We start from the raw sequence: 144,179 nt of genomic DNA, 5'->3' as shown, positions 1-144,179 counted from the left end.
GTTAATGTGTCTACTCCAATAATTATTCGTGTTAGACTTTTATATTCTTTTCATCACACTTGCTCTTAAACAGTGTCGTAACCGTAACATTGTATGTCGCACGGGCGGTACTAGAATTACGAACATCGACTCTGTTCGACCCTTCGACTTCGGGCTTCTAATATACTCTCGTTCGTAATTCCTTATTTACCGCCCTTAAGACACAATGTACTATTAAAAACAATTGATGTTTATTAATGGTTTTTAAAGAAAATAAAAGTCTATAACGTATAAATTATTGGAGTAGACACCTTAAATAATATATAAAGAAGAGTTCTATCAGACCACATTTTTAATTTTAATTCAATTTTTATGGAATAATCGAGAAAAACTAACAAAAATGCAACGTTGCCAGCTCAGCAGGTATAAACGCTAATTAATACAAAGTTATGCTATGTCGCTATGATGTTCCAATGTTCAGTATTGTATAGGTGTCTGCACTAGATGCACGTCTCTATCACGCATGTGTATGACACGTGTCACGCTTTTGGAGTCATGTGAGTTTTTGCAGTCACACATGTACCAGGCGAGCAGAACGAGAGAGGAGCTGACACGCACATGTGCTTGTGTGCGTGTGGTATTGGGGTAGGTCGTTGGGAAGGGTTGGCGGAAGTACACATGTAGCGTAGCGCAGCAGATGTAAGATACAATGACACAAAACGAAAGTGAATGCAAGTTTTATCATATCATCACTATCATAATCATAAATGTATATTCAATGTGCATACGGATTTTTAACAAGCTGCCATCGCAATTCAAAGAAATGAATGCCTTCTAAATTTAAGAAAAGGATCACGGACTGGTTATTACAAAATTGTTTTTATACGCTGAACGAATATTTTATGTATAATGAAGAAGGTTAATTATTGTTGCACTTATAACTTGACTTCTCATTTTTTTTTTTTTTTCTCTTTGTTTTAATATTTTCATTATTGCACGAATTTTATTGTTGTTAAATTAATTGCTATTACTGATTGACATTTAATTATATTTTCGGGTTTTAAGTTTAATATATAATTTGACATGTAATTTTGTTAGGATAATCCATATGCTTATAATAATAATAATAATAATAATAATAATAATAGTACAGTTTCATCAATTAGATATAAGCAAGCATGCTGTCTAAATGTTTACATGCTTAGGCTAAAGCAGAATGTATTGGACATAATTTTTTTAATTTACCACCTTTCATTGTAAAAGACTACATTCTGGTAAACAAATAAATGATTTATGATTTATGATTTAAAATATGTAAAGTAAGCATATTGTTTGATGACGCAATAGATGGTGAGAATCAATAATATAGTCTGCCAATGATGACGTGACAAATAATTTTTACAAATACCTTTTTGTAATGGTTTCACCGGAAGACCAGCGCTGACTCCATCTACTCGTAAGGAGTCTGCATTTATGATGCTGAGGTGGGACCATTTCGGGCACATAGTTTTACTTTTTGCTTTTGTATAATGATATTTTGTGTCTCGAATATATTTTTTTATTTCTAAATGTTATAATTCAGTGCCCTTAGTGTAAGTTTTCGGTTACAAAATACGTCTCGATCGCGTTCGCGTTAAAATCTCAATTTGTATGGAAACACGAACAGCGCCTCTAGTGGAACGTTTGAGATGTTCGTGTTTCCATACAACTTGAGATTTTACGCGAACGCGATCGAGACGTATTTTTTAACCGAAAACTTACACTAGGGGTACAGACGTGCATGGTCTAACTTTACTATACAATTGTAATATGCCTTTGTATAAGTACCAAATAAAAGAGGGTCTCCAAATTTTAAATTTTAACAATGGTAATGAGCAGACAGACACGTTCAAATATCGCAATATGTATAATGCTATTAAGGCCTATAAGTATCTGCTGTAACTAGGGCTTGCACTATCCGGTAACTTTTTATTATCCGGATATTTCGGATATTTGAAATCTCAGTATCCGGATATCCGGTTATTTTGAATAATTTGAATAATTTTCCAAATATTTAAAAAAACGCTAAAAACAATTTTAAATTTGTTTCATCAGACGAATCGTGTTAATTAACTTAATTACTGATTGTCTTATACGCACGTAAAAATCATTATTTTGTCACTTTAATGAGTGAAATAACTTAAAAACACTTTATAACTTCTCTGTTTCCTGCTTGTTGTTATTTTGCCTTACGGACCAAGAGCCCACGACAGCCAGACCTTCGTTATATTTTAAAGGCTGAAAGTTTTTTTTTTGCAAGGTCAGGGGGGTGTCACTAGGCCATTCCGCCGCCGAGCTACAAGTACATACCGGGCCTCCCCAACGTTGAGGCGATTCAGTGCGACTCAACGCGTGCGAGTGAACACGAGTTATGCGATAGACAGAGAAGCATAAAGTAGGCACGATTCTTATGCCTAATCGTCACTTTTGTACGGCAGTGAAGCTTCTGTACTTGTACTATTACTTATTCTGTAGCAAGGTGTTAATTTTTAATATAACTGAAAACCGGAAAGCACTGCTCAGAAATACTCAGAATCGAGAGTAGATTCGATTCATCATGTCAGCCGAAAGACGTCCACTGCTGGACTTAGGCCTCGCCCAAGGCTCTCCGCTCAGACCAGTGTTGTGCTTTCCGCATCCAACGCAATTCAGCGATCTTAACCAGGTCGTCGCTCCATCTTATTGGAGGCCTACCGACGGCTCGTCTCCCGCTCCACGGACGACATTCGAGAACCTTCTAACCCCATTGGCCATCAGTCCTGCGAGCACGCTCACTGCCACTTCAGTTTCGCAATTCTTCGGGCTATTTCGGTAACCTTAGTTCTACTGCGGATATCATCATTTCTGACTCTATCCCGTAGAGAAACCCCGAGCATACACCTCTCCATAGCCCTTTGAGTGACTTTGAGCTTCCTAATGAGGCCCATCGTTGGCGCCCACGTCTCAGATCCGTATGTCATCACTGGCAACACACACTGGTCAAAGACTTTTGACTTCAAACACTGCGGTAATTTGGCCGAAAGAACACTGCAAAGCTTCCCGAATGCTGCCCAGCCGAGTCGGATTCGACGAGTGATCTCTTTCTCGATCCAGTTAGGGATCGTTTGTCCCAGGTGTACATAGTCGTCAACAATTTTGAACATGAACAACTTCGAGCGCAGAGCCTCCGACTATTACGGGAGCTGGTACAACATTAGACATGACTTTCGTCTTGTCCATGTTTATTTTTAAGCTAACTCGGTCGGAAACAACTCTGCTGAAGTCAGCGAGCATAGCACTGAGGTCCTCCATAGTCTCAGCCATGACTACAATATCGTCGGCGAGTCGAAGGTGAGTGAAGTACTCCCCATTATTGTTAATGCCTCGTCCTTTCCAGTCCAGAACCTTAAAATCATCTTCCAATCCAGCGGTGAACAGTTTCGGAGAGATCGCATCTCCTTGTCTTACTCCCCGCTGCAAAGGAATAGGCTTCGTGCTCTGGTCCTGTAGTCGGACTATAACGAAGGATTATAACGATACTATAACGAAGGTCTGGCTCTTGCGGGCTCTTGCTCTATTATAAGAATAAATAACACAATACAATACAAAGCGTATTGTATTGAACACCAAAAAACATTCATTATAAAATGAAATCAGAACATAAAAGGTAGGGTACGAAACGAGAGAACAGGGGTCTAATCGCTAAAAAGCGATCTCTTCTTCTACCTTCTTATTCGACCTGACGATGTTATTAACATAGAATCAAGAAAAAAGGTGATCAAAGCAGGTGTGTGTAATGTAAGGTAATAAATATATAGAAGATTGAAAAAATACATAAAATATAATAATATTAATAAAATAAACACATAGATTACTTACATACACATTTACCAAAAATTCATCATCGCCACTACCAAACAAGATGTTAAGAATGAACCTAACTAATAAGTATTGCATGTAAACCTTCCTAATACAAAAAGAAATGTATCTGTGTGTATGCATACACTACACTAACCTCTCACAATGCGCGAGCGCGCGCTTAATATCAGATATTCGAATTATCCAAATTATCCGGATAATGAAGAGCTTCCTATCCGGATTTGAAAATGGGCGGATATCCGGTTATCCGGATTGCAAGCCCTAGCTGTAACAAAGGCTGTAACCACCAAAAATAAAAATAAAAAGATAAAATTAAACTCAATTCGTGTACCTACGCGCTTTATAAGCTGACACGAAACAATTTATGGAAATGCCACACTTAATAAATAAAATAAATGAATAGCTAGTACCTGTCGACATTTTTTGGAGACAGGCTTCCCTGTGACCCCATTCTCCTCTTGCCTACCAATTTTAAACTCAATAAGGAAAATCTTGCTGAATTCATCACTGAATTTCATCACCTTCTATAATACATTTAGGGGCTGTTTCACCATCCATTGATTAGTGTTAACTGGCGGTTAGGTGTGATACGGTCTCCGTCTATTCGAAGAAAACAAATAGAGACGGCAAACATTTAACCGTCAGTTAACACTAATCAATGGATGGTGAAACAGCCCCTTATACTTAATTTTGTAACCTATCCATCACTCAGTCCCCTAAATACCTTAAATTTTATGTACAAAAATATAAACATACTTTAATAGTTCGCCTGTTTTACAATAGATGGCGCTATAAGGCCGCAAACATGCTATCGTTTGTCCGACTCAGTTTGTATGTAAGCTTCCAACAATACTTTTCACTTTAAAAGTTCTCACTTACAGAATTTTTGACGCCCTGCGAGAGCAGGATTAATAATACGTGTATAATATACTATTAAGTTTGTTACGTATATTGTGACCTAACCTATATAGAATAGACTTACTTCGTGTCTGCGGGGCTACTACGAAAATCGACGTACGTGTTGTTCCGTCCCTCTGACACTTACACTATTTAATACGAGAGTGAGAGGGACGGTACGATACGAGCTTCGAATTTCAGAGTAGGCCCTCTGAGTCTCACTACGCTAAATGATTTCCGTAGTTTCATGCTAGGCGGCAAATATTCAATAATCAGTTTAGTTTAGAGCGACACTACGTAATACATAACACATACATGTTATATGTGATAGTTCTCCTTTTTTTATAATTGCTGAATTCGTTTTCTCAATAAAATAATACAGCAATGAAAAGATGGCACCTTTGGGAAAGTGTATGTGCGTTTGCAGATTTCAATGTGAAACATATTATGTGCAGCGCACTTATTCCATAAAGGAATATCTTCCAGGTAACATTCGAACGATTGACAGGACAGCAGAAACGCGTAATCATCATCATCATCCATCATGAAAGGTCAAAAGAAACCTACAAAAAGTACAACTTTTGAGGAAATGTTCATTAGAAGACGGCGATCTAATGAGTTAATCTATATACATACTTATATATTGAGCGATTCTAATCTAAGGAAGTGTCGGTAAGTGTCGATGAAGCAGTTATACTGACTGAGCAAGCAATAACCCTCCTTCGGGCAGTCGGGTAAAAGCAGACCTTAAAAAAAGTTAATCTTCGTAGATGTATTGCTGTTACGTTTAAATTTTCTTATCTACTTTTGATGCACCACCTGTTGTAAACTAGTCCTTACTTCTTTCTGTAAAAAAGGTTGCCTGGAAGAGATCGCTCTTAAGCGATAAGGCCGCCTATTGCTCACCTTGTAATATTTTATTCTGTGTAAGTATCTGTTTTCTGTATCGCTTACTATGTCTGGTGTACAATAAAGAGTCTTTGTATTGTATTGTATTGTATCTTATGATGAGAGATTAACTTTTTTCGTATGGTGAACTACCATTTAACATCATACCTTTTTGTTCTCCATCCAGATAATATTCAACAACGACAAATAGTTCGTAAAACGTGATATTTTTAGCTCCGACCGCGTCACGAAAAATTTAGAAGGGCAGCTTTCAAAAATAGTGACATCTCTTTCGCACGTGTATGTCTATTTTCAGTAACATTCAGCTGAAACCGCTGAAATACTACTACTGTCGATCTCTGCGCTCCTGGTAGTGGCGACGCCAAAACTACTGTTAGCGCCGCTCTGAAAATATTAATTTCGTTGCATTACTGCTGAAACCACGCTGAAACGCAATATCGGATGGAGAATGAAACAATATTATGCTAAGTTAGTTAGAGTTACCTATTTTTTACTAGTAGTTGTTTGTGATCAGTTATCCCCGACGCAAAAAGAGGGGTTAAGTATAAGTTTGTTTTCTTTAAATTTGCCCCAAAAGTACATTTACGAAAAAAGCATTGAGGCTACTTTTTAACCTCCGACGCAAAAAGAGGGGTGTTATAAGTTAGACCGCTATGTGTGTCTGTCTGTGGCACCGTAGCTCTTAAACTGGTGGACCGAATATAATGAGTTTTTATATTTGAAAGCAGATTTTCTAGCGATGGGTCTTAGACATGTTTTCGGTTCAGCCGTTTCAAGATCATCCACTCTTTTGCTCGCTGCGGTAGGAATCTTAGACGCATAATGGGAATTTACTTTACTTTCAAACATATTTGGGACCTAAAATTTTAAACACCCATGTATGCTATATATAACTATGCAAGATTATGGAGTTCTCGGCCTGAAACTTTAAAAATACAACATATGTACTTTAGTTTCCTGTTAACCTTAGCGGTCCCCCGACACCGACGACGCTTAGATAAAAAAATATGACTAGATACTAAAATTAACTTAGGCTAATTTTGCGGGAAATCAGCATAGTCCCCGCGGGATAGGGATAAACGAATTGTTCGCAGATGAAGTCGCGGGCAACAGCTTTTAGTGCATAATTATTTTTTACTTTTTAGTTGTATTTTTTGTGCATAATTATTTTTTACTTTTTAGTTGTTTTTTTTGTGCATAATTATTTTTGCTTTTTAGTTGTATTTTTTGTGCATAATTATTTTTTTACTTTTTAGTTGTATTTTTGTGCATAATATTTTTTTACTTTTAGTTGTATTTTTTGTGCATAATTATTTTTTACTTTTTAGTTGTATTTTTGTGCATAATTATTTTTTACTTTTTAGTTGTATTTTTTGTGCATAATTATTTTTTTACTTTTGAGTTGTATTTTTTGTCCATAATTATTTTTTACTTTTTAGTTGTATTTTTTGGCGGCGTTTTTTTGTCGGCTTTTTTTTCGGGTTTTATTTTTTATTCAAATAGTATAACATAACCAACAAAAAGTTGGTAAACCCCCGACTTTGTCACTTCAAAGTTCAATATCTCAAAAACGGCTGAACCCATTTTGATAAAACATGTCTAAGAACCATCGTTAGAAAACCTGCTTTCAATTAAAAAACCGCATTCAAATCGGTCCACCCGTTTAAAAGCTACGGTGCCACAGACAGACACACATAGCGGTCAAACTTATATTATTATAAGGGTGCCTCTTTCTGCGTCGGGGGTTAAAAATAGTTCAGTGATGTCTTTACAAAATCGTGTAATATTTATTGCTCAAGACATCATTTTCTTTACGAATGCACTAATGTGAAGTGTCGTGGTCTCGTGGGCTGTAAGCTGTAACTAAATGAAAATCTGTTTATATTTCTAAACTACTATCAGCATAGTTTGCATTATGCCAGTTTTTAACCCCTGGCGCATAAAGAGGCATGTTGTGTTATAAGTTTGACCGCTATGTGTCTGTCTGTCTATCTGTCTTTGGCACCGTAGCTCTTAAACGGGCGGATCGATTCGAATGCGGTTTTTTTATTTGAAAGCAGGGTTTCTAGCGATGGTTCTTGGACATGTTTCATCAAAATCGGTTCAGCCGTTTTTGAGATGTGAACTTGGAAACGACAAAGTCGGGGGTTTTCCAGCTTTTTGTTGGTTAGGTTATAGCACATTGTATTAAGTGATTTAGCTACTAAATCAACCTTAGACTGGAACGGTCAAGGACTTTGATCCATGAGTCATCATATACCTTTTTAACCCCCGACGCAAAAAGAGGGGTGTTATAAGTTTGACCGCTATGTGTGTCTGTGTGTGTGTTTGTCTGTCTGTCTGTCTGTGGCACCGCAGCTCTTAAACGGGTGGACCGATTTGAATGCGGTTTTTTAAATTGAAAGTAGGTTTTCTAGCGATGGTTCTTAGCCATGTTTTATCAAAATCCGGTCAGCCGTTTTTGAGGTATTGAACTTTGAAGTGACAACGTCTTTTTGTTGGTTAGGTTATTCAAAGGAAAAGTCATTACAATTTTCCTTGTTACTTAATGCGACGCCACATGACGTTTACTGCGAAATGGTTCCATCGTGGCTCGTGAATTAAAGTCTCCCATTGGTCGGATTGATTTGAAATTTGGTTCATATTATTATGTAGGTACGGTCGAACAAATTGAATCATGAAATTCATGACCCAGGGTGGAACCATTTAATAATCAATTTAACTATGATTTCCTTGACAAAAGTATGAGATGTCGACATGACATTGGTAGCGCAAAGGTTCCACCCTTGGTCATGTCATAATTCAATTTGTTCGACTGTACTGTGCAAGTTGGATGCCAATGCCTGTACATCAACGAAAAGTACAGTCAGGGAAAAAGATTGTTTTAAATATTAGACGACCTGACTATGAAGAAGGGTTCGATCCCCGGTCATGGCAGTTATTTGTATGAAAATACTGGGTAATGTTTGTTTCTCGGGTCTTATTAATAATCCGGTAATCAAAAACATGTCTTTTTGTTTAATAATTAAAATTCTAACTGATACAATTATTAAAGGGCTGCAGTATTTGGACTGTGTACAAAGGTAGCATAATCATTGTATGTTTGTTTATCCGTTGCCTATAACATAAGGTTTGCTTACTCTAGGACCAGGTGGTGTCAAGTGTCCCGTGGTATTTATTAATTAATTGTTATTATTAAATTATGTTTATTTTTAATATTAAAATTTTAATAGAAAATTAACCATGCAATTCGAATTTTAAGCTTAGAAGCTCCATCAGCTGTACCAGTGCACTCGAAAAAAGAGGTTATGTTTTGTAGTATTATGCAAGTACCTATAACTAAATATAGCTTTTTATTATGGTGGAAAACGAGCAACCTCGACTAACAATAGCTTATAGTATGTTCTTCATAATATTATAATTATGTATTAATCTGTAAGTTGTTATTGTAGTAGGTACTACTATTAAGTCATGTTGATTGAAAATGTTTTATTATTATGCAGGGTGTTTGGCACTACGGTGTAGGGGTTTTAAGGAATGATAGCTAGGTACCTATAGTCATTCTGAATATTTATTTTTTATATATAAGAGGGGAAAAACGAAAAAACGAAAAACCGTGAAACTAAGCATAATAGAAGAAGTAAGAAGTAGATTTAAAAAATAATTATAAATGTATCAAATAATATTTAAAGTAATTTTATTATCAAGTTATACATAGTATGTGCAATCTAAATATGTGATGTAGTTATATTCAATTTATTGTAAGTATGTTTCAAACACAATCCTTGTATTGTTTCTGAATAAATAAATAATAATAATAATAAATAATAATAGTAAATGTGTTCTAAAATGTTCAGAATGAACATATCTATCGTCCCTTAAAACCCCTTAATCTGACTGCCACACCCCGTATATTTAACTTTCATTTTTTCTCTCCTGAGCTAGGAGGAAATATGGCACGGGCCCAAGCTAAGGTTTACAATTTCTTGATTTTGAAATGGGCTTTACAGGGTAAATGAAGAACCGAGCACACAACGCAATGAGGGCTATCGTTTTTTGTCTCACTAGAGGCGTGATTATTACGGCGTGAAAACAAGTTTAGATTAAAATCATATTTAAAACACCTTAAAACCGTACTATGAAAATATCCAGCAACCACAGTGTTGCTTAGTCCCGTTTGTTCGGAAAAAAAGGGTGGACAAAAGTTTCCAAAAGACAAAACTGTCTCAAAATACAGACATTCATTGCCCCGTAACGCATAATTACCATAATTAATTTCAGGTAATGCAAATATTCACAAAAAAAATCTAATTATAAATAAACCCGCGTAGCTCACCCAAAAACTATGAGATTTAACATTTCGGAGACCTCACGCTACACTAGCGCCTCTAGTGGCGAATTCCATACGCGATAGCCCTCATTCAACTTGCACGAGTTGCTACGAGTAGCATACCTAGTGTAAACTAGGCTGTGAGGTTGCTACGAGTATTCACTTTTTCCACGTAAACGTCGCCCACGTGTCGGGTCGCGTCTCATCCGCTTTAACACCCAACTGGATTAACTTCTCCGACAATTAACTTGATTTTCTCTGTTAACTGGAGCTTACTTGCTGCACTTAGTAGTTATTGGTTTGTTACTGAGAGTGATTATTAGAAGAGGTCGGTAGATTGTTAGATACATTAAGTAACATTTTCTTTCACCAATTATATGGGGAACGTGTTACCTATATAAACTATGAAGTGTAATACAAATGTATTTTTTGTGTACTTAATTGTGTTGTTTCTCACTTTTGTTACTTTTGTGCAGACAGTCACTGCCATAGATGTCACTACCGTGGATTTCTGATATTAAAAAAAGTTAATCTTATGATGAGTTCATGTGCCATGAATAGTATGTACAACGAGAGCATAAAACGAGCCATTACATCCGAGACGTTCATACGAGTACGAACATTACGAGCATGAGAAGTGAAAAAAAATTGTGAACGAATCATAACATCAGCACTTTTTCGAAATCTTACATAGAAAGCGTCATTGTCATTGCATCCCTACGAGCACATAAGCCCTCGTACATATCGAAAATACAAACTGAAACATAGATGCACAGTAAAACCATCGCTGGGAATCGAACCTAGGTTCTCGGCATTCCGTGCCACGTGCTATACCGCTACAGCACCACTGGACAGAAAAATAGACCAGCGCTGGGAATCGAACCTAGGTTCTCGGCATTCCGTGCCACGTGCTATACCGCTACACTACCACAAGACAGGGGTACAGTCACGAATTTCTCCTATGGACCACATATCTCAGCTTATTAGTTTCTTATTTAGTCACTTAAGCAGCGACACTAGCGACATCTATGCTGTAGCCCTCATCGTGAAACTTTCAGCATTCCATTGGAACTAACCGCTCACCCGGACAAGAGATGTCATTACTAAGCAATCAAATTAAGATTGGTTTTTGGAGTCTTTTTGTATTTTTTATTTTAACTCCAAATTTTGTTACTTTTACGGTCATCCCGTAAAACCCATATCGAGAATACGCACTAAAACATAGATGCACAGAAAAACTAGAAAAATAGACCAGCGCTGGGAATCGAGCCCAGGTCCTCGGCCTACCGTGCCACGTGCTATACCGCTACATTACCAGTGGAAAGTGGTCCAGAGGTGTAGTAACAAAATTTGGAGTTGAAATAAAAAATACAAAAAGACTCCAAAAACCAACCCTCGTACATAGTTGCATCTCTACAGTAGGAAGAAGTGTAGTGGCGTCCATGGAAGTGACAGTGTAGGTACTTATACAAAAATGAGAACTACTTTTATAGTTCAGTACAATTAGCTGAAAATTTGGCAAAATTAATGCAAGACCCCCCCTCCGAGGCGAGCTTCACCCCCGTGCCCTCGAATATGTCCCGGACCGCGGTATTTTCCATTTTAAAAGAAAACCGTACACGATACATAAAAAGTGTGTAGGAACGAAATAATCCTTGATATCGTTCCTAGCACACTATAGTGGATGTGGTGGATAAATTTAACTTTGCTCTATACCTAACCTACACATCCTGATAGATAGTCTTGCATTAATTTTGCCAAATTTTCCATACATTTGAATTTAGTTTTCTTAAACTATTATTGCCTACTTCTTATTGCCGTCAGCGTCACCGAAGATTGCGGAGGAATAATGCATATTTTATATGGTTATTGACAAGGAAAATTAAATCTACTTGACATTAAATTATTTATTAGAAATGGTGACGCAACGGGGTCACGCCGTTTTGTCCCCTAAATAGAAGGTACATAATTATTGATTGTATAGATGCTGCCTGAAATAAATGGTTTACTTCAGTAACTAATTTAATTATAAAGTACTAGCTTTTGCCCGCGGCTTCGCCCGCGTGGAATTCGGTTATCGCGCGCTGCCCTCGGACACTGTGCATTTTTTCGGGATAAAAAGTAGCCTATATGTCACTCTCTGACCCATAAACTGTCTCTATGCCAAAAATCCCGTCGATCCGTTGTTTCGATTCGACGTGAAAGACGGACAAACTTACAAACACACACACTTTCACATATATAATATTAGTATGGGTGTATATTAGATATGAAACATTTCCAGCAAGACCATCGGAACAACTTCCGTTTAAATTCGTCGTCCAAAAATTTACAAGGTCTCTTAACAGAAAACTGTAGCAAATCTATAAAAAGAACCAGGAAAACATAGAATGCAAGTTGCAATGATTCACGCGTTCAGGAGGTTTTCCGACAACCTCACAAAGGCGTATGGAAATGAGACGCGCGGAGCAAAGTAAAACAAATGATTTCGACTAATTCCCCGTCGTTTGTCACCATTATAGCTCTACGTCACTAACGTGTGTAGACTGGATAATGCTTGAGTCTACTTATACGTTAGATTTGACGACTACCTACCTACCTACTCTACCCAACACACCCAACCCAGCACTATTTTAGAGCTTATGTTAAAAGATTTTACTTGTACCAATAGGATACTTTAGCCTAGCTAATAATTCTCTTGTTTTTACAAATTGTTGCCTCCAATTTTCAGATTAAAATCAAAAACTTTACTAGCACCCATCCTGGCTTCGCACGGGCGTAGTTTTGAAAAAAGAAGATAGAAGAAGTTACTGTTTTTTACCGACGACGGAACGGAGAAGTATCTGCGTTTAGGGTGAGAGGATGTTTGTTTGTTTGCTTGTGCGCAAACGAATGTACCCATTTATTATATAGATAATTCATCATCATCATCATCCCAGCCTATATATGTCCCACTGCTGGGCACAGGCCTCCTCTCAGAACAAGAGGGCTTGGGCCATAGTTGCAGTGCGGATTGGGAACTTCACACGCACCATTGAATTGCTTTGCAGGTTTGTGCAGGTTTCCTCACGATGTTTTCCTTCACCGCATAGCTCGTGGTAAATTTCAAATGTAATTCCGCACATGAATTTCGAAAAACTCACAGATGCGAGCCGGGGTTTGAACCCACGACCCTCTGCTTGAGAGGCGATAGGTCAAACCACTAGGCCACCACGGCTATAGATAATTAATTAATGGTTACTACGAGTCAACCGTCGTCGGAGCGATTGCGTAGTTTTCTTTAGAATTTGAGAAGCCATGAATGTAAAACTTTTCGGCAACTTGGTTTCAGAGGCGGGGCGAGGCGTGGGCGCACGGCCTCGCGGTCTAAGGGGCCTCGCGACTCGAATGGTTCTTGTTTTTTTGCACTTTTAAAAATCCGACATCTAATGTGTGGTGTGCCATCATAGGGCCTCGCAAAATTTATCTTGCCCACGGCAAATTTAGGTCCTGCGCCGCCACTGCTTGGTAGCAATTTTTTTTTCTCAAACATGCTCGGAAATGTAGGCGTTAATGTCACGAAATGGAGACGTGAAGTTTCTCATTTATGACTCTCTTCTTGGCCTAGGCCATAAGGAATGTACGAAAATCCATTATTGTCCGCTGCTCTAACTTTTTGAATTCGCTTACTAACATTAAACTGCAAAGGAAAAATTACAAACTTGGATGGATGGATGGACGGACGGACTAACGGACGGACGGACGGACGGATGGATGAATGGATGAAATATTTCCCCACATTATTTGAGAAAAGCAAATACAAACCTCGGCCAGAACAGGGATGGCTGGACTTGTTTTATCCCCTGTCTACCCCAAACTCGTCCATGAATCCCTTACTTCATGGCCTCTGGAGTAATGTACTACTTGCTTACATGAAAACTTAATTATCGGACTGGTGAAAATTACACCAAAATCCGTTGCGAGTTTTAAAAGAGTTTGCGAATAAACATGACTTAGAAAGAAGAAAAGGTATCTCCTAACACGTGTTGGTCGAGATGCCTCGCTACCAGGTTGCCATAAAGCGAAGTACTTTTATTTAGGGCGATAGTTTGTGTTAGAAGTACATAGACGCATACGAAGCACGCATAACATGGGAGGAGGTACGATAGTACGTATAAATAAATAGAAAGAGGGAAAGTAGTAGTAGAGTGCTTCGCGGTCGTTCGAACCGATTGGGATTTTTATGAATGAATCCTATGTATTTTATATCTAGCTTATATCTAACTATCTTCTTATATAAACTAACACAACTAACTTTAAACAAGTGTTCAATGTATTATCTAGGATTTATTTCAGGGATCTCGCAAACAGCTCTATCGACTTCGATGAACTTTGATAGTAGGCGTCTCGGTGTTATATAGAGAAAGCGCGTGTTAGAGTTTTTTTACGTTTTCTCGATTTCATTCGCAATAAGATCGGTAAGATGCGTATCTTTTTCAAAGAACACGATTTAACTAAAAAAAAACCGAGTGAACTATGTCGAAAGCAAAAAAAGAAAGAATTCGTGGCACATTGTGGAACCTTTTCTCAATAAACACTAATCGCGCAACGCGAATTTTGGTAAGTACTGATACTTAGTGATTATTTAATAAAATTGGTTACATCGCAGCCATTGTGGAAAGCTGGTAATCCGAAACATTCTCGGTAGTGGTTTGTTGTCCAGAAAAAAACGTCTTAAATTTCAGTTTTTCGTGTGTTCAACCAGTGATCAAACAAATAGAGACGGCATCACACCTAACCGCCAGTTAACACTAATCAATGGATGATGAAACAGCCCCTTAAAGTGAGAAAAGTTTTTCCATGTCAGTCTTTATGACATTGACTTAAGATTGTTTTTTTTTTACTCGGCCTTTGTAAAAACTTGTTTCACTATATCTATACTAAAACCGAGTTTACCACTACAAACTCGTTGGTTTTACGGCCTCGCAATGTAATGCAACTTGCACGATTTTCCTTGCAAGTCTAAACTCGGCTTTACACTACTTTAAACCATAGGTACCTACTCGAACCACATTGATACGCCCTACATTAATATCTGCCACGTCCTACCAGCCCTAGAAATAGAATAGTCGTATCAGCAGGGCTACTACGAAACTCGAAACTCGAAGGTCGTATCGTACCGTCCCTCTCGCTCTCGTATTGAATAGTATAAGTGTCAGAGGGACCGCACGACACGAACTTCGAGTTTCGAGTCTCGTAGTAGCCCTGCTGATACCTATTCATGCATACAGGCTTCGTCGTGTCACATATTATTGCTGGTGGGTGGACGTCATTCCTACGCTCCACGGGGATATATTTCCACTAAGTACATGATTAAGTTATGGGCAACGAGTTCATAAAATTAATTAAGCGTCCAATAAGTCGGGGCTCTTATCTGACAGATAAGCCGCAATATGGCGGTATCAGCGCTGTGATGGCACTCCAGATAACGACCGGCGTCATCGCTTTGATTTTTCATTATGTAAATAACTTTGCCGTATTGGGACACCATAAAAAATCACATCATCATCAGCCTATAGCTTACTGCTGGACATAGGCGTCGAATAAGCGCCCTGTCCTCGGCTCGACGCATTCAGTTCTCAGCAGGGCTACTACGAAACTCGAAACTCGAAGTTCGTATCGTACCGTCCCTCTCGCTCTCGTATTAAATAGTGTAAGTGTCAGAGAACTTCGAGTTTCGTAGTAGGCCTTTTACTACGAAAGTGCAAAATTCGAACTTCGTGTCTTGCCGTCCCGCTGACGCTTATATTATTTAAAACGAGAGTGAGAGGGACGGTACGATACGAACTTCGATTTTCGAATTTCGTAGTAGCCCCTCTGCAGCTTCGCAGATCGTCTCGTCATTCCACCTGGCCGGAGGGCGTGCTATATACACTCTATGTTTGCAGAGGCGAAGCATAAAAAAATCGACAGGCCTCTCAGAATGAGATCAAGTGAAAAAAAATAATTAAAAGATTACTATTTAAATTTCAATTATTCTCCCAATTTTTTTCGAAGTCTGTCAATTTTCGTTGTTTTTACGGCAACAAGCAATTTGCCGGCAAATAACAATTTGAAGCCTCAGTAAATGGGGATTATTTAGTTTAAAATTTTAATTATGTTTTAGGCCCCGCGGGATTGAGATGACGAGTTCTATCATTAAGGGAGGTATAATTAAAAATTATTAAAAAAATATTAATAGAAAGTTTTCTGATTGTGGCTGTTCACAACATATTTTTTTCTCCTCATGCTCGTAAATTTCGTGTTCATGCTGGATCTAGGCGACCTAAAATGATTGTTTGTGCCCTAGTGCATATTAAAGTAAAATCTTCGCCTAAGACCAAGGTAAGGTGTCAACAGCCACAAACGAAAAAGTTTATATTTGTTTTTAATTTAATTTATATAAAACTAAAAATCAATCAAATCATTCAAAATAAAACAATAAAACTAAAAAAATATAATTATATAATAATGCATGAAAAAGCAAGATAAAATTATTCTTGGATAAAATTATTATTATTCTTGGTTAAGATCGCGGGATCACAAGACCGGTCTGAGTGGAGAGCCTTGGGGGAGGCCTATGTCCAGCAGTGGACGTCTTTCGGCTGACATGATGATGATGAATGCATGAAAAATATGGCTATATGAACGCCTCGGGTAAAATGGCTCGTTTTATGCTTTTGTTGTACATTCTACTATTATTCCATAATTCCAAATTCAAATTAAAACAAAAGAAACCCTTAATTAATAAGTAGAATAAGGGCGTGAAAGTTTGAACTGGAAAATAATCAATTTTGAGAATCGTGAAATGTAGAGTTTAGGATATGAATTAAAAACAAATAATTAAGTGTCTCTCTCAGCGATCTTTTAAAATTAAACCTAGATTTGAGGTTAAACTAACTATGACGTTATTCTCTAGATTTCGGTGGTTTTAAAATTACAGAGGCTGGAAATTCGTAGAAACATAATATTGAAATTAAATATGATATTGAATTAAGCAAATATTGACTATGATTTACATTCTGAAAGGATTAAAAGGGGGGTCGAAGGGAGTAAGTATGCACTTCTCTAGTTTTACAGCAAGCAAGGCAAGAAATATGAAATTTACCACATACTTATTATTTCGGTTACGAAGAACAAATACTAAATACAATATTGAATTAAAATAAAATAAAAGCAATGGTTGATTTTTCTCAGTTTTAATACTAAAAATTGCACTTATTTAAACTAGTAAGTACTGCACCCAAGCAGGAGTAAATTTTTGACTACTTTTTAAAAGAAATATATGACTTTACTTTTAGTTATTCCACGGTAAAGTAGGATGCTTTTCCCAAGCGGACGATTAAACCAAGGCGGATTAGGTTTAATCTGATCCTCTTTAACCCCACAACCTGGTCAGTACCACTAGGGGATTATAAACTTACCGGTCCTCCATAAACGTATCCCAGTTCCGGAGCGATCAGCTGCGCAACCTCTTCATCCCCTTCCACTTGCACCGTCCATTCATTCAAGAAGTGTTCCGCTTGCTCCAGGCCATTGTGTATTCCGTGATAGTCATGTCCTCCTGGTAGGAAGGAGTCACGATCCAAAGGGTTATTGTACCACGAGAACACTTCAGTAAATAAAGACAGTAAAAATATCTGGTAGAACATATTTAACAGTTTAAGTATTACGAGTAAGTTATTTTCGAGTTCAAGCGGCTACGGTTAGATAAATACTGACGCTACGCTCAGCAACGGAGGAAAAACTGATTTTCCGACCGGCGCTTACTCGCCTCGTCCTTTATGGGGCGTGATCTGTTGGTTATCTTTGTCGATTTTTTTTTCGAATGCGTGCAAAACCTAGGTATCAATTTACCTGAATAAATCTAGTTTTAGGGTTCGGTAGCGGGGGTGGGTATTACTAAACCAGTTTTTTTTTCTATTCATCTGTCACAGGGCTTTTGACCGTAAAGTAATGGGATAGGCATTTGAAATGTTCCCGGAATGTATTTACTAAAGCCGTTGTAGTTTCATGTTCAAAATACCAACAGGTAATTATATTGTAAAAAAAAACAGGTTTTTTTTTCGACTGGATGGAAAACGAGCAAGTGGGTCTCCTGATTGATGGTAAGTGATCACCACCGCCCATAGACACCTACAGCCTACAACACCAGGGGGATTGCAGATGCATTGCCAACCTAGAGGCCTAAGATGGGATACCTCAAGTCCAGTGCCAGTATTTTCATTTACACTTTGCTCGGGCTAAAACTCGATAATAAGCGTTTTCCCAGAGATAAGATCAAGCTAGATCGATTTGTCATCCCCGAAAACCCCCACACCCACATACCAAATTTCATCGAAATCGTTGGAGCCGTTTCCGAGATCCCCGAAATATAATTATATACATATATACAAGAATTGCTTGTTTAAAGGTAGGTATTAGGATAATATTTCCGGAGAGCCATCCCGTTAGACAATCTACATATAGGCAAGAAACGTGCAAGGAACCAAAATAAATTACGATTAAATAAAAAAAAATCTAATAATGTGGAATTCATTAAATTATTCAACTAAAGCAAAGCACAGAATAGATAATAGTACAAGTAGACCAAAGCTACTTACCGAACGCTTTGAAATTTAGCCCAGTAACGCCCTCTGTTGTAAGAGAAGGTAACTAGTGTAAGCCCAGCCTAGCCATTTCAGCTCTGTCCGGTTTGCTATTTACTGTGACCATGTTAATATGTCTTGAATTAGCTAAAAAAAACCCAAATTATGACTTTATAGTTTGGACTTTTGGACCAACAAAGTTTCTGATTTAGTTCCATACCGTGAAACTAGATGGCAGTAATATTTTATCAAAATCAGATAAATCCTTATTACAGTTTTTCCAAATGTAGGTGTAGGTAAGTCAACTCAAGCCAATCAGCGAAATAATTTTCTTTTTTACAAGCTTTTACTTAGTTCCACCTGTACCGCTCTCTGTCTGTCTGTAATCAAATCTTGCAAGTGAAATTTTACCAACTTCCAGTAGTCAGACAGATTGACTTGAAATTTGGAATAGGAACTTGGTATAGGGAGGGCGGCGGGGAGCTGGCGCTGCCAAGAGCGCAGTTAGCGGGTATCACTACACTATCACTATTTCACTGGCAAATGTGATGAAAAACATTATATGTCGCACGGGCGGTACTAGAATTACGAACATCGACTCATTAAAGCCCTCAGTCTTCGACTTCGGGCTTCTAATAGACTCTCGTTCGTAATTCCTTATTTACCGCCCTTAAGGCACAATGTAGGTACTATTTATAAACATTAATCAAATTAATATGAATAGATTACCAGACCGAATATCGGAACTGCCTAAAAATACCAAGGCAGCATGAGCTAGAGGGAGTCTATTTTGGGCTCGTTTTAAAAACGCCTGTTTCGAGTGTGTCAGTGGATCATCGCGCGGCCGTGAGATCTAACGTCAATAAACAATACCTATAGGGGCACCACGAGTATTGTCTGTGGGCGGGACAGTATCTAGTATTTTAAAAGGTTTTACTTGCACCACTACCTACTCTTAGACATCAGTAACACCAGAAGATCGCTGATGCGTTGCCAGCCCAGGCAGGGCAGGGCTAAGGTAGAATGAGATAGCCATTATAATTTCGGTGGATTATCGATGGGCCGGAAAGGCAGCCCGCTTTGGGTGCCCAGTCGCTGGGGGCTTGCAATTTTTCCACAAGTTCTCTTGATCATGTCCTAAAAAGACTAGTAAGTAAGAATAAGTAGGTACTTAAGGATAACTCGAGCGACACCTCATGCTGTAACTGAGCCTGTAAATAAACATCTGGCTTTTTAGTTAGATTGGCATCTCGCTCTCTTAGCTGGAGTGACACTTCTGTTCCTCTTATTATTACTTATGTGGTTTTCACAGGCGTTTAAAATTTAACAATTTTAGCTCATTGAGACTCCAAGTAATGCTGTAATTTTTTGTTGGCCCCATGCTAGCCGCACTTCAGCTGCTGATGCAGCGCCGGCCTGGCAGGGGGGAGGGGGACGGTTTTACCGGGTCTGCTGCCCGGGATGACAGGTACTGCAGGGCGCCAACTTTTTTTTTTTATTCAACTGGATGGGAAACGAGCAAGTGGGTCTCCTGGTGATAAGAGATCACCACCGCCCATAGACACCTGCAACACCAGGGGGATTGCAGATGCATAGCCAACCTAAAGGCCTAAGATGTGATACCTCAAGTGCCAGTAATTTCACCGGCTATCTTACTCTACACGCTGAAACACAACAGTGCAAGCACTGCTGTTTCACGGCAGGATTAGCGAGCAAGATGGTGGTAGCAATCCGGGCGGACCTTGCACAAGGTCCTACCACCTGCAAAACTTCAACTTAACTACTTATTACTACCCCCCTCACTCAAGGCGCTGCCTATCCTGGAATTGACCCGAGGCACGCCTGGTAGTACTATCCACGAAGATGTCAAACCACGGTCACCCTCACGCGTCCCCCAAATACTCTACACTGCAAACTATCGGCTATTTTCGGCGCCGCCTAGCACAGTGCCGCCCAAACTTTGCGTGGCAGGACGAGTTGGGCGGATAGAAAATTGTGCGAAAGTAATTTAATCGTGGAACTCATTTAAACCTACGAGTACTTTCAATGGCTCATTAAGTTTTGAAACTTGTTACACGTTTAGCTCTAATATCAAGTACCGTTAATATCAAGAGTGTATTTAAAGACCTCCCACACTAGCGTCTTTCGAGCGTCGTCGTCGTGCCAGCGTCCGCGCGCGCAGCGTCGACGAATCAGTGTACTTGTTCGCAAAAAAACGTTGCGTAAGCCCGGCGTTCGGCAGCCGGCCAGCGCTGGCGTCGCGTCGCCGCGGCGTTGACGTCGCGTCGATGCTGCGCAGACGCTGGAACGACGACGACGCTTGAAAGACGCTAGTGTAGGGGTCTCTAAAAGAAATAACTAGTAAAATATGCACCTGGGTGAATTTCAACAAGCTTGAAATTACCTAATTTTGGTGGCTTTTTTATTTTTGTTGTCCGAGTCAAAATTATATCAACAATACGTTACAGTCATAATAAAATATTGTGTCTAATGGCCCTTCATTATACATAGTAGTTTTAGAGATATTATGATTTTAGTAATTTGATTACCACCAAAATTGCTTGTACCCACCAAAATTAGATATATTGGCCACCAAAATTGCACATCTACACCAAAATTAGATGTACTTGTCAAGCTCTTGATTCAAGGTAAAAAAATATTTTTCTTGATCAAATTGTCTGCTGGATATAAAAATAAAATAAATGTTTTATTAATCGTTTTAATTGTACCAAAATCTCTACGAAAATACAATGTTTAACTCGTAGTAACAAAATAGTACATTGTGTCTTAAGGGCGGTAAATAAGGAATTACGAACGAAGTCTATTAGAAGCCCGAAGTCGATGATAATGCAATTATATTTTCATCACACTTGCTCTGAAACAGTGTCGTAACATGCAGGCTACCATGGTTGCACCCCCAAATAAAACCCTCGACCTTAATGTGCTTGTCATGAAAACCGTGGTCGTAAATGAGTCATTGCCCGTACTAATTTTTCTTGTCATGAAGCCGCGGTCGGTAAATGAGTGTGATACTGCATGGGCGTGCTGGTCGTGCTGGCGTGCAGGAGCACGTCGGGCGCATGCTGTCAGGCTGGGGGGAGGGCGGCGCGGAGGTTAGCTCTGCCAAGAGCGTAGTCAGCGGTATCGGCAATTTTTAAAAAAAATATTAGTTTTTCTTTACAAATATACAATTTTACTCGCAAATGTGATGAAAAACATTGTATGTCGCACGGGCGGTACTAGAATTACGAACATCGACTAACTAAAGCTCAGTCTTCGACTTCGGGGCCTCTAATAGACTCTCGTTCGTATTCCTTGTTTATCGCCCTTAAGACACAATGTACTATTCTTTTCGAGGACTTCTTCTCTTGATTGTTTTTTCTTCGGTTAGCCATTCTTAAAAAATAAATTAAGTTTTCAAAGTCAAACGTCAAAGTCAAAATATCTTTATTCAATTTAGGCTATAACAAGCACTTATGAATGTCAAAAAAATCTACCACCTTTCGGAAAAACCTCTGCTGAGAAGAATCCGGCAAGAAACTCAACGAGGTATTATTACAAATAGTGATATTTTATAATTTAGTTTTATAGTAAAGTAGGTATCTAAGTGTTTATAACTTGAAATAAGTGCATGAGTCAATAAATGTAAATGCAAAGTTTAAATGTAAAAGGCTTAAAAATTGAATTTTAATTATGTGGATGGGCTTCAAATTACCACCAAAAACCACCAAAATTGATCCACCAAAATTTAGAAAAGTGCATAAAAAAAATGAATTAAAAAAAAACCGTATCATTCACTTCCAATTTAACTTAATATTTTAAAAAGGACTTTTTAACATGCCTCGCATATACTTCATACAAAAAACAAGTATTGCTAAGTCATTAGTTACATACACCACCAAAATTGCATTAAAAAGTATTTTAAACACACAAAATTAGATACTTACGTGCTTGGCGACAGATCCAGCAAATATGGCACGTGTGTCATCGCTCAGTGCAGGAGCGGAACTAAACGCACAGGTTAACACACGTTTGTTGGTCTTATTGCGTTTCGTTCGACCACAAAAAACATCTTCAATATTTACCACAAAATTGCCATTTCACATGGACAACTTTTAGTGCCTAGTTTTGAGTATATAAATTCATGTACTTAATATTTATTTATATATTCTTATAAGATACTTGAAGTATTTGAAGAATAAAATACAATGCATTTTTATTTTAAATAAATGGATGTTATGGTTCTAATCATAGACATTCATCAAGAACAACGGATACTGGACGCCACACCAAAATTATGATTTTGAATGAAAAAAATATTTTTAATAACAATTAATGACTTTTATAAAACTTTGCAATTTGGCTTAGATAAAATTTGTGTTTTCTTTTTAGAAAAAAATTAAACCTCTAAACCAATTAGTCCACACCATAAATTATCAGCTCTGCCGCCAAAATTTTCTCGCTGAGATAATCACCCACTATAATAACTAGTCAAAAAAACTGAAAACCTTTGTGTTACTAACAGTATTCTTCCTTTCCCCAGCTCACGATTCCCAAATGTTTCATTTGCCAAACTGTATCATTTCCCAACTCACGATTGTCTCCAAAACAAAAAAAAACTCATTGTATTTTCTTATGGTTTTATAGAACACAGTAGGTTAGGTTTGTTTAGGTACTTTGTTTTATGAAAATTCCGAAAAAAAAACGTTTTCATAAAAAATCGTGAGTTGGGAAAATGAAGCAGTTTGGCAAATGAAACATTTGGGAATCGTGAGTTGGAAAAAGGCAGAGAACCGTTACTGACATCATGTCACATCATGTCGACATCGCATACATCTGCCAAAGAAATCGTAGCGAACTTGATTATGAAAAAGTTCCATCCCGGTACGCAATTAAGTTTCCTCGACTGTACTTGGGCATTTTTACTTTAAATGGCGATAAAAAGGTATTCTTGGTTCTCCTTACTCAGTGACCCTAATTTTTTTGTCATATTTGTGACTTTTTTTCATACAGTTTATATGGGTCAGTTTAAAATCAATAGTGCTCGTGATTTTAAGTAAGGACAACCCAGGATTAGGTTAGAAAAAGAAAAAAAATAGCACCATTTAAAGTAAAAATGCCCACCCACTTTATTTAAAAGCTGAGAAGGTATCTCTTGGGGAGTGCAAGTTAGCTTGGTTGGTAGCCGTGGTATGTTATAGCTACGGTCAAAGACTTTTATTCATGACTCACCATGGAACTATTTCACAGTAAATGGCATAGTAACATCGCATTAATTAACAGGGAACGTAAAGACTTTTCCTTTGAAAAGGTTCCATGGTGCCTCATGACATGAATCAAAGTCGTTGACCGTACTAGATAACATGATTTGTAGTGTATGCACTAAATTTATTTTCTTACGCGTTATTTGTAATCACAATAACAGTTACTTAACTTTCGTTGACGTTTCAGTCGATATCATGTACAAAATCCATACGAATATTAAAAATGCGAAAGTGTGTTTCTATGTTTGTCTTTCACGTCGAAACGGAGCGACGGATCGACGTGATTTTGGCATAGAGATAGTTTGTATAGGTCAGAGAGTGACATAGGCGACTTTTTATATATTTATAAGAAAACATGTACCTACTTTTAATTTAATTACTGTGTCTACTTTTGTGGTGGAGGAATAAATAAATTTATTATTATTATTTATTATTTATCCCGGAAAAACGCAGTTCCCGAGGGAACAGCGTGCAATAACCGAATTCCACGCGGACAAAGTCGCGGGCAAAGCTAGTAACGAGTATTACATAAATTGCATAACACAAAGATACCAGCTTTCTTTGTTTTCAAACAAAAAGGCGCTAGTATTAAGACTTATTGTATTAGCAAATCAATTGAGTGCACTAACATAATGTGAATGAGTGAACGGGTTGTTCGATGAATGAACGCCTCAGATTCGATTTTATTGCGCGCGCACGCCTGCTTCGATCATCAGAGCAAATGTTGACTGTTCACTGTTTTGAAAAGAATAATCCCAACAAAGATATGCTGTTGTAGAAGTGCCAAGTCTTTATTGATATGATTTGCTCATAAGTAATCTAAATAACAGAAAAGTTGAATATGCCTGTTATTTCAAAGATCAATATCTCAGAAACGACTGAACCGAATTTTATCAAATATAGCTAAGAACCGCAAGGAAGTGCGATTTTACGTAATAGGAAACTGTATCGAAATCGGTACATCCATTTGAGTTACGATGCCACTGATAGACAGGCAGACAGACATTGGCGTCAATTTTATAACACCCCACTTTTGGCGTCGGGGGTTAATTAAAGCAGTTAAATGTTATAAACTGCCTACCGTAGAGATTGATAGAAGAAAACGAATAATTTTGGTTAAAATCTGACTTTTTGACAGTCTCAAAACACATAAGTAATTTCATTGGTAGTTCCATTCAGGAACCCACGTTTTAGTATAATAATATAATTGTTGAAATCAACCATAGGACGTCCACTGTTGGACATAGGCCACCCTGTAAATCTCCAGTTGCTTCGATTGGAAGTTGGAAGCGGCCTGCATCCACTGCGAACGTACGACTTCCACCAGCAGGGCTACTACGAAATTGGAAAATCGAAGTTCATATCGTACCGTCCCTCTCACACTCGTATTAAATAATATAAGTATCAGCGGGACGGCACGGTACGAACTTCGATTTTCGAGTTTTGTAGCGCTGGTCATCCGTTAATCTCGTACGTGGACGTTCTACGGTGCGCTTACCGATCCGCAGTCTGCATTCGAGAACTTTTCGGCCCCAACGACCATCTGTTCTACGTACTATAATATGGCCTGCCCATTTGTTTTTAATTGTACACAATTATTATTTAATCTTTAATAGGGTTTACTAATGATTCGGCGAAAATTATTTAGCAAATTATTAGCTCCCAAACTATTTATCCCATATTTTTATTTAGGCGAAATGTTATTTCCCAACTCAACATTTCGCACTGATATCATTTCCCAACTAATCATTTGATAAATTATTATTATGCAAATTATTACCTGGGATTTTTTTAAGATGTCGTTTATGTTTTGGTCAAACGTATTGATTGGCATACCTTAACTTAGCAACATATTGAATGGCATACAACCTACTTTCCTAGTGGCAGTTATCCTGGCTGCTATAAAAAAAAACCTAACATCGAAGGCTAAGGCCTTAGCCTTCTGAACCTAAACTATCCAAGTCGCTTCTGCTCCGAGCCGTCTTGCTCGCTCGCTTCGCTCGCTCGCACAAATTTTAAAGTAAAACTTTGCAATATAAAAATTGGCCAAATGTTATTTGACAATTTGTTATTCGCCTTAGCCAATCATTTGCTACATAATTATTTAGCACATAAAAGTGTGATGAAGTAAAATTTTGCAATATAAAATTGTTGCGTAATAAGAAAAATGCGGAGTAAAGTTATGCCAACGAATTGTTTGCCAAATGAAACTTTGGCGAAAGATTGGTTGCTAAATGAAATTTGGCGAACATATTTCGCCGAAAAGGCAGTACACCCTTTAATAGTTTAGCTGCGACGCATGACGCAACAGGAGCGCATCTGACCAATTAATTGCCTCCCGCTCGCACCCCGTGAAGTTCGAACAGTTTGAACATCAGTGCACGAGCGCATCGGCACGCAACAGTCGCGATGCGCGCGCCGCTCCGTTCCGCGGCATGCCTCATGCTCCTCCTCTGTCATATCAGCCTGGTACATTGTCACCAAGAAGGGTATTATGCCGAAGACGGATACCAAGACGATGCTATTGACGTGTGAGTGATTTCTGTGATCCCAGTGTTTGTTTTTAAGTTTTTGGAAGGTAGGTAAAACTAAAAAAGTGGAGGGAAGGAGAGTGGTACCTAGTACCTATAATAAAAATATAACAAACCGAACATAATCTGTTAGTAGATGAAAAATATTTCTATATTTACTTTGCGATTAATAAAAAAACCGGCCAAATGCGAGTAGCACTCGCGCGCCGAGGATTCCGTGTGAATGTCTAGTGTTAGCAGAACAAAATGTACGCAATACGCTGGGTGGGGGTCATTTAGACAGTTACTGATATAGACAGGCAGGCAAAAATAGTAGATTGTACAACGAGGGCATAAAACGAGCCATTTTACCCAAAACGTTCATATAGCCAGGATAGACACGTCGAGGGGAAAATGGGTTTAATGCTCGAGTTTTACACTCTGCTTTTCACTTAGATTGCGAGAAAATGAAATAGCAACAGTGGAAACAATTATTCGCTTTCTATGTACTTTTTATTTTTTATGCATGATTATAAAATTGTTTTTCTTTTTTAATTTTATTGATTTATTTGATACACCACGATCACTTTTCACTTTTAAAAGTTATATTTTTAAATATCTCGTATTAAAATTGTACAGAGCTATTGTTTTGATTGAGCTATTGTGTTGTTTATTTGATTGATTTTTTAGTTTTATCATCATCATCATCCCAGCCTATATACGTCCCACTGCTGGGCACAGGCCTCCTCTCAGAACAAGAGGGCTTGGGCTATAGTTCCCACGCGGGCCCAGTGCGAATTGGGAACTTCACACGCACCATTGAATTGCTTCGCAGGTTTGTGCAGTTTCCTCACGATGTTTTCCTTCACCGCAAAGCTCGTGGTAAATTTCAAATGTAATTCCGCACATCCGCATTTAGTTTACCTTCATACAAAATTTCAAGTTTCTTTCTAGAACAACTGAAGTTGAATTTTATTGAAGAAACGCATTTGTATGTGACGTATCTTCTGATTGCGTTGAGTTAGAAGTTTGATTTGTTTCACTGCTACAAGACAAGAGGTACCTAGCAGGCCTGGGTCATTTCGGCTTGTTACCTCTACTTACGCGTTCCTAATAACTAAATAAAAACTAAAATATAAACTAACAAATACCATCATAGCAAACGTTCCGCTAGAGGCGCTGTGCCCTTAGTGTAAGTTTTCGGTTATAAAATACGTCTCGATCGCGTTCGCGTTAAAATCTCAATTTGTATGGAAACACGAACATCGCAAACGTTCCGCTAGAGGCGCTGTTCGTGTTTCCATATAAATTAAGATTTTAACGCGAACGCGATCAGGACGTATTTTGTAACCGAAAACTTACACTAAGGGTACTGTTCGTGTTTCCATACAAATTGAGATTTTAACGCGAACGCGATCGAGACGTATTTTGTAACCGAAAACTTACACTAAGGGTAGAAACGAACGAAGCCGATGTCCAGTCTTTCTTACACTGTGCTTTTTCTCGCTCCCTAAGCCGTATAATGTACTTTTCTCTAATTAAATATCAGTTATTTATTACCAACTGTCACGCGGTACAAAAATATAGGATACTTTTTACCCAGCTACCCAAAAAGGAGGGTATTGTTTTAGTGCCTCTAATAAACTACGGGTAGTCTGCGATCACTTTTCGACTTTGTCGTTTTAACACATTCGTCAAATTTGTATGGTGTTAAGTACGTTGCTGTAAAACGACAAAGTACATAATTATAAGTAGGTAGTTATTTAAACCTTATTATCCTAATAAACTAACTAACTACGGCCCAAGCCCTCTCATACTGAGAGGAGGCCCAGCAGTGGGACGTAAATGGGCTGGGATGATGATGATGATCCTAATAAAATACGAGTATTAACTTAATATTTATTTGTACTCATTTAATTACGTTTATAAAATCCTATATTAAAAGTTTAGCTATAAGTTAACATTCAATTGTACCTCATAAAAATAACACATTTAACACTCAAATTCTACATGGCTAAAAAGTTCGAGTACCACATTGCCGAACATTCGGTGATTTAGCATCTGAGTGTCTGTGTCTGTGCGTCTGTCTGTGGCACCGTAACTCTTAAACGGGTGGACCGATTTTAATAGGGTTCCGGAGCAAAAATGGCAAAAACGGAACCCTTATAGTTTCGCCATGTCTGTCTGTCTGTCTGTCCGTCCGTCTGCGGCTTTGCTCAGGGACTATCAATGCTAGGAAGCTGTAATTTTCCACGGATATATATGTAAACTATGCCGACAAAATGGTACAATTAAAAAAAATATTTTTTTAGGGTACCTCCCATAGACCACAGAATAAGTACTTAATACAAGCATAGACGTAAAGTGGGGTGATTTTTTTTTTCAACCCTAGTGTGGGGTATCGTTGGATAGGTCTTGTAAAACCATCAGGTGTTTGCTAAGACGATTTTTCGATTCATTGATTTTTTTGCGAAATATTCAACTTTAAAGTGCAAATTTTCATTAATATCGAGCGTCCCCCCCCCCCTAAAATCTAAACAGGAGGGTGGAAAAATTTGAAAAAATTCAGGATGGTAGTAAGTAGGTATATCAAACTTGCAAGGAAAACTATAACGGCTAAGTTTGCTTGAGAATTATTAGTAGTTTTACTATTCCGTATAAAATACGAAATCCTTAGAAAAATATTACTTAATTTTTTCGTAATGGCTACGGAACCCTATTTTGGGCGTGTCCGACACGCTCTTGGCCGGGTTTCTTATTTTTAGGTACTTAAATGTTTTTGAAGGCCAATAAAAGTTCAAGCTCGTGGAAAGAAGGATGATGGCCGGATTCTTTCTCTGTGCCCTTGTCCACTTAGCTACACTTGAAAATAAATTAATAAAAGTCATGGGCTGCCAAATCAGGGCTGCACGGCGGACGAGCCGTTAATTCGAACTTCTCAGCTTCCAAAAACTGACTGTTTTCGCCTGGTGTAAGTATGATAACTGGCATTGTCATGATTGTCATCATTTCTGTTCTGGATATCTTTCCGTATTTCTTCAAAAGATTCCTTTAAATGGTCGTGTGCCACTCAGAATCAACTGTTTTACGTTTCTGTAGTGGTACTATACATAGCTACATTAACATTTATACCAAAAACAGGCCACCATTTGTTTCAATATGCTTTTTGCACGAGTTACTTTGGTTGGGTTCGGATCATTTTGAAACACCCGCCCTACTTATTTTTAAATCCTAGATTCACTACCTCTGTAGATACCGCAAACCGCTTTTGACTCGCCGTGTTTGTATTTTTTCAAAAATTTCTTGCATCATTCAACGCGAACCTCGTTTTGTTTATTTGTAAAATTGTGAGGGATTTATCGAAGAAGGTATGTCTCTATTTCGCGATATGTAACATGACGATCTTGCATTGTTAGTTTCTGCACAGCATCGATATATCGTGGAACAACAACGGATTTCATTTCAGGCGTCCTTCTTTGAATTCCTCCGAGAGCATGACGTCCACGATTGTCACAAAGCCGTGATAGACAATTGTTTTGGATGGGGCTTCATCACCAAAGGTCGAAGTTAGTTGACCGATGCACTGTTGTTGTGTTAAACCGGTGGTAGATTTTTTGACATTCATTAGTCCATTGTTGACCATCCATTGTATTTTTGTCTATATTTCATTTTTTTAGCATTAGAAAAAGGGTAAACAATCTTGACGAGATTTTTAATTGAAAAACGTTTTAAAAAAAACAGGAACTATTACTAAATATACCAAAAGCATGTAACTGAACATTATGTCCTTGCTAGGTAATTGTTACATATTTGCTGCGACTTATTTTTTAAACGTCCTGTATTTCTACTACGAGTAGATAACTTAGAAACTGTAACAGGACCTTTTACCATGTCAACAAAAATGTGCCCAGGATAATCACACGGAATAAACGCTCGAAAATGACGCACACACATTGTTTTGACCAAAAAAGTCACAATCGTGCTTAAAACTGCGAGTGCAGGGTTCAACGACTGCCGGCGAACAAGTACAATGCACCATGGGCCCGTTGCAACATACACCACTACTGATATAAATAGTGCGAAGTCCCTTCGCAGCTGCTTCTTGGAAACTATAATACGGGATGAGAGATGGATATTAGATCGCGTCTCGCTTTGCGTGAGATGATGCTTGCGGATATTATTAGACGTTTATAGACGTTTAGATATTATTAGATATAGGCGTTACATGAGCTAATAACTTAAATCAATCCCGCTTTTTTTTTCGTCAAAAGTAACTAAGTTCCATTCAGAAGTTAAATTGAATAAATACGATTATATTTATAACTCACTCAAAATTATAACTTACTAGCTTTTGCCCGCGGCCTCGCCCGCGTGGAATTCGTTTATCGCGAACTGTTCCCTCGGGAACTGCAGGGCTACTACGAAACTCGAAGTTCGTGTCGTGCGGTCCTTTTCGCTCTCGTATTAAATAGTATAAGTGTCAGAGGGACCGCACGATACGAACTTCGAGTTTCGAGTTTCGTGTAGCCCTGCTGCATTTTTCCGGGGTAAAAAGCAGCCTATGTCACTCTCGGGCCCATAAACTATCTTTATGCCAAAAATCACGTCGATCCGTCGCTCCGTTTCGACGTGTAAGACGGACAAACATACAAACACACACACTTTCGCATTTATAATATTAGTATGGATAGTTGGATGTGACAATGTCGTTGAAGTGGGAATGGGCCGGCCATATACCAGGGAAAACCACGGCTCTTTGGGCCGAAAAGTTCTCGAAAGGAGACTGCGGATCGGCAAGCGCAGCATAGGACGACCACCAACGAGATGGACGATGACGGATGGATGGAGATATCTCTAACGCGGGTTCACGGTGCACGGTGGATGCAGGCCGCTTCCAAGCGAAGCAGTGAAGGTCTTTGGGGGAGGCCTATGTCTAACAGTGGACGTCCTACGGCTGATACGATGATGACTTAATTGTTAAGTTTTGATTCCGGACAATTTGTATGGAAACACCTTTTTTACTGACTGTATCTTTTGATTGTGTTGAATTAGAAGTTTGATTTTTTTTCACTGCTGCTGAGTTTTAACATTAATTTGAGCTTCATATATCCACGCGTTTCTGAAAATCAGCTAGATTGAAGCGTTTGTTCCACTCAACCGCTCTCCGTAAAAAACAGAAGCGAAGAATTACGAGCAATAAAGTCCACACTCGTTTTGGGTCACTGTTGTAAATAATTGTAAAAGCTGCGAGCGCCGGTTAATCGATGACATCACCGCGATAAGACGGCCCTTTGTCAGTGACACATTTACAGCTGACACCTCTTGTTTATGATGCCCTTGGCGTCTCTGGTTCGGAAGCGAGGCGGATCACAAATTTTGATAACAACTGTGTCAGAAATTATAGCAGAACTAGCAAAAACGTGCTTGTTTAGTGAAACAGCCGCGTAAGCTACTACTATCAAATTTTCATAAATTAATTACACTAATTAAGGTACCTGCTTCTCCGCTGCGACGCATGTACCGGGTGGGTCCTTTAACAGAATCAATTAATTAGAACACAGATCGTATTTAGACATACACCCCAGTTTCTATATTTATTTCGATATTTCTACCAGCTCCATAATCACGGGTACCTAAAGTACCTACAGACTGATGAATTTGCGGGTGATGCACTAGACCAGTTTTTGTTTTGTTACTCTGTGTATGATGCACGCGTCTGACCCTGCTGCCGCGTGTTCCAGGGAGGACCTGACGGCCGCCTGCCCCACAGACCGGCTGCTGCGGGCGCGCGACACGTGCCACGTGGACGGGGCCGACATCGAGTGCATCAGATTGCGCTGCTGTGATACCCACCTGCACATCGCTGGACGGTAAGGCCACAGGAGGCACCATTGTCATTATATCAGTCGTAGGAGGTCTACTCTTGGATATAGGGATATAGACCTTCAGTTGCTTCGCCTGGAAGTGGTCTGCATGCAACCTGAACCAGCGGCTTTAACCAGTGCATCTACTTGGTGGACGTCCTACCCTGTGCTTGCCGATTCGCGGTCTCTACTCGAGAACTTTCCGGCCCCAACGGCCATCTGTTCCGTGCTATATAGCCTGGCCATTGCTTCAACAAGCTAGCAGGCACTAGGAGTCACCGGGAACAGGGTAATTCCTGACTAAAAGCTCTTCGGTCGCGGCTTCCTGATCACCTGCTCCAAACACCGGCTGCTGCGTGGACGGGGCCGACATGAGTGCAGTAGACTGCGCTACTGAGACTCACCTGCGGCTCGATGGATGGTGATGATGAGAAAATGTAATGTAAATCTTCACGTCTAAACTGCTGAACCGATTTAGATGAAATTTGGTATACAGATAGTTGGAGTCCCGGGGAAGGACAGAGGATAGTTTTTATCCCGGAAAACTGCATAGTTCCCGCGGGTTAGCGATAAACGAACTAATACTACATATGTACGAGTATAAGATAATTAAAGATTAAGAAAATTGTTGGATGAATTGTTTTGCAGGTGGTAGGACCTTGTGCAAGGTCCGTCCGGATTGCTACCACCATCTTGCTCACTAATCCTGCCGTGAAGCAGCAGTGCTTGCACTGTTGTGTTTCGGCGTGGAGAGTAAGACAGCCGGTGAAATTACTGGCACTTGAGGTATCCCATCTTAGGCCTCTAGGTTGGCAACGCATGTTTATGGGCGGTGGTGATCTCTTACCATCAGGAGACCCACTTGCTCGTTTGCCATCCAGTCAAATAAAAAAAAATGAAATCCTGTTTTTGACATTGTCTAAGGACTTCGACTGGAGTATAACTGTGTAATTAGTCTTTATGACGCATTTGCTGCTTCGTATGCAGTCCGTGCAGCGTGCATTGCGATGCAAATCCTGGCGGCCTACTTGTCTTTGTTTGTTTCCATCGGAGGAACTTCCTTACAAAATATCGTAATGTTAATTTTGACTAACGAATGAGGGTACTAGGAGGGTACAGCCGAGATTAAAGATATCTTTTCAACACACCTGCTCGTAAAGTAGGTCTTATTACAGCGTATTTACACTGATAATGCAGAATATTACCCATGCCGTGCCTTTTACATTACATTATCGCACTAGTGCCTTTTCATTACATATCTTTTTAAATATTAGCAAGAAGTATTAATGTTTCGAAAACAGCTAAGTAGTTATTTGCGTAAATATAAAATTCAATTCAAAATGTGATAAATAATTAAAGAATTTCATGAAACTGCTTGTTAGCTTGTTGGTATTTATAATTTGACGGTGTATTTTTAACTATAAATACCCAATTTCAAAATTTATAAATATGTGGCTGATTAGCTACTTTGCCGGTGCCCTTATCTCAGACTTGCGCGCGCATGCAGCGCTGAGCGCGCGAAAAAAAAAAATTACGGCCGCCATCTTTTAAATGGGTTTCTGTTTGTTAAGTTTATTCACAGTATTGCATTTCGTTAGTGTTGTTTTGTAAAATGTCGAATTTAGATAACGAAGAATTACTTATCGAGTGTACGCCGCCAGATATCATAGTTGAAGCGCAAAATGCGAGTGATAGTCTTTTGCCCTCAAAATCAAAAGATAAATACATGCAAGCCTACGCAAATTTCATTCAATGGAAAAATAGCAAAAATGCAAGCTCTTTCTCAGAAAACGTGTTCATGGCTTACTTTAGTGAACTGGCGAAGAGGTATAAACCTAGTTCGCTTTGGTGTATATATTCTATGTTGAAGAGTACCGTGCAGAATAAAAATGCAATTGACATCAAAGCGTACACCAATCTAACTGCATTCTTGAAAAGACGTTCAGACGGCTTTTACAGTCGAAAATCCAAGGTTTTAACACCTAATGAAGTGGAGAAGTTCATTAAAGAAGCACCGGATAATCAATATCTAGCGACAAAGGTCAGTTCCACTATTTAGTTTTGTATTCATTATTATAATATTTGTAGGCGGTATTGTGAGTGTTGATATAATAGGAACTAAGTACGATTATTATAACTTAATTATGATTTTATTTATTTTCAGGTCGCATTAATATTCGGAATTACTGGTGCCTGTAGGCGTCAGGAATTAAACAACATTACGACAAAAGATATAGAGAATCACGGAGAGATGCTACTTGTCAAAATTCCGAACACTAAAATAAAATTCCTCGGTCATTTACTATTCACGGACCATTTTATGAAATAGTGAAAAAATATGAAAGTTTACGTTCAACAAAAGGAAAATCTGACCGGTTCTTCCAAAATTTTCAAAACGGCAAATGCACGAGTCAGCCTATCGGAGTGAACAAATTTGGATCGATGCCTAGAGAAATTGCCAAGTTTTTAGGCTTACCACAGGCTGACGCTTACACCGGACACAGTTTTAGGCGGACTTCAGCTACATTGCTGGCTAATTCAGGAGCCGATATATTGACTTTAAAACGCCATGGGGGATGGCGATCTAATAATGTCGCCGAGTCATATATTGAGGACTCCATCCAAAATAAAGCCGACATAAGTGCCAAAATAACACAAGCAATCCATTTGGAGCCACAATCCAAGAAGTTCTGCCCTGAACCGCGTCCTTCCACCTCATATGCCAATGATGATTTGGGATTTCATACGTTTGCTAATGATGAAACGCAATGTTCTTCTACCTCCTTTCAGAATGTTGCATTATCACCGACATTTACAAATACCCAAGAACAAAGCAATGAAATAATTAATAATACAATTAAACATACAGTACAAATGCCTCATAAGGCGGTAGCATATCATTTCAATAATTGTACTTTTAATAACTGTTTCAATAATTAAAGTTTTTAAATAAATGTGAACTTTTATTTACTTTTCCTCGCAAGTGTGTTGAAAAACGTCGTATGAAACACGTGAGCATTGGTCATTACACTTTTCGTCTCCATTAAGCCTTCGCCTTCGGCTCAGGCTTAAAAACCGACTCGAGTGTAATGACCAACATAGCACACTTGTATCATAATGTACTATTACACTTCAGTACCTTAACATGCCATCTGTCAATTTTTACAAAAGTTCAAACATAACACGTTGTAATTTTTTGTTAATATTCTATTATACAAAAGTGAGCCTGGCCATTCTGATCGAGAATAAGTAAGATAAGATAAGATAACATTAATTTGCAGAAAAAGGGTAAAGAATAAGAATTGTACTGTACGAGTAGTATAGCTGTAATCTCTTTATTGTTGTTTATAGTTTTATTTATAGTTACCGTTAAGAGTTTCTAACGTTAACCAAGCCGCTGGAATCTGGTAGCGGACACGCCTGCATTGCATAATATACAGTTTGACTGCAGACTTGTCATTACACCCTTTGCCTTTTCCAGTTGCGTCCCTAAGTCCGTAGAGCCGTGCAGCCTGGGTCTGTGCGAGCAGGCCTGTGAGGTGCGGGGCGAGCGCGTCTGGTGCTCCTGCCACGCCGGGTACCGGTTCCATGAGGAACAGTACCGGCGTAAGACGCAGCCTTACTGCCAGGGTGAGTATGTTGCCCTGGTACCTCTACATAAATAGGCCACTACTATTGCATACAGGGTAATGGGGGGATGATAATTTATCATCGTCATCAATCATATCAGCCATAGAATGCCCACTGTTGGACATAGGCCTCCCACTTATAATTACCTCCACTTGCTTTGGAAGCGGCCTGCATCCACCTATAAGCAATGGATGATGGCGTGTATGTTGTCGAAGTTAATCGTGGCCGGTGCAAATTATGACACAGTTCGTCACTATTCTATTCTGTCTCATCAACCGCTGACGGAAAATTTGTTGGTGGTGTTTTGTGACAAACCCATCTTGTTTGTAGACGTGGACGAGTGTGCGACCAACAACGGCGGCTGTTCCCACCGCTGCGTGAACGACCCGGGAGGGTTCCACTGCGAGTGCCCGCCGACGCACGTTCTGGACAGCGACGGCCGCATCTGCGCGCAGCCCATCGTCATGCCGCGACCGGTACTAGGATATCATATCATAACTTACAGTACAGTCAGTAGAGTTTATGCTGGAATATCTGCTTGATGTGTGTTGGCTTCAATTTTGATGACAAGACGTCACGTTCTTTCACAAGCTTAGCACCCCTAGCTAGCTAGCTAAGCTAGTACCTATCGCATGAGAATGAATACGAGTTATGTGATAAACAGAGAAGCATAGATAGACATGTTTCTGATGCCTAGACACATTTTGCGAGGGAGTAAAACTTCCGTAAGTTGTACTGTTTATTACTTATTCAGTCTTATTCTATCCGCTGCTGTTGCGTGCGCCTTACCTAGGTATACAGAGACCTTATTGTCAACGCACGTGGAATCACAATCGTTTTCATCATTTCTTTCTGTCACACGGTATAAGACGAGGGTAGAAAGAGATGGTAAATTCGACCACGAATGTCAACGCGTTTAGACAATACGGCATCTGGTTTTTTTTGTCTTTGATCACTAAGCTACCAGGGCATTATAACTTGCAGGCGCCTCTGCCGCTGGTCCGTGCGTCGTCCCGCTGCTACGCACCCTGCGACACAGTGTCCTGGCTGTCGCGAAAGGTCAAGCAACTCAGCGACCAGCTGCACACTACGCAATCCGCTTTGAAGAAGCTAATGGACAATGCCGTACTGAAAGGAGAAGGTATACTCCTTTGCTGTTATGATTATGATTGCCCAGTGATGTTTGAAAAATGGGAATATAATCAAAAGCGCAATAAATATAGTCGAGGAATCAGAATTGCGTATCAGTAGAACCTTATCAGTATCACAATCAATTTTACGATGATTTCTTTAACAAATGTATGGTATGTCAACATGACATTTGCAGCGAAAAGGTTCCGCCTTGCCTTAGTACGCGATTGTTTCTTCGATTGTACACCTAGCGAAACGTTAGCTAACTAAATAGTTTCAAAAATCCGGTTGGGTCATGTCATGTCTTACCTACCTGTGTGTACAAACTTTTCTTATTTTATAGCCACAGATCACACATCTAACGGTAGATTTGTTATCTGTGGCTATAACATTGTGTGAAATTAAACTAGCAAACTTTAACTTCACTTCTAAATATGTACAGTCAACGAATTTAATTCATGGGCCACCTTTGAAATTACGAGTTTCCTTGTTAATTAATGCCATGTCACTATGACGTTTACTGTGAAATGGTTCCATGGTGGCTTGGTGGCCAATGAATTAAACTCCTTGACCGTACTTCTAAATTATAAGAGGAATGGTTAATCACAACTTTTGTTTAGATGGCGGCAGGTTTGCGGACGGAACATACTCGTACCGAGTTCTGGACGCCACCGCGCCGCTAGAGGGCGGTTACTGTCGCTGCGAGAGAGGACCAAGGGTTAGTATTTCATCATAGTTTTAAAAGCACCGTCAAACTCAAAAGCAGCTTAATCCCTTGTTACTGTGTCACTGTCCCTGATTCGAAATATTTAAATCAGTTCCACGAGTTTATGATCCGAGAGGACCCAAATAGATATACAGTTGTGGTCATATAATTAAGAACGATTTTTTATAGAGAAGATTTTTTCAAACTGACAAGTGTTACTAACTGTATGTATATTTTTGTACTTCTCTCGGTATCGTAAAACTTTTCCTTACTAGCGGTAAATTCATTTATACATATAATTGGCTAAAAAATAAATAGATAAACTTTATATATTACATCTAAACCTAGTATTACTACTTACTGGCTGGTCATATAATTAAGAACGCTGAATAGTTTATTTTTTATTCAAATTTAAATAGAGAACGGACCGCCGCTTTGTGGTTTTAGGTTATTATTTGAATAATTTTGGCGCCATTTAGTGCCGTAAAAGTCTTAAAGGCGATTGCTTCATATAAAAACAACGAGGAAAAATAAAAGTTGTGATAAATCTACAAGAAAAGTAATACTAAAACTTCGCGACAAGAATTGGTCGTATAAACACATAGCCGATCATCTGCAATGTTCAAAAACTATGGTTTTCCACGCCATAAAGCATTTTGCTACGTATCAAACTACTTCAAATGTTCCGCGTGTACCTAGACAAAGAAAGTCATCTCGTCGAGATGATCGAAATATCGTTCGTTTGGCAAAACAAAATTCTTTTAAAGGGTCTAATGAGTTGAGAAAAGAATATTTTGGCGAAAACAACCCTTCAGCAATCTCGGCACGCAGTATTCGAATGCGTATGGTGGAAGAAAAGTTGCACGGAAGGATAGCAAGGAAGGTGCCTATGTTGAAACGGTGTCATAGGCAAGCCCGGCTTGCATTTGCAAGAAGATATGAAAACTGGACAGTCAGACAGTGGAAAAACGTTCTTTTTTCTGACGAGACAAAAATAAATAGGGTATGTTCTGATGGCAAACGATATGTAAAACGGCCTCCAAATAAAGCATCCGACCCAAAGTACACAAAAGTAACTTTAAAGCATGGCGGGGAAATGTAAAAATTTGGGGATGTTTTCTGGACATGGTGTTGGACCTGTTAGGCTGATAGAAGGAAACATGGATCAATTTCAATACAAAAACATACTGGAAGAAACAATGTTACCATATGCTGAAGGCGTGCTTCCGGTTATTTGGACATTCCAGCACGACAATGGTCCCAAGCATACTGCACGTACAGTTAAGGAATTCCTCACATCGCAATCAGTTTCTGTCTTAGATTGGCCAACCAACAGCCCCGATCTTAGAGCAATAGAGCATCTTTGGTGCGAAGTCAAGAAAAAGTTTCAAATCGACAGTGTGGCAATTTAAGAGAACTGTATGACGTATTCTTAGAAGAATGGAACTCTATCTCTCTTGCGAAAAGTCAAAAATTGATAGATTCAATGCCTCGCCGGTGTAAGGCAGTAATAAAAAGCCGTGGACATGCTACTAACTATTAATTTTAGTTAAAATGTATAACATTGCTTTTTTTTTCTGTACAAACTTCACGTTAGTGTGATTTAGTTAATCTAAGTTTCAAATAAAAAAACTTTCGAACCGTTCAATAAATCGTTCTTAATTATTTGTCCAGCTTCATTACTATTTGAATTTGTTACTAAAGAGAATAAAAACAAAATTTGAGTAAAAATTACAGTAATTTTATTCTTTATTCTAAATCCCGTTTGCTCTATTCATGTGGCTATTTCATAACGTAACTAGTTACTTCTAAGAAGGACCCACGACTACACATGACATGATTTAGTTAAAATAATCTGGAACTTCAAATCGTTCTTAATTTACGTGGCCACCACTGTTAAATAGAAATAAAGTCCTTTCACTGCCTCTTAGGCACAACTCTTGGATAATCTTGAAGTTGTGGTAGTTTAGTAGTTTGATTGACCCATGGCTTCTGAAGCAGAGGGTCGTGAGTTCAATCTCAGGCTTGCACCTCTGAGTTTTTCTGAATTTATGTGCGAAATTAGATTTGAAATTTACCGAAGAAAATCATTCTGAGGAAACCTGCACACACCTGCGAAGAAATTCAATTACGTGAAGTTCCCAATCTGCATTGAGCCCGCGTGGGATGGGAACTACGGCCCAAGCCCTCTCATTCTGATAAGAGGTCTGTGTCCAGCAGTGGGACGTGTATAGACCGAGATGATGATGATGATGATGAAGCACAACTCTTTCCAGGAAGACTTACGTTAAGCTAGCTACAATTATAAATGTTTCAGGGTCCTCCTGGAGCGTCGGGTATGGAGGGCCCCAAAGGCGACGTGGGGCCTCGGGGGCCGCGCGGCGCCCGGGGCCCCAAGGGCTCCATGGACCTGATGCTGCTGCTGTTGGCTGACATCAGGCACGACATCATCAACTTGGAGGAAAAGGTGTACAAGGACGGGGAACAGTAAGTACCTATTAGTTGGAAACTGAGGTGAGGTGATTTTAAATGACGTTTGTTAATGAAAACTTTGAACTTGCAACTCCGCTACCACTCGCGTAAGATGTGCGACACATATGTGCTGTCATGCAGAAACCAGCTTCTCTACTTCCACATAAATCGCATTTACACGCCGTTCAATAATACGTTTCTGGTTATTTCAGTGTGTTCTTGAAACACAGTATTTTCGGTATAATATGATCCTTGATATAATTTAGAAAAATAAGATATATGTAAGATGGAACACGTTTGTTTCCTTGCAGCCCAGAGCGCTTCAACCTCCAAAAAGCGTGGCGCCGGCAACGCAAGCAAGAGAAGCTGGACAAGGAGAGCAGGACTGCACAGGAGTTGGAAGCCTACACCCCGCCGCCCATAGTGGACACGCAGGGACCCGTCGAGATATCGCCGCATGGTAACTATTGTTCGGTTTGCTCTTCGTATACCGAAGAGCCAAAATAACGGGTAGTAGAAGCTGGACAAGGAGAGCAGAACTGACCAGGAGTTGGAAGCCTACACCCCGCCGCCCATAGTGGACACGCAGGGCCCGTCGAGATATCGCCGCATGATACTATTGTCCGTTTTATTGCTTTCGTATACCGAAGAGCAAAATACGGTAGGAGAAGTGGACAAGGCGAGCAGAACTGACCAGGAGTTGGAAGCCTACACCCCGCCGCCCATAGTGGACACGCAGGGCCCCGTCGAGATATCGCCGCATGGTAACTATTGTTCGGTTTATTGCTCTTCGTATACCGAAGAGCCAAAATAACGGGTAGGAGAAGCTGGACAAGAGAGCAGAACTGACCAGGAGTTGGAAGCCTACACCCCGCCACCCACAATAGACACGCAGGGACCCGTCAGGATTTCTCCGCATGGTAACCATTGTTATACGGTTTATTGCTGTTCGTATAGAAGAGCCAGAATAACGGGTCAATAGACATTGACATAGATACATACCATTACTGAACTAACTTCGATATAACCTGAGTTCTGACAAATTTAGAAGAGTTGAAAACTCCCGACATTACATTGTCACTTTCTTAGTTCAATATCTAATTACAAATACTAATTTTTCAACAATCTCCACTCTCAGGTCTCAACGGCGAAATACCCCACGATACTGAGTCGACCACGGACTGGTCCCTGGTCAAAGAGACGGAACCCTCGGAGCTGTCGCTGCAGTTCACAGACATGGACGAGAAGCTACTGGAGTTCCATCTGCTGGCCAACTCCACGCACCCAGGGGATGAGGACGAAGACTTGGACGCCGATTATGACTATACCTTTTACTAGGAGTAAATGGATGAGAGGGTGTTAGTTTTTTACTTACTACGCTACTCCCATTTAAGCAAATGTAGCCATAGTCCATCTGTCGGTCTGACTACTATGTCTGTGGGGTGACACTCTTTCCCGGCCCGGATAATACCAGGATGGAAATACCGACCCTGTTTTTCGTGTACAGTCCCATAGAAGCTCCTGTCAGTTTCTATGGGCGTGTACACAAAAAACAGGGCCGGTATTTCCATGTTGGTGTTATCCGGGCCGGGAAAGAGTGTCACCCGTCTGTGGCACCGTAGCTCGCAAACGGATGGACCGATTTCGATGCGGTTTTTTACGTATTTTTAACTTTTACACGCTTTATTAGGTCGACTGATATGTAATGGAATCTAATGATATCATTTTTACTCTGATGAAGAAGTCGAAAGCTAGGGACTGGAATGTCTGGAACTCTACAACGTAACCTAGCCGTATTAGAATAGTCTCAATATATAATTTGACCAGGGTCTCATAATAGTGCTTTATTAGACTTTTTAATACATAAAATATCTTTGTGATGACAAATAAAATACCAAAAATATTAAGGTATAATATTAATATAGATTTATGAATAAACATGAATACAATCTGCAATTTAAAGTTACCACCACTACTCGCGTTTAGCTCGCCACTGAGGGTTGGTACTGCGCCGCGAGTCGCTTGAACTCGTTGGATTTCGCGTTGTAGTCCTTAGTGAACGGATGCTCGGGGTAACTGTCCAGCAGCTGTGCTATGTAGCGCGTCGCCACCTGTAAAGTCATAATGCCCTGGTAAGCACACTTCAAGAGACCTATGAAAATCTGACTGCCATTCAAAAACGACAAAACTTGTGCATAAATTTCATCATCATCGTCATTCCTGAGCCGTAGGACGTCCGCTGTTGGACATGCCTCCCCCAATTTATTTGTATCTAAAATCTGCCGAATACCAGGAGACTATAGCCGTTACCTAGTTACGTTTGGCGGCTTGGGCGTGTGCGAGCTCCAACAAAAGAGGGTTTATTGCGTAAAGTTTCTGACACTCGCGATCACAATCAAACGACAGTTTTCGCATACAAAAACTGTCATTTGATTGTGATGGCGAGTGTCAGAAACGTTAGACAATAGGGCTTCAGGTCTGGCTGCTGCGGCGTCCGCGCCTGCTCCGTGGCCCAGCATCCACGTTACCTCTGACGGCTTGGGAGTGTGCCGCGCGGCGACAGTGAGCCCCAACAACAGGTCGGGCTGCTGCGGCGACCGCGCCTGCGCCTCGCTCAGCATTTGCTCGCCTCCTGCCGCATGCAGTACCAGGAGACTATAGCTGTCGCGTAGTTACCTCTGGCGGCTTGGGCGTGTGACGCGCGGCGACGGCGAGCCCTAACAACAGGTCGGGCTGCTGCGGCGCCCGCGCCTGTGCTTCGCTCAGCATCTGCTCGGCTTCCTCCCACATGCCTGTAATAGCACTTTGTTTCTTAAGGGCGGTAAACAAGGAAATACGAACGAGAGTCTATTAGAAGCCCGAAGTTGAAGACTGAGGGCTTTAATGAGTCGATGTTCGTAATTCTAGAACCGCCCGTGCGACATACAATGTTTTTCATCACATTTTCGAGTAAAATTGTATATTTGTAAAAAAAAAACTAATATTTTTTAAAAAATGGCCGATACCGCTGACTGCGCTCTTGGCAGCGCCAGCCTCCGCGCCGCCCTACCCCAGCCTGACCATGTGCCCGACCTGCGCGCGCCGCGTTCCTGTACGCCATGCAGTATCACACTCATTTACCGCCCTTGGGCTTCATGACAAGAAAATTAGTACGCGCAATGACTCATTTACCGACCACGGGTTTCATGACGAGCACATTAAGGTCGAGGGTTTTATTTGGGGGGTTGCAACCAAGGTAGCCTGCATGTTACGACACTGTTTACGAGCAAGTGTGATGAAAACATACATAATAACTGACAGAGTGGCTAAGATTTCACCATAAAATTCTGCACATATCAGTTATTTGATCGCTATGTGGATTAAAAAAGGTTAAATTTGGCTGGTGAAATTCTTGCAGGGATTAAGTAGATACTTTTTACAAAGTTATTTTTTACTCCATGGTTCATGAGCTTTTCGGCAAAGAAAAACGTACGATTAATAGAATGTGTGAAGTTCCCAATCCATATTGGGCCTGCGTGGGAACTGCAGCCAATTCGGCTAATTGACCAACAGGCAAAACATAGCCATAAACCACGTGAAATATGGCAGACATAATTCCATGAGGATTTAAGAAGTGTTAAGAAAGGGTCTTTTCGAAATACTTACATTACATGATAGAAAGTCCACGGTATGGGACTTCCGTAAAGTCTTATTGGCCAGATAAACGATGTTAGCTCTGGACGGAGCTTACGCGTGAATAAAATTGCTGAACTTCGAAATTTGTTATTCTACTACGGGAGCGAATTCGTTGGAAAAAGCGAATCAATTAAAGCTGCATATTATTATTAACATTTAGCAGTAAACAATATGATATAACAGGAGTGCATACCTCTGGAGGCGGCGGCAGCGGCGCCGACGGCGGCCGGGCCCGCCCCGAGCGCGCCGAGCCGCTCCGCGAGCTCCATTATGCTGTAGTGCGCATCCTGCACTCCTGGTCCACCCTGTAATCATTATAATATTGAGTCTTAAGTTGCCGTTCGTCATAGTACAGGTTTAACTAAAATTATGTAAACAGCATGACCAGTACTGTTTAAGAAAAACAATGAATTTATTACCAAGAAATTTTGATTCCCAACTCAAAGCGCATAAAATCCGCCATTTAAATAAATAAATATCACGGGACAATTCACACCAATTGACCTAGTCCCAACGTAAGCTTAGCAAAGCTTGTGTTATGGGTACTAAGCAATGGATAAATATAATTATATAGATAGATACATACTTAAATGCATATTAAACACCCACGACCCGAGAACAAACATTCGTATTTTTTATAGAAATATCTGCCCTGACACAGGAGTCGAACCCGGGACCTCAAGCTTCGTAGTCAGGTTCTCTAACCACTAGGCCATCTGGTTGTCTAAACATTTATGTTTTTTATTTAATTTCATGAACTCAGTGACACTTGACATCATCAAGCCGAATCGAATGATGATTCTAATGATTTATCAAAATCGGTTGAGCCATTGAGATTATGAGCTGACATAGGAACGGACATACATACAGACAACATAACCCCCCTTAATGAAACAATATAAATTAAGAACTTTCTACACTTCTTACCGCATATAATTTATTAGCTTATTAGATTAGTTATGTTTTAAACAGTATGATTTAGCGCCAACCATGGAGACCATTTTAATTTGTCTCATTGAATGTTCCCTTAAACTTAATGGAAGTTATATATAGTATAACAGAGAATCAAAATTTAGCTGATCGATCATGATAATGAGTATTCACCATAACTGTTATTATCGGTCATATTCCAACAAATACCTCAGACAACATACCTGAGACAGATTTAGCCAAGCTTGTGCCAGCTGAGTGAGGGTGCTGTCATCCTCGATCTCCTGTAGTGAAGTCAGCTGCTTGCGGGCCAGATCTGGTCGGTTCATAGCCAGCAGGCACTGCAGAGTGAATGCTCGCAGCTCTAGCGATTCCGCTCCATGGAGGATCCTACAACGGCAACAAATCTTAAGGTGCATTTATTGAACCAAACAATGAATAGACAGATCATAGCGTGTAGTAATATGTGGCTATGGTATCAGTGAACTCATCTTCCTTTTTTTTCCTGTTTTTGTTGAGGCTTTGAACACTCCAGGTGATCGTGTCAGCCTCACGGGTAATCACTAATTTTTTTCCCTATGCAAGGGTCATATTAAAAAAGTGCTATACGCCATTGAATTTTGTTTCTCTTCTATTCTACAATAAAGAGTTTAGATCATACATATACATACAAAACTGAATGATTACTGTCAGTTTTCATTAACAAGACTTACTTTAGGGCAGCTTCATAGTTCTCTTCATGGTAGTAAATAGTTGCAGCTACAATCAGAAACACTTCATTCACAAGCTCTGTTCCTTTTTGTACCTGAAAATTTTAATTTTTATTATAAATAATGAGAACCCACTTGTATTTACATTTATTGCATCAGAATTACACAATGACACCTCAGGTACAAATAAGAAAAAGTTCACTATAAACTCTGTTTAAAAGTAAACTAGAAACATAACTTGCCCCAGAAAGACCTGCTGCTAGATTCTGTTATGCAAACAAATGTTTCATGTCAACCAAATATGTAATCGTTTTGGAATAACATGACGATTATGATCCCGTGTTGTTTACGCAATAGGCCTGTTGGTATTAAAATTTGCATGGATGCCCACACTTTTGGTAATTTAAGTACCAAGCTACCATGAGTTCAGAGCCCATGTAGACCCTGTATCTCTGACATAGTTGCTAAAGTCCCTACAATCCTAAATAGAAACTTACTCTGGCATCAATATCAGCCACAATAGCCAACTTGTTGGCCCCCGGAGACAGGTAATCTACTAAACTCTTCAATGGCTGCAGCATAGGGTCTGCCGATTTCAACTCCTGCAGCACGATCCTGTAGTTCCCTTGTGAGATGTACGAACGGTACAGGAAAGTGTCTCGCTGTAGAGCTACCAGGGGCGAAGAGGGCTGGAAGAGGTGTCAAAGCAAAAAATGTTTGATCAGAGTAACCTTAGTTTAGGCGTACATAACAAGTAAAATTTAGAGATTAATTCAGTTTAACGTGATGAATTGATGTAATTGTTCCGGGTTTATATTAAATATCTACGTTTTAGACAGTGTCATGGGATATTATTAACGAAATTAAGGAAAACATACGTGGGATAACAACGTACCTTGACTATCGGAATATGCCTAGAAATGGCGTCTAAGCTCATTGAATCATTAATGGACGAATACTTACAGAAACATTTTGAGCCTCGTTGATGGCTTGTTGGTAATTTCCAACGTAAAAAGCATTTTTAACATCAAATAATTCGTCGACGTCCTGCTGCTGACGTGCCATTTTGACAGCGATTGATTTTGTGTTGCCATACGCAAAACTTAGATGTAAGTTCCCTCCTGTCACTCCTGTGAGTGACAAAAAATAATTCATGTAAGAATTAAGAATTATTTGATACTTAAGCAATAATGTGAAATTTAATTGGTAAAAAATCCTATTGTTTTCATTCGTTTTTTTATTCAATCTGTAATAAAAACCTTATGGACACAAAAAAAAATTATACAACATATTTTATTCGCTGGTCATACCAGATTGACGTTCTTAAGGCGTTTTTTTAATCCTGATATCTGAAAGCGTGCCCTGGGGAACCACTCTGAAATTCGAAGTTTGTATCGCACCATTTCTTTCACTTTCCGTTATATGTTATCACTAGTTGTTCCCCGCGACTCCGTCCGCGTAGAAGTATGAAAAATAGTTTACGTCCTATTCTCTTACCTACCGAATATACACAAAAATTTTGTATACTTATTGGGAATTTACAAAAGTCGTGGTGGCCTAGTGGTTTGACCTATCGCCTCTCAAACAGAGGGTCGTGGGTTCAAACCCCGGCTCGCACCTCTGAGTTTTTCTAAATTCATGTGCGGAATTACATTTGACATTTACCACGAGCTTTGCGGTGAAGGAAAACATCGTGAGGAAACCTGCACAAACCTGCGAAGCAATTCAATGGTGCGTGTGAAGTTCCCAATCCGCACTGGGCCCGCGTGGGAACTATAGCCCAAGCCCTCTTGTTCTGAGAGGAGGCCTGTGCCCAGCAGTGGGACGTATATAGGCTGGGATGATGATGATTGGAAATTTATCACGTTGAGCGGGGCGACACGTCGCTAGGTACGAAATTAATAACTTTGTACAGTCAGCATCAAAAGTAGCGGATCAATTTTTCACTCTGTCGCATTGACCACATTGGCAATCTTACATGGCGTTTAGTACGTGGCTATAAAACGACGAGGTACGAAAGTGTGCAGCTACTTTTGATACTGACTGTACTACAAGGCTAATGGTGAAGTCTGTGGTGGAGGTGAATGAATCATCTACGTACAATCAGCAACAGAAGTAGATGAGCAGTTGCGGTACTCAAAATAATATAAACACTTATTACCTACGTTGGCAGTAGTCTGTGTTGATAATTTTAAAAACCATAACCGCTCATACATTTTTTCTGCTGACTATACTTATGGACAGTCATGGAAAGACATGAAATATGTACCTAATAATTATATAAGGTTTGTAAGTATTTAAAGATTTAATGATTGTTATTGAACATAATAAAAACATGGTTATTTAAAAACAAAAAGTTCGTAAGCAGCTGTATTAGTATATATCGCAGCTGTTTACGCCCACCTCAATACATAGAAGTCATGTTCCACAGTGTTACATAATAGTATAAATAGAAAAACTTAAATTAGGAAATTTAAGACTTTTACTTTAAAACTTAAAGTATGTGCGTCATATACCTTTCTCACTAAGACGGCTGGACGGATATGGATGATTATTTTTATGTGGACAGTTGAATCAGAATCTGGAATAACACATGAAAAAATCCAAAACCTTAACCGCTAAGTTGAGACCAATAATTAAAATGTTGTCTCTATGATACTTTAATGAAGACGACGATGACCCGGAGTTCATTAAAAAAAAAAACTAAAATGATATAAAAAAAGCTAGTGATTTTTCTTGAAATTTTACTTGGTCCGATTCCCTTCCCGGAGATAATGTATCTAACGCAAACTTTTCATCTTACCTGGATTACCCGGATTTCATATTACCTGGATTCAGATTACCTGGATTTCATATTACCTTTCATATTCATAAAATAAAAGAATGTTTACTTTACCTAAGCAAACTGAACTAACTGAAGGATTAAAGCAGGTTTCTCTTCAGGGCCCATAATTGTTTTCCACCTTGTATGTAATCTAATCTAACAAAATGCTACCATAATTAATAATTGGTTTCAATGCGTAAATCACTCACTCGGAGTAGGTATACCCACGGGTTCGTTCGCGGCAAGGAGTAGGTAGGTGTATGCCTGCCGAGTACATACCGCATTGCGACGCTAACTGTTCCGTTCCTGTTACTTACTCTTATCATCATCATTCAGCCTATATACGTCCCACTGCTGGGCACAGGCCTCCTCTCAGAACAAGAGGGCTTGGGCCATAGTTCCCACGCGGGCCCAGTGCGGATTGGGAACTTCACACGCACCATTGAATTGCTTCGCAGGTTTGTGCAGGTTTCCTCACGATGTTCTCCTTCACCGCATAACTCGTGGTAAATTTCAAATGTAACTCCGCACATGAATTTCGAAAAACTCAGAGGTGCGAGCCGGGGTTTGAACCCACGACCCTCTGCTTGAGAGGCGATAGGTCAAACCACTAGGCCACCACGGTTTTTTCGGCTTACTCTTATGCGTAAGTCTAATACTACTCCAGACTCCAGCCTTTTCATGGACTTGTAAAATAGCGGCCTAAGAAAGTTGTTTTGTTGCCAGTTCTGGCTGTAAATTACGCGCTGGTTATTCGACTCCTCTCTGCTTATCGAAGCAGAGGCAGCTTACTGTAAGATAAATGAAACAAATATGGGAACAACATTTCATTTTTAGGGTTCCGTTCCGTAGTCAACTAGGAACCCTTATAGTTTCGCCATGTCTGTCCATCTGTTTGTCTGTCCGTCCGCTGCTAAGCTCAGACACCGTTAGTATAGTAAGCTGCAATTTGGCATGAATATACATATCAGTCACGCCGACAAAGCAGTAAAATAAAAAAAAAAAAAAAAAAAATTAGGATACCCTTTTATTAGCTTAGACGTTAGTGGGGGTGATTTTTTTTTCTCGACTAACCTTATAGTGTGTGGTATCGTTGGATAGGTCTTTTAAAACCACTGGGGGGTTGCTGAGACGATTTTTCTATTCAGTGATCTGTTTGCGAAACTGTTGGGTGGAAAAATTTGAGAAAATTCAGAACAGTGGTAACGTTGGTATATCAAATTTACAAGGAAAATTATAGCGGCTTAGATTGCTTGAGAGTCATGAGTAGTTTAAGAGTAAATAGCAGCCTAAGGCATAAAACATACCTAAAGTTGGAAGATTCCGTACTTACGCAATACGAACTTAGAAAAATATTACTTGATTTTTTCGTAATGGCTACGGAACCTTATCCTGGGCGTGTCCGACACGCTCTTGGCCGGTTTTGTATGTTCTTTTCTATCTTTTTGTGTATCTGTTTTTTATAATTTGAATTTTTAATTGACAAGTAAATCAAATAAAATAAATATCTTTCTTATACAACATTTAAAACTTTCATTTTGCATCCGTAACTCAACTTATGTTATGGATGCCCTAGGGCGGCGTTGTTTGCTTTCCATCAAGTAATCCGCCTGCTCGTTTTCCACTTATCATATTAAAAAATGTACTGCTACCAAATCTAACAGAATATCAACAATATCAGCTTCCGTATTTCCATAATGTTTTGTGGTTTGATTTAATTAAATAAAGTTAATAGGTCATGTTTGTATGAAACATGACTCATAGGCGGGTTCTCGCCTCTTTATGAAATAAATGCCCAGTGACACAAGATGCATGGGACCCTTTGTATCAGTTGAACCCCCCTGACCAGCCCTGACCTCTTCGGAGACACTATACTGATACTAGCTATCACGAAGCCGTCCCATTATTAATAGGTACCTATGAGTTTACGATAACATTGTAATTTTATAAGTCAGATATTTTAGAAGCCATAAGCTTTCTTGACAAATAAATTGTTGATTGCGAATGAAGTGCAAAGCGCAAGGAACTCTTAAACAAATAGCGGCTATGGGATGGAATCCGAAAACTTATTTGTACAATAGGATTTTGTGCGTTTTAGTACTTATTTTTGGGGAAAAAGTTAAATTTTGAAATTTCATGACAACTGGTTAAAGTATTTCTACTCTCCAAGCACTCAACGTCACTCTCGACGTCTGGCAATTGTGTTGTGTTTCGTTATTCTTATACAATTAGTAGATTAGAGAGTTAACATACATACATATTTCATCAAAACTTTTACGACATTCTAACAGTATTTTCGCGTGGTGGGATTAAAAAATCGAGCCGTGTTCCAAAATCTCCTTCTATCCTAAGAACATACATATTTATATTTGAACTCAACCTCGCTCCCATTTCAATGCAAGTCTGCAACCGTCAAAATTATAATACAAAGTGCAACCGTCAAAAAAAGTGCATTGTCGGTGCAACTGCACGAGCAGCTGCCGTGAGGGTCGCCACGGAATCTTAAAGGAACCGGTGGGAATATTTTCGCAAACTTATTGTTATTATTTACTTTCAAGTCGTGGGTACATGTATAATAATACTATAAGTAATAATACCATACGTCTCATTCGTTTCGCAGTCCATTGGATATTATAAAGTGCCGAGTTTTGGCGATCGAAATGGCAAAAGTAAAACAAAGTTCTGTTTAACTTAGGTGCCTTTTTACAAGCTTTTTATTACTTAACGTGCAACGTTCGCAAGTTTCTTGTGGTTTTCAAAAGTTAACCATTTTTCGGCCACTTCGTGGTATTCGATTGAGCTGACATTTGACATAAATACATAAGAAAGTTCTGTGATCTGTGTCGATAGTACTATCAGCCAAATATGTGGTCTACCACCCTAAAGTTGATAATCGTTTCCATGTCATAAAACAATAATGCCAATAGACGTATCTGTCAACTGGAAAGTTCGACTTTAGCGACATATTCATTTGATAGGAACTTGTTTAGAAATTATTATACCACTTATTTGGCTAATGGTACCAACTAAAATTCGTCTCCGCAGGACGAAATTCTTCAACGGTCAATAAATAGCACGAAATAAAAACTTGGTGCGGTTATGTAGCTTGGATCTTGTTTATTTAACTGCAATTGAATGAAATTTTATTAGGTACTGTCCTGACAAAATCTCAACACAAAGTAGGAAAACCTAGGTGCACTTAAATAAACTAAGATTGGATAGATTTACGCTGTCATCATTAAATCATTATCCACCAACTCACATATGTCGTTTTCTAGTTTTTTTTTGCCGTACAACGGCAATCCCCACTAGGCACTGGCAATTTTATAAATGTCCTCCAATGGACAGAGACACATTTTTTAAAACTAACTAAATTAAGATCGATTGATAATACTTTTACATCCAATAATACCTACCAATAACCTTAAACCGGCTAAAAACGGTACCAGTTCCAAATTTGCATTAGCCCTCTCAAGCCCTCAAACTAAGCCTCAAAGCTTTGTCACCTACCTTCCTTCCTTTGTTCCTAACTTCCTCATTAATTGGCTCGCCAACAACTTGCCGCCAAAATCGCAAATACCTACAAATACCTATTCATGGTTCGGGAATTAGTGCAAAGTTCGTCGACCTCGCCCAGCTGCGGCAAGGGTCCCTTCCTTCCTTTGGAACCCTTAAGGGTCCTTAGCCACGCAGAATTTTCCCAATAAAAGTACCTTTTATATTTCGTTTTGAGCGTTACGATATGTTTTCATGTTGGGAGTGTTATGTTCGATGTTTATGCTTATTCTGAGTTGGAATGCGAAAGGTTCTGAGTGCTACAAAAGCGTACGTAGGGTAGGTAGGGTAAGACAGTTATGTTTAGGTGATCAGAAATGTAAAAACGATGCTTTGATATTGAAAAAGTGACTCCGAAATTGAAGTTAATTTATGTTATTAGCAAAGCAAACTGATCTAAAACAAATGAAGTCTAGCACCTTCATCTAAAAGAAAAAAATATCTTTTGCAATGCCATGAATGGAGTGTGCATAATTTTCTCTACGAAACCGAAGCGTAGACATTCGAATACAACACCTTGCATTCAAAGTCAAAGTCAAAATATCTTTATTCAATTTAGGCTATAACAAGCACATATGAATGTCAAAAAATCTACCACCGGTTCGGTTCTCTGTTGAGAAGAATCCTGCATGAAACTCAACGAGGTATATTTTTGGTGTATCACTACGGATCCCTAAATAAATACATGTTTTTACGATATACATGCCATTTCATTTTGGTCTTAGGTACAACGTAAAGGTTTTTATTTAGTAACTAGCCTGTTACCCGCGACTCCGTCCGCGTACAATTCTTTTTCGCTATCCCGCGGGAACTATGCAATTTAACGGGATAAAAACTATCCTATGTCCTTCCCCGGTACTCAAACTATCTGTATACTGAATTTCATTTAAATCGGTTCAACAGCGCTGCTATCAGCGCTGTGACAGCAATGTCGCAGCACATGCTGAGTCGGCGCCTTTTCGCGGCTGTGCCGTGACAACTTAATTTAAATATGTAACAATTTGAATCGTTTGTTTATATAGAATTGTCATGGCATGTTTGTGAATAAAGTTTTTTATCTATCTATCTATCTATCAACAAATAAACAAATAAACAAACAAACAGACTTGCATTTATAATATTAGTAGGATAGGATAGGAAGTAGGATTTGATTTGAAAAATATACCGCACCGTTCTAATGTCTTCAGTAGGTATATGTTGTTCATAATCATAATTACACACACACAACACAAACATCACGCCTGTATGCCCAAATGGGGTAGGCCGAGTATTTCTCGCGTTTTTTTAAGGCTGCTATCTCAGCAGCCGCTCCCTCTATCCTTGAGGTGCGACCGAGGTGCGAAGAAGCAAAAGTACTGACGCACGTGGCATCCCAGAGCAAACACTTTCCCTTTTGCCAGGGCACTTGGGTGAAGCCATCAGGTCTTGCCATCTAATCGGCCAAGACCTGGAGGCTCCAACACGCAAGAGACGCCAGCTGACACCAGAACTCGGCGGACGATATCATTTAGGGCGTGATGGCACGGAAATCTCCCCGCACAGCGGCAACAACTCAAAGTGTGGTGCTCGTTGCTCTCCACCATCGTGCCGCAGAATCGCTGATGCATACATGAGGTTCACAAACATCGCAGCCCAGGCGGAGCGCCACAGCCACCCGCAAAGAGTCGTCACCAAGGAGTGTTCCCATATGTGGGGATGGAAGCGCGTGCAGCCACGCACCAGACTCTGGCTTAGATACGGCATTAAGCCTCCCCTTATCCACACCCACAGCTCTCTCCAACAGACCATCAAAAACTCGCTTACTCCCACATCGTCCCCCGAACGCTGTAGGTGTATATCCTCTCAGGCTCCGGGGAACCCGGGTTGAGAGCCAACCAGACTGTCCGAGTATCAGAAGTATAAGGTAAATGAAAGAAAAAATGACAGTTACAAGGTCCACGACCCCATGCAGCCGCCGATGCCAGGAAGGCCGGCAGGCTAACGTCCCGCGCGCGCCGTATGCCCAAACCACCGTTTCGAACGTGCAGAGAAGCGAGATCTCACTGGTCAGACATTAAATAAACACTCGACCATCTCCCTCAACACCGAGTCACACGCTCGCACTCACTGTGACACGAGATTTTTATGAATTAGATTTATTTCTATATTTAGTTTAAAGTTTACCTATTTAAATAGGTATATTATCCTGAAAAATACTGTTTAACTGCCTACCAAAAAGAAAGAACTTCGAGCAAAGTTCGGGCGAACAAGTACATACTAATCTCTAAAAAATTTCAAAATAGACACGCCGGCTGCGCAACTATACACACCCATCTTCCGATCCAAAACTATCTTTTGTCTGGATAGCGTGAAACGGAAGTTATTTACGAACCAAATCGATTCGCTCGCGATCAAACCAAAATAGTCTAAAGACTGCATCCCCCGAGCGGAACTTAAAAGACATGCAAAAGGATCGTGTAAAAAAAGTAGTTCACTACACAATGGGATCGGAGCATCTGTCCGACGTTTTTGTGCGCAGATGGTCTTTACGAAAAAAGTCTTTACCTGCCATCCTGTACTTGGCAGTACTCGCTCATTGTTGCTTGCGTGATTGTGAGATGTACGGTGGCGACGCTGCGAGGGGATAAGGGATATTCTCGTGGGATCGTTTTGGTTTGGTTCAGACACGCGGACAGTCTGGTGCTTGGGTTAGGAAATGAGCAAGCCACTAAGTTGCGGTGCTTGACGATTTAACTGATGGTGAAAGAAAGAATGAAAGAAAGAAAGAACGAAAGAAAGATTTATTTTGGCTCCATAAGTACCACCACCTTACAATAACAAAATAGATAAGACTAACACTAGCACAAAAACTAAGTTAAGTTAGTTAGTTATGCTGTCTAGTTTCATGAAACGTTAACTTTAATAATCTGAACTGTTAAAGGACAACTAAGTGCACGTATTATCTTCACCTAATCAACTTGGAAAAATTAAAAGCCCCCGACATTGTCATATCATCTCAAATAAAAACCCCGCCTTAATCGATCCATCAGTTTGAGAGCTACGAGGCTACAGACTGACCGACATTGGAGTCAAATATATAAAACCCCTCTTTTGCGTCGGGGGTTAATAAACTGCTCAAAAGTACTATTATCCATGCGACTGTTGAACCCTAGAGTGTCGCTCCTAATTACGTCTTGTCCATTGTCCATTTTGCGCCCTGTTCTAGTATACCCGTACTTATCAAATTCAATACTGGTTTAAGTTTAAAGAAAAAAACTTAAAATAAAATTATTAAAATGGAATCAGGCGTTACTTTGCGGAGGTCCATACTTTTAGTTCATTAAATAACAAATTGTCGAATAACATTTGGCCAATTTTTATATTGCAAAGTTTGACTTCAATTTGATTTGTGCAAGCGAGCGAAGCGAGCCAGCAAGACGGTTCGGACCAGAAGCTACTTGGATAGTTTAGATTCAGAAGGCTAAGGCGGCAGCGAATGGTGTACGGGTGGTGGAGGTGATAGATGGGTTTGTGTGTGTTCTTACAGTGTGGAGGTGGAGGAACTGCATGAACACGCATATTTTGCATAAACTTAACTATCTTAAGGTCGCGGGTGAGCAAAGAAATTCTTTTAGTTCAGGGTAATTGTTTACTTGGTTTCAAAATCAAATCATAATCAAAACGTTTATTCTGCAAGTACAGTCGAGTTCATAAATTTGTAAGCAAAAATTTGATCAAAAATATCTGAACACGACTCTATTGTTAACGGCGTAGAAGCGTTTTCAGATATTTTTGATTAGAATTTTTGCTTACAAATTTATGAACTCGACTGTAGGAGCTCTTTGCTCTTTTACATGACACTCTTTCAAACTACCAGTGTTTTCGGAAAGACCATCATTTCCAATGAATCGTCATTGATCGCGCCGCAAAAAAACTTGCCAGAAAGTCATTTATTTAGTTGTTTCTTGATTTATATCACAAATTCAGAGCCAAATAAATCTTAAAAATCTATTCACATGGATTCCTTACAATTTGTACGGTGCTCAATCATCCCCACAACGCGGACACCCTACATTATACTAAACATACAATACGAAGATCAACATAGAACTTTTAGTTAAAATTGCATTCTTCAAACTGTCTCCCAAAAGGACGACAGCTCAGCATCCATTCATACAGAGTTATAGCGTGAAGATGTACGTTATTGTTTTTTTCGACACCCCGTGCATTGGGCGATGTTATTGTAAGAAACTAGTTCGGTGTTTTTAGTTCTGAATTAAATGTTTTCGCCTCTTTTGCCTCGTGCAAAGTAACGCAATGGAGAGAAAATTATAAGTTGAGCGGTGACACTCTTTCCCGGCCCGGATAATACCGACATGGAAATACCGACCCTGTTTTTTGTGTAGACGCCCATAGAAACTGACATTAGCTTCTATGGGAAAAACAGGGTCGGTATTTCTATATCGGTATTATCCGGGTCGGGAAAGAGTGTCACCCAAGCAATCGGCTCATTCTCGCAATGGAATTACAGACACACCAAAATACGTACATATATCGAAACAGAGCTAAACGTTGGTGAAATAATTTTAATTTGGAAAAGCTCAAAACACAAGTAAAGAATTTATGTGTTTTTATTATACTTTTTTTGTACTGACTTGTGGTGTGCAATAAAGAATATTTGTATTGTATTGTATTGTATTGTAAAGAAAAAAGTCCGTTAATTACTTATCATCATCATTATATCATCAGCGGTAGAATGTCCACTGTCAGACATAGAAATAGGCCTCCCCCATAGACCTCCAGTTGCTTCGGTTGGAAGCGGCCTGCATCCATCGTGAACCCGCGGCTTAACCAAATAATTACTGATCCACAAAAAAAATACTTTTTCACTTCTCATGCTCGTAAAGTTCTAGTTTATGCTGGATCTGATCGACATAAAATGATTTTTTATGCTCTAGTGCATAAAATAAAATCTTCGTCTAAGACCAACTTAAGACCAATGTAATACGGTGTCAACAGCCACAAAAAAAAGTTTCTACATATTTTTAAATAATTTTTAATTCATATAAAAGTAAAAATCAACCAAAGCGACAAAAATTAATCAGTAAAATAAGAAAAATAGAATTAAGTAATACAATAATGCATAATAAGTTAAATATACATAGAAAGTGAATTATTGTTTGTTTCCACTGATGCTATTTCATTTCCTCGCAATCTAAGTGAAAAGTAGAGTGTAAAACTCGAGCAATAAACCCATTTTCCCCTCGACGTATCTATCCACCCTCGCCGTACCGGCTCGGGTGGCTATATGAACGTCTTGGTAAAATGGCTCTTGTTGTACAATCTACTATTCTCAAACATCCTAGGAAATGTCGTCCTTATCTTCGTGATCATAGAATGCCAAGGAGGTAGGTACGTCTTTGTATAGCACTTTTGAAGATTCGTTCTAATTTCAAATCAGAGGATAGTAATGGAATTTCATACAACATTGCCGGCCAAGGCCAGCATAAACATTGTCGGTCAAGGCCAGCAAAGACATTGTCTTTTGTTTCAGTGAGTTTTTGTTTAATTAATTGACTATCTATGGCATACTGCCAATTAAAAAAAACATAGTTCGCGTATGTGTATTTCCTTTTTTATTTCTTATTTAACTAGATTATTTAATTAGATTCAATTAAATATAAACAAAGATTAACATTTATTGTTAATAATTAATTTAAATAACCAATAACTAAGGTATCGCCATTTTTTAATAAATAAAATCATCACAGGATTAGGTGGCAAAAACATTAACCCGAACACTTCACAAAAATAGTTGAAAAAGAGTATTTTGGCGGGAATAGAAAATAAAAACAAATACATATACGGTTTATACCTAAAACGAGTGGTTTTTAATTAAAATAACTGTTTTTGTTTTCGATATGAGTTCATCATCAAGTGACATGGTATTATGTCCTTGGATTTATATGAGAAAAGCAAAAGCACTATACTTACAAGCCTCGTCCGCGAACAGGGATTGTCGGCCTCGTATCTCTAGATATGGCCGGCAATCCCCTATTTCGCGGTCTCTGTAGTAATGTACTATTATTACTACGAAATACAAAGTATGTTTTTTTGGTTGGCTTTTAAATTTGTACCCTTTCAAGTCCGAATCGCATTTGGCTGCTTTTTCATACCACAAACCAGGTCATGACACTGTTAAATTATGATGTTAGGTACATTTAAACTTATCAACAAACAAGTAAGCGTCATGAAACGTCACCAAGCGAGCAGGAGTCGTCAGAAGTTTGCCGAATTCCGGCGACTTTGACCTCCGGAAGCGCTGTCGGGTCGTGCCACCGCGGCTTTAGCTCCGATACACACGATGCGATACACAAAATACTTACATCCACTCGTGACTAGGTGACGTCAGGGGCCATTCATTACGTGAGGATGATTTTGGCCATTTTTGACCCCATGCCCCATGTAGACGTAAGATTTCTCGGACCCTCACCTCCCCCTTCTTACGTAAAATTATATTAGGTTTAGAAAAGGATGAATGCGCTAAAACAGTTTTTTTTGTCTCGACGTTTTGTTCTCCATTGGATATTCCATTAATGTGCTAGATATCGCACATTTTGACCTATAAAAAGACTAAAGAATTACTTATACCTTCTCTCCCCTCGAAAAAAGGACAGTAGAAATTTTGAAAACCCTTCCGTAATTAATGAATGTCTTTTTACCCCAAAGGGGTCTTACCCTGCTGAGAATTCCTGCTGCTGGTGAGAACTTCACTTCCCATATTTTCATTTGTCATCATATAAGGTGTACCACAAAATATGTATATGCAGTAGGTTAGGTTAGTTTAATCACAATTCTGGAAAAAATATTGTTTCAATAATCAGTCACCTTAGCAAATGATACTTAATCATGGGATATGATAGGTACATTATTTGCAAATAATCCGAATTCAATGAAATAATTTACTTAACACTGTGATAATATTCTATGATGCGACTTAAATCATTGTTCAACAGACATGGATTCTAACTCCGCAACGTCAATTATGTTTTCAAGAATCTGAGAATTCGTTTTGATGCCCAATACAAATATAACTGAACAATGGGACGCTGAATATTTACACTACTATATATAATGTGATTTGGGCCAACAAACATTGTCTGCAAGCATTTACATAATATGACACTATAGTTTCGTGAAGGTCGAACTGACTGACTAACCAGACCTTCGAGCTATCGATGTGTGGTTAGAAAACCTACAAAAAATTGTCGGAGGCTAAATGTAGTTATTGGGAAATTTAAATGCCGATCTATTGATTCATTGGATTGAAGATTACGCAGGTAAGTTTTGCTATTTAGATACTTTAAATCAATTTGCATGACATCAACATCTATCAGCAAATTCTTCAGACCAGCTTCTTGGAATTCTTGGTCATGCACGCCACTAGTCGATGTGTTGGAATATCGGAAAATCCTACGATTTGGACTTTTGAATGAATTAAAAGAATTTCTTCGCTCACCCGCGAAAGTCGCGAAGGTCGCGGGTGAGCTGAGCATTGAGCAAAGAAATTATTTTAGTTAATTAATAGGACCTCCGAAAAGTAACGCCTGATTCAATAAATTATTTGGACTTTTGAGTAGTGTTTTTCAGTTTAAAAATAAAGCGAACAATTATTAGTGATAGGACACTGTTTATTTTAATATTATACGTGAGCGAACGGACACAATGGTGTGTTTTAAATTGTAAGTAGAACGAGGAACGGGAGGTCAAGGGTGTGTAGAACACAGTGAAAAACCATAAACCTATCTACGACAGCGGGAGATGTTAAGTAAGGTAATCGAGTCTCGTAGAATTGGTCTAAAATTCTTAACAAATAACTAACATAGTACCTACATCAACGTGTGTAAGTAATCATTTTGAATCTGAACCTGTAAATACAATCAAGAGCAATAAAAATGCTCCTGTGTCCTAATAGGACCCTTGCTCACATCACTACGGCTCGGCCACGTTGGCCCATTCATTGCTAAGCTAAAGACTATAAAAGTTTAAATAAACAAGTCGTTTAGTTCATGTTTTTCAGCTCCAAAATCAAGGTTGATTGGTACTAAGCAGACAGCAAGTTTCAAAGCACTCAAAGCACCGACAGCTCCCTGAGCTTTGCGAAGTTCGGTATCAAAGTTTCCTCGTAGCAATAGCCAGGTGGCGGGAAATTTGACAACATTTTGACTGAGTGTCTTGCTTGCTTCTTGACGGCGGGCGTTTGTTTTTACCCGACTGCGAAGAAGGAGGGTTATGTGTTTGACGCGTATGTATGTATGTATGTATGTCTATATTCCTATGTCCTCTTGTAACTACTCAACGGCTGAACCAATTTTGATAAATGATACGTCATTGGATTTGTCTTGATGACGCGAGTGACACTAGGTACATGAAATTCTTGAAAAATCAAAATGGCGGATTTTTGGCGCCAAATTGTAAGTATTCAATTAAGCGATAAGACCGCCTATTGTCTACCCTGAATCTAAGTGCTTATATTATAAGTTTGTTGTACTGCTTTATGGTGTGATAAAGAATATTTGTATTCAAACCTATCGAGTGGGGTATCAAATTAAAGCTAATAATTAGCCCATTCTAAATATATATAGTTTATAATCGTTTTAATATACCACTTTCACTGAAAAGTGTGAAATAAAATTTAAAAAAATCAAAAACCCGACTGCCTTAAAAAATACTAAAAAGAAGAAAACAAGTCCAGTGGGCTAGAACTTTGTTAAGTAGCTTACTTAAAGTTCAACACTCGGGATCCATTTAAATCGTGACGCTCAAAAATTCTTACCTAATGGGTCCCGACTGTTGAACTTTAAAGTTAGCTACTTAACAAAGTTCTAGCCCACTAGACTTGTTTTCTTCTTTTTAGTATTTTTTAAGGCAGTCGGGATTTGATTTTTTAAATTTATTATTATAAGCTCTTGTTGAACTTGGAATGTTCGTTTCTTCAAAGATATTTTAAGTTTCTACGACAACCGGAAGTACCGTATAGGTTTTGCGGTTAGAGCAATTTGTTTGGAAACACCTTTTTTAGGGTTCCATAGTCAACTTAACCCTTATAGTTTCGCCATATCTCTGTCCGTCCGCGGCTAAGCTCAGAGACCGTTAGTACTAGAAAGCTGTAATTTGGCATGAATATACATATCAGTCACGCCGACAGTGATAAAATAAAAAAGTTAAAAAAATTTTTTTGGTTACCTGCCTGCCATAGACGTAAAGGGGGTGTTTTTTTTTCTCAACTTACCCTATCTGTGGAGTATCGTTGGATAGGTCTTTTAAAAGCATTGGGGGGTTGTTAAGACGATTTTTCTATGCAGCGACCTGTTTGCAATATATTCTACTTGAAAGTGCAAATTTTCATTAAAATCGAGCGCCCCCCCCCTCTCTAAAATCTAAACTGTACAAGAAAAATTATAACGGCTAAGATTGCTTGAGAAATATAAGTAGTTTAAGAGTACCTAATAGCAGCCTAAGGTATAAAATATACCTAAACTTGGAAGATTCCGTACACAATTCGAAATCCTTAGAAAAATATTACTTGATTTTTTCGTACTGGCTACGGAACCCTATCTTGGGCGTGTCCGACATGCTCTTGATCGGTTTTTTAATGATTATCTTTTGATAGTGTTGGCGGACTTTAATTTTAGCTTATTACCTCCACGCGTTGCTGAGGAAAAGTGTTTTGACAGACAGACAACAAAGTTTTCTTTTTGAGGTACGCAACCCTAGATAACAGCCAATGCTGGATGTAGGTTTCCTCACAATGTGTCACAAAGATCATGACAAATTTCAAGTGTAGGTAGGTAATTTTGCACATCAATTCTGAAAAACTTAAAGTTGCGAACACGGATTCGAACCCGCCACGTGAGGTGAAACCACTAGTCCACTAAGCTATCACAACTTAAATTTATGAGTATATCCACGTAAATATGTATTTATTTATTTTTAAAGAATTTCACATTTTGACAGCTTTGAGGTGTTAAGCAATGATAAGCTGAGCCTTTTGTATACTTAGTACCTTTTGAAGTATAGTTATCACTTATCAGGCAGTATTGTGCATTTATCACCCGCCTGGCACCTTTTGCTTGCCTATGCGCAGGTAGTTACCCGATGAAAAAAAGTATTATTGCCTTTAAAAAAATACTAAGTATGTGGCTCACACTAATTATTGGATTACATTGGAGTACTCAAGTATTAATGTATCTGACAGGTGCGTCAGTTTCAGATAAATCCGATATTCCCAGTAAAAAGTTAAACAGCTGCTGGCACGTGGTGGCCTAGAGGTTTGAACTATGATCTATCAGTCAGAGGATCGTGGATTCAAATCTGGGCTCGCACTTGTGAGTTAGCGTTTATTGAATCGGGCGTCACTTTACAAAGGTCCACGTCAATGAACCATAAACAATTACTTTGCTCACCCGCGACCTTAATTTTAGCACCATTATCGAAGTCTATGCAACAAATGTGTGTTCGTGTAGTTCAGTGGTTCTTAACCGGTGGTCCGCGGACCACTGGTGGTCCCTGGAAGAACTCGAAGTGGTCCGCGAAGCCATCAACAACGAATTGGCAATACGACGCGCCAGTCAAGTAGCGGTCGCAACCGTTCATTCATTTACCATTTTAATTTTGCCGTATATTACCTTTAAACAGTTGGTGGTCCCTCGCAAGACAGAAAGTTTGTCAAATGGCCCCTCTTGACTAAAAGGTTAAGAACCGCTGGGCGCTGGTGTAGTTCCTTTACACTGTAAGAAATACAATACTGTTCATCCAATAGAATATCGACACAATTGCTATTTGTCAATTACATAAGAAAGTTATTGAAAGATATTAAAGCGTAAATTCAAAGTCTAAAACTTATGTTTTTGTAAATATGCCCTTATTCTATTGGATGAACGGACATTAGGTACACACCCAAATATCACCATCACCATACTACGCTGACACGTTTCCAATTCAATCTGAGTTCATCATCAGAGCATAGTGTGGTAGTTTGTGTAATTTGCGAGTGTTCTTTTAGTGTGGAAGTGGAGAAGCTGCATGAACATGCATTTGTTGCATAAACATAGCTTTCGTAAGGTCGCGGGTGAGCAAAGTAATTCTCTATAGTCCATTACATACTTATCACTAAAACACCAAGTGAACCAATGACTAATCAAGTAATCATAATCACGCGGCGATCTTCGTTTGTTTTCCTAATGGTTATCGGCTTTCGCGGAACCCGGCGCCGGCATTTGAACCCGCTTCCGCCGCGGCCGGCCGACCAAGTTGCCACTTAGTTATATATATGTGAAGCTTAGCTTATCAGTGTCAATACAATAAGCATGAATCGACCTGTGCTTACTTGTTACTTAACTTACACTAAGGTGCTCTCTTATCACCTACTAGCTGTTGCCCGCGGCATCGCCCCCTTTAGAGACTTTTTTTAATATTGTTTAACACAAACCGTATCCTGACAATAAAGAATACAGCAAAAAAAAATTATCTAATTCGGTGCCGTCGTTCGTAAGTTTTGCGCGTAGGTACTCGTACAACATGCATTTCGGCGATTTATTTTTAGGGTTCCGTAGTAGTCAACTAGGAACCCTTATAGTCTCGCCACGTCTGTCAGTCTGTCTGTCTGTCCGCGGCTAAGCTTAAGCTCAGAGACCGTTAGTACTAGAAAGTTGTAATTTGGCATGAATATACATATCAGTCACGACGACAGTAAAAAAAATTTTTTTTTTAGGGTGCTCGACGTACGTAGTGGTGTTTTTTTTTTTACTTCCACCCCATGTTGCAGGGTATTTTTGGATAGGTATTTGAAAATGAATACGGGTTTGCAACAACCATTTTTTAATAAAGTGAATATTTTCGGAGATATTCACTTCGAAAGTTCAAAAAAAATGTGTCCCCGTCTAACTTCCGAACCGCACGTCTAAAAAATATGAAAAAATCACGGAACTTAATCTTAGTTAAAATTTTCTAGGAAAATTGTTTTTAACTTAATCAGTTGAGCAGTTTTTGAGCTTTTGTAAAAAAAATTCTAAGGAAAAGTTAAGTTAAATATAATGACTCTGATAACTCACGTCTTAAATTATTATTATTATTTTTAGCCCGAAACATGTCGAGCTAAACTCGATTTAAGACGTGAGTTATCCGGGTCATTATATTTAATATGAGTGAGTCTCACGGTAGTTTCATGTTCAATAAGTTAAGGCAAGTTCGGGAACTACGGAACCCTACACTGAGGATGGCCCGACATGCTCTTGTCCGGTTTTATTTATATATAGATTAGTTACCTTATCTATACATACGTAGGTAAAATCCTCCTGACTCCTGGCTTTTTCTAACTGAAGATGAGCCGTAAGTTTTGTAATTTTGGTAAATAGTTACAGTTACAATACAATGACTATTGTACACCCGAAATAGTAAGCGATACAGAAAACAGGGACACAGAGAGAAAACTACAAGAATTACCTATATTTATTAACGTTTAAATTCTATTGAATAATTTGTACTTTATGTAGTACATTCGGCATTTATTCTCACATTCTATATGCCTACGCTAGGATTCCCTTAGATATAGTAGAGTTTATGCAGACCAAATATTTAACACTTGTAATAATTTATTTTTATTTTATGGTCAGTTGACCCCGGCCGCTGTGGTCGAAACATCGAGGTTATTTCAATAATTTAAATACCTACCTATTCGTGATTAAGTTATGAGTGAGAATAGCGAAAATTTCAAACTTGTAATAGGTATTTTTCGCGGTTTTATTTTTCAGTTGTACCTACGAGTACTTAAAATATGAAAAGCTGAATAAAATTGTACCTACATACTTACTAAACAACTTAATACTTAAATCTAACTAAAAAAAACTACTTAGGTATTTAGTTCAATTAAGAAAAAAACAATCACTAAATACATACTTAAGTGAACTTAAGTTAGATACTTGTACCTACTATTACTTATTCTGTGACTTCACGAAGGTATATTAAAAAGTAAAAACAAATAATAGGTATGTACATACCTATCTCATAAACATTATCTATGGCGTAGATTCTACGCAGTTATCTATAAATATTTTAAAGTCAATATATTTTTTACTTGAACATAAGAACCACCTTTCTGTTTAACGCCAACGTCAAGGCATTGTAAGGTGAGGTGTAATGTAAGGGTTGTAATGTAGTGGTGTTGTATTGCTAGGCGCTAATCACCTGGCCGGCGGCGGAGGGCGGGCGGAGGGCGGGCGGAAGCTGCGGCGGCCCGGGCGCCCCCGCGCGGCGCCTGCGTCGTGCGCGCGCCGGCCGGCGACTCAGTTCAGCGCCACACGCCGGCCCGCACGCACGCGCGTCTCCCATGCACCGCCGCGGCTAAACGATCGAACCCTAACTCACAAGTGACGAGAGGGCAACCTCTCACAAACCAGCAAGATAGCTTCTCAAGTGGAAATGCCGTCGAGCATCTTCGGCGGGCTCGTGGAGGACCAGCGCGCATTCGAGCTCGCGCTGGAACTGAGCCTGCTGAACCTGGGGGAGAGCCTGCCCACGGCGAACCCACTCGCTAGCCCGCTCGGCTTCGCGCCGCCGCCCGACGACCGCGCCAAGAAGTCCCAGAACATGACGGAGTGCGTCCCCGTGCCGTCGTCGGAGCACGTCGCCGAGATCGTCGGACGCCAAGGTACGAACAGCTGATGTCCGACGCCGGCCGGGCGCCACCCTTACGTAAGGGTGCACGTGCGTCCCGGCTTCTAGGTTATATTCGATCCATCCCCGCTGTGGAATTTTCGCAGGCACATGATAATTTCTCTACTTTGTAGGTAGCGTGTTTTTGTTTACCTACCACCCGCGCGCGCATGGCCCGCACCGCAGGCCGCCCGCCTGAATGTATAGATAGATTCGATGTTGAAAGTCGCTCACTTGTCTAGATTTGTGTCTACTACGTCTAATATTTATATTCAGTTGGTTTTCTGTGTACACTTAGTAGTAGAATTGTTAGTTTTGTTAAGTTGCGATTGCCAAGCTCCTAAGCTGACCACGTTTTCGAAGTGAGTTTTCAAGCAACGTAGGTACCTACCTACCATTTCATGGCATGTTTATTTTTTGTCGGCCGGCAGGTGCATACCTCGATGCTTCGCGTATCTTACCCACTAATTTTTCTCGAAAACTGAGTGGCAAAAAACGCCGATTTAATTAAAGACTACCCTTGGGCAAAAAATGGGGTCGGATGAGGGATGTTAGTTTTTTCTGGTGTAAATAATACCGACAAAGGCGAGGGTCGGATTCTTGAGAATTCTAAGTGTTGGTGAGATCGCATCTCGGGCTGCGTCGGTGGCTGCGCGGGCGCAGATCGGCGATCTCATGATTTGTTAGGATAGGTTCGCGTCGGACGAATCGCGTAGGCAGGAGTTTACTACGGGTCAGTGTTGGAACTTATAATTAACGTATACTTTGGACGCCACTCGAATTGAATACCGTTGTTAAAATTAAAACTTTACTGAAACAATTATTTTGATTTTACGAGCTTTTGAAATGACTTGCAATTGGGTCAAGTTCTAATGTTGACTACGTTAAAACTCAAACTACCTACATATTATTACATTTAACCACATTTAACACTACCTACCTAGTTACTTCGACTCGGATTTTTTTCTTACAGTTTGTAGGCAGATAACTATGAAAGATTGCCTACATTTGAAAACTGTCAGACTGTAACAGTATGCAGATCACAGACCCAGGCGAGGAATTCCTAACCCTTAATAATCTATTTGGATAATGAATGAGCGAAAACGCATTAATTTATTGCACACTATAATTTACCCGCGGCGCCACTCGCATACATACCTACCTACCATTTGGAGATTGAATTAAAGTTCTGGAAATCCGTAAAAAAAATCCCGTAAAAGTTCCCAAAAGTTACATCGAAATCTTTATTAGCGTGACACGTGTTTCTCATGTCTCTAAACCTAGCGGTTGAGGTTAAGGGATTTTATTCCGATCCCGTGGGAATTTCGGCAAGAAAAGTAGCCTATGTGTTATTCCAGAAATCCAGCTATTTGCATACCAAATTTCATCCAAATCCGTCCAGCCGTTTTAGTGTGAATTAGTAACAAACACACACGCTCAAACTTTCGCATTTATTATTAGTAGGAAGTAGGATTATACAATTAACAGTTCAGCTGCCTTCGCATGAAAGATTAGGTAACATACAAATTACGCATTTAGGTATAAATTAGTAGGTATGAATAGGATCACAAAATCTGACGCTTCTAACGTGTTTACCGTCTAGCCTACGCCGTTGAAATTAGTTTAAAAGGGCCAAGGTTCCTGTCTTACCAATGTTTCATAGTTCTGAACTTCTACCTAGCTTCCCTTGCTGCGAGTGTAGTGGGTTAGTGTAATTAAAGGGGGGTAGTTTAGTCCCAACATGTTTACCCACTCACCTTCCTATTACATTTATTTATGGCATAAATATGTTTTTGTTGACAATGTTAGGTAATTAATGACGAAGCTTGTTGTGGATATTGTTTGACGACCGGATAGACAAGTGGTTAGAGAATCTGACTATGAAGCTAGTGGTTCCGGGTTCGATCCCCGGCCGGGCAGATATTTGTGTGAATAATTACTAATGTTTGTTCTCGGGTCTTGGGTGTTTAATCCATACTAATATTATAAATGCGAAAGTGTTTGTGTTTGTATGTTTGTCCGTCTTTCACGTCGAAACGGAGCGACGGATCGACGTGATTTTTGGCATAGAGATAGTTTTTGGGCCAGAGGCCAGTGACAGGCTACTTTTGATCCCGGAAAAATGCACTTCTCGAGGGAACAGTGCGCGATAACCGAATTCCGCGCGGGCGAAGCCGTGGGCAAAAGCTAGTATGTATATAAGTATGTTTATCCATCTAAAAATTGTACCTGACGAAATCTGCGCTGTGGATGTGAACTCTAAGGCTGTTTTGCTAATAAATGGATGTTATCCTTAAATGAAAAAAAGTTAATTAGATTTATAAGTAGTTACCTATCTTAGTCGTTATACCTAGTTCCTCAAAAATATAATAAAATACGCTTGCTCTGTGTGTGAATGTACCTATCTTCTGTATCAACAGAATGCGCACATGTTTTGTTTGTATACCTATCTATCATGTGGTGGTGTAAATAACTATTACGAATCTCTAACTTTTGCAAAATGTGCGTCGTACATTCCTAAATATTCGGAAACATTCGGAAAATTCCTACCACAATACCATAGACAATACAGACTACTGATTAGTTAGTACATAATATAATAAATAAAATATACCTACTATGTAGCTTAAAAGCTGACTGGTAGAAAATGCTATCCAGCAGTAAGTTCGTCAACACCGATTGGGGTATGCAAAGGAATTTTCCGAACAACTTTACATAATATCTATATTTATGTAGTTGTTCGGAAAATTCCTTTGCAATGTTGAGATATGGTATAGTATGTATTGTATTATACGTATGTGAACTCTTTATTGTACAAAATAAGTAACAAACACAGTTGACAAACATTGAGATATATAGGTACGTACAAAGGCGAACTTATCCCTATAATAACGGATCTCTACCAGTCAACCTTTGAGTGGATACATAGTAGGTATACTGAATAATAATGTGATCGTACCTACCTGGGCTACCGGGCTTTGCTCGGGCTAAAACTCTATAATATATACAAGAATTGCTCGTTTAAAGGTATTACATAGTTAGATAGATTTGCACGTTACAAATGACAACGTATAGGTGAGAATTATTTATTTTAACTTCGTATAAGTACCTACCTTTTTGTTTGCTTTTGGTTTTGCGATTCTGACCCACTTTTAATGTTCAGATTGACTTGAAATTTGGTTCATGTAGGTTGTAGGCAGGCAGAGATTCGAGGACAGTAAAATATATACCTAAACTAGCAAACAATCTTATTGCTGCTTTTAAATACCTACCTTTTTTAATTAAATAAATAATTATTATAAATGGGCATGACCGTGACCGACCATTGGTCACAAAGCTTCAAGAAGAAGTTTGCCTTTGTACGGTTTTTTCATGTATCTTGTTACTTTTATTATGTTTCATGAACATCTAGCAAAGTTTTAAACTCGTGATTTTCACTCATAGTCAAAATATTATACCACAAACGGGACCGCCCACACCCACGAGTAATATTTACCTCGACGTTTCGACCACATTACAGTGGCCGTGGTCACGAGTAGACTGAACAAAGTCGAGGTGTCGTCGAGGTAAATATTACTCGTGTGTGTTAGCGTGACAAGTCCCGTTTGTGGTATTTTGACTATCTAGGTGTTCAAAAATTTCTGCAATTGACAAGGTCCTTTTTTGAGCACCTAGACAGCGCCGATTTTATGAAAGTGACTGTAGGTACAATAATAACAATAGGCAAACATACTAACAGCCAATATAAGGTTTTAAAGTTATAGAAAACTGTTGTCAAAAGTGGTAAAGCTTTATGTAGCTATTTAAATTCTACGTATAAAATAATCAAACAACTTGGTTACAAAAAGCTTTCATCCAAATCGGTTCCCATACAAGCAGCACACATGCACATGCACCCACACATAGACGTGCATTTCCAGACAGACTCGTAAAACGAGAGCAAAAAAGCGGTCAAGCTCGAGTCGAACTTGCGAAGTTGGGTTTTCATCTGTATCTATTTAATGTTACTGCGAGGTATAAGATAGCTGTTATAGGTATAATATTTATCGGATATATTTATGAGTTGGTTGGTATCTAACTGACTTGGTGTACTTACAAATATTAGTTTAAAAGCGAGATAGGTATACTGGTATATACATTTAGTATCTATTAGTAGTTTAAAAAGTTATTGAATGTGGAGTTTGTAACTATAATTCTATAAAGGCTGGATTTAGATGAAATTAGGTATATAAATAAAAATGAAAAGATGATGAGGTATATGAGCCGTGGTGGCCTAGTGGTTTGACCTATGGCCTCTCAATCAGAGGATCGTGGGTTCAAACCCCGGCTCGCACCTCTGAGTTTTTCGAAATTCATGTGCGGAATTACATTTGAAATTTACCACGAGCTTTACGGTGAAGGGAAACATCGTGAGGAAACCTGCACAACAAACCTGCGAAGCACTTCAACGGTGTGTGTGAAGTTCCCAATCCGCACTGGGCCCGCGTGGGAACTACTACCCAAGCCCTCTCATTCTGAGAGGAGGCCTGTGCCCTGCAGTGGGACGTATATAGGCTGAGATGATGATGATGAGTTATATAAATCGCAGGTCTTTAATATCATCATCATCATCATCATCATCATCATCATCATCATCATCAGTGGGAAAACAACCACTGTTGAACAAAGGCCTCATCCTTACGACGCCACAAACGTTGCGTTTCCACTAAAGATGGTGTTGCGAGGCTTGTGTTTTTCATGAACTAATAGAAACGCTTCATCTACCGCGCCTCGCTCCGCTCAGCTGCAGGGCTACTACGACACTCGAAGTTCGTGTCGTGCGGTCCCTCTGACACTTACACTGTTTAATACGAGAGGGACTGTAGTTTCGAGTTTCCTAGTAGCCCTGCTGTTTCCACTAGAGATGTGCTGTCTGCTGTGCGAGGGTAGGTAAATGAAGCGTTTCTATTGGTGTATCGCAACACATCCTCGCCGCTTGCTTCCGCCGGTTGCCCACAACTTTCGCGATGTCGTTAGTCCATCTAGTAACGGAAAACTAGATGCATGAAAATTTGCACGTTTATTATACAATGTAAACGAAAACCAGGTTGATTTTTGGGAATTCCCATGGGAACTTAGTAAAATCCCGAACATTTTATTGAACTCTCAAATTGTTTGTATTTTGTTATTTTGTGTCTCGAATAAACTTTTCACGCGCACAAAGCCGCGGGTAATGGTTAGTTCGCTATATTTTGTTTATTATTGTTGTAACTGGGCAGTGGTGTGGTATGAATATTTTCTTAAGACAAACCGAAACCGGAGAGTGAGAGAAACGTGAGTTACTCAGATTAAAAACATGCTTTTAAATTATTACATAATATCGATTTAACTCATACAGAAATATCAGTATCATTCAACACACCTAGCAGTTGTTAGGGTTCTCTCGTGAACTCTCGTCTACACAAACAGTTCCTCCACACTGCTCCCTTTCATCCCGGAGCCCTAAATATACAACGGCCACTTGCGACCCTGTCGGACTGAACACAACGTTCCACTCAGCCGATACTCACGAAGAATCCACTCTCCTTTAAAGCGACAGGGTATCAACTGCCCGCGCTTAGGTCGTTATATTTAGGCCGCGCGTGTTTTGTTTTTGTTTGTCTCCGCGAGATATTAAATCAACATCACATTTTGCAAAAGAAAGACTTGACGGTAACTTTCTGTGCGTACTTTTTTCAATCATGTTACAGCAACAAAGCGCTGATCCCTTTTCACGCTCAATGAGCTCTTATCTATCGAGTCTATTATCCATGTCTTTACAAAAATCTCAGGTACCTTTCGAATTGAACCTTCCGAGAACGTCTCTGAAAATTGTGAGCTTATTTTTTACACTCCATACTTATAAAGACAGAAACTCAATACTGTGCAGTATTTTATTGAAAGGTCTTTTTCACGTCTACCTGTTAGTACACGCTGCAATGAGCTTTAAGATTTTGTCTGGTACCTTGGAATTATAAAAAGTTGAACAATGCGCGTGCGCTAGCGTCCATTCATTTCATACAATTCCAAGCATCAGGCCACTCCTTGAGTTCCCAAAGAGTTTTTGAGCAAAACAAAATAAACGCTAATGAATTTGTAAACCCACAAGTCCGTACCAGAATCAGTAATTCCTGTCAATTCGTATTACGACCTTTTAACAGCGCAGTTTAATATGACATGAATATCAAGCGAGACCACATCGCCTGCTCGTTGCCATCGAAGAATCGCCCTCACGGCCTTGTGTTAAGGATCGAAAACATATTCAAATTGGGGACAACAGTTTACATCTGTTTAAAAGACAAGGCAATATAAGGAGGTTGTTTAAAATTCTCGCGTTTACGCGTTCTCCGCTTCGTCACGTCCGGTCGCGGCGGCAATCTATAATTTCGATTGGCGATTGTCGACACCGATCTGGCCGACCTCCTGTCGGCCTCTGTGATCCTGTTGATTTGTAGCACCACGCGCATGTGTCAATTCCATGTAAATTTTACAAATTCTGTGTTATCCTGTTGACGATGATTTACATACCGACACAATGTAGCTTTGCATTAAGGCTGTCTACGCCGTTAACGTGATACATATTAAACAGTCAAAACTTATGTTAGAACAGTGCCAACTAACTGTGTTTGTTGTTGGATTTCCTGCACAATTTCGTCGACAACATTATCCACTTTGGTAAGCCTTCCAATGTTCGTATTAGTTGGAAGGCTAGCGAGGCGAGGTGTGCGAGTAATCCATCCCTGTCGCGAGCGAGTGAAGACCGGACCGGTTTCACATCAATGACTGCTCTGCTACCCCTCCCCGCTAGAGCCTCATCTTTTGAGGCGAGGCCTTTTTGTACACAATAACTCTCGATTTTGACGTTACCCAGCCGTTTCGTGGCTAGTAATGTTCACTTGTACTTTTTCTAGTACTAATTACGTTCTACAACTTAGAGTAAACATTCAATCAAACGTTTTAGTTAGAGCTTTTTTAAGCTCCTTTCAAGTGATTACAGAACGTGTTGATGAAATAGGTTTCTTGATTAGGGCCACAATCGAGACAACTATCGATAATAAAATAAGCGAAAGAGAAAACAATCTATTAAGGTACGCGTTCGAGCATAATGTATTGAGATCGCAGCACCAGCTAGGCGGTGCAGAATCGGCAAGATTCGCAATGTAGCTCGGTATGCGTTCCGGTCGACGCCACCGCACTCAGGGTCAAGGCTTCGGCTCCTGCACACTGCTGCGCGGCTGGTACGCGACGCTGCCCGTCTTGCTCTTTCCTCGCACTCACCGGAAGGGTAAAAGCGAAACTGATATTTACTAGCTCCTTTTCCCACGACGGCTCCGGCCGACTCCGCGCCATACGCGTCCTAGCCGTTGACCCCACACCGCGGTCACATAAAATCATAATAACATCCTCAGTGAATTAGAAAGCCATAAATGTCAGCTTACTATTGGAACGGTCGCTAAATTGGTTGTTAAGTGGTAAACTGCTTTTACTTAACAAGATTACACAAATCTCCCTATCCGTTGACAATTTTTGAATGAAACTACTCGGCAGTAAAAAATAAACGAGCATGTGTCTCGCTCGGCGCTGCTGAGACGTCCCGAAATTCCAGAGCCCCATTTTTTGTATAACTTGACAGATGCATTCTGGGACGCCACTAACCGCATCTTGCGTCCTTATCGCTCGCTCGAGAAGGAGATCTACGATCGTATTTACTACGACGAATTCGAGGGTTATTTTAGGTGCATTTCGCCGTCCTTGTCGCTCGCGGTGGCGCCACGGTCTCGGGGAGAGAGGGCTACTACCTCGCCGTGTTTGTATTGTACCTCGACGGTCGACGCTGTATCGAGCAGCATTCTTAACTGCCACTTTGTTTCTGAACTTGAACTAGTCGCGCGGTGCAGCGATCTAGCAATCATTTCTGGCGCGGTTGCGAAAGAAGCCGTGACGTCATTCTGCGGCACCCCCACGTCTGCGAAACTTAGGGACCCTAATGAATGACTTCCTAATTGCCGCAGCAGTACAAATAAACCCGTAATCCGGCGCGACAGTCCGCCCGCCGTTTAATTGTAAACCTTGAGCCCTTTTGCTCCTGAGTTTGAAATCGCGTGTCGGGCGTCGCGACGCATACCGCTTCACGCTACAGACGCTGAGCAGCCGAGCGATGATCGAGGGCTCGTATGAAATGGAGTCTTATTATAGGAGTTTGTAGACTAGTTTCTGTTCGGTTGGCGCGGGTTCGAGTATGTTTACTAGAGTACTTTATCGTCGGCAGGAGCGAGGAGCCGTGAGCGCAAGTCGATGTGCTGCCGCAGTAATGTTGACAATAATCCATCTCGACTGACAGGGCGCCGCGCATCAGCCGGGTCCCACTTCGATTGTCTCGTGGAGGCTGGTGCGAGCCCGAGGCGCAAGTGATGGCTGACCGGCTCTCATTACGCTCGAGAGCTATCGCAATTCCGTGCGAGCAATTTATTTGTCGCGGACTATATTACTGAACAAAAAAGCATTACGACTCCGTTTTCTTGCAAAGGTTTAATGACAGGATATGATGTCGCTGCCGGCCGAAGTCCGTAGGACGCAGATGTGCGGATTGTCGTATGAAAAACGGTCCCGCCGAAGCTAGCAACAGCACATGTGCTGCGTATCCTCACGCATATTTACACACAAGGGTATTATCGAAATCGATTGGCTATGTATGACATTGTTGTTAAATTCTAAGGCACGGATGGGTTCTTAATTCGAAAAACGGTTATCGTCGGTTGGTACATCTGTCCGGTAACCGTCTTGGGAGCCACCTGCCGCCCCGCGCGCCCCGCGGGTCCCAACCGTTCCGACTCTTCAAGAATTTACCTCCTGTTTTGCATCTGTTATGGATAAAAGTCAACGTATCTATAAAAATGTCAGCTTTAACGGATTATTGTGAACATGTGAATTAATAATCGTTCTTAATTGGCTTACAAAGTAGATATTATTAACATGATCGGGATTGGGTAGAATGTGTCGATTGGTTTAATGGGAGAATGTCGCAGTCAAAACAAAAAGGCAGGTACTCAATGCCACACATTTAAATTAAAGGCATACCTTGTATTAAACTGTGTGCCAGGGAATCTAAAGAAAACGGCTCTTACTTTCATACATATTAAGACTCACGTTCGAGCTCAGTAGTTACAATACAACGCAAAACAGCAACAACTAATAATGCTCCATTATTCCATACAAAGTAACCTGTTGCAGTTTAAACATCTACCTAGTACTAATACAGTAGTATGAAGTTTATTAATAAATAAATATAAATAAATATCACGGGACAATTCACACCAATTGACCTAGTCCCAAAGTAAGCTTAGCAAAGCTTGTGTTATTAATAATAACAGAGTAATCATACTCTTATTTACATAACTTAATAACTCCGGTGGTTTCATCTTAATTAAAGTTACTTATTTAATTTATTTCGATATTTTTTTTACAATAAAAATATTACCTAGTCAATTAGTTAGTTATTTTTTTTGTCAACTTCAGTATTTCGGCGTCCCCCTCGACCGCAGGTACGTTGAATGTAGGTATAGCTCTCTTCTCTCTTTCGATCCAACACATTTAAACAAGGACCACGAATGTGAATCGACAAGTCGACGGCAGCTGCCAAGTTCGGTGCGTGAGAACCGTTGCCATACCACAGTTGCCATACCTACAACGTACATTAAAGAATACTTAGTCATTCAAAATGTTTGTTCCCTTATCTATTACGGTTATTTCATTGAACAAAAAAATAAACTGGATTAGAATAAATTTTATCCTCTTACGTAACGTGCTGTGTGAATGGCTTACTTATTAAATGCCGATTTATACTCTAGTTATTTTATTATAATTACGCATAATTTTGTAGCAATCGAGATTCTATTTACTTCGGGCGCACCGGGTTATCTCCTATCACTACCACAATAACCGGAAACGTGTAACATACCTACATTAAAAAATGAAAAACCGAATCGGCTTGACAAAGGAAAATCTCAAGGGCTGCGTCTTGGAGCGTGCAAAATCATCCAAAATTAAAAACGTTATCTTTCGTTATTCCATTATTGTAAAATACCTTAACACTTCCAACAAAAGGCGGACGATAACTGTTCCTGCAAGTGACCGGTGGAGCCCCTTTACCTGCTCTGCTACCTGCCCTAATCAGCTCCTAATGGCAGCAAATTAAATGGTAAGAGATTTACGGCTTGCACTTTATTAAAACTGCATTTCGGCGATGTCGGTCGCTAACCCGGTGCACGCGACAGCCTGAATGTCAGGGTTTAGTGTTTCTGCGTAGTGGGTGGCTCGGGTAAGCCGATATTTGCCGTGGAAATCTGTTCAATAGGTATCGAATGTCGAGCCCTTTAGATTTTCGTCGCATGCTGGTACATTATTTCGCGTCGTTAATTATTGTGTACGAGTTTTTGCTCCGTTCTCATACGCCACCCGCCACCTGTCGACTGGTGTAATTAAAGATCGCGTTCTTGTTCGATAAAGGAGGCCCAGCATTGTCGGTACAGGTTCACCTTCGCGGGCCGGGTATTTATAGTTCTCGATACTATTCTTCATTAAGGGGTCCGTCGGTCGAAATTGCTGGACAAGGTAGGCTGGACCGTTTCCATTTCATAAGCACTCTGAAGGTGTTGGTTGATAAGCGGTCAAGCACATCAATCTTCATTCTAAATCTAAAACTTTTTTGTGTGCGACACAACGATATTATAGCTATGGTACAGCAAATAGCAGAGTAAATTTGGAAATTTATATATTTTCTATGCCACGTGGGATAACTAGAAGCTTGGCCACGTTGTTGGTCAAAATTGCTTGCTTGACGTCAAAAATAGACTGCATGCGTGTTACACAATTTTGATCATCTAGGGACCACTTACAGTAGACGGTTTAACGTTGTGAGTAAGGGTATTGCCGAGTTTGTGTTAGTGGCGGGCGGCGGTTCGCAACGGCGGTCTTAGCTTGGAGCTCGGTTCCGCTAGCCCGCAGCTGGCGGAAAGGCGCCATCTGCCGAGCGGCGCCCCGGAAACGCAATTTGTTCTGTTTTCGAATTTCGAACTTCGATTCCCGGTACTGCATGCAAAGCAACCGACTACTGCTGACAGTTGCGTTTGCGGTTAACGGTCACGTCCGTCACACACCGCCGCGCGAAACGTAACTTTTAATACATATAAGGATATAAGTAATTAATAATTATGTCAAAACTACAAAACCACGCCTGTTTTTTTTAACCACGTGAAGAAATCGTGCGTTTTTTTAAATAGTATACGGCGCTTTGTTTTAATCACGGACACACGTGTTTTTCCATACCTACCAGCAGATGTGTGGTACGGGTTAACAGTTTCTTTATTGCTGAAAGGAATCGTTATTGTAAATTAATTACACAAGATATACTGCGAGCTGTTTACGTTTAATATCTGATATTACTGTAAAGGTCAGCGTTGTAAGCGATCTCTTATTGTTTAAAAATAAGAAAGCGTATTACAATTTAAATTACCAGGGCTACATAAAGCTGTGGCGCGTTCAGATTTCAGATTTCGAAACCGTTTCGTTAATAGCCGTCGCGACATCTGCCGTATCGGGCGAGCACCTGCGAAGTTGAAAGTTTTTTCCATGAGCTCTCAAACGCGGCTCAAACTCAGCGATGGCGATGAGATGCGACTGGTTGATAACCTCTGTTTTATGCGTACTTGGTGGCGCTCAATTTTAACTCCAGCTCCAACGGCTGTCTGCTACATTATCTTGAACGATCTACAAATCCGTAACGGTCACATTTTCATAATGAAATGCGCAGATATTGAACATCTCATTTCTGCAGACGCATTCTGTTGTAATCTTACTAAACTTTTTTCTTTTAGATAAAAACGGGCAATCTGATACTTTAATAATATAATTTTAAGTCCAGGCAGTCGCATGCAGTAATAAGCAATTGTCACCTGGAGCACGAAGTTCGCCTTTATTTCGCTCGTCATTAAAGCAATAAGCAAAAGCAGCGCACACGCGCACCGCGCGCCGACCTGTAATTTCGACGGCTGCAAAATAATTGAAAAAATGTCTCCCCTGATTGCACGATTTACTGCATTCCGCTACGTTGACAACAATGGCTTGCGTATTTCACTGCAACACGAGGCTTGATATTCAGAGATTCCAACGGTCGAGTAACTAGTCTAATTCAAAGAGGAACTTCAAAAAGCTCGCTGTGCCCGATAAGCCGCTCGACTTGACACGGGTCTGCAGACGACAAGATTTCCTTCAGACTACTGGTTGGAATGTCCCCACGCTTAATCCTTAAACGTTCATGTTGCAGCCTCGTCGGACCGCGCCTATAAATTCAGCATTTTCGAGAATCGAGTGCTCGTCGGGATAATGATCGTATTAAATAAACTATAAAAACGATTACGCCTGGCGATGGGTTCGGAAAGCGCAGAGAATTGTATAGTACGAAAGCGAGAGCGGCGCGGCGGCATTCCTCAGTAATAGTCCTTAGAGCCTCGCAGCCAGGCTCCGCGACACTGGTTGGCTCGCGCAAGGATCGCTTTTTTAACCGACTTCATGGATCGGGCGAACCGACGCTCGCCGAGCTATCGAGACGCGCCGTATCTCCAACTACGATCTGAACCTCATCATAATAAGTCTGAATAGTAGACTAAAACGTGCACGAGCAAGGTCGAAATATTAGATGCCCTGAAATATTTAATTCTTCATTGCGTATTTATTCTAATTTAGCCTCATTTATAGCTCGAAAAGAGATTGTTTATCTTGATTTGGATCGTCGATGACTGCGGGCGCTCTGAATGTCTAACGCGGCTGGGAACTGTTCACTTATAATTGGCGAGGTGGTCAAGCTTCTTGGAAGTGGCCTTTATACCAACATTCGTCGGATCTTGTTTTTGCGCGATACGCTCCGATCCGAGCCCCTGCTTGCCGGCGCATTGTTTTAAATGTCTGCAAGGATACTGTTGAAAGTAAGTGAAAGCGCAATGAGATCTATTGTTAACACTGTCAATACTTACTGTCATTCATATTTTTTGTTGTCAATTTAAGGTCAACTAATTGTTAATTCAAATTTGTATCTTTTTTACTGGACAAAAATTATCTGCCGTAATTTAGCAAGCGTAATCGAACGTTCTAAGAGGTTATTTATCGGCTCTATATCTGCATTAAACTTCACTTTGGCTGTTGGTTTTTCTTCAAGTTTATTACCTATAAATATTTATACCGAAAATCTAAAACAAATACCTATAAAACCAATAAGGGTATTATGACAGGTTGAACATCGCTAGATGGCGTTAATACCGTGAAGTCCGATTTAGGTGCAGTCACCAGTACAAATATCTGATACAATAAGCATGCATAAATATCTGATAGGACTCTATTTCTAGCGCCGGTAGGACGTGTCAGATATTTTTGCACGCTCTGCTGTGGCAGATATACAGGTGACTGTATGTTAGTCTTGCTTGTGATTGGCTCATTCTTTTTTCTAATATATACAATTCTCGGGTCACAATGTTTGTGACCAAACTCTTCCGAAACGGCTTGACCGATTTTTATGTTTTTTTTTGTCATACTTCTACGCGGACGGAGACGCGGGCAACAGCTAGTTTATTTGTAAATAAACTAATCCCAAAGCTGACGGAAATGTCAAACGGACCTCACGATGAGCGCGAATTGGCCTGTCACAAAATCTTCATTGCTTTCATTGTTTGCAAATTTTTTCTTACAATATTGTTCCCCCGAAATATATCTGTGCTCGAATAACCTGGTCTTTAAAACCGATGTACAAAACAACCTGAAACTTAATTGGTCAGCGACAGCTGTCAGTTTTATGTGTTTTTTTTTTTAATTTGGATTAGCGCTTCGACACAGAAACATACTCCCGGCAATTAGGTGCACAGCGGCCCCCGCGCCGTGCTCTGCTAACTCAAACAGAAAATGAACCCTGCGCCACTTACCATTACAAAAAGACGTTCCACATCCATTTGCATACCTAAAAGCATTTAATCACAGGAAAATACATAAATAAAGAGCAGCACGAGAACCGTCACGGATCCGATAATTAAGAACAAAATATCAAATGTATAATTTTAAATTGGGAGGTAATAAATAACGTAGCCGATATTTGAGGTATGTCGTCGGGGGCTTAGGACGATGTCGCGCATTCGACTGATTCTTAAATAGAATACTGGTCGCTATTAAGACCAGCGCAAAAGGACTTTCTTGCGGTTCTGGTGTTTATAAGTTCAAGTTATCTTGCTATTGTTAAATTGTGTAGATCTGATCTGCCTTAGTCGGTGACTTGACACGACCGTTTGATGTAACCCGCGACACAGAGCATATCCAAATTCATTTAGATGTTTATCACTTTAAGGCGAAACACTAATAATGTCAATGGCGGTTGAAATATGGATGTGTCTGTCGGCTCGCACGCTCGGAGGCCGCTCGTTTCATTCTTCGGAAGCTGGAATTAATTACTTTTGACAATCACTAATTTACTACCAATATTTTAAGTTGAAACGGTTATAAGTATTTACACTATAAATGAAAAACATTGGTACCGAACTTAAATATGTTTCTGGGTAACAAACAATGTCCCCATCTGACATAGTGTGAACTAACGGGATGGTAAAACCAAACCTTATCTGTTTTTAAAGGTTGACAATTAATAAATTAAACTTTTAAGGGATAAATACAAAATAAACCTCTTTTCGGGCAATCGAGTAGGTAAAAAACTTATATAGGGACCACTATTTTAGAATTATCACATAACATTATTCATCGGAATACACTATACGGCCATATGCGTCAGCAAAGCGAGCTAGAACTTCTGGGTTCTGCACAAAGCATTAGATAAGTACAAAGAGTGTAGGTACAATCGAAAAATCTGTATCGCTTACCAAGGTCATCTCTAATCTGCCAATGAAATTGATTGTGAATAGGTTCTATATTGGTATGCCATGCCATACTTTTTCGTTGACGGTACTTCTGTGTGGTTCATTCACTTTTGGATTAATTGACAGTCAGCGAGCACCTGGGCGTAAAATTTTCGGACAGCGGACTCGCACAGATCAAAGACGCCGCCGGACGACATATATTTTGATACTTAATGCAAATTATCTTAATACATCTAACGCTAATGTATGCATGGATGACTTATTTCGCGGCGGTGACCTGTTTCGCTGACAAAGTGACTCGCGAATGACTTTGCAGCGGTCGTGGTGGTCTCGCTGCCCGTCGAACCCGGAAAGTGAAATGTCACGTTATTACCGACCGGCGTTGTGCGAAATGCTCAATCAAGGAGGCGTAATGAGTTCCTAGCTACGGCCAGTTTATTTTTGTCACGAAAGTGCTGAGATACTTATTGTATTTTTATAGGTATTAAAGATTAACTCGGTCGGTGTGGAAGGGGTAACATATTAAATAAGAGTAGTAACTGTGTATGACTTGCATGCATAATTGCAGTGTAGTACTGTGCTTAAAAACTTTATTTTTTACTTTTTTTTTCTCTTTGAAAGACTGGTCTCTTGGTCTACCTGGAAATAATGCCTTAACCATACTATCGTCCAAGTTAGCAAAACTGCTCGAAAATATGATTTACGTACTTGTTACGGGATGTATATCGTGATTACGTTAAATGAGTTTCCGATATTTCGACGCATTTGCATGCATCATGCATGATCATGGGTAGTGAGTATTTGCGGGTATTATTGTGTCGACCGCGCTCGGTCTACCCTCATTCTAGCGCGTCAAATGCGTGCACTCTCACTACCGTTGGACTTGCTGGAGCGTTAGCGTAGCCGTAGTCAATTAAAAATGTTTTTGTTAAAACCTTTCATTAATTTTACCAACGCGAATGTTTTATCGATGGGTTGAGGACCACATGGCCGAAATACATTAAGCAAATAAATAAATCTTGTATTCTGTGTCGGTCACGTGGCCGGCGATTAGTCTGAGCGTTTGTTTGTCGTGATGTCGCGCCGGTGGGTCACTCCCCGAGCGTTGCCCTCAGTTACAAAACAAGGTAACACCCTCGTCATCGACACTTTTTGCGACGCTCGACGAAATGCATTTTTGGACCGGACCCCGACCTATTAGCATAAGTAGCCAATTAGTTTAAATAAGTCTATTTCATTTAAAATTTTATTGCGATGTTCGATTTGTCCGTACATAACAGACGATTAAAATTAATATACAAATATACGTAGAATTAATGGTCGATTAATGATGGTCGCAATAAAAAGCTCGTGTTGCATGCTAATAGGAACTAGATTAGTGTTTACGAGCGGGATTGTGCGCGGGCTATTGAGTGCGCACACGGGGCTTTGTGCGCCGGCGACGCGGCGGGGACGACGCGACCCGACGACCTTACGACGTCTCAAAATCATAAAGCGCTCATTCAAGCTACTCTCCAACCTTGAACTAGTTAAACGGGGCGGGAATAAATCCCCAGACAGACAGACATGGCAGCTCCGGCAAAAAACCGCGCCGCTTAGAGCAGACGTATGATTATCTTATTATAATATTTCGCTCACATCGGCCATAACTGTTGTTATTTGAGACGTTTTTTTCCGCGCGTTGCGTCAGGCGGCGGCGGCGGTGCAGCGGTCCGATGCGGCACTAATGACCACAAATCATAAACGGCGTTTGAAAAATGCACAAAAAACACTGATATTCATCTAAATTTTTCCGTTACCGTAACTTATACGAGTTTTATTTTTATTCAACCGAGACGCTATAAAATATACCGATAAAATTAAGCCATCCCTTTTTTTGACATCAATTTGCTAATCAATAAACAAATAACTAAATAAGGCTGTGATTGGGCTAACGTGGCCGTTATAGGTATCACATTAACTCGTTTCACTATGAATGTATAAATAAGTAGTTATTTGTACAGTATAATGACGGGTTCGGTGATTGCTTCTCCATCGTATTGTAATTATGGATCATAAACAAAGAGCTTCATGTTTTTAGTGCCCGGAAAAAAAACTGCCAAAAGCTAATCTGTTCACAGCAATTAACCTATCATGCGTTATTTAGTGTTGGAGGTCGTTGCTAATAGATAGGTGTCGAGCGACTTGCATTCCGCGGGCGGAGGCTTGTAAATCAGAGACTAACCGCCAACGCCATCGGGCCGCAATGGAAAATCACAGTTTTACATTTTAAAACTTACTAAGGGGAAAAGGTTTCTAGTTCTCATTATTTATTGGAAAACCCTGGTCTATACATATAGTTCGTGACGCCGACCGGCTGGCGGTGCAGTCACATCGCGTGAGTCCACCCTACTCTCACCAGTAAGTACCGGTAACCGTTTATTTCAAAAATCGAATAAAGGAATCGAATCCATTCATTTTTTTCATCGAACAATCTTACATGCGCCAAGAGCGTGAAGCTATTAAAAAGAAGTCTTCTTTTACTGCCAGGATCAAGTCGTGTTTTGACATTTTTTGATGCTTTTACGACGAATGCAATTGGGGCTCAGTGTAAGATTTGCCGATATTACTGACACGGTCGAGCTGCACAAAAGAGATTGCGAGCTTAATAAGTGTTTCGTGATGCGTAAACCAAGGGCCAAGACTTACAATAACTGTTCGAAGAATTTGGGAAAGCGTTAACAAAACAAAGAATTCTCGTGTAAGAGAACACCAGGACATTCTCGTGTAAGAGAACACCAGGCCATCATAGGCAAAAAGGTCCTTAGGATGTATGAGTGGTTGGAGAATAGACAAACCAGTTCCGCTCCCACACATGGCCGGCTTCCCTCCGTTGTGGTAGCCAGATAAATCGCTTCATTTGATACCTTCGGATGGCCACTCGCGTGATTATATGTCCCTGGTAAGGTTAACACAGGTATTAGCTTTTTGCTTTGCTTTCTATTACAAAAATAGAATAGAAAAAAAGTGACGAAATGTTTTTGTCTTGTTTTGAATAAACTTTCTAGAAAACGTAAAAATGTTACGACGATCTTAAAAGAACAGATTGTGATGGTAAAATCATACAGTCTGGAGTCAATAACACACTGACAACCCCATGGATGACCAGTTTCAATATTATATCATCGAATATCTATTTTAAAAACATGGAAAAGGCACGATTCTGGACTGTAAAAAGTTACTAAACATGAAATAAATTAAGAACACGGCTTACTGATAGCTTCTTCCATTTTCGAAGTCTGTTATTTTACCCAAATGGAAGCAACGTAGCTTGTAGGGCAGCCAATGAGCGATAAGTAGGTAGATATAGTTACGCGTCCGCGCACACCAATATCTGCGCATTACGCGCATCCGGCGAGCTTTCGTCCGGCGCGGGCGTCTTTGTCCGCCGGATGCCTTGCGGTCGCACGCAATTTCATAACCTCTGCACTGCCACTACGCTCATGTTGTCCTGGTAAAGTGTCTGCAACAATGAAAACCAAATGTGATTTGAGTTGCTACTCTGCAGTGTTACTTTAAACATTTAATTTTGTGACAAAATTGTTACCATGTTTACTATTCCTAATAAACTTAATAGTAGATTATTGTCGTAGCTTGGAAGTAGGCAATTGCTGGCTGAGTATGAGTATTAAACGGACGAGCTTGCGAGTCCGTTTAACTAATACGAAGCCAGCATTTGCTATTCCAGCCGAGACTAATATAAAGCTTTTCTCAAAAATGGTGAATAATTCTGAAATAGAATAAACTTTTTCTCAAAATATATTATAATATTTAATTTTATTCCAACATTTTTCTTATGCTTTCCCGCCTTTTTTTCATTAAAAATAAACTGCAGGTGTATTTTTCCACCGAAAACACCACAAGCTGTTTCAGACCTAATAGAAAAAGTCCGGAGTTCCAACAAAATATCTGATACCGGCCATTATGACTTGGCTGTATACGACTTGTGCCAGCATTTTCATGGCCTTTTTTAACTTTTTCATTATTGCAGGCGAGCTAGCGCGCCTGCAATCTTTTTAACTTTTTACTTTTTCGCTGACCATAAACTATGCACTTCACCTTCTGATATGTAAAGAATAATGTCAACTTTTACGGTCATTTTTGAGAAAATAAACTTAATCTGAACAGCCACATACAACAACGTAAATCGAATATCAAGCCCGTACAATACTAAGTAATATTTCGTTTGTTATGTCGAGGAAATTGTTTGAATAACATTGTCGGCAAAATTAAGCTTGCGCCCCTGAAAGAACTTAAAGTTGATTAATTAGCTCACAATGTGAATAAGTAGGTACCAGGAGAGCATGGTCCGCTAGACGGTCGACCGAATGAAAACAATGATCGAGTTAGCGGGGTCGCAGCACTCGGACCGAATACATTGCATCAATCATCCAGCATTCGATGTTTTAATAACAGAAAATCGCAAATTAGGTTCCTATTTACTTACTGAGTTTTTGATCGCCCGATGCATCAGCTTTAGCATACCTGACTGTTTATATACTATATTATCTTACACCTAAACTAATTTGCTTCCAAGAATTATAATAAGGTCGAATCATAATAAGTTTATTTAAATTGTCTATTAAATTTAATAGGTGGGTTTATTACTGTTTCGAACGGTCCGTTTTTTGTGTTGCCTTTAATTGGTGACCTTACTGTGTTGGGGTTAATATGTCCGTCTGGCTGTTCCCCGACCTACCTCGATGTTCGATTGCGTGAGAGCCGACCTTCTATCTTATTTATGCATTCATAAATAACCTTATCAGACGCCCGTTTAACATCAATACAAATAACTATTTCAAGATCTGTCAGCATACTAGTATAACTTCAACAACTAAAAATAATATTGTTGCGTAAGACTTTTTACTTAGTTCATAATAGTATATGGATGACAATTAATATATACGGGTTACCATGTATTGTGACATAATTGAATTAATTGTGGCAGTTCATTGGCGAAACTTTTCGACCTTCCAATTTAGTGCGCTCGTGATTCCATTCTTTGCATCAGCTGCGCTTGCGCTTATGCGACGCATTAATCTGGACCAATTGGACGCTGCTGGCATACATTCCGCAGACGAGGCAGAAAAGAAAGAAAAACGCTTATTGAGTGCGAATAAACGGAACCAAGGAAACGTGTTTGCGGAAATTTATAAAAAAGCGTAAACAGAACGAAGATAAGGACAAGGAGTCAGTAGGATGTGACCAGCTTAGCACTGTGCGCGATAGAGCCGCATCTGGTTCCTAACAAACAAGCTGATGCATAACAATCAATATCAAGGGGATTCTTTCATTTCACTCCGAGTCGTTGACTTATTACTCGGTCTCGGGCAGTTCAATATGTCACTCCGATAACAATGTTGTTGTATGCTTCTTTGTCACCATAAATTAATAACATGATGATTGCTCTCGTTAAATTGATTATCGATCTATCGAGCTCTTAATTTGAATCGCTTTTTCGTTCCATCGAATCGTTTAACCGGCGAATTCAGAGTTCGATCGGCGAGCAAAACAAACGAGTCTGGAAACTGGATATCCGACCCTATCGCCCTTCGTTTGTTATGTCGCCCCTCGCTCCTTCGCTAGGTTTTGTAACGGTACAGCGTCATTTTCGGGGCCCGCTGCTGTCATTTCGACAACTAATAACCCTCGTTTGGGTTCATAATTTATAAGGCGGTTCGGGCGACCGCTTTTTACCTTCCGCCGCCGCTGTCTGGGAATCCGCAACAAAGCCCGAGCGAGATTCCGTTTTGCATTCCGCGTGTATTCGTGTGCGATGTGCGACCAGCAGCCGCCAAATCAATTCCAAATGCGAATTTGCACTGATTCGATCTTTAAAAAAAAATTGGTCCGAGTTTCTTGTTGTTTGGCTATGTTTCTCACGTTAATCTTGCTTCTTGAAAACTAATCAGTCTTCGTTGAGCCGGTTGAAATTAGTTTTATGTGAAAGCTAATGCGGGCGATGTGTCTTTTCGCTACACCTCGACCCGCGGGCGTCGCGGGGTCGGCGGGGCGTGAGGGTGTGACCCACTTCTGGGACCATAAAGTGCCCATCAAATTTCGATTCGGCCTCTTCGAGTTAACGCAGCCGATACTCGTGGTAACTCTTGGTTTTTTAGCAACACGGGCCCGTTGCATTCCCGCGTTTACGATCATTTCGGCTGACCGACGCCTGACAGAGAACTCGTAAAAGATCAGATTTTATTTCTTATTGTTCGCCTTTCGCGAAATCTAATTGAAGTCGACAGGGCCGGCGCGACCGCTGCAGCCTTTACGCGTTTTTAATTTTACTGCAGGGCCAGGGGTACGCTGACTTATGTCCCTGCGCAGTAATCACGACCGGCGAGAATTTGTTCATTACTTTTTATCACACATTACGACTTTAAACGGTTTCGTGAGAATTGATATCGGTTGGTGCGCCGCGCAGACCGGCTCGAGTTCAAGGTCTCCCTCCGTCTTCGTTTCGCTTTATATCGTTACTTCTCCATTCAGTTCGTGTTTAAAAATCAACATCATAATTATCTCGGGTACGAATTAATTGTCTGTAGGAATGCTGGTTGTCCTCAAGTCTATTTATTTCCATTAAGCTCTCGAGTCTAGACTCGTTTCGGAGGCCGGCCCGCCGCCCCGTGTTGCTCACCTGCCGCTGCCGCGCCGCTACATCCATTTATCGGCTTATTAAAACTCACTAATTGGCACAAATTACACGTAATTTACCTCTTGTCTTTCATTTAATCTTAATACGACAACTGACAAAATTGACATGTGAATTAGTATATTTCCGTGTGGCTGTTAGTGTTTATTGTTGAAGATTAATGACATGCGATATGATATCGAATAGGCGTCGTAGCTATTGGTGATAGGTTACCTGTGGAGTATGATGAATTATCATAGGGTCGTACCGAGGCACTTGATTGCGGTAAACACATTTTATTATTCGCTGTACATGTCGGTGTAGTAAGGTCGAGTGCAGCGAGGGAGTCGGGGCTTGCCTGCGATGGACAGCGCGCGCGGGCCGCGGTCGCGCGGCGGGCGTGGGGTCCACAATGTTTAGCTGTTGCGCTGACCCCGGCTATTACTAGTGACTCATTTAGTATTCGCCTCCAGTCGTAGTGCGTCACGCGCCTATCGGAAACGCTAACGGCTGAGACGCGTATTTAAATATACCCCGACCAGCTTCACGTGACCCTTCATTCCACGCTGAACCCTACCAATCAAGGGCGCGCCGGGAACAATGAACGCGCGGAGTGGGTCACGCTGAATTGGCAGCACGATAATGGCTATTACTCGGTACTTGTGACAGGCCTTTGAACGCGCGAAAGAATTCAATAAAATCCAATTTTGATTTTGAAGTTCGGGCCGCGATATCGACTTGGTATGAAGCGTGGAGGATGCGTCCAGGCGCAGGCGGCGCGACACCCGAGCTGCAGTTGCGCGCAAACATTCGTGTTTGCATTGCGACGCATATCTCAGTCGTTGTTTACAGAAATTCTTTCATTTTACCGAGACAAAGATCGTGCGTGAGTAAATTCGAGTCGCAGAACTGACTGTGTGTTTTTTTAGTCGATTGTTCGGAATGACGTACGGCTGTGGTCGCGGCCAGTTGCGGGCAAAGCGATTTCGCTGGAGGTGATCAAATGAAAACACTACACGGGCGGTAAAAGCTTTGTCTCTCGATTGCTGGCCGATGGTATTGTTTTAGTCAGCGCCACGTAAGCTGCAGCGGATGTGGTGAACCATTTCATGTTTTTTTGAAGTCAGATACTCAATAGGTTCTTAAAATCACAAAATTGTAAATCACAATGGTACGTTGAGGTACAGTCAAGTGTAAAAATATGAACTTATTCAGTTTCAAAAATAAGTACCTTAGACTCTTATTCCGACGCAATAAGGCCGTAGTAACATGTTTTCGAGTGGTTCGAATAGATACTTATTTTTGTACTTGACTATACAAGTACAACAGCGTAAAATGCAAAGAAATATAAAGGTATATAATTCAACATTTTAATTTACAACATAATAATAATTAAGGTCATTTAAATGAGCAAATTTTATTTCTTATTTTATTACCTTTATAACGTGCCTTCGTTTATATTAATTGTTTTTTTAAAGTAATACCTTATCCTTGTATTAGTGATTTAGCGTGTATTAAGTACATAATCACCTTTCTTATTTTGACCGCAATAATAATTAAATGTATTTCTTTAATTACAGGTAATTATTGGACCATTGGAGAATTATTTCGTCCAACAAAAACTTGTAAGTTGTTCAAATGTTATTGGGAAAGCGAACGAGATTGGAATTCGTTGGGTTCCTCGGAAAGAATTCCTATTCAGTCCTAATTTCGTCATTCGGCGGAGTTTGAATATTAATCAAAGGACCGGTACCTGTTTAACGTAGGCATTGAAATTTTATCATTCAAATTTTTACTTTCAATGAAATAATCATATCTAATCCTTAATATTATAAATGCGAAAGTATGTCGGTCTGTTACCTCTTTACGCTGAAACCTCTGAACCGATTTTAATTTAATTTGGTATGAAGATCGTTCGAGGCCCTGGAAAGGACATAGGATAGTTTTTAAACAGGGAAATTGCATAGTTCCCGCGGGATAACGATAAACGAATTTTTCGCAGACAGTCTCAACTCGAGCAAGAGCTTGTTTGTGTACTCTTCTATTTCAGACCAAATGTTTCATCGATCTTTAGTACTAACGTTTATGAATCATTTATTTTTATATGTACTCAAAACACAATTAGTGACAATGCTTTTTTAGGCTTGCTATTAGGTACTTTTACTATCAGTTGCGCCAAGTGCCTCATCATCATCACATCATCATTCCAGCCTATACCAAAACCATAATCAATTCAATTAAATTTTATTTAATTCACACAAAAATCCATATTGGGCTAGTAACAATGTCCTATGAGCTAGTGTTAGTATGGTGGTATCCAATAATTTGGCAACAAATATTCATTTAACAAACAACGTTTCGCATAATTTTGTTTCACAAATGAATCGTTTTATAACACCACATTTCACAAATTGATCATTTCACAAACTATTTATTTGACAAACCATTATATAACAAATCATTATTTGGCAAACTCATTTATTATTTTCGTCATTTGGCAAAACCACGTTTGTCAAATCAACGTTTGGCAAAAAAAAGTTGAATAAAATGTATCATTTGATACTTTATTAAGAATAATTTGGAGGTGCCCGTAGCTCAGGTTAACGTGGTTAAGTAATAGGTTAGGTTAGAACTGAGACCCTAAGAAAAACGAACTACTGCCAGTACAGTAGGTTAGACCTGCGACCTTAAGGAATGCGAAACAATTAAACGAGCCACTAGATCCAAATCCTACCAATTTCAATGTTTCGTAAGTAATTCGTCAAAATCTGTAAAATGACTAGTTTGAAAAATGAGTTGTTTGGGTAATGGACATTTTTTAAATGATGATTTGTCATATTATGTGTTTGTAAAGTGACAAGTTTGTTAAAAGTATACCTATTTATGAAATGAATAGTTTGTGAAACGTTGTTTGCCAAATTATAGTAAACCTAGTATGGTAGGTACATTCAGAGTAAAGAAGTTGGCTATATTTTCACACCTGTGGTGTAGGTACCTACATGTCTTTGTGACCATAAAAAATGTGTTCTGTTTATGTTGACGACTCGCCCACTTAAATCGAAGGTCTTGCAAACCTTCACTGGTCGCAATTAATGTGTTCATCACCGGCGAGCGGAACATCTGCCGTACACTTACTTTATTATGCTTAAACACGAATCGAAACATGCTAAAGTATTTTTAAACGCACAATAAGGACATGTTAATAACAAGTTCCATAAAACTACGCCTGTGGCCGTATAATTTTTAATTGTTAACTTGTAAGTGAATCCGAATTCTGCTTTAGAACGTAAACGAGATAGGTAGTAATTTTTTTTTTAAATTAAACATATTTCATTAACAAAGTGTTTTTAAGCTAAGTTTTTAACGGCTTAAATCTATTGAATAATGTTTTGTCATCGCATATTGTCGGATAAGTTCGTATTTATCTTGTTTTCTCAACTAGCTTCAGAAACAGGCTTTTTTTTTGCTTTTTGAGAAAACAAAATATTTACGACTTTTTACGACAAAATACGATGACAACACATTAATCACTACATGTGTGCTGTGGTCTTTAAACGGGCGTCACAGCTCAATACGATTGTGTTCCATTATCCAAGACGCGCCCATCATAGAGCAGAGGCTTTAGTGGAGCCTCTCGTGCGCACAATTGGGCCGCACTGACCTAGCCCACGGAGCGCCGAACACTTTCTTCTAAACTCAAAATGTAACCGTAACTATGATGGCGGCCGCGGCCGTTTCCGGCGCCCGTGACGTCAGGCGCGCCGGTCGCCGCCCTGCTACGTCGCACTTGCACTGCGCCCGCGCCGCCGCCGCTCACGACCGCCGACAACGCATTCCCTTTCATTTAATAACTTCTTTTCCACAAAACCGAGGGCTAACGCTAACCCTGTTTAACATGCTAAGTCAATGCTAATTCCGCTAATCGAAATGTGCGTGCCGCGCAACCTCCTTAATATATTCGGCCGGATGCAAAAATTATACGTATCGAATGCCACTTATAATAAGAAACAAGAGCAAAACGTTCGGTAATTTTTCACACGAGTCGCAATAGTTGCCCTAAGCGCGGCGCGGGGTGAGCGAACTCGCAACCTGTAATTTCGGACCGCAAAACGAGCAAAACGCATCGAGATTGGTGATTAAAAACCTTTGTCGGTTCTACTAATATTTATATTTTCGCGATGCGCCCGACATCTAATTGGCCGGTCGTATATTTGATGTAGGTGCGCGCGTCGCGACCACACCGGCGCTTCATTAGTTTTCCTGGTAGAGAAATCATAAACTACTCGGTTTTTTACGGTCGCTCGTATATGTCAAACGGTGACCCGCGCCGGCCGTGCGAATCCGCCGACAAACAAACCTATTTACAGCCAATCATGTCCCTCGCAATCCATAACTTAAACGCTTTCGTCATTCCATAGTTCGACGACTACGACTCGTTTCGCCTTCAATAAGGTGCTAAAAATAGTGGCTAAATTATAAATTATTGCAGGTGGTACGTTGTAGGCATGCGAGGCGCGAGTAACTAGTTTGCACTGGCCGCTGCGGGGTCTCGGCCCAAGGTCTGGGATGTTGAACCTGGCCGGAGCAACAGCACCGCAAGGTCCGCCGCGAAAGGGACGGATGCACTATCACTCATTGTTATGGGGGAAATGTCGCGGCCACACGCGATGCGCTCGGACCTTCTTCGCCTAATCCGTCAGTTGGATCCAGATATAGAGTAGAGGCGTCCCGTAAGCGGGCAGCCGCTTCCTCGCCGCGGCCGCGTGCGACAGGGACGCGCGATGCGGCGAACGCGGCTGACGCATCACGCCGTCTGCGCACTTTCTTGTCTTTTTGTCATCTCCCGCGCTTTCGGTTTCGTTGTTTGTGTTCAAACAAACAGTTTCGACGAATGTCGTTTATGCCAATATTAATCAGCGGTGGCGCAATTAAATCTGCCGGTTGGACCGGTCGCGGGCTGCCATTTGTATGTTCCCACGCGGTTGATGTCATTTTAATTATGAGCGGCGGCCTTGGCGGCGGGGATGCGTGGGGCTCGCGGGTCCACTGACCCACTGCGTCCCGCCCCGCCGCCGCTCCCGCTCAATGAACATCCTTAACCGATAAATCTCCACCGACAAGCAGGAAGCGTGAAGGAATCACAAATCGAAGGTAAACGTGTTAAGCGTTCATTGGCATTAAGAAGAATTAATAACGTTCGGTTTTGGAATGTTAGCCGCCGCGTCATCTCGCCCTCCCGCCGAGATCGCGTGAACTCTTTATCGGTCGGAGCCGCAACACACAAACAGGGATTGAGGATTCGACAAAAGTTTGTTCTGGTCGGTCATCGGCTTCAAAACTTGATCGATTTGGGGAACTTAATCGCTCACAAAACTCAACAGTTGCGCCAGACTGTCGCAATGAAGACAATCCCCTGCTCTAGTTTTCGGACATTCCTGACTATCAGCGCATTGAAATCCCGAATTAACAGTAGTTGCGCAAGCGCGTACACAAGGCGCTTTGTGCCGGGCTCGCACCACGTGTCGCTTCAACACACGGCTCCTAATATGAGCTAGTTCAAGTTCTCACGACGTCATTGCGCGAGTGCGTTCACACCCGTAAACACGGCCAGCGCGGCCGCGTGTCGGGCGCTGCTTATTTATACTTGGCAAACACTCCAGATAAGCCGTGAACGGCGTGCCTGTACTTCCCACATCTGCCTCGACCTTGGCTCCCTACTGCTTGTTGTGTAACTTCCTTATCAGTCACGCTCCCCTGGTACCGCGCCACTCACCGGCGAATCTCACCAGGTTTTCCGGTTTCGATAAAGCCCGGCTTTTATCAGACAGATGGAAAAGGATCGGGACGCAGTTCCAGCCGTGTGCGATACCGCCTCCCATAAACTCGCTCATTAACCACTTTCATCATAAACCGCCGCTCTTACACAGCGCTCCACCATGCGGTAATCTCGTCTCGTTAACATGATACAGAGTTTTCGGCACTCCCGTCGACCGGTTTCGGTATTTCGACTCTTTTTGGGCTTTTTACCGCCCTACTCTAAATCACTGTTGGTGTTTGTGCGAAACCGAAAGTGAGTCGGCGATCAGCGTTTGTCGCGACGAGTTCCTGTCGGCGGCAGGGTATCGGCGGCCGTGTCACGACCCCGCAGAGCCCAAAACTGGTTGTCGTCGCTAAGTATTCGGCGGGCGAGCCGATCGTTTTGTTGACACTCGGGTTATGAACGATGTGGGTTAGTTAGGTCTGCGCCGGCGGTCCTTCCGTGACTTTATTATTCTGATTATAAATTAAAATGGTCGTTAATCGTCCCTTTAATCCGTCTGGGCGTTGACTCCGCTAGCGTCGGAGACGACACGCGACTCACAAAAGTTGTTAAATCTAATGAATGTGCATGCGTTGTTTGTACGCGCGAGAGCCACAATGGCCGAGTCACCGGCGCGGAATGTGGCCGCATCTCGGACCCGATACAGCTTACATTAAATACATTAAAACCTTTTCTCGAATGCACGACATCTAGGTATATTTGTTAAACGCCGTAGATATCGACGTGCGATAATGCCTAGCGAGTTTTTTGCACGTTATTGTTAGCCTCGAAATGATACACCTCTTGAATATTTAGCTATATCCGCTGACTTCACCGCTTATAAAAAAAAGGCGAATAATTAGTCAATAAAAATTCCACCGATTATATAGTTGTTACACGGGTGTTACGTAATTGGAGTAAACGACCTAAGAGTTGATGGTCTCTGCGAAGGTCTTGGGGACCTCATGGGGCCCGAGGAGGTCTTTCCGACACACCATTTCGCAACAACACCACCACGGCGGCTGCAACGCAATTACTCCGACACCATAGTACGGCACACATCGAACAATACGAAACAAAAGCTATCAGCATACACCCATTAAGGATAACGAAGGACGATAATTGGAAATTAACCTAATACTTCAGCAACGCTTTGCGCCTTACAACTACAAGTTACAAGGGATGCGTGAATTGAGATTGTGAGCGTTTCAAGGCGGGGTGTGTTAGGGCGGGCCGTGGCGCGCGGGTCCCGGCCGCGCGATGGACGCCGCCCTTGACCGGCGTCGCGGCGCGCCGCCCCGAGTAAACAAATTGAATGAATCGCGTACGCGAGTGTATCGTGTATGTGCCATTCACGTGTGTGCGCCGTTAAGGCACAATAATTCAAGTGCTCGCATGTTTGACGCCACGCACGCGCGGCCCGCTCCGCGAGCGCGTATAAAATGATACAATGTCGTTCGTTACTGTAAATGTCACTGATTAAGTGACTGTCACTTAATGCATATTACCTAATTAATTACATGTCAATACTTATGAGATGATTACAAAGTTTTTCAAATTGACATCTTATTCGTGAAAAAGACTGCAGTACCAACCACCATACATTGATTTTCGAATTGGTACATTGTGTAAAGCGTAGTTCTGGTGCACTTTGTTTCGATTAAAATAAAACGTTTATATAATTAATTTACTCAGAGATACCACAGGAGACCGAAGAGCTGGCAGTTTCCTCGCTCAACGCATCAGTCTTGCGATCCAGCGGGGAAATGCTGCCAGCATCTTTGGTACCATGCCGCAGGGTCCGTTTTTTAGTTTTAGCTTATTTAAGTTTATTGTACCTAATATACCTTTTAATGTAAATATTTGACTTTGGTAAATTCAAAATTCAAATTCAAATCCTTTATTCAGTAAATACCGCAATGGGCACTTATACACGTATTTTTTAAACTACCAGCGATTTCGGAAAGACCATCATTGCCAAGAAGAATGCGCCGCAAGAAACTTGGCAGAAAGTAATTTTTTTCATAATAATATAATTACAAATAAAATACTTAAAAACTACAGTATACAATTAAAGAAAAAATTACAAAATAAATAAATAATAATAGGTAGGTAGGTATTCAAAATATGAATCTTCCATCCTGTTTCGAAATAATCCATAATATACGTATTAAATACTCATTAATTACATAATGCTGGTTTAGTGATTTGATTACATTTGATTACATGATAGAAACCACTACTTAATACTATTTGGTGATTGCCGTTTGTTGACTTGTTGCACATTGCTATGTGATTTCAATTTTTGGGATTATAATGGCCCCATCGAACGATGCGATGATTCCGCCAATGTCGAGGTTGGATAAGACACTGCCAGACGACTTCAGGTCGAGTACGGTAGAGCTGTCCTTGTTCGGTAGAATACCAGCCACAACCAATCTAAAACAAAAAGTAACCACCTGCCACCACTGAACAACCCACTACTTAACGTATAGTGCTATGTGATTTAGAAATGTAAAACAGGAAAACACAAAATGACAAATAAAATCTAACAAGAGGGTAGCCGAAGTCCCATCCCATCAGCGTCAAGAATCTAACATACGCACGTGCGTATGCAGTTTTTGGTATAAAGCGTGTTTTTTTTTATTTTTATTCGACTGGTTGGCAAACGAGCAAGTGTGTCTCCTGATGGTAAGAGATCACCACCGCCCATAAACATCTGCAACACCAGGGTATTGCAGATGCGTTGCCAACCTAGAGGCCTAAGATGGGATACCTCAAGTGCCAGTAATTTCACCGGCTGTCTTACTCTCCACGCCGAAACACAACAGTGCAAGCACTGCTGCTTCACGGCAGGATTAGCGAGCAAGATGGTGGTAGCAATCCGGACGGACCTTCACAAGGTCCTACCACATGCAAAAATCCCAACGAATGTGTCTTGGTTGGGCAAAATTTATTCTGTTGGTCATCGTGCTGGACAGTATCGCGCGCGGCGGAAGCGCGCGCGTCACGGCTCGCGGCGCGGCGCCCCTCGACGCGCGCGCAAGACGCCGACATCGACATCGATCCCGGCGTTCCATCTCATTTGCAACCATCTCCTGTTTACTCGTACCTGCTAATTGAGACGCCAGTGCGAGGAAGAATGCAGCCTGCGAAATAGGCATGCAGCAAAAAATGTATACGACTTTTTATAGATAACCGACGAGATCTAAAGGGAAGGTAGTCGTACGAACTTACTTTAAGGTTTTACTTTACCACAAAGTAGTGAAAAGTAAGCATTGCAGTTAATCGACATGTCTTGCTTGCTTTAACAGTATAACAACAGAAAATTAGTAAGTAGGCAGTAAGGGCGGAGATATTGTCACGCGACCAGGCGCACATAATTGCGGAAGACATAGCGCGGTGCATCGCGGCGGCGAGCGAGCGAGCACGCGGCTCCAGCGGGTCGACGCTCGCGCGACCGATCGCCGCCGAAGGTCAAGGCTGCCCGCCAGCGATCGAGATCCTACTCCGAACGCGCACTAGCACCGCCGCAATGAAAGAAAAAGTGACAGCCCAAACCTGAATAGAATGCGAGGACGAATAAAAATGAAAGCAGTGTTTACCTTATGCGCGCCTAGTATCGCGCCCCAAATTACCTAGCAATTTTTAAATAATTAAAAAGGCGAGCATCAAAAATATTCCAAACACGGTTCGTAAAGCGCGGTTTTTGTGCCAATAAACTGGACGTTTTTAATCGATTGTTAGTCATTGTAATGACTTGCTCGTTCATTCTTATTAGCGTTAGCGTCCGAGTGGACTGCGTGCGAACCGATCTCGATGGGCGCAGATATCCTGCGCGGCGCGTTGGGTCAGCGCGGCGGTCAGCGACCCCTGATTTGTGTTTCAATCAGCATAGATCAATTAACCTATTTATTGCAGGCCGGTGCAGCGCTCGCGAATCTGATACTCGAACAATGCGATCTCAAATGGGTCGTGAAACGACGACGTGGGCCGAAAGCTGAGCCTAATGGTTGGAAGCGACGGAGTGGAAAGAGATCGCATTTGAGAAAAAAACTAATTTCTGCGAAGCTCGCGGCGGCGGACCGGTCCGGCCACTTATTTACTATACTTGTTAGTGCTTCGCTTTGTCTCGAAACTGTATCGCATTATGCCGCCGCACCCTAATTAAAATGTTCCGAATTGGATCTCTCGCGGTTATGTTTACGATCTGTATCATTTTTGTTTAATGGGTTACTTCGCCCATGCCGGCTCGCTGCTAATTATGTCCGATCATCGGTTTCTAATTCGCTCGAGTGCCTTTCTGGTTATTTTCCATTACTTAAGAGCGACCGTTTGGAGTTTCAAATAAATTCAAAGCGAATTAGTTCCGTCGGTCGAGTGCTAGTTCACAGTTTTTTCAAGTGTTGACGCCCAATCATATAATTACACCCATTTATAAGTTAACTCGAGAAACGTGTATGCTACGGACAAAGGTCGTAAAATTAGAACCGTGCGTGTGTGCGCCGCGATCGATCCGGCGGAGGCAGACTAATTTGTTCACAGTTTAACGCAATTCACCACGCGGTGCGGCCGGCGCGGGCGCACGGAATGTCCACTATTGCCGGCCCTCGTTAAACATCCTCCACAGCCTAAACACCTCAGGGCCACGCTCACCGGCGTAAACAACAACTCGTCAATCTTAGAATTCCAGGCGCATTCACGCCGTTCCGTCGGAGCCGCAGTTATAGATCTCCGGTTGGACGTGTCTGCTCGTTTCCGTAACATTTTCCAAGGACCTATCGTATCCTATTCATAGTCCCGTCTCGGATGCACCTAGCTCGTCTAAATGTCACTCGGTGAGCCGCCGCCGCATATACCCGCTCCGAAATAGATCGTTCGCGTTCATCAACCTCTTACATTCGTCACCGGCCGCGCGTCGCCGCCGACCTTTTCCATTGCGGCGCGCCGCCCCGGCCGCCGCGCGCCCGCCGCCCGCGCCGAGCCCTCAACGCGCGACAACGCGCGCGCGCCGCCCCACTTCACAGACCTGAAACATTCCATGACTCCCCTCACAGACAATCACGCATTGAGGTTACAAAATGTAACGAGCCGCTTTGCAACTCCGATCGGTACCTAATTCGCTGTGCTGTCAAATCAAATACTCAAATACGAAATTAATTGAGTGTTCGTTTCAAATGAAAACCGACCGCAACGATACGAGTGCAATTTTCGACCCGTCATAATGACGGTGCAGCAAAAAACGTTGACGCCTTTGAGTGATAAAAAATAAATATCGATTATGCATTTAATCTCATGCGAATCGGTTACGGTTAGCGAATTTGTAAAAGTTGTGAAGTTGCGAGGCGGCGCGGCGTCGGGTCCCGCGCTGTTTGTAAACAGCCCGCGCAATTCACACTTTTCCCGTGGCGTGGCTCCAAGCAGCTGGTTTTTATTACACAATCCGAGTTTTATTACGGCCACACCATCTATCTGGTATGCCGGAAGGCGGTCATCGGGCATGAGTGTCGTCCGCAATTTACGCTTCGGCACTCGTGTTCTTTGGTCGGGCACGGGCAGCACATGTTTTCTGTCCGGCGCTGGTCGGGGCGCCCGGCGCGGCATTTGTGCGAGCGCCTCGTTATTTCAAGCGGCGTGACAGACGCCAACTTTAGATTAGACGCTGGGCTCATCTGCATTCAGAGGCGTTATTTGTGGAGCTTAATAACGTTGTTCTCCATTCAGGACCTGGCATTAGCGATGCGGCGCGCAACGCGAAAAGGCACCGTTTCCAAATTGATGTAATCGAATAATCGGAGTCTCGATTTGGTGTCGCGGGTCTCGGCTGCCGGTTTTGACAGGGTACTTAATGAGGTTTTTTATTAAAATTGAAATTGTTTATGCGACTCGGTGGGCTGACTTATGGCCGATGGCGGTGATAATAAAGACGTGAAGCTCGGGTTTCGCGGGCACGTCTCGCGGAGTCTCCCTCGAGCGCCCGGGGCTCCTCGAGGCGCCAGTTTTCCATGTGCTTTAACCTTCAGTATGTGAAAGGAGTTGTCAAGGTCTGTGAATAGACCTCGTATATAATGTGTTACAACACCCAGGACTTTTCACGCTTAAAGAAACGAATAATAAATAATCCTCGACGTTTCTGTCACATTCTCACATTGCAGTGGTCTAGTTGTGACCACGGCCACTGCAATGTAGCTGAAACGTCCAAGTATTATTACTCATTTCGTTAAGCGTGTTGTCCCGGGTGTTATACTGTTAAAAATCACGAAAGTTTCTTCTGGTGATGGTACGAGTATAAACAGTCTTAGGTACATATAGCGTAGGTATATTCTTTTAACGAAATTCGTTTGTTCGATGTCCCCTGCAGGCTCGGTATTGTTTACCTTGTTACTTGCAGTAACTTTATCCTGGTGCTTGACCTTTAGTTTTTCAACGTTATGCAAAAAAACAAAGGCCTTAATATCATGTATTGCCATAATAAATCTGAACACTCGATCATGCGACGACTGGGGCCATAATTTACTTGTTTCTTTAGTGAAACATACATAATTCCGATTTTTTGTTTGAACATTTATTGTTAACTTATTGTTTACCGGGATCTTACTCACCAGTAGATTTTATTTCAACTCTTATTAATAAAGCTCTTTATCCAGTACTAGGCGTTGCGTTGCTCGCAACTTCTCCCGCGGGAACTTTTGACTTTTTCGGGATTAAGAGCCTACATACTGCCTTTATCTGGGAAAATGTTTAACCTTTTAATCTGTGGAGGAATTTTTAAATTGGGTTCACTTGTTTTTAATTCGATATCCGACATGGTTTCTGGATGAATACAATTGTAAATCTGCATATACGAATTCCAAAGATATATACATATTTCTGTAATTCTTATTTCTCAACATAAGTGAATTTGTATTGTCATACAGACTGTATTACACGTGTGGTAACGAAGTACCAAAGTAAAAGTTTTCAATGATACAAAAGACATTTTTACTACGAGATTAAGGGGCTGTTTCACCATCCATTGATTAGTGTTAACTGACGGTTAAATGTGATGCCGTCTCTATTTGTTTTGTTCGAATAGACGGAGATTTTTATGTTACTTGTAACACTTCTTTTTGAGTACAATAAACATTTTTATTTTTTATTATTATTATTAGTTAACACTAATCAATGGATGGTGAAACAGCCCCTAAGACCTCTATTACCTTTAATGTGCATAATAATAATTCAAATGCAAATCTACCCGCGCTCAAGGTGCACGCAACAGCTTCGAAATATCGAGATACATCCAACAACAAATCGCTCATCCAACAGAACATCGACACAATTTCTTTGTGACGATTACATAAAGAAAATATTTAAAAATACCAAGCCGTAAATTTAAAATCTAAAACTTGTTTTCTTGTGAATATGTAATTATTCTACTGGATGAGCGAAATGTCTACTGCAACGTCAGAGGTCGTAGCTCATAAACGCTTCTTATAAAAGTGTCTCTGATTCTAATGGATGCAGCGCACGACAATTGCAAGTAACGGCATGTGACGCGACTCCGCGGGGGCGGACATCTTTATATATTCGCCAGTAAATCCGTCAGCGCCGCTTTCTTTCCGGCCATTGCAAGGCTGGCAACACAAAGATACATTTTAAAACGACTCCAAGAAAAGATGATCCCAATTCTATATTTTTTATGAAACTCCATCAGCTTGATTTCAAAAATGTCGTCACTAATAGCTACTCTATTTAAGGGGATAGTTCCCAGTGTCCTTCTGCGTACAAGCGGACAAGACCACTGCTCCGACCGCACGCGGTATTCGCCCTTTTTTTCGCACTTTGTCAAGCAAATGTCGTTAGATTCTAAATGTGATCATCTTGAAGATCAAACACGTAAAGTGAAAATAAAACTCGTATTGATTGAGATTGAACCATTATGAAGTAGTAGACGATTAAAATAAATAAATAATAAATATCATAGGACACTTGACACCAATTGACCTAGTCCCTAACTAAGCAAAGCTTGTGCCACGGAAGAATAAAAACAAGGCTTGTGCTATGGATACTAGACTACTTAAATACATATTAAACACCCAAGACCCGAGAACAAACATTCGTATTATTCATACAAATATCTGCCCCGGCCGGGAACCGAACCCAGAATCTCAAGCTTCGTAGTCAGTTTCTCTAACCACTTGGCCAACCGGTCTTCAAAGAAGAAAAACTGCGTCATTTGAATGTATAGTGTTGCTATCAGAAATAATTATTCCAAACTTTGTAAATATATTAAATTAATACATATTTTTAGCGAGAACGGAAAAACAGCAAATTCTTTCGAACGTTTAGCGACATATTTTAGAGCAAATACCTTTTAACTAAGTCCGTACCTACATACACCCGAATGAAATAATCGTTTTCTTTAGCGTCGAGACACCTGAACATACAGTATAGCCATAGCTATGTGCCTGTAAACATTTTGTTAGCCATAGCCCATAAGCCCGCTTATCGCCGAAACGATCTCGCGTAGGTACATCTCAACAACTTACGCGTCTCGTAAATAAGGGAGTTGCTTGAGAAAACATAAACATATGCGTGTATATGTAAAAACCTGTCTGAGAGTCCGTCTGGTGCAAATGGAACAATATCGTCAAAACTGTATGCTGTGGTGTGTGTAATATATGTGCATGTGCAAGTGAATCAACGGACGTGGGCGCACACATTTACATGAATTGATGCAGCTGAGGGATTTATTTTAATACCATATTGTTTTAACAAGCTTTATTTATTAATTTGCTATGTTCGTTTGTAAGTTGACTTTTAATGTTGATCGGCTTCAAGTATGTAGATTGAATGACAATGTCAAGAAAAAGTACCTACAGTCACAAGAAAGCTCATGTTTTAGTCCTTTCATCCATGGACACTTAAATAATTTTATCATTGTAAATTAAAAGTTCATTGCAATGTATCAGTGTTCGAAAATGTCTTGATGACGTGATGATACGGGTGTGTGAGATCTGCCTACGCGCTTGATTTGAAACACTTTCGATGCGAATTGAGATCTGATTGAGTAATAGTGATTCGCAAAGTGAGTTTATATATGAAAACTGTATTAAATAACGACTGGTCTATTTACAAGTTTACATTCCATTACAATTATTTCTCGGAAAGCTTTTAACGGACTGGTGGGAGCGTTGAAAACAATATGTTTACTGCGACACGAGTGCCTTTTAAAGACGAGTCGTTCCTTGAAAGGTTGGCAACGCACCAGCAGTCCTCATGGTCCTGTAGGTGTCCATGGGCGGTGGTAATCACTTCACCTAGGTTCACCGTTTATCGGTTTTAGTATAAAATAAAACTACGCGTGGCATAGTTATATATACAAGGTGTTAATTAAATAAGTGAAAACCTCAGATACCCCAAAATTTTTTTTCGTTTTGAGTATCTTGATTGAATTTATTTTTGAATAGCTTTATTATTTTAAAAGGTATTGTGGTGTATTTTGCCAAGTCAGTAATTCTACTTCATTTCTAAGTCTACACTCATGATTTGTTTTTGTCAGTTGCGCTTTGACGTTTTTAGAAGAAAATCACACAGTGACAGTAGACCGGCCAGTATTAAATTATCGAAATAGTATGCAACCTCGCTAAAATATTTAATTGGCGCCTGTTGCAGTCGTAACTTTTAGACTGGGCACAATAAAAAAGGGATTTAAAAACACAAACACAACTTTATTTAAAACACAGTGTAATCGATTCTACTCTCGATTCTGAGCGAACTACTTTATGGGTTTCAGTTATTTAATTAACAGCTTGTATATCAAATTATTAAACTTCATTTTAAACTTTAACTACTCGTTTGACTAGGAAGACATAAAATGTCTAAGAGAAAGTATAGCATCCTGCTCCAAGCTCCAAGGCATAAGTTCCCTATTTGTTGGGGTAAGTTGGAACGAAGCTTGTTTTTATGACTTCACGTTCTTCTAATGTTACATTTGATATTCCATTACTGGCTCAATATGCGGCATTAGAAGTACGATGCCATAGACAGCGTAGGTAGCATACTCCTACCTAAAAAGCTGGCAACGCACTTGTAACTCCTCTGGTGTTGCAGGTGTCCATGGGCGACGGTAATCGCTTACCATCAGGCTATGCGTTTGCTCGTTTGCCCCTATTCCATAAAAAAAAGACAGACATACAGACAATCGCGTCAAACAACTTACTATAGTTAAATTCATCGTAGACACTGAGTTGGTCGAAATTAGGAATGTTTTGAATTGTTTTTGTGATCGGTTTTGCCCCGAGTCATAACAAGCTCGTAGAATTATCGCCGTAATATAATAGATGTCGAAGTTTGCGATGTAATTTAAACCATTCACAAAGCGTTTCTCGTAGATGCAAACTCAGCGTAGACAAGTCTGTACGACTGTACCACAAAACACAGATAGTTCAGAAGTCAATCTCCTGTATGTACTTCACTTTTCATACCTACGCCCGGCGGTCGCTCTAAGGTTGTCAAATTGGCTTATGAACCAAAAAACTATCGTGGTAGTAGCACTCTTATCTAGTTGTTTGATTTATTGTTGAGAATGAAACGGGAAGAATGTAAATATAAATTTATAACTAAAATGTTTTAATTTTATTTTATTATTTTACGATAATATCATTAGAATTTAATGCGTCTTTTTTATTTGAAAGCAGGTTTTCTAGCGATGGTTCTTAGACATGTTTTTTATTTAATTTATAAATCCAAACTATTCAATGCGTGTTATCGAATGGAAAAATATTTTTTAAGCTACCTTTACATATAACAGTAACAGAGTTATCAAGACTTGAAATTCAAGGTTAGACAGAGAAAGTGATTCTAGCATGTGACGTCACACGCAAGTCGCGCCATACCGCATAGAGAAAAGCGTTTGAGATAGAGACGGATTTAAAGATATTCCAAAAAATCACCCCAGCTCAGCTCCCAATCCAAAATTCAAAATCACGACCCCAGCACGGGCATCGTTTACAGCTCCATGCGCCACTGGAATCTTGAATGTACAAGGTAGAGGATTTATACTTGGATGATACAGGTCAAATGATTGTCTTATCAATTCGTTTTTTTTTTAAATCATCTGATTCTTGTTCACAGATCTACTCGTATATACTATATATTAGCTCACACTGTCGAACACCAAGACTTCAGGAGGATAATCAGACGTATAATTTGACGTATCTAACGTTCACTCGATCTCCACGTACGTAGTCGCTTGCGCAGGTCAAAGCCGAATAGCCAAGGCCGCGATCGTATCGCGAGATTCGCACACTATACCTTACGCTCGGTGACGTCATCTTCGCAGGGATATCCTGGGAGTACTCTAGCTAGATTTTGACGGTAAAAATATCGCTAGATGGCGTTGTTTTCAATTTCATTTGAAGTAAAGGTACTGGCGAGCTTAAGAGTGGTTGAATACCTTAAGGCCGCTTGTAGACGTCCGCCGTTTCACCGGGCAACGGACCGTTTTTTTGCCGGCCTTGCGGTGCTGTATGGCTAATTCGCCGGACAATTATCCGGTGCATGTACACATATTTATTGTAAAAGAAAACGTCCCGTTGTCCGGTGAAAATAACGGACGTCTACAAGCGGCCTAATACTTTATCACTGCCTCTAATTTCAAACTTATACTTTTATTGTATATTGCTGCGTATGTGACAAATTTGTAGAGATTATGCTACTTTTGAGTGTTGCTGTATGAACTAACGATGTATGCGCTTAACACACACACACACACACACACACGCACACAACACGAGAGATGTTGGATTTTTCGTACTGTGTGTTGGACGGTACGAGTATAACTCAACTAAAGTAACGAGACCTGTCTAAGACTTAAGCTTTGAAATTAGGAGTTTGGCGGAGCCCGCAGCACTCCACACGCAACCCTTGCGTGCTACCGCCCCTGATAGCCTCTTGTGCGAAACTATCGGGTATTAAAGTAAATAAAATGTTTATAAGACTTATTTTTACGTATTTAATAAAACATAGCATAGATCCGGTCAACTAATTCTGACTACTAATGCTATGCTTAGTATTAATTCAAAGACCTATTGAAGCGAAATGATTGCCCTTTTCTAAGAATTTGTTCTCTTAAAAAAATATTAGCCCGTTTTATAAAACATTTATGTCAGACAAGACAGAGTAGAAATAAAAATGGAATTGTTCTGTGCGCGGTGATCCCTGAAATAGAGTCGTTTTTGGGACATTGACGTTTACCGCTTTCGTCTGATGCAGCCCTGATATCAAGTCAGGTACGAACTAAATTATTTAAGAACTCAGTTGAATTTTATTAATTAATTCGTCTGTCTGGAATAATAAACATGCAACTGAACCTTCTGACGGCGCGTGTCAGTTCAAGTTCAGCGAATTCAGTTCAAAACATTTTGATAAAACTTGAGCTCACGCGTTATAACCCGTTCAGAATACACCCGAGGCAATTAAACTTTTCACATCAGTTTTCGTACTTATATGGTTCAATTACCAAAAACTAAATTACTTTAACGTGATTCTGCACAAAAACTTAACGTTTATGCTTAACGTTGCGTCGTGAATATATACAATGACATTGGATTAAACTAGTTATGTAATGTCCAAGTTAGCTCACGTTCCGACTTCTCGCGAATGTTTGTAGCTAGCCGGAAACAGGCATAGGTATTCGGCAATGAAGCAGGTCGTAGCCACTAGGTTATCAGCATCTAAACACGACTCGTCGGTCATGGTGGCCTGGTACGCAAAACATTCCGCTCTCACATAAATACCTAGCAACTTTGATATTTCGCCGGCGGACCAATAAAAAGTGCGATACAACAGACATTTCTGTGTGTGTTGTGTGTGATCACTGGTTCTGATTAGACGGTTTTTGGTGTGTCCAAATGTGCAGTTCGGGTCACTATCCGATAAGCATTATCGCCCGTATGTAGATCTAAATGCAACGGTTTTCTCAGCAGTTTCGAAGACCTCTAAGATCTAAGCTTTATTAAGAAATCCACCTACTTTTTTGAAGTGAATATATCTTGCAATATTCCTCGTATCTGCAAAGCAAAGACTTATAGCTAAAAACTGAATGAGACTTTCATCTGTAGCTTAGCATATTCATATAATAATTTTGTGGAATCGATATGTTGGACCAATCGTAAAGATAAAAAATATATGTCCAGCCAATATCAGTAGGTACGACGAGCAAGTACGGAAACAAACTAAAGGAACGTTTTTGAACTACCAATCACTCAGATCGATTTCTCTGTTTATCAACCTGTATGGAGCGGAATAGGCAATAGTCAAATAATACATTGATTTTGGCAGCGTTTCCTCATTGCATCTGTATGGCACCCACGAACTCACAGAGGTCAATCTGACGAAAGATTTATTCAAAAACTCAAGCAATGTCAGGTCAATTCTAACAGACATTTGTCAAAACATAGGAAAACAACGCTAACGTCACACGTTCATTTGGCACTGGCATTAGTGTAAACGAACTTTACTGTTTACTAGCTTTTTACTAGGAATATATGACCGCAAGCAGTAGGTGGGCGCCTGGGTGCAATAGTTTAGCAAGTATCAGGCGTTTATAAGCTGTAGGGAGCATACTAACTGGCTAAGAGTTCAGTGATTAGAAGCATTTACCGTGAGAGTTGGCGGCGGGCCAAGCGGGCCACGCCGGTGCGTTCACCCAGCGGCACGCACGCTACAATTGTTTTTATTTCGGTGCAGGGATATCCCAAATATTTCACCATCAATCAACGTACGCTGCTGCATAAAAATATACGCGCGTGGGCCGACATTTGCGCGAGGAAAACGAAACTTGCAAATTCGCGGGTCGTAGCCATATCGCGCCGGGTCTAACCTTTCAACCAGTTTGCTCGTTTACTTAACGACAATGATGGTATAAAGATGTTTATCTTCGGGACGATCGCGGGTACGAATACCATGTACGTCGCACTTGTCAAATAATGTGTCGGCGGTTCGATGCACTTTAATATTTGACGCGTAGAATATTCGAGATCGCAACCGACACCGTCTGCTGTACAGCGCTGTTTTCCATGCTATGCTGCTAGACGCTCTTCAAAAATGACAGTAAGCCTTTGGCTACAGTATTTCAAACGTAAGCCATCCATCATAAAACTTACTGATCACTTAATAGCGAAACCAGGAGGCATTTTACTTCAAAATAAACCTTAGATGCAACAGACAAAGTTACATTTAGAACGCCCTAAATAAATCATAGTCTACTTAGGAGTTCCCACATTAATAATTCATAGACGCTTACGCCCAATAAAATTCGTGTTAAATCATTCGCGAAACCACTAATGATGTAATGATCTGTTTCGTGACGTAACGAAAACAAAGACGTGGAGACTGACGAATTAATTATTTCAATCGTTAGTCGAAATATACCTCTAAGATAGAGGCAAGAAACGCTAGTTTTTAGGAATTTGTGTACATTGATGACATATTCTACTATTCTGAGGATCGAATTCAATTATAATGTAAGGTACATGAATAGAGCCTTTTGATGAACTTTAATTAAAAATACATGTTTTTTTTACAAAAATCCTATTTAATAGCTGTGATCCAGCCAAGCAAGACAGAAAGCAAAATAAAATTTGTAACGGTAACAACACAAGAGAACAATATTGCAAATAGACAACACGAAGGATAGTGGCTCAGCATAAACACTTTTGATCTATTAGTGTTTCAGACTAATATATCAAAAGCGATTTAGAGCGAAGTAAAATTAAAAGTATTTTAAAAAACCTAAAAAAGCAATGGGAAACGCGTGGAAAAATAGAATTTTGCTATCGAAAATACAAACTGAGACATGGATGCACAGAAAAACCAGAAAAAGAGACCAGCGCTGGGAATCGAACCCAGGTCCTCAGCAATCCGTGCTGCGTGCTATAACCCCTACACCACCGCTGGACAGGAATCTAGACTAAATTCGTGTCAGTTTGTATTTTCGATATGGTTTCACGGGATACCCGTAAAAGTAACAAATTTGGAGTTGAAATAAAAAATACAAAAAGACTCCAAAAAACCAATCATAGAATTTTGCTGTTAGAACGCACTTAGTTTATTTACGAATTTAAATCGATCAGGTGACGTCACATCCACACGTGGTGCCCATTCACATTTCGGCGCTCAAGGCTGCGCGGGCGCCGTTACGTTTGAATATAGAACGCAAATTCACACATTGCCATTTACTATTCGCTAGTGCTCGAGGGATGTTGTGCATTGTAACTTGGCTAATGACTTGCTAAGTGTGTACTTGGCCAAATAAAAGAATCTTTAAAACAAATAATGTAGGTTCGACTCAGTTAAACTGTTCTCAATTTTCAATGAGTTCTAGTTTTAGTATAATTTTGAAAATAAAAGCATAGTTTTAAGTCCGTTGGACCCATAGCAGCTGTAGTAGTCAAGTGGTTTGACTTATGGCATCTCAAATAAAAGACCATGGGTTCACATCCGGGTTCACACTTCTGAGTTTTAAGAAATTCATGTGCGAAATTCAGCGCAAACCTGAGTATCAATTCAATGGTGTGCGTGAAGTTCCCTATCAGCACTGGGTCCGCTGAGAGGAGGCTAGCGACCAGTGCGACATATATAAGCTGGGATGATGATGGAGGATCTGTACTATTTTGTAGCTCTATCAATAAATCATCCAGCGCTGGTAGCTTCTGAGCAAGCGCAGCATAAGCTGAGCCTGTTCCTTTTGCCACACAGTGCAAGGGACTAGCAAACGCATTTTGTATTAGTTTATTCTTTATTTGTATTCTGTGTGCCTATCCTGTATTGTTCATGTTGGCAAATAAATCAATCTTCATCTTCTTCATCTTAAATCAAGCCCAGATCCACCCATTGCTGAGTAAAAGCCTTTTTATTTTCACTTCACTTTGCCCGGTCCTTTGCCAGTTTCATCCACTGTTGCCAACCGACTGCTAGATGTCATTTGCTATAATAATAATAACATATATATTACTACCTGTTGCCCGCGAGTCCGTCCGCGTAGATGTATGTAAAATAGTTCCTATTCTCAGACGTACCAAATATACACAAAAAAATATATAAAAATCGGTCAAACCGTTTCGGAGAAGTTTGGTTTCAAACATTGTGACACGAGAATTTTATATACGAGTATTAGAGAGATATATATAGATATTATTAGTATTGCGAATACATCAGCCTTTCCAACTTTTTCAAGAATAAACTGCCGAGCCCCATACTTCTACCAAACGATTATTTACCCCGAAAAATGTAACGCTTTAGACTAGCGCTCCAGCAAACAAACTGGCTTAACGTCAATGATCCGCGACTTCATAAAAAACTTTTATTTGCGAAAAATAACTTTTAATTATGGCTTCGGTCGGGCCCCTTGGGGCAGGAACAGGGACCCCTAAAGGACATACTGGACAGATTAACAGTGTTTAACTCAAGTGACCGAATACTATTGAGTCAATACTTAGTCATTTGGGTTCGCGTTTGTTGGATTCTGTCACGACGAGTGGCAGAGTGTAATGACATGCGAACTCAAGGCTAATGGTGCGACATCAACAACTTCCTTCAACTTGTATTAGATTTTAGTTTAAACCATATTTACGATTCGAGCTGAATTTTCGCGGGGTTTTTGGTTTTGTGTTCGAGCGGATTAGCTCGTTGAAATGGCAGCGGGCAGGCCATTAGCACGGAGAAAACAAACTACGTCATATCTTTCCCAGGGTCGCAACTAAAATAAAGAGTTAACAGACAGACCTAGTTTCGCATTTACTATATCTACTAGATTTTGCCCGCGGCATATTCGGTTATCGCGCGCTGTTTCCTCGAGAACTGCATTTTTCCGGGATAAAAAGTAGCCTATGTCGTTCTCTGGCCCATAAACTATCTCTATGCCAAAAATTACGTCGATCCGTCGCTCCGTTTGGACGTGAAAGACGGACACACATACAAACACACACTTTCGCATTTATAATATTAGTATGGATTAGTAAGGACTAGCTACTACTGCCCATGACTTTGTCTGTGAATAATTTATTTATTGCGCCCGCGGGAACTATACAATTTCAGGGATAAAAACTATCCTATATCCTTCTAAGGTTTTCAAATGTCGTCACAATCGGTTGAGTAAATTTGTATACCCACTTTCGTATTTATAATAATTAGTAAGGACCTTTAGAGTTACACGGAAACGTCAATATAGCCATGGCCATAATCCTATCAGATAGGACCTATCTTTTAATATCTGCGATATTGAAAATGGAATCTTATTATGGTATAATTCAAAATATTTGAACAGTAAAAATACGAGAATGTCAAACTACTAGAACGAAATCTTCCCTTTTCTCGCACTCGCAACTCGTAACTTACAGGAAAGAGACGGCGTCAGATGACTCCTTTGCGCGTTAACATTTCGCATAACATGGGACCCCACCAGTGAGCTTGATAAGATGTGACAGCTGTCAGGAACCCCTCTCGACCTTGCTGTACCCACCTCGACGCTGAACCACTTTTTATGATTGATCATGATCAGTTACATCTTAATCAGAATTAAAGCCGATTAATTTTGGCAGCAAAAACTGGCCACTTAATTCGACTTCGTGTTAAATACTTCGGGTAGGTTTTAAAAAAAACAATTAAGTACATAATACTAGTCTTTTTTTACTGTATCTGCTTTGTTATCTAACCTACATGTGTATACCAAATTTCAAATAGGGCCAATAAAACTAAAAAAAAAAAATACAAAAAAAGAAATACAAATTCTGTTTCTATACCTATATGTGCGCTGTGCTAAGTTTTACTGTGAGACAATTTTTCTAATGATTTTTTTTCTGCTTTCAGGTAAATATTCATCTCTACACGGAACCTACAAGTATCACTAAAATAAGTATATCCCGGTTACCATTCCCACTTCATTTTTTGTAACTCAAACTAAAATAATATCACCTTGACTGCTCTGTTCTAAAGCTCATGCTAAATACTCATAACATCTTGCTAATGAGCGCACATTGTGACATTAGTGACATCTAACACTTAATGTGTACACATGCGAACACAACCGTTCTTTTTGCACCAGTCGGTAAAGATACTATGCGCTGTCGGCCTAGAAACTCGTTACCAGGTACTAGGCTCCTATAAAATTCCAGGTAGTTTGACTCTGGAAGTCTATTCTAACACACAAAACCTATTCTCATTTCCTAAGTTAGTCTCGTGCATTGCCACAAAACAAGCGGCACCGAAATAACTACGTACCCGTACCATTTCCCTTTCGACAGATAGATGTCTATCTCCGGCCATCAGAGCGAGAGAGTAGCTCGCTGTCTCGCTCCCTCCCGCGGGTATCCCTAGACACCACGTGACAACGTCCACTAACAAAAAGTATCAACTCGTCACACCGCGTATATTAAATTAATGTGTATTGCTTTAGAAACAAGGTCGCAATTGTCTTGTTACATGTAACGCGGTTAAAGTCAACTTTGAATTTGAAACGAACTATTTACTCTTCGCCGCTGTGAGACTTTTGACCTTATACTTGTAGGAGCTGGATACATATTGCTCTGTTCGTGTTTGTTTGAGTTTTTAAACAGTTTCAACAGTTCGATATTTAAAAATTCCTAAACAGAAATACTTAATGTTCTATACTGCGTAGAAGTAGTCTTGATCCGCTATTGAACCTTCCTTAATCAAGGGAAGTTCAATCGTCGTTTTTAGGTCGACAAACCCTTGTTTGCCCATGATAAATTGGCTGAAACAAATACCGGCCGTTGAACGTAGCTGACTTCGGTTCGATCAACCCCGCGCCCGCCCCGCGTGCCGCATCCCCCGTGCCCTACGCTAAGACGCATCATCAATCATTTTATGCGTAACTCCATGCCGCCAGCGTACGCTATTCTCAAGTTTACTGTCATTGTTGTTAGGGTTGTTTTGGTGTAAGACGCACACGTGACTTAAGCCTATTGGGGCGGCGGCGGCTCGCGTGGCGGCCTACCTCTCGCTACCTCTGCACCCCCAGTGTTATGTAAGCCGGGTGCAATGGCCGCTCAACGCCGAGGAGGCGATTTTTCCATCCGCACCACACTTAAATTTCCTTGGGCAACCTTAATTCTAGGATTTTTGCTTAAAATATGCTGATGATTCACGTTTCGTTACTTTTATGTCAATTGTATAATGTTGATGTAAATTAAGTCAAATTTTGTGGTCTTTTCGTCATCCTTGTATTGTGCTTCTTAATTATTAACGATTCAATTGGGATCTTAGAGCGTTTCCGTCTATATCTATCAGCGTAAAATACCTAGACTTATGTATTAGTAAAACCTAATGATGTCAAGTGGAGCAGGACAAGCTGTTGTATGTACAGCGTTGCCGCAGTTAGGTTCTCAAACTGTTGAAACCGAACACTGGATGAAGTACCTACTGGGCTAGCGCTGCACGATGCATAGTTCTGTGCAATCAGTACGTTAGAGTAATTAGCGCTCGGCGGGCGCACGGCGGAATGTGGGTTAAATTCGCGCCAGGGATTGCCAATGCACCGGTCGCGGACCGCTGCCGGGGTCATTGCCCGGTATCGATCGCGGGGGTGCGACACGGCACGCGCCCCTGCGGCGCCGCCCCCGCCCCCCGCGCCCCCCTTGCAGACACGCGGTGCGGCTGCCGCCTTGGGAAACTCTTTCCGTTACCGCATGCGACATTTCGGTAAACTCTAAGATACGCTAATGAAATTTTCCCATTCCTCCGCGTTCTTAACTCCCCGGTCAATCGACAACAAAAAAATAATAAATTAATAAAGACTTTAGAGAGCTCGAGTTTGAGTTTGAGAAGCCTCGGAATCGGAGGAGGCATGCGCGAGACATCGGAAAGTTCACTGCGGTTCAGTGCGTCGTGGACGTTGATCCAGCGGAGATGCGTCAGAGCTGGCGCCGAGCCAAATCACTATGACGAAACGTTTCCTCTATGTCCCAGCGCCGTACTTACTATTTATCATCCGACGAACAGAACGGCCGAAAAAATCTGTATAACATTATCTCCGAAGACGAAAAACACATTCAGATCCCTGCAGGGCGCAGAGAAAGTAGCAAAGATGAAAACTCATTCCCGGGCTTCCATTATAGTCAGGAAGCGTGCCTATAGCGTTGTATAGGGAAACAGCTGTAGTGTAGGGTGCGCGGGAAAATGCCCGTGCCGCGGGGCGAGGTTGGCCACCCCTGCCGCGTGTTGTTGTAGTGACATCCTCTGATTTATATGTTTGCCCGGTGACTCCGCGAAGTCTGCGTATTGATATTTTCTTAATCCTCTTTCTTCACGCAATGGAAATACAGGGCCTATAAAGTTTTATTCCCGCGTAAGGGCGTGTATAGATAATATTTGTATCCATCGTAAACCCGAGCAGCGGTCGTAAAGCCGTCGCAGTTCAGTTTCGAGATCAGTCGAATATATTTGCAATGTTCACTTAGCGTTACTGAATATAATGCAAACAAGCGGTAAGATATTTTGTATATAAAACAAAGCAATCGATCGGTGTAAATGTGATTTAAACAATTGTTTTTTTCTCATTCAAAAGCAAAACGTCAGTTACTTTAGTTAAATTAGATCAGTCAGTAAGGGCTTTTAGCTATTCTGTTTAAATTGAGTATCCAGGAAACGCCCAAATAAAATGTCATGAAGCATGTTATCTCCATTAATCAAAGTATCAGGACAGCGCGTGCGAGCGAGACAGCAGTGTCTCGTTCATTATTCAAGATGACTCGCTGTTTGCCCGGCGTGCATGGTTCATGCCATAGATATAGATATATAGGCTATACTTGACCTACATACTATCGCGAATCGGACGAAAATGCCTTCATTAGCCGAGCCGGATTTATGTGTTAGACGCTTAACATGTCTTTCTTTTATCTCTTTATTTCCCTTATCTAGTTGAATACAGTATTTATTAGATACTATTTGTCCGCTACTTCCTCTGCATCGTCTAGAAACTTTTTGAATTTTTGGAAAAAATAGCCTGTTATTGTTAGCTTTCAGCCTGTGAACGATTTTTTTAAAGTTAGTTCAGTAATTCCAGAGATTACATACAAACACCATATGAATGGTCTGTGATGAGGGTGCTTCTTTTGAGATTAATGTAGTAGGATCGAGTGTGATCTCATTGTGGTCTAGATCTATCAGTCAAAATATCGCAAAATCGCAATTCAATGAGGGCTATCGTTTTTTGTCTTTCTAGATGGCGCCACTGTTGCGTGAGGTTTTTAAGTGTGGCTTTCAAAGTCTGTTATTACGGGCATGGAAACAAAGTTTAGATTAAAATCATATTTAATACACCTTAAAACCGTACCATAAAAATATCGAGCAACCACAGTGTTGCGTAGCCCCGTTTTGTTCGGGAAAAAAGGGAGGACAAAAGTTTCCAAAAGACAAAACTGTCTCAAAACACAGACATTCATTGCCCCATTGCTATAATTAATTTCAGGTAATGCAAAATATTCACAAAATTATTCTAATAAATAAACCCGCGTAGCTCACCCAAAAACTATGAAATTTGACATTTCGGAGACCTCACGCTACACTAGCGCCTCTAGCGGCGAATTTATACGCGATGGCCCTCATTAGTTTATAACAAGCCAAACATGAATGTCAAAAAATCTACCACCAGTTTGGAAAAACCTCATTTTCGTGGAGCTCGAACATACCTAAAAAGTTTTCTATGAACTGACATGTTTATCGATTGTCTGGGTTTTTGTGATATCACGGTGTATTTAACAGCCTTTGTCAAAGAATAATATGAATCCTATGAAAAATTAGGCGCAAAGTAATGAAATAAAAGATGTAATGGATATACTAAAAATCATTGTATTTATCTCACAAAACAGTCCATATTCGCATCTTCGTCGTCGTGCTGCCTCCCTGGTCTTCTCTGCGTTATTGGCCTCACTGGTTAGCGCAATAATATTGCTCTTGCCAAGAGCACTCCTAAGGTTGGCCAAACAGCCAATATTGAAATGATGGATACCTCAAGTATCAAATACTTCGAGTCGGATAATATTTTGACAACGAAGATTTTTCGTAAGCGAATATATACTACGAAACGAATTAAGAACTGTTGAAATGGAATTCGAAAACCATTTGACCATTTCCAAAATCATTCGCAAAAGATATAGAGGACCCCGTCTGATTTCATTATATTAAGTGGCCGAAGTATGAAATGAACGAACTCTTACAATGTACAATAAAAACTAAATAAAATACTGCAAAGCATCCGGTTATCTAGGTATTGAAATGAACTTAGCAGTCGGACTTCACTCTCTGAAGTTATTCTACGCCGCGACCTGCTAACCGCGTCCGCAGTTTCCACTACACTTTCGATTTATGCTGACCTGGTACTCATTTTTCTGCGGTATTAATAGTTGACGCATTTGAAAAATTAATATTTGGATATTTTACGACATTGGTGACATAAAACACATGGCCATTTTGATAATTTTTACTTTGTATTTTTTATTTCAATTCCAAATTTTTACTTTTACGGTCATCCCGTAAAACCTAAATTGAAAATACAAACTGAAATATAGATTCACAGAAAAACCAGAAAAATAAGACCAGCACTGTGAAGCGAACCCAGGTCCTCGGTATTCCGTACCGCGTGCTATACCGCTACACCACTGCTGGTCAACGCGCGCTGCGGGTCTAGCTTAGTATCTCGGGCAGTAAAAAAAAAAACAGTGTCATTATAACCTGCTTTGATTTGGTCAGGGAAACTTGGAAATGTGGTCACGGAAAAGTCAGTAAATTAGAAAAATTGCAATTAATCACAAAACACCAGTTTAAAGTACTAGGCAGTCAGCATTCATGAGCGAGCAGTGACCTGGTTCGCTACGGCGTAGGTACTGCCCGTAGCCGCGTAGCCCGTAGCTCGTAGCGATGCATCAATGCACTGGATTGCATGCAACTTGCAATTTGCAAGCCTGCTTTAGAACCCGTTATATAGCTGACAATCATTTAGCTTCTATAAAACTTTACATTTCCGAAACGTTCAGCAGCTCAGAGGGAGATTAAAGAGGGCTTCAGCTAAGCTTACTACATAAATAAGCTTGTTCCATGGCATTTTTTAATATTTCTTTTCTCTATTTTTAAACCAGTTTAAAACAAACTACTTAATAACATATTAAATGACACAGTTTGTTTGCCGCGTTGCCGCTGTCTTCCATTCGAAGTAGATATTCAAGTCATTGATTGTAATAACAGCTGCCTTTGGCTGGTAAAACGACTAATTAATTGATCGACTACTAAGACAACAACTGTTTAAAAAACAACCTCAAATCTTTTTACCAAGTTATCCTCAATTTTATTAAAGAAAAGTCTAAGTTACAAACTCATTCTCAACATGTCGGGCTTACCTCAACTATTAATCAGTAAACGCCCCAACCCAAGTATCTTTTTTAATAATTATGTCTGAGTCTCACGGTCGTTTTAATTTAAAAAATAACTCATTCGCCTTTACTATACTCTATTTATTAAACCAAGATACTAAAGTGACAGTATGAAATGTCAAATGTAAAAATAATGTGACCAGCATAGTACGAATAGTGCTGCTCTCTGATTTCGGTTTTCGACATTATTAAAAATAATCGGTAAAACATAATATTTTATGGAAACTAAAATAGAATTAAAGCATTGCATATTTTACTTTCCTTAAGCATTGAGCTTTTAGGCAGAACTTGCTTTTGATTCTTCAAATTAAATTTAAACATCAACATCTACAAACAGTCGAAATATCTCCTAAACGGTAGCATATTCATTAAACCCATTTTACCCTTTTTAGAATGTCTTAAGTGCCCTACGTGTGTTAGTACGTCACAGATCCGTTCATACCTTAACATTTTATACGTATAACAGGTACTTACCGAAACTTTTCGGTGATTACCGGTTGTGGCACATCACTATTTATGAGATGAAAAAACAGGTAACACATGAAACTTCATTTTTGTATCTTGGTTTAATAAATAGAGTATAAGCGTTGTGATGTGGCCAAGTTGAGATGTTAATTCGTATAATATAACCATTGCAAGCTGCTGGCGGCTCGCCAACTCTTATCGCGCGCTGCGCCCCTAGTACCTCCGAATGCGAACGCAAATCTCTGCTTCGCGCTACAAGGTTTCATAATCATCATTTAATTTTGTGACAAGCCCATAGACACTTTTGTCAGTTTGACACCAGTTTGTATGGGCGTGTGCACGAAATAACGGGTCGGTATTTCCATGTCAGTATTATCCGTGCCGGTAAATAGTGCCTATTTTCACTAACAAGTCAATATGCCAATCGGCCTTATTGTTTTATTTCTGAAGTAACTGTCATTTAAATTGGTAAAGCACTTTCTTGGTCGACTATACCTGCAACATAAAACATAAATCGATTATTCGTTAACTAAAATTTTAAATACGAATTTGATGCGATTTTCACACTTAGTTCACACATTTTATATGAAATCAGAAAGTAGCGTTCTGTTATTTAATCTGTATAGTTTTAATGTCATTCTCTATTTTAGTTTACTCACGATTTTTTTTTCTATAAGTGCTCTTTTCCACTAAGCATTTTAAACTGATCTCTCCAAAAATTATGCAAAGAAACAGCCAAAAAACACAACCCCCGCCAAACGAGGCCGTTTCAATTTTATCAACGCCCTCCAAGCGATCAAACTGATGTTTTCCAAACCTCACTATTAATCATCCCCTATAACGGCATTGTGCGATCCCCTCCTCATTTTTCACCCCCCTTTACATCCAGCTTTCCACTTACAGCCTAAAATAACTTATCACCTAGTTCTTTCTCTCGTTTGAACCTCGACCTTAGTGGGGTGGGGTAGCTTCCAAGTTGAAGTGGCTCTGATTCGGGGTTCACACTTGAAGGTGAATGACCTGCGATCCGGTTGAACTACCCCCATTAGGATATATCGTTCGTTTCCGTCGACGATTTGACACGTCGGTTTGGCCTTTTCAAAAAGACATAGACGGTTTCCAAACTGGAGTCGAGGTACATATGAAACTAATACCATTTTAACAGCTTTGTTCGCATACTCGTAATTTATTGAATCAGGCGTTACTTTGCGGAGGTCCATATCAATGCAACAATTAATGTTTAATATGTATTTAAGTATGTATTTTTATCATAATACAGTTATTTATTTATTAATACAACATAACACTGATAATTCCTTAGCTCACACGAGCGCGACCTGATAATAGCTACGTCTAAGCAATAAATGTGTGTTCATACAGCTCCTCTGCCTCCACACAGTAAGTACACACTTACATACACACAAACCCAACTTTCACCACCACCACGCTACGCTGACGCGTTTCAAACTCAACCGCAGCACAGCATTATTGTCATCCACACATCTATGTATAGACTGCATGTGTGTTACATCAAAACGGTGCACAAAATCTGTTCACAGCGCGGATTTGTGAACCTTTCACTATAGTTTGTTGACGTCCGTGACAGAGGTTGTGTCAAAATAATATTGATGATGGATGCGCCGCGCGTTAAGTTCCAAACAGCCAGTCTCGTGCCGTAAGGTACGAGTACATATATCTCAATGATTATTGTGATCTTGTTATTCGTGTTTCTAGCAAACATGCTCTTAGCATTATTTCTGTTAAATTTCTATATGTTTTAAATATTATTTGGCATCTCATCTACTGTACAGAACTTTAAACTAAATCGAGCTGTAAATCTGGGGGCGCGGCAGTGCTCCCGCCAAGTCGAGTGTAAGGCAAACAACCGTACCATCATTTTTTGAAAGCATTTTCGCGTATTTTCGCATCTTTGTCTAGCAGCACTCGGTTATACTGAAGCGGGCAGGAATTACACTAGTAAAGGATACTATAATATTATAGGTTACATAGTCCCATAACACATCAATTAGTCATTAGTCATAGTCATAGCCAAATTTTGCTAAAAAAACCAACGCGATGAATTATTTTTGAAAAAAAAAAACACGTCTACATCGTTTTATCCGTTTAGGAGTTACGACACGTTAGTAAAACACGTCAAATATAGTACCTGTCCAAATAAATCACAGAGGAACAACAGACTCGGATCAACTAAATATTATTAATATGACTGACCTATTAATATCACATTAATAATAGAATCGATAACTAATGCGCATACTAACGAATCAACTCGTATGTACATTAATGTACATGTACATCTAATTACAATCAATCACGATATCTACTAAACTAATATAGTAATATAGTCATATAATATCTAACATCATTTCTCTAATTCAGTATGTACCTTATTTCTTACGCAAGCGGTCTGAGATTAGATTGGAACAGAGTAGAACATACGACGTTTTGTTATCAGACGAATCAGTGCTACGAGCGTAGAAGGTCTACGCCGCGCGTAGCTCTTGCTACGCTGTACATATATACTTTGTTTTGTTGAAACATAAGGGTTTGATATATTATTTCTATTGATACAGAGGATGTAAAAGCTGTGTACACATTAAGAGCGTTTATACCTGCTGAGCTGGCAACCTTGCATTTTTGATAGTTTTTCTCGATTATTTCATAAAAATTAAATGAAAATTAATAATATTGTCTGATACAACACTTCTTAATATATCAGTTAATGTGTCTTCTCCAATAATTATTTGTTATAGACTTTTATTTTCTGACATTAATTCGTTTTTTAAGGAATATAAAAGTCTATCACGAATGATTATTGGAGTAGACACATTAACTTATATATTAAGAAGTGTTCTATCAGAAAACATTTTAATTTTCATTCAATTTTTATGGAATAATCGAGAAAAACTAACAAAAATGCAACGCTGCCAAGTCAGCAGGTATAAACGCTCAATACGAGAGCTAGCGGCTTTTGAATGTAAGACGAATAACAACGTTCGAATACTTACTTCGAATATGAACGGACGCAGTTAGCAAAACTTAACATCCCTGTTAAGGTTTTTATCTTCTAAGGGGCTGTTTCACCATCCATTGATTAGTGTTAAGTGACGGTTAAATGCGATGCCGTCTCCGTCTATTCGAACAAAACAAATAGAGACGGCATCACATTTAACCGTCACTTAACACTAATCAATGGATGGTGAAACAGCCCCTAAGAGTTTTATTCTTGTAGGAGTTCCATTTTTCCTTCGAGAACCCCTTAAAAGTACAGTATCCCCAAAATAGTTCCATTAAATAATTGCTGTCCCGGTGAGATCTCGACAGACGTTTAAAGTATAAGTTTCCCCAATATAGCACGAAACCTTGAACTCGCGCGGCGCCCCCGCGTCTGCAGGGCTACTACGAAACTCGAAACTCGAAGTTCGTGTCGTGCGGTCCCTCTGACACTTCTATTTAATACGAGAGCGAGAGGGACCGCACGGCACGAACTTCGAGTTTCGAGTTTCGTAGTAGCCCTGCTGGCCCTATATTACGAATTGCAAAATTCGAACTTCGTATCTTGCCGTCCCGCTGACGCTTATATTATTTAATACGAGAGTGAGAGGGACGGTACGATACGAACTTCGATTTTTCAATTTGGTATTAGGCCCCCTGACATCGCGAGCGCAGCTTTCAACTCGAGGTTTCAAGACAACCTTCGTTTATTACATTTGAACATGTTTTATGGAGTCAGAGTGGGTTGATTGTCTCAAGCAATGTCGTGGGCTAACTCAGGCGTGCCTTTGAGATTTTTTGAAAAATGTACGGTCAAAAGCATAGATATATAAATGTACGTTACCAAGACGTCAAAAATATCTAAACATTATGCCACTAAACATAAGTATGTATATATATTTTTACATTCGAATGTACATCAGAAAAGTAGAAAAACCCCTGACGTTTAATGTCTCAAAAATGGCTGAACTGATTTTGATGAAACATACCTAAAAAGTAACCATCCCTAGAAAATCTGCTTTCAAATAAAAAAACAACATCTAAATCGGTTCACCCATTTCAGAGCTACGGTGCCACAGACAGACACAAAGACACACACAGAGCGGTCAAACTCTTTTTGGGTCGGGGGTTAAAAATGACATACACTGGATGTTTACCTACCATAAGCTTGGTGATCGAAAACATGGCAAAAGAATTTTATATGGTGTGTAGTTCCCAATTCACACTGGACCCGCGTGTGACCTACAGCTCAAGCCTTGGCTATACAGCCAATACAAGCGGCTCCTACAAGCCGGAGATGAATTGAATCGTACCTGTTCACAATAAAAGTCGTAATGGCGCCTAACGTCACAGAAGGAAAACCATCGCGACGTTTACTGTGAGAATATTTTACGAGGGATTCATGTTTCGATTGTACAAGTTCTTATTATTTTGAGCAAAAATTTGATCCAAAACATGTGAACACGGCTCTATTGTTAACGGCGAAGAAGCGTGTTCAGATACTTTTGAGCGAGTTTTTGATCAGAAGTTTAAGAACTTTACTGTACAGTACACTGCTTCGGCTTTGAATCTATAGGTACTTCAAGGCGGTCGGCAACAAGTAATACAAAAATCAAGCTTTACAATAACTTCAACTCGGTTTGTTGGGCGTTGGTGCCTTTGAAGTCTGTCCTTGACATACAGCCAGACCTCGAATAGCTTTTGTAACAGGCGATACAATTCGGCTCGATATTATATCGAGTTGAGTACCAACGTCTAAATCTGAATGTAGACATTTCAATTCGTATTCGTAAAATGTAAATGTTTTAAAGTTTTATACAGAAACTAGCTTTGCCCGCGGCTTCGCCCACGTGGAATTCGGTTATCGCGCGCTGTTCCCTCGGGAATTGTGCATTTTTCCGGGATTAAAAGTTCAATATCTCAAAAACGGCTGAACCGATTTAGATGAAACATGTCTAAGAACCATCGCTAGAAAACCTGCTTTCAAATTAAAAAAACCGCATTCAAATCGGTCTACCCGTTTAAGAGCTACGGTGCCACAGACAGTCAGACACACAGACACACATAGCGGTCAAACTTATAACTTTGCGTCGGGGGTTAAAAAGTAGCTTATGTCACTTTCTGGTCCGAACTATCTCTATGCCAAAAATCACGTCGATCCGTCGCTCCGTTTCGACCTGAAAGACGGACAAATATACAAACACACACACTTTCGCATTTATAGGTTGAGAATGTATAGGTGAGCGATGCTTGAGTAAATGCGGTCGAAATGGCGTGATTTAGCTTAGTTTTTTGCGTTTAAACTTATTAATAACGCTTTAGAATGTATTGTAGTGTAGTCATCGCAGGAAGTCATTTTTGTTTCACAAAGGACCTAGTACTTCTATGCTGCGTTAGTTAATCTCACAAGTCCATTCTCATTTTTATTCAGTTCCCGTATTGACTTGCAATTTATACACAATTTATGCAAAGAGTTATGAATCCGTTCCGTCTGTCTGCGCCGGGGGCGCGGAGAGCTCGTAATTGCCTTTACGAGCAGCACGTGTCCATGCCAGTAGTAAAACTACTCGTCTGGCGGAGCACTAACCAACAAGGTACTCGTGAGTTAACAGAGTATAAAGTCGGCTAAGAATATATTTATTTGAAACATGAATTACAATACTTCGCAGCCGGATTACGAGCTCGTGTTTATGTAAATACATCCGCGGGTCAAGTTTATGTAGTCGCATCTGCGAATCAAGATGCTGTACGTGCCGCGTTGCCACACTTTTGCCGCATTGGGAGGGCGAGCGGGATGGCAGACGTGGGATACTGCGCGTTGGAACGGGACGCACGCGACAGGTGCCGCTTCCTTGCTTAATTCGCTTCAGTGCGTTAAGACGAAGCTCCATATGGAGCCGGGACGCGTGACCGCGCCGCGGGCGCCGCGCCAAGTGCCGCGTAATCGCGTATCGACGGAAACGGACCCACGACTGACTTCACTCCTCTTTTACGTGTAGTAGTAGGGAGGAGGGTCCATGTAGTAGATAGATAAACCGCCTCACTTCCATGTCTCCCGGACGTTGTTCGTACAATATCGCAGGTCCCACGTTGTCGAAAGTCGGTCAGTAAATTAACGAGTGTTTATCATTGTTTCAGGATGCAAGATCAAGGCGCTACGCGCGAAAACTAACACATACATAAAGACGCCGGTGCGCGGCGAGGAGCCGGTGTTCGTGGTGACCGGCCGCAAGGAGGACGTGGCGCGCGCCAAGCGCGAGATCCTGTCGGCGGCCGAGCACTTCTCGCAGATCCGCGCGTCGCGCAAGTGCGGCGCGGCGCCGCCGCCGCCGGCCGGCGCGCCGGGCCACGTCACGGCGCAGGTGCGCGTGCCGTACCGCGTCGTGGGGCTCGTGGTGGGCCCCAAGGGCGCCACCATCAAGCGCATCCAGCACACCACGCACACGTACATCGTGACGCCGTCGCGCGAGCGCGAGCCCGTGTTCGAGGTGACGGGCCTGCCCGAGAGCGTGGAGGCGGCGCGTAAGGAGATCGAGGCGCACATCGCGCTGCGCACGGGCGCGGCGGGGGCGCCCGCGCCGGCCGAGGGCGAGCCGCTGGCGCAGCTGTACCGCGCGGGGCTGGCGTCGCTGCTGCGGCCCGACCAGGAGCCGGCCTTCTCGTCGGCGGGCTCGTGCTCGTCGGGCGGCTCGTCGGCGCGGCTGGGCGACCTGCTGGGCATCTGGTCGTCCACGGAGCGCGACGAGGGTCTGGGCGAGTCGCCGTCGTTCGAGTCGCCGGGCGGCGGCGCGGCGGGCGTGTGGGCGTGGGGCGCGCGGCCGTCGCCGGCGGCGTCTCCGGCGCGCGCGTGCTGCGTGTGCGGCGAGCGCGGCGTGGCGGCGGCGCTGGTGCCGTGCGGCCACAACCTGTTCTGCCTGGAGTGCGCGCAGCGGCTGGCGGCGGGCGGCGCGCCGTGCCCCGCGTGCTCGGCGCCCGCGCACCAGGCCATCCGCATCCTGTCGTAAGCCGCGCGCCCGGCGCCCGCACGCCCGACCCGACACCGGTGGATCTTATCGAGTCGCACGTTTTTGTAATAGGGATCGATCTTTTTTACTTAAAAATCGTTATAAAAATATTAAAAAAATAAAAATCGCGTAATCGAAATCCTGGTGCCAAAAGTCGGCGCCTCGCCGGCACGGCCCGTCCGCCGCGCCGCACTACCTATCGTAAGTCGGCAGAGTTATTCACGATATATTTTCTTATTATGAACGTTTTTTATTAAGGCGACAGCGCACGCGCTGTCGGCCGCAGAGAGAGTCGAAGTACGTTACGATAGAATTTCGAAAAAAAAAACATAAAATTTAAAAAAAGTTGTATAATTATTATTATTGATAGCGTAAATGAGAAATCGAAAATTTATAAAGCTTACCTAACGTAATAGCGTAAAGTATTAAGATATAATAATATATTAGGCGAGGGACGGGCGGCGCGGGGAGCGGGCGCGCGGCCCTAGCTAATGTTGTTGTAGGTAATGGCGCGAGCCGTAGGTAATGCGCGCGCGCAGCCGGCCCGCGGCAGGCTCGGCGCTGCTCTAGCACCGCGCGGATTGTTGTACCGCATAGGTAAAGTTGCGCGGACGTGTTCGCCCCGCATAGGTAAAGTTGCGCGGACGTGTTCGCCCCGCATAGGTAAAGTTGCGCGGACGTGTTCACCCCGCATAGGTAATGTTGCGCGAACGTGTTCGCCCCGCATAGGTAATGCTGCGCGTACGTGTTCGTCCCGCATAGGTAATGTAACGTCGCCGGCGCCGCTCTCCCCGCTCCCCCGCGCGCCATGCTCACACTATTTTTGACTATACGATTATTCGCTTAAATGATATTATACAATACGTACTACACACTATGATTATGATAATATTAATATAATGTTTGTTTTAAGTGTGTTTTAATGTTTAGATTTTTATTGTAATGTTTTTATGAATGATTTTTATCAGTATGATTATTATTATTGATTATTATTTTATGTGTTGACGATGTTTTTTTGTGATTATGAGCCCGCGCCGCGGGCCGAGGCTGCATGTTCGTTTAGTGTTACAATATATATATATATCGAGTAATAAAATTATAGTAATAAAATGATAAAGAAATAATACGACTCATTCATTATTAACTATTGTAGTCTGTAGCACGAACATTGACTAACCATTACCTATTGATACTTATTAAGTATTATTATTACATTATTGAATAAATTTAAAGAATGCATAATTATATTTCATAGGAATCATTATTCTGTATAATCTAGTTAAATATAATATAACGATAATAAATATGTTTGTATATGTAATGCGACGACGTTGTTGTTTATTTCCGGCGGCGGGGTTTATGGATGGATATTTTTTTATTTTTTTACCGTTATAAGTTTTTGACTTACTCATGTAAAGATACGCGAGATTTAAAATACTGCCTATTAGATTATATTTTAAAAATAGTGTTGCGTAAACCCCGCCCCCGCCGTGTGTAGATCCAGTGATTTCGATAATTTTATTTTCATAATAAAATGGGTAGAACGCTTTAGGTTCAAATAACGTTGTGAAAATTTGTGAAATTTTGTAGACTACATATCTTATTATAAATCTAAATATAAACTATAACTTTCCACTTGAATATTTCATTTGCCTCTCCCCCGCATCACCCGCTCTTCAACGGCAGAGCTGAAAGTACTGCTGGGTACTTACTTCGAGAGCTTTCTTCGATTACTTACTGGATCCACTTTCAGCATTTACTTTTAATTTATATATTTAAAACTTTGAAACATGATAATGTTAATAACATTACACCACAAGAATTACAATTAGATGCAAAAATACGCCAATGGGACCAAAAGCTCTATATTGACCTAAATCTTACTGGTCTAACTGCCTCACCCAGTAATGTCACCAATTTTTGAATCTTATACATAGGGACTTTTTCAACAAATATAACATATATACTTTATTTTACTAAAACGAGCATCCATCACAAATAATGAAATTGGCAAGTCTGAGTGCAGCAATTAGTACCGGACGATAAGCATGGGACGAAACCTCACTGAGATAATCTCAAGTAATTAAGCACTGTGGGACTTGGATGAATTTGAAAATTTGGTGCCCATTAGAGCTTCAAACTCGACAAAAATACTAGTAAAGTTTTGGAATATTAAGATAGAAGATCTTGGCTAAGTGTTTATCTAATTTTCGAAATTCATCTGAATCTATATCCCATGGTATTTAGTTAAAATTAATCTAATTTAGAGAGTATTAATCAACGAATAAAAAAGATTTGCATAAAACGCAATTTGACCAAAAATGAGAGTGCTACTTGGTGGGTAGGTATACGTAAAAGAATAAGACCGAGTGGAACGTAAAAATAAACATTCCTGAAAATATCGTGTCATAATATGATAATGACGATAATGATGTACACTCAATTTCTAATGATAAGTAACAATTATATATTTTTTTCTTGATAATGTAGACAATCCTAATTGTATCTACATACATCTTAATGTGACACATGTCACTGCTATATATATTTCTACAAAATAAACGGGCTGTATTATGCCGTTCTTTGGGATCAATATTTAATTACTTGTAACTTGAAAACAGATCCGAACGTTATAATTGTTTATTTAAATAAATAAAAAAACCCTTCAGGTGGCCCTTACATTCGGGAAAGTGTTACGTTATAGAAGTTATGTTTCCATCCTGTGTAAGGTCGTGAACTGAATGCCAGGGGGCAGCGGAGCAGTTGGCGTCTTCTCTGTTCATTGCGTGTGTTTCCAGGTAGCCACTGTGTGGTGAGCGTCTCGGGCGGGCAATGAACAGATAACATGCACGCCGCTCCGCACTGCACTGCACACCTGTAGTAGCGGGGTAGAAAGCTAAAAGGCTGTTAGTTTAAAGTTAAATTTGGATAAATGGAAAGAGGGATTTCATCGATTTTCACGAGGTCTCCTAAACAACTGTAAAATAACGCAAACAAAACTTCAGGATTGACTTGAGATTTAAAAATCCTGGATGCAGAAATCTATAATACTCAGCAGTGGGTGGGTAGATAAAGGTAACCTTGTATGCCCAATGTCCTAACTTTAGGACATACGTCAAAGCAAATGACAACTTTTACTGATTGATCAAGTTTCGAATAATCGAAATTTGCCGTGGGTAAGACTCACGTGGTTTAAGAAAGGCTTCTTGTTGTACAGTCAAATACAAAGAGGTCAAAGTTACAAAAATGATGTATTACATGAATAAAGTCTACGAATTCCTACTAAAGTATAAAACCTACATATGTTTGTAACATGACTGAATCGATCTCTTTGCAGTTGACTATACGTATTATGAAATAAAAAAATTGATTTGCATGCAATATCATTCAAATGTAAGTACGAGCTACGAGGCGCGTAGCAGCTCTACGCGGAAAATCTAACGCTATAGCTATACCGCCAGTTGGTGCTGCACTGTCTAGCTTCTACCGCAATGCCGCTACGCACAACGTAGGAGACACTACGCCGTACGGTGCAACAGTACTCGCAGTAGGCGGAGTAGGTAACAAATAATTCACCAACAAGAAAACAACACTGAAGGTTACCAACTTCCCTATCATCATCATCTTAGCCTATATAATGTTAAGCTACTGTTAGACTTGCTCGTTAGTAGCACGAGAGCATGCTACTATCGAGCAAATGCTACCTAGTAGCATGTGTGTACAGGACATGCTACTATCGAGCATGCTTTTTAGTGGCATGCTCTCTAATAGCAGGCCCTGCTATTAGAGAGCATGCTAGTTGATGCGGGGGTGGAAGGGGGAAAGGTAAGAAGCAAGTGTGAACGCGATTGCTTAGTGAGCATGCTAACATTGGTAGTGCCACGAGAGTTGCAAGCAAAAAAAGTTACTAAAAGTGAATTTTTTATAAATTAATTAATTTACTACCGTTGAATTTACGAAAAGCCATAACGGCCACAGGGTTGCAGCCGTAGGCCGTGGATTTTAAGATTTTTGGCCTGAAAGCCGTAGAACACGGTAATTGCCGTGGCAACACTGACTGAACTGACAGAAGGCATGTGTATCAGAGTGTTTGTTTTGACCATGCTTAAGTATTTAGGAGCATACTTAAAACTAGCATGCTTATTGCTAGCAAATGTAAACATGCTCATTACTGGAATGCTCATAAGCATGCTTATTAGCGTGCTAGTAACGAACATGTGTAACAGTAGCTTTAGGACATGCTGCTGGGCACAAGTCTCCTCGCAGAGTGAGAGGGCTTGGGCCGTAGTGTAGTGTCCACATTTTACACACACCACTGAATTGCTTCGCAGTTTACCGATAAAGTGTAGTAAATTTCGAAAAACTTAAGAGATGCGAGCCGGGGTTGAACCTAAACCCACGATCCTCGGCTCGAGAGGTCATAGACCAAACCACTAAGTTACCACGGCTTTTTATTCCTATGCAAGTAGTCATACTCGTACATGATTCACACAAGTATTTTGGGGTAGACTTTATGAATCTTGTGTGACTCATTTTGAAGGAAAGTTTGTATTTTTTTAACGGAGCGGTTCAATGTGGTTTTAGGCACAGTGTAGAAGTTAACGAGTTCCCGATATTTCGTAATGAAAGTCAAAACATCTTTATACAATTTAGGCTCTAACAAGTACTTATGAATGACAAAAAAATCTTCCACCACCTGTTCGGAAAAACCTCAGTTGAGTAGAATCCGGTAAGAACAACAAATTTAAACAGATTTAAAATTTTATTGAAGGACTTACATTGATTTGACGTGATTGACTCCTATCTCACTTGATATACGTCACATGTGTTAAACACAACTACTTGTAAGTATATTTTTAACTGAGTATAGGAGTCGTCAGTGCGGATCGGAATTATTTCCAAACATCCGTGTCCATGATATAATCATTATTTTTATAATACGCCTTAGATATTAATGCCTTCATGACCTTTGAAATTTGTATCTTTTTGGTCAGTGATATTCCTTAGAATTTGTTATAAAAACGTATACAATTTCCCAGAAACGACTTTTCAAGTTTACCCCTGAAGCATGCATACTTGAATACGTATTTTAAAGCATCCTTGTATGTACAGAACACAATAGAGAGGTCTCACCAGGCGGATGCCATGCCTTTTTTGTTATTTATGCGTTGAAATATCGGAAGCTCATTAAAAGTAATCAAATCACAGTCTTTATAAATAATCCATACTATATATAAATTAAGGCCATATACAAATAGGCAAAGGCAATAGATATGTTTATAAGCCTATTTTAAATGTATGCCGTACGATTAAATAAATAAATAAATACATATGTGGGAACCAGTTCGTGAATAAAACGTAGCAGTAGTTTGTAGTTGCCTTTATTGGCTAGCGAATTTGAAAAAAATAATACAAATCGTAATAATTACGTCAGAAAGAAAAAAACAATACCTAAACACACACGCCTGTTTACGTTCGTCGTACGTCGTCAACTGCCATAACATCTCATTTGTTCTTCGCTCAAATTCAGTATTCATTCTTCTTTCAAATTCAAACGTACATAATCTCATCACGCTTCAATACACGCATACCACACTCCACATATATATATACTAGTATACTAATATAAAAAATGAATGCGAAAGTATGTGTGTTTGTATGTATGTTTTTCCGTCTTTCACGTCGAAACGGAGCAACGAATCGACGTGACTTTTGGCATAGGGATAGTATATGGGCCAGAGAGTGACATAGGCTACTTTTTATCCCGAAAAAATGCACAGTTCCCGAGGAAACAGCGCGCGATCACCGAATTCTACGTGGGCGAAGCCGCGGGCAAAAGCTAGTATAAAAATATATCGAATCTTACTCCTGCTTATATCACGGGCATTTAGGCTGTTTTTAGTCTTATGCTCTATTTGGAAACCAGCCGAGACGCGTGCTCATGGGTAAACAAGTTTCTTAGGAAGCGGTTGGCATTCCGTTCGAATGAATGAGCAAGGCTTCGGCATAGAAGTGTGCGATATTGAATGAAAATAGTGTTTTATGTTATTATTTCAAAACATTAACTAAGTTAATAGTTAAATACTGTTTTCACACCTCTCCTTCAGAAAAGTAACTTTTCCTCCCTGTCAAGAGGGAGCAAAGTGTAACTTTTCTGTTCGAGGCTTTTCTAAGTGTTTTATTGCAAATGTCCATTTTTGAAGTTGAAAATTTAATGATATTTAGATATATATTTTTCAAGTTTCTTAATGCTCGGTGTGAAAAGTAGTATGAGCCACTCGGGAGCAAAATTATTTTCATCTTGGGCGTTAACACTTGAATCCCTCATTACGCTCAGGATTCTACTTTAGAATCCCTCGCTACGCTCAGGATTCTATTGTAGAATCCTTCGCTACATTCTGGATTCACTGTACGCCCTCGACGTAAATACACCATTTTGCTCCCTTGTGACACAAATAACTATTTATGCACACTGCCCTGTGAAAAGTACAGAACTAATTCCTAGAATAAGTTTTTGGTAAAAATTAAATTTTTAATACATGCTTTTTTTCTATTGTACTTTTTGACAACTTTACTTGCATTGTCACCCAAAATATATTTGCTAACCAAATTTCAAGTCCATGCCTTTAACCGTTGAAGAGTTCCGTCCTACGGAGACGATCCTGGCTGGACTACCAAGATGTCACTACCAGATTATTATATTGTCACGCAATTTATATAAGTATACCAAATTTTAAGTCAATCCAACTACTGATAACTTGCAAGATTTGATTACAGGCAGACAGACAGACAAACAACGGGACAGGTGAAACTAAATCGAAAATACAAACTGTGACATGGATGCACAGAAAAACCAGAAAAAGATACCAGCGCTGGGAATCGAACCTAGGTCCTCAGCATTCCGTGCTGCTGTCCGTCTGTCTGTCTGTCTGTCTGTCTGTCTGTCCGCGGCTAAGCTAAGATATATCAATCACGCCGATAAAGTATTGTGAAATAAAAAACAAAAAAAAATATGCTCAGAGACCGTTACTACTAGAAAACTGTAATTTGTTAAGAATAGTTATACATATGAGTCACGCCGACAAAGTGGTAAAATAAAAATAAATAAAGAAAATTTTTTTAGGGTACCTCCTGTAGAGACGTAAAGTGGGGGCGATTTTTTTTCTATACTAACCATATTAGGGGGTATCGTTGGATAGGTCTTTTAAAATCATTGTGAGGTTTCCCCGGCAATTTTTCGATTCAGTGATCTGCTTGCGAAATATTCAACTTTAAAGTGCAAATTTTCATTAAAATCCGGCGCCAAATTTGAAAAAAGTCAGGTTGGTAGTAAGTACATGTATCAAATTTACAAGGAAAATTATAACGGCCAAAATTAGTAGGAAGTTTGAGAGTAAATAGCAGCCTAAGGTATGAAATATACCTAAACTTGGAAGATTCTTTTTCTTTAATTCTATACTGTAGTTTTTAGGTATTTTATGTAATTAGTATTTTATTTTGAAAAATGGCTTTCTGCCAAGTTTCTTGCGGCGCATTCTTCTTGGTAATGATGGTCTTTCCGAAAGCGATAGTTAGTTTAAAAAATGACGTGTAAAAGTGCCCATTGCGGCCTATTTACTGAATACATTATTTGAATTTGAATTTGGATTCCGTACCTACACAATACGAAATCTTTAGAAAAATATTACTTGATTTTTCGTAATGGCTACGGAACTCTATCTTGGGCGTGTCCGACACGCTCTTGGCTGGTTTTTTAATAAAAGCTTTTTTTACTGGCTGCACTTTTTCTTGACTGTTACTTGCCAGTCAGCTAACTTAACAACAACAACAAAAAACAGGGCAAGTCATAAGTTTGTAAAAACAAACCATTAGACTTAAAATAACTTTTAAAACGTATGCCTTTCGTTATTGAGCCATTGTTCGTTGCTTTGGTCCTGAGTATGGAGCACTTTGATAATCGGAGTAAAATCATAAAACAAAGGCCACTCCAATCACCGATCACCCAGCCATCGCCCGCATATACTGGATCGCCACCTGCGCAGGCGACGAATAGATCACATCCTGGCCAGAAAAACGTGTGATCAGACCCAACGGAACTGACAGATGCAGCCAAACTACCTATTAAAAATACCACAAGCCACTACAACCACACAATCATCAACTAAGGAATTCCCACTCTTATTTATAGAGCTTTAAGGCTGTACTTTTATGATCTGAGTGGTAAAGTTAGCGCGGTAAAGTTTGATCTCAAAATGGGATCAAATTACATTGTATCCTGGAGTTGAAGTGTTCAGCAAACAGGATGACAGCCTCGGTGCAGGATTATTTAATAACGATTTTATTGCGGTAGTAAAGCCAAGTTTAACATGTCGCTAAGACATAGTGCTGTCGTTTAAGTGTTGTTGGGGAGTACTACACACTTGCACAGGTAGATGGTAGGTACTAAAAAAAAAGACGAATAGTAAAGTTTTGTTAGTACAGTCAGCATCAAAAGTAGCGGATCACTTTTTAACTCTGTCGCATTGACACATTGCTAATCTTGCATGGCTTTAGAACGTGGCTGTAAAACGACAAAGTTCGAAAGTGTGCAGCTACTTTTGATGCTGAAAGTACATCGATTCTTTGCTTGTTTCTTTCGTTTTCGTGACCCACTTTGGAACCCTTTGGTAGAAAAAGTCATAGTGACATCACACTTGCCATTGCTTGACAAGGGAATTTATTGTGACACTTACTGTGACAACGTTCTACGGTGGGTCAGGAAACAAATTGTTTGACTGTAATTGACATAGTTTAACAAAAAAGAACGACATCAAGAAATTAATTGAAATTAAATTAAATTTTTATTTGCATTGAACGGAGTTCGTAAAACAAAAAATGCGCTAAAGAGTAGGTAAAGAAAAAAATCATCCCCAATGTTTTCATAGTGGGGGTTAATGTTTCGATTCATACCTAAATTTATTTTCGGAGTTAAGGTCTGGGGTAACAAATGTAAAAAAAATACAAATGAATTCAGTAAAAAGTTCGTATTCGTAAAGTTCACGTTGTAATTAAGGTAATCGATTGTAAAGCGCATTTACGGTAGATGGCTAATTAACGCACTAAAAGTAATAGAATCTCTACTTCTAATGTCTTCGAAGAATTAAAAAAAACCTTGAGATCTTGTAACTCGTTGGCTATTTTTACACAAATATATTACACGTTAGTGCTCATTATCCAAATTGTAACGCAAAGAATGACGGAACGGGTTGCTAGTTAGCCCCTCGCGGGTCATTGCACTGCGCTCACTAAATATGGGTGAGACTGAGACAGTTCCACCGGCGGCCGCAAGCCGCCGATGCCGCTCCATGGCGTGGCGCCGTAACAACTTGATTTTCACCGGGTTGCCTCATTGTCTTCCGAAGCTTGCGGTGTTCAAATCACGTCGGTGTCACCACTGTGAGTGAGGTTGTCGTGGTTGAAGGGACGGAAATGATCTATTTACAAATAAATTACAAGTACAGCATAGACAGGAAAATAAAATATTTACAACAATTCGTATGAGATTTTTCTTCTTGCTAATACGATTGATAGCCTCCAGCGACAGCCAACCAACGGAGATATCCGTTGCTATATGACCGACCGCCGCATCGCGCAGGCGGGCGGATTTAGGCGGTGGCGGTCGAGCGCGCCTCTACCGGAACGTTTGCGCTGTTCGTGTTTCCATACAAATTGAGATTTTAACGCGAACGCAATCGAGACGTATTTTGTAACCGAAAACTTACACTAAGGGTACAGGCCGCCACAGTCTTTTAACGCGATATCAATGATGACAAGAATTTTGTAAAAAAAATCTGCGGGGTGCTGCATTACGAAATTTGGGCTAAACTTCCTTATGGAATCCGAATAAATTTATATAGATTTCTATTCCATTTGTTTGTTTGTTACTTCATCACGTTTAAACCGCTGAACCGATTTAGATATAAAAAAATATATATTTAATTTTACAAGTAGGTTTATATTTAGAATAGATGACCGTTTCCGGGGCCTCCCTTTAGGCTTACTGTGCCTGTGTTAAGATGAAATTCGGTATACCGATAGTTTTATCCCGGAAAATTGCATAGTTCCCGCGGGATAGTGAAAACCGAATTCTACGGGAATGGAGTTGCGGGTAACGGATAGTTTAACATATTTTTTTCAAATCCTTTGATAGAACTTATTTTTTATTTCTCCAAGTTTTTAAGGCATTATTTGCTTTTATCTCAAAATATGACATCACACTGAAATCAATAATATAGGGACTTATTCTACTAATAAACTGCGGTAAAATTAACTCGCACCTTAACCCGTCGAATGTCTAATGAATTTCATAAGCACGCCAGCCAGGGAGCGCCGGCCAGTATTTAGACCGGGGCTGGGGCGGCCGTTGGACTGTCGAACAGCGGCACAGCGGGTCACATCACAGGTGGTTTAGAGTTAGGGTTACCAGTTAAAATTTTAAAACTCCGAAGAAAAAGCGCGACTTCCTTGCATAAATTCTGAGAATTTGTCGTAATAATCATTGTTTTTCTCACGTAATATATATATACTTAATTGAAAGAGTTATTATTTACTTATGATTTTGTACACTGAAGGTTTCGTTTCTTGGGGTCATGCTCACACGTTGACTCGGGTGCCAGCGTTTTGTAATTAATCTAAGTACTTATATGTATTTTATTATCTACATATATTGGTCTAAAGTTCCCAATCTACACTGGGCCCCTTATTCTGAACGTAAACCCTCGGCAGTGGGACAATACAATAATTACAATGACTCTTTATTGGACACCACAATAGTAATATAAGTAGGTATTAGTAGGTAGTGGTAGTAGTATGGGACTACATATAGGCAGGGAAGAGTGATATGAGATATGGTAGGTATGAAGAAAAATATTTTCTGTTGTGTACCTTTTTAGTAAAATTAATAATCTAGCTTATTTTACTGAAAATTCTGTAATCTAGGTGAAATCTAAAAAACCTGAGATCTCTGGGGAAATCCTCAGAGGTGGTAACCCTATTCACGGTTCCCACGTCGGGCCCAACCGACACCCGTGAAAGGATTTGACGGTTAGTAGTGAGTCCTTAATGGGTCAAAGGGAACTTTGGGACGAAACTGGTTCTTACGGTGTGGGACACTGTTGCTGTATTCAAAGACTGTGCAAAGACGTCAATGTTTTGTGGGTTACAATACAAATAAATCGACTGTGGGTATATGACTATTGTACTTACAACTGGTTAAAATTAAGAACATGATAACAATGCCTAAATTTTCTTTAAAGATACTTTAAATAATAATTAAAAGAAAAACAAGTCTAGTAACTACCTACTCTATTCTGTTAAGTAACAGAAATTACCGTCTGAACCTATTACTGGGAAATTACGAGCTGGTTACGATTATATGGGTCCCGACTGTGAAAGTTTAAGTTACTAAAAAGAGTTCCAGACTTGCATTTATACTCGTATTTGCAAATTTATTAAAACAAAAATTAAAGCAGTCGGGATTTTAGATTAGGTGTTTTAATTTATAATAATGCTTCTATATCCATTTCACGACTGAAGCTACCTACCCTACACACTGTTACTTCTAAGATTATTGTAAGCGTGGACCAAATCCCGATCTCGCCAAATATTGCATAAACGCTAAGGTTTTTAAAGGTTTCTAATATATTATATAAATAAATAAAAAAAACACAGTTAGGTACGGACAAAGACATTGAAATTTGTACAAAAGTGGAACCTTAGTGCTACTGATGCCATATTGTTATTTCATAGGTACAGTCGGCCCATGAAAATGATAAGCAACTTTAAACCATGTCACATTGACATTGACAACCTATTTCATCACGCGTACCACTCTGACTTGATCTGGTTTAATTTGACAAAGTACTAAAGTGGTCAACATTTTCATGGGCCGACTGTACATCTGGAAAGAAATCATAACGAAATTGATCATGAAAAGTTCCATTCCAACCTGCTACGCTATTCAGTTTCCTCGACAAGTATTGAACGTTTAGCCTTCTAACAACCGACAAAAGCTTAAGCCTCTCGACATCCGTGAACTACATCAGAAATAAATTTCAATTGTGAAATCAGACAGAATTGTTCTGTATTACGCCTTCGACACAAGCTACATAATAGCGACACGTGTCAGCGCGTCCTTCGAGACACGTGTGTCGCCTGGCAACAGTGTCCCGTGCTGTAGGGAACTTGCGCTAGTGCTTATTTATTTATTTATTATTTAGAGCTAGTGATGTAGCCAATACGAATACGAATAATCGTACTAGCCGAATATGAACTCACTAACAATTATATTATAAGGGCTGGTCATATAAGGTGCTAGAACATTAGGTGCGTATATTTTCAGGATATGTAAACATAAATTATTTAAGTTCTGTGTGGTAATATTTTTTTTGTTTCATACAAAAACAAATACCGCTCCCTCCAAAAATAATCATCCTTGCATTAACATTTTTTTTTATTTAATTTAATTGAAACTAATTAACAACGATGCAAATAATTGATCCTCAAAATATCCGCATCTGATTTTCAATAGCACACTGTATAGTAATAAATAAATAATAAAAAATAAAAAAGCCTTTTATTTCCTGCATATTTAAATATTTTTACAATACGTATTATATCAATTCAAATCAAACTATTATATTAAGTATTTGAAATTTACTAAGTAACATAACTAATAATACTAACTTTTAATTAAATTTCAATTGAAATATAAACCAAAACTAATCATGCAAGCATGCAAGAACCCCTCTTAGGTAAGGGTGAAGGCCTCCTCCAGATTTTTCCATTGCTCTCTTTCTTTAGCTTTTAGTTTCCAGTCCTTTCCTGACAATTTTATTAGATCATCTTCCCATCTTGCTTGTGGTCTTCCTCTCTTTCTAATACTCACTGGGCCCGGCCATGATGTTAGCCTAGCTGTCCATCGGTCGTCGTTCATTTTTACTACATGTCCTGCCCAACGCCACTTCAACTTTAACGCATAGTTTAGAGCGTCTGTTACTTTTGTTCTTTTACGTATATTGGAGTGCGGTATTTTTTTGTATTTTTTTCGTGTTTGTGATACTTCTTTCCATACTCCGTTCTAATTTTGTTTTTGATTGGTAGAGTGAACTTCCATGTCTGACATGCGTAGGTAAGAGATGGGAGCAGACATGTATCCATTATCTTTTTCTTAATAGACATGTGCATTGTACTTTTTAGTACCTCTTTCATGCTCCAAAATTTTCTCCATGTGCTTGTGATTCTTCTTTCCACTTCGTGTTCATAATTTTGTTTTGAGAATGAAATTTGTTTGCCGAGGTAAATATAACTGTCCACATATTGTAATGGCTTTTGGTTAAGATATATGGGAGAGATTTTATGCTGTTAGTCATAACTTTAGTTTTACTTAGATTCATTTCTAGGCCTACGTCTAGACTTGACAATTTTAACGAATAAATCATTGCTTCTATTTCTTTTATATTTTCCGACAGTAAAATAATATCGTCAGCAAATCTAAGGTGGCTTATGAATTTTCCATCAATATTTAGCCCGACTTTACTTAAATTGCTGCATTAGTTTGGAATCCAATCTTAACCGTGGCGCAGTATATTAAAAGTACATTAAAATAACAGACGACCGGATGGCCAAGTGGTTAGAGAACCTGACTACGTAGCTTGAGGTTCCGGGTTCGATTCCCGGCCGGGGGAGGTATTTGTATGAATAATACGAATGTTTGTTCTCGGGTCTTGGATGTTTCATATGTATTTAAGTATGTACATATTTATCTATATAAGTATGTTTATCCGTTGCCTAGTATCCATAGTAGGTACAAGCTTTGCTTAGTTTGGGACAAGGTCAATTGGTGTGAAGTGTCCCATGATATTTATTATTATTAAACAAACGGCTAGGTCTGATTTTTTATACGTTGTTAGGATCACCACCAGCGTTGTTTATTCAAGTTTGCAGCTCCCAAATATCTGTACCAAGTCCTGATTGATTCATCATCACCCAGCTGCCACTAGTGGAGACTTGACAGTTACCAGACATATTCTTTTAAGCTGAACAAGTTTCATATAAGATGAATAAGGGTTTTTTGACTAATTCCACGAAATAACACGGATTTATATTTTCGGTTTAAAGTGGCTCTATTTTCGATATTACTGGCTTAATACAAACTGAAATTAGCTCGGAATATTTCAACAGATAGGGATGATTTAGCTGAATACTCCCTGTAAAGAATATTCAGCAGTTAAAATAAATTTCATATAGTTTCATTCATCACAAAGCAAATTTCTTATTCGTATTGGTATCCGTATCTGCAGAATATAAAATCATTATTCGTATTCGTAAAGTTCGTTGCATCACTACATAAGGCCCTATTTACATTATTTCAGTAAACTCATTCCAGTAGCACACTGTGGTGCTCTATCGATCTCTTGTAACACGTTAAAGTCTGTTGCCAAATAGTTGATAAAACAGGGATTTCCGCTAATTATTTTTAACGATGATAAAAAGGATTTTACTTATTATTAATTAATAGCCTAGTACCGTTGCCTGCTATATGCCTCTCCACCCCACTATCACCTTTTAACCCGACCCTTTTGCCAAACTGGGTATAAATACTTAATTAACATAATTATTATTACATATTGATCTTAGTAAGTAAACCGCCGCTATACGAGTAGACTGTGCAACCTGTTGACCAAGCGCAGCCGCCTGTGTCGCGCGTTTGACAACAACTGAGTGCCACAGACCTGCGGGGCTACTATGAAATTCTAAAATCGAAGTTCGTGTCGTTCCGTCTTTCTGACGCTTATACCATTTAATACGAGTGCACGCACGCACGGTACGATAAGAATTTCGATTTTCAAATTTCGGAGTAGGCCATCTGAGTGCCACAACTGAGTGACACAGTACCACAAAACTCACTGCGCGCGGTGGCAAGCGGCGCCCGTCAGTTTGCGATAATTAGGCGATAGTCGGAGACGTCGTCATAATATTTGTCAACTCTCTGCGAACACACTTTAGCATCACAGCCAGTCAATTTCATACTAGTGGAGTGATTATACTGAAATAATGTAAACAGGGCTTTATGTTGGAGGTAATGGCAGATTTGGATATACGTGGTAGTTTTATGAATTAAATTCGGCTTTTGTTCCGCGTACCTTACACGCGGTACGCGGAACAAAAGCCGAATTTAGTTAATTCATAAAATTAGTAATGCCCGCGATAGTCTAAAATATTGTGTTACGTGGTAGTTTTGCAGGAATTTCAACAGATTAACTTGCGAGTCTAAAATGTTTAATATTAAACGCTATAGCAGTAACACACATGCACACAATACAATGCATACGTAATGTGGAAATATGGAAACAAAACAGTGAACACGTAATCCTCTGTTTGGGCTCCTTCGCAGTTGGACAATTAGCTGCAATTTCAAGTATTTAAAGATAAAACTTTACTCGAGAACATTCTCAGAAGTTATGGAGAAATCCTCGTGTCAAAAGTTTTGCTTTTGTGGTAACTTATTCTTGTACAATTGCTATTTAGTAGTTGTCCTTTCAACATATTCTTAATACTTACGACTTTGCTGGAATTCACACGATTTTATAAAAGTATTTTGGAAAGATATATAAGTACGACATTAACAACGATTTTCGTTTTTTTTTAAATCTGGACTGAAAAAGTACGTTTTAAAGTTTCGTGATTCTCACTCATAGTCAAAATAACATATACGCCCCATATGCTCGTGACCACGGCAACTGTAACGTTGCCGAAACGTCGAGGTAAATATTACTTGTGTAAAAAATAGCGTGATAAGTCCCGTATATGGTATTTTGACTATGAAAATACAGTCTGGAACCGCCCTAACCTCATTGTGGATAAATATTTTCGGTCAAAAGTCAGGAAGGAACACCTTACTTTAGGTACAATAAATATTTATATACTAGCTTTTGCCCGCGGCTTCGCCCGCGTGGAATTCGGTTATCGCGCGCTGTTCCCTCGGGAACTGTGCATTTTACCGGGATAAAAAGTAGCCTATGTCACTCAGGCCCATAAACTATCTCTGTGCCAAAATTCACGCCGATCCGTCGCTCTGCTTCGACGTGAATGGCGGACAAACATACAAACACCCAAACATACAAACACACACACTTTCGCAGTTATAATATTCGCATGGATATGGATTTTATTGTATTAATACTAACAAGTACGCAAGTTCCCCACTCTTCAGATTTCACTACGATTTATGCGATAACATCGAGCTGTAGAGCATTTTGCTCTCTTTGTATTCTGAATCTTTGTTATGTATGTTATAGAGCCCTAGGAAACCAACACAGCCCACACAGCTCCAAGGTGCCTTCTAGTTGGATGACGAAGGACATACATTGTATGTTGGCAAGGTTGTAGCAAAGTATTGGTTTATTATCTCCAGTCTATGTACGTCAATCATCATCATCAGCCGGAAGACGTCCATTGCTGAACAACGGTCTCCCCTTAGAACGCCATCATGAACGACAACTCGCCACTTACATGCACCGGTTGCCCGCAACTCGCACGGTGTCGTCAGTCCACCTGGTGGGAGGCCTGCCAACGCTATTTACAGTCAAGGAAACTGAATCACGTACCAGGCTGGAGCTTTTCATAACCTATTTCGCTATGATTTCTTTGGCAGATGTATGGGACCCTGGTACGTGATTCAGTTTCCTTGACTGTACATATTTTAAAAATCACGCGCTACTTTTGTACTTATTTTCAAATTGGTGATGCAATTTTGGGCATTCCCATCAGAATTTAGAATAAATAAATAAAAAATAAATATCATGGGACACTTGACACCAATTGACCTAGTCCCAAACTAAGCAAAGCTTGTACTATGGATACTGGTAACAATTAAATAATTCTTTACATCACACTTGCGCGCAAAAGTGTACATAACATGCAGGCTACTTTGGTTGCAACCCAAATAAAACCTCGACCTTAATGTGCTTGTCATGCAAGCCCTTGGTGCAACTCCCCAAATGAGTCATTGCGCGTACACATTTTCTTGCCATGAAGCCCAAGGTCGGTAAATGAGTCATTGCGCGTACACATTTTCTTGCCATGAAGCCCAAGGTCGGTCGCATGAGTCAGTGCCCGTACTGATGGCGCTGCGCCGTGCCGCGTACGCGTGCGCGCGCTGCTGCTGCACGACCACATGGTCTACATGCACACGCACGTTGCGGCGCATGCTGCGGGAGAGGGAGGCCAATATTTGGAACAATAATATTTTTTCTTTTACAAATATAAAATTTTACTCGCAAATGTGATGAAAAACATTGTATGTCGCACGGTCGGTACTAGAATTACGAACATCGACTCATTAAAGCCCTCTCAGTCTTCGACTTCGGGCTTCTAATAGACTCTCGTTCGTAATTCCTTATTTACCGCCCTTAAGACACAATGTACCATTAGTTATTAGCTCCTAATGTAAATGAATGTATGTAATGATTGTGTCACTCACACAGAGTAAATTCGAAAACTTTGCCTAAGCAAAATCAGTACCAGCCAAAAATTGTACCAGGCGAGCACAACCCCGCAGGCAGTGCCAGCGCAGCCTCCGGCCTGCGGTCGCGCCGCCACATCCGCTCCTTTCGTTTCAACCATTTTTTTGTCCTTATTCCTTTTTTGAGCCCTCAATTTTATATTGTTCCTCTGATCTCGATTACTTTAATGCGTAATTTTATACAAAAACGTGGGAGCGGATATCGGAAGGAAGTCTTTGATTTTAAATTATTTTGGGTACTAGGGTACCAGCGGGTCAGGAAGGGTATCATTAATAATGTTATAGTGTAGGCAAACGGTTGGTGAGGGTTCGTGTTAATATCGGTTCGGTTTACTATTAATAGGGCGGTGCGGAAAACCCCACTGCACTGACTCATAGTTTTTCCCCAATTGTACTACATTCGTTTTATTCAATAGGTTTATTTCTAGTTTAGTTTATTGATTTTAAAAGACTCCGCTTTGTGTATATCGGCGCGTCTTATACCTACAAGTTCACTGAAATAATCCAATTTTCGCCATAATGTTTATATTGACTTCGTTTTTAAAAAGATCTATTAATCTGTCTTGATAATTATATCATCAATCATGGTTAAAGTCGCGGTTCGCGGTGGATGCAAGCCGCTGCCAACCGAAGCAACTGGAGGTCTATGATAGAGATGCACCGGGTACCCGGCTAGGATTCGGTACCCGGCGGTTTCGGCACTTTTTCAGGATCCGGCCGGATACCGGATAATGATGCCGGATAACGGGTAAGTAATAAAAAAATAAAACAACTGTTTTCATAGGGAATTGTTTATTAAACTTTATATTTAAATCAACTTACAATTTTAACAAATTTCAGTATTAAACAAGTCTTTATTTCTCAATTATTAATCATTATTATATCATTGAGATCCATATAATTAAGTACTTATTATTATTTTTTTAATTCACGTGGTTAAATTTAAAAACAAACAAATACAATGATTAACAGAAAAAAAAACTCTACTCTACTCTATTCCTAAAAATCTATATTTACAAATATCACCCAAGTCGTTGCTATTGGGCAGGGTGCCCATAAGGCTGGGTGCGTTTCCTCGTTGTTTGTTAATTTTTTAAGTCAAGTGAATCAATAATCAAACTTGAAATTCGGCAGATTTTGATGTAAAACACAAGTCCACTCTCTGCCTCACCCCGCACCGCTTAGCCCTTCCGAGCGGTGGATTTTAATGCCGGGTAATTTTGCTGGTTACCCGGCAGATTCGGCAAAAATTATGTCCGTTATCACGTCTAGATATTTTGAGTCACGGAGAAGGACATAGCATAGTTTGCTATCCCAGAAAATTGCATAGTTCCCGCGGGATAGCGGAAAAGAATTCTACGCGAGCGGAGTCGCGGGTAGCGGCTAGTAGAATATAAACAAACATACAAACAATCACGGACGCTGATACCTTCAGCAATACTACACTCCACGTTAGCTTAGTCTGAACTTTGGTCGTCTGAACTTTAGCGGGGTCAGAGTTCACTCGAACTAGGTGAACGGCGGGCGCGGCGTAACAGCCTAAGCGCCCCTTGGCTGGCCTCCACCCCCTTGCTGTAGTATGTGGCGCTTACGGCCTTTTGGACTACGGCTGTAAGTAGAACGTCAGCCTTAGGATAATTTGTATATCGCGTGTTGAGATTTAAGGGCGATACCGATAGTGGTGATATAGAGGGCTGGATGTGGCTTGGAGCGTTCGACAGGGTTGGATGAGAGCGTATGGAAGAGATGGGAGGGGGTGACAGCAGCAATATTGATTAGTAAATCCAAAATATGCACTATATAACCTAACCTTACCAACAAAAAACATACTCACTTCAAAGTTCAATATCTCAAAATATATCTGCTTTCAAATAAAAAAAAAGCATTCAAATCGGTTTGAGCTACGGTGCCACAGACAGGCACACGTAGTGGGGAAACTGAAAACACCCTCTTTTTGCGTCGGAGGTTAAAAATGTGAGTAAGGGCAAAGGCACACCGTGTTTTTTAAACGCGCCGTCGACGCGTGTTTGATCGATACAAACGTGATACTCGTAGCAAAACTGGGCCAATCAGCTACTTTACCGACACTTTGGGCGTCTCCTGTGTTACCAAAATTGTCTCTGGCGTTACCAAAAAATCGTACTTCCAACAAGATATTTCACGGTTTAATAGGTTGAACTTGCGTACGATGGCATGTATTCATGTACACCATGTATTAAATTACAGAAAAAACATGTTTACTTACAAAAATCTGCAATTGTTTGAATAATGTCACGTACAGATTAGTGTCGGTAAAAAAGTTGATTGGCCCAACTACTACTACGGAACGGCGGCCACTACGGCTACTACGAAATTCGAAAATCGAAGTTCGTATCGTACCGTCCCGCTGACGTTAATATTATTTCATACGAGAGTGAGAGGGAGTGGGAGGGAGGTATGTTTTCGAATTTCGTAGTGCCCTACTGCGTCGACTGCTCTATGCGAAGGAAAACGCGCGTTTAAAACATGAGTTGACAACATTATCGTATCCGTCTTAATACTCCAGTGTATCATCTCCTAAAGATACTACATTGTTATTTTGGACACCCGAAAATCGTCTTCATCGAATACTAAATAAGTAACAGGCAAGAAATTTAATAATATAGATAGAATTAAATTAGGAATTCCAAGGGCCATAAATTCCTAGCGACGTAAGGAGGGATTAATCTCAGTACCGCAAGCCCAA

General features: G+C 40.3%; 4 protein-coding genes and 1 pseudogene across 5 annotated transcripts in view; 3 read left to right on the top strand and 2 right to left on the bottom strand.

Moving 5' to 3' along the window:
• Positions 1–17,752, bottom strand: part of LOC141439777 (neuroendocrine convertase 1-like) — a 50,769-nt gene extending 33,017 nt beyond the window's left edge. For both annotated transcript variants that reach the window (XM_074104153.1, XM_074104154.1), the window contains exon 1: positions 17,455–17,752. In XM_074104153.1, the coding sequence (XP_073960254.1) occupies positions 17,455–17,682 (228 nt within the window). In that variant the 5' untranslated portion in view covers positions 17,683–17,752. The remainder of the gene's footprint in view (positions 1–17,454) is intronic.
• Positions 17,753–26,268: 8,516 nt separating this feature from the next.
• LOC141439779 (collagen and calcium-binding EGF domain-containing protein 1-like) lies at positions 26,269–41,553 on the top strand. Its single transcript, XM_074104157.1, has 9 exons — positions 26,269–26,413; positions 32,134–32,262; positions 35,738–35,886; positions 36,217–36,362; positions 36,871–37,027; positions 37,638–37,735; positions 40,041–40,210; positions 40,507–40,655; positions 41,334–41,553. Exons 1-9 carry the CDS (start codon positions 26,292–26,294, stop codon positions 41,531–41,533), a joined length of 1,320 nt encoding a protein of 439 aa, XP_073960258.1. The 5' UTR covers positions 26,269–26,291; the 3' UTR covers positions 41,534–41,553.
• LOC141439606 (uncharacterized) lies at positions 33,390–35,380 on the top strand (annotated as a pseudogene).
• A 543-nt stretch (positions 41,554–42,096) lies between the features above and the next one.
• Positions 42,097–46,589, bottom strand: epsilonCOP (coatomer subunit epsilon). Its single transcript, XM_074104159.1, has 7 exons — positions 46,474–46,589; positions 46,008–46,199; positions 45,514–45,605; positions 45,025–45,190; positions 44,064–44,175; positions 42,872–42,987; positions 42,097–42,306 (listed from the first exon to the last, which is right to left on the bottom strand). The coding sequence occupies exons 1-7, from the start codon at positions 46,573–46,575 to the stop codon at positions 42,178–42,180; spliced, it is 909 nt and encodes a 302-aa protein (XP_073960260.1). The 5' UTR covers positions 46,576–46,589; the 3' UTR covers positions 42,097–42,177.
• An 18,621-nt stretch (positions 46,590–65,210) lies between these two features.
• LOC141439586 (RNA-binding protein MEX3A) lies at positions 65,211–125,526 on the top strand. Its single transcript, XM_074103879.1, has 2 exons — positions 65,211–65,576; positions 123,026–125,526. Exons 1-2 carry the CDS (start codon positions 65,348–65,350, stop codon positions 123,889–123,891), a joined length of 1,095 nt encoding a protein of 364 aa, XP_073959980.1. The 5' UTR covers positions 65,211–65,347; the 3' UTR covers positions 123,892–125,526.
• The last annotated feature ends 18,653 nt before the right edge of the window (positions 125,527–144,179 follow it).

Source organism: Choristoneura fumiferana, chromosome 21 (genome assembly GCF_025370935.1).
Source record: "Choristoneura fumiferana chromosome 21, NRCan_CFum_1, whole genome shotgun sequence".
Classification (NCBI taxonomy): Eukaryota; Metazoa; Arthropoda; class Insecta; order Lepidoptera; family Tortricidae; genus Choristoneura; species Choristoneura fumiferana.
The sequence above is the reverse complement of the archived record's forward strand: the minus strand, read 5'-3'. Positions and strand labels throughout refer to the sequence as shown.

Bases quoted from the DNA above. Each gene is read 5' to 3' on its own strand.
- LOC141439779 (XM_074104157.1), top strand. From the start codon at position 26,292: ATGCGCGCGCCGCTCCGTTCCGCGGCATGCCTCATGCTCCTCCTCTGT. The intron at 32,263-35,737 runs GTAAGGCCACAG...TGCCTTTTCCAG, and splicing joins CACCTGCACATCGCTGGACG to TTGCGTCCCTAAGTCCGTAG. The intron at 40,211-40,506 runs GTAAGTACCTAT...GTTTCCTTGCAG, and splicing joins GTGTACAAGGACGGGGAACA to CCCAGAGCGCTTCAACCTCC.
- epsilonCOP (XM_074104159.1), bottom strand. From the start codon at position 46,575: ATGGCACGTCAGCAGCAGGACGTCGACGAATTATTTGATGTTAAAAAT. The intron at 45,191-45,513 runs GTAAGTCTTGTT...TTGCCGTTGTAG, and splicing joins AACTATGAAGCTGCCCTAAA to GATCCTCCATGGAGCGGAAT. The intron at 42,307-42,871 runs GTAACTACGCGA...ATGACTTTACAG, and splicing joins ACACGCCCAAGCCGCCAGAG to GTGGCGACGCGCTACATAGC.
- LOC141439586 (XM_074103879.1), top strand. From the start codon at position 65,348: ATGCCGTCGAGCATCTTCGGCGGGCTCGTGGAGGACCAGCGCGCATTC. The intron at 65,577-123,025 runs GTACGAACAGCT...TCATTGTTTCAG, and splicing joins CGAGATCGTCGGACGCCAAG to GATGCAAGATCAAGGCGCTA.